The 102,036-nt window shown below is 42.1% G+C and overlaps 1 protein-coding gene across 1 annotated transcript; it reads left to right on the forward strand.

Annotated features, from left to right (window-relative positions):
- Positions 1–24,904: 24,904 nt before the first annotated feature.
- Positions 24,905–83,254, forward strand: Sesn3 (sestrin 3). Its single transcript, XM_036192228.1, has 10 exons — positions 24,905–25,228; positions 61,255–61,320; positions 63,467–63,664; positions 65,264–65,446; positions 67,813–68,049; positions 69,332–69,506; positions 75,183–75,301; positions 76,041–76,231; positions 78,163–78,307; positions 80,128–83,254. The coding sequence occupies exons 1-10, from the start codon at positions 25,151–25,153 to the stop codon at positions 80,212–80,214; spliced, it is 1,479 nt and encodes a 492-aa protein (XP_036048121.1). The 5' UTR covers positions 24,905–25,150; the 3' UTR covers positions 80,215–83,254.
- The last annotated feature ends 18,782 nt before the right edge of the window (positions 83,255–102,036 follow it).

Raw genomic sequence — 102,036 nt, forward strand, 5'->3', positions numbered from 1 at the left:
CAAATCCCAAGTATTTGTGAAAGTGGGTCTCTCTGGGATGTCTATTTGCCAACAAGTTGTTTATTTCCAGTTTAAAGGGAAGCGAGGGCTATGAATTATTGAGTAGGCCTCTACTCCACCACTGTGTGTTCGGCCAGTGAACCTCTGTGTGAAAGGTTGTTTATCTTCCTAGCCATCCTTGGATCTGAGCATTGCCCAGTCTGCTCCTGTGGGCTGGAGCTTCAGAGCTGCTAAGTGATGGAAACGGACTGCCAGCACAGGCAGGCACCTGCACCAGCAGGCGCTCCCCTGGGGCCACATGCTCTGCTTTTCTCTAGAATGATCTCAGGAGTTCAGAATGGTTTGTCCTGAATTGGCTCAGATTAACCTAGTTTGATAAATCTTGTTTTCATTTCAGCCAAGATACATACTATCAAAAGAGAAAGGTTGTGTCAGATGTAGACTGGTAACTAGTCTATGGTGCTCCCTGAAGTCTGCCAACAACTCTGAAAGAAGACAGGTGGAAAACCACCATCTCCTTGGCAGATGTTTCTTTCCTCTGCAAAAAGGTGTTTTCACCACTTGTGGGAGAGGAAGCTTTCTGGCCTTGGCTCATGCAAACAAAGTGTGCGCCTGGGAGGTACGGACAATGATGCAGACTTGTGGATTTAACCCTTCATCTGCACCCTTTCTGATGCTGCTATCACTTTCTACCAAGCTCTGAAGACTGAAAAAAGGTTTGGAGACAAACTTGATGTTTGCAGAGGTCCTGTGTGCCTGACTTGCCTGGGAAGCAGTCTGTAGGCCACATCATAACTTCCCATATAAACTTGTTTTCAGTGCACACAGAGAACACATTGTAGTGAATTAAAAAGCTGGGCTTTTGACACAGAGATGAAACAGCTGTTGATTTTCAGGCTGCTTGTCATTAGAAGACCTGAAACGTCACAGGCTAGTTCAAACTCTCTGAAGTTTATGGAGCATGCACTGAACTTTGCATAATGGCCCCTGTGCCATTAGCTTATTAGCCTCCCAGCAGCATCTGATGCATGAAACAAAACAGCTTTCAAACGATTCCAAGGCACACATATAAGTCAAGCCTTTAAAATGTCCACTAATGCTGACTTTTCATGCTCCCCCCATTCTTGCAGAAACACATCAATGTGACTCTTAGGAGTTGCAGGACTGGCTCTGGATGCAAATGGCCTCACTGCCTGTGCTCACAGTGTGCTCTTTGTGGAGCCGTCAGTCGTCTAGGCTCCCAGTGCAGAGGAACTGCACATAACCCTGCACTTCAGAGCTGAGCGTGCTCTGCTAGGGGACTGGAGAGTAAGATCCCCGCATGCTCTGATTCATTCCGCTTACTGATTGGTTGTTTTCCCTGGCTGCTGATGTCATCCGTTGCTGGGTGGAAAACTTCTGCACCACAGTCCTCTATACTGACTTCTGATTCTCGTGAAAGGGACATTGTACTCGACAGCAAAATCAGATTATAGCTCAAATGGAATTAGAAAATCTTTTTGTGTGATTGCTTCAGTCATTGTACAGCCCTCTATCCCATAATTTAGCAAATGCTTTTATGTGGCACTTTCTCCTTCAAGCCACCCAAGCTCCTTTAGAATCTCAGAAGAAACCTATCCTTTTTCCTTCCCTTTGTAGATGGAAGATGTTCTCACGTCTCTTAGATGGCTTAGCTTTCTGATTACTTTCTCTCTGCCTTTATGGGCAGAATTCAAGTGTGTCAGCATTTGCTACACTGGTTGTGGAGGAGGGCTTTTTGTAATAAGTGGCTTTCCCATTCTCATGTAGCCATCCAACATTCTGTGAGGAAAAGAATGGCTGGGCAGTGCTGGCCACCTCTCTGCCCTTTATAACTTGCCGGGTATTGTATAGTTGGATGTCTCCAAGCTCTCTGCAGCAGCCCTGTGAGTCAGGGGCTGTTACCTCTCTCACTGTATAGGTAAGGCATCCTTTGCTAGCTAAGGCAGAGGGCTCACAGAGGGCAAGGCTGGGACTCTACCCCTGGCTTTCTGACCCAAATTCAGAATACTTTCCTCTTGGACAGAACAACTTTCAGGGCTGACGTGAAATGATTTGCAAGGACTGGTCTGACATAAATAGATAACCCAGCCAGCATCAGTCCCCAGTCCAGTCCATCTCCACAGAGCCTTTGCTTCTGAACCTTTGGGTAGCTCTCAACATAACCTCAGGAGATGCTCTTCGGTACACGTTTATTATAGAACTCTCTGGGCTTTTCCAGCTCTTACTTAAAGCAGCTCTGAGGGGGAGAAAATAAAAGCCTAATAATTTCAACACACATTTGCATGTATTACATAAGGCTTCTATAAGGGTAAGATTATCCAGTTGCAGGCTTATTTTAAGTCTTAATGGAATGACTTTGACAGAGCAAAAATAGCAGGCTTCATAAACAGCTCAGTAACTCGGCTGTCAGAGCAGTGGGTCGGAGGCACCTCCTGGGCCCTGCAGGAAAGGGCTGCTCTTGTGTGCCTAGGGGGTAGGGCATGGAGAACAGCCTTCGGTTTGGCTGTCATTGCCCAGCTCAAGGCAGCCACCTCATTCACCTCATCACAACTGTACACCCTCCTTTCCACACCCTTTAATGCACATGTGAAATAGTTCAGCTTTCCTACGTAATTTTTACAAAGGAAAATACAAAACCACACACACACACACACACACACACACACACACACACACACACCCCTTGAATCTACTCCATGGGAACAGCCACATCTGGCTCACTCAGTAAACCAAGGCTGCCTGAATTTGAAACTAGACAGAAGCCAAGAGGACACTTTAACCAAGGCTATGAGAGCAAAAGGCTGGAGAGAGAACATGAGTAGAAGGGACACGAGGAGTGGGCGGCTTTGGGGTGGTGTTGGTGTTGGTGTTTTGCTTTTCTCTTTTGACCTTGGGCTATATCCCCAAAACAGAAAGCCTCCTGGAGGGAGTCAGGGGTTGTCTCTAATACACTCTACCGAACTTCTGATACCTCTTTCACTTTCCCAGTGATGGCTTGGTGCCTGTGTGACATTGTGGGTCCCGTCCATGCACCTTGACCCTCAGGCCTGCCTGCCTGCTACACAGGGTGTCTTCTCAGTTTCTGCAGAGTGCACCCTCTGAAACTAGGTTTTTCCATAATGCTGATTTTCATACTTTTCCTGAATCTGCTTTCCTGGGTTATTTGTCATATGGAAACACGCAATCTCTGCCTCAGCTCCCTCTGCCATCTCCCTGGACACAGCACACCTGTGTTCTTGCTGCGGCCTGTGCAGCTCTCTAAAAACAACACCGAGTCAGCACCCACAGGGGTTCAAAGAAGATACCCATGTCACACCTAGTCGATAGCTGCCAGCCTCACTTAATTACTGATTAATACTTTATTGATGAGGAAATATATCAATGCAGTTTAAAAAGTTCATGTACTACCCATGCAGTTCCAGAGTGCTGGAAATGGAAGTCAAAACAAGCTGTCCCACCCATTCCTCCCTCCCACTGGTTTTTGTTCTCCTGTGCAGGGTTCATTTTGCCCCAAAAGTAACCTAGTTAATGAAATTCACAAACACCCTCTATATTCAGAGCTGAGTGAGTCCTGGGAGCACATCCAGCGTAGCTTGCTGCCTTGGGCCCTGGCAGAACTGTGAGTTCAGGACCCGACCCCTGCCTCGTGCAGTCTTCACCCCTATGACACACCAGCACACCAAGAGCAGGCATGGCAACCAAAACCAATGTGCCAACCATTTCCCTGACAATTCATCTTAAAAACAAATTCGGGAGAACAGTGTATCTGTCTCTCATTGGTGGATCTAACTAAGCTAATAACTGACTGCAACGTCACAGACCTGGGATTCTGGGTGCAGACGGGTCTCAAAAGCCAGGTGTGACAATATGCCTGGAATCCCAGCACTCCAGAGGCTCCTGGGGGAGGATTGCCATGAGTCCGATGCCAGCCTGGGCTACATACTGAGTCTAAGGACAATTTGGTGAGACACTATATTAACAACAAAAACAACAGATTCAGTAAAGGTCATCAAGCATTCAAGTATTTTTGCCAGACATACAGAGACTTGGGTGTCATGAGGAAAACTCAGGTGGTGAGGACTCATGTAGGAACCACAGTGAAACATGCCAGGAGACAGTGAAAAATGCAAATGCTAAAAATGATTACATTTTTCCTCTTTTAAATTTAGCAATAAGCTTTCTGATGTCACACAACAGCATTTGTTTCTGTACCAGTTAATGGGAGCTCTATCTGCAATTTGTAGGCATTTTGTCATATCCTGCCGATAAAATAAAGCATCAGTGGTTTTATATGAGTTCTGCCTCTCTTTTTTCCAGATTTAAAAATAATTATTATTATTACTGTTGTGTTCATGTATTTGTGGGTGTGGATGTGCCAAGGTACATGTGTTGAGGTCAGAGAACAACTTTTCAGTTCTCTTCTTTCTCCTTTCCAGGGGTCTGAGGACTGAACTTGGGCCATTGGGCTTGCATATCAAGCATCTTTACAGGCTGAGCCACATCACCAACAAGTATCCTTGGATTTGCTGCATCACTTGTAGAGTCTCTGAACCTACTGAAGAGACTAAGAGTCTCTATGCCCCATTAGGCAGTGCTCTGGAGAGCAGAGCATGCTGTGCTGTGGGATAACTCCAAGGGATGAATGTTAGCCCTGTTCAGTAACCCAGATAAACCTAAATTGGCCACAGACCTGGAAACCATCTGCCAGGGGTTCACATTTCCACTCACAAAATTTACCAAACACCCTGGCTGATTTGCATGCTTTCTACAAGTCTAAAAACAGTATGGGTTAAGTTATTGAGAAAATGGTTATTGAATGTCCACCCCAAACCATTCATTGTGCTTTACTTGACAATATGGTAGTGAGTAAAGCAGCAACCCTTTATGGATTATCAGATATATAACAAAATTAAAATGTAATATCACAACTACCAGGAAACAGGAACTCACAGGTCTTGTGGGCATGGCTAAATAGAGCATCTGTCTCTAGCTACAGGTTAAGAGGCATCTCAGGAAGAATACCATGTGTATTGATTAACTTCTACTGCTGCTATGCTAAGGGGTATCCTTAAGGACCCTGAGACCTGTCATCGGTGTTTAAGGAGAGTCCTAGGGCAACACAAAGGCGGCACACTGCAAATGTTTTCCTGTCCTGACTGCTCGATCCCAAATAAACACACAGAGGCTTGTATAAGAATATAAATGCTCAGCCAATAGCTCAGGCTTATTACTAACTAGCTTTTACATTTAAGTTAACCCATTTCTATTAATCTATGTATTGCCATGTGGCTCATTGCTTTACCTGTCCTCTAGCATCTTGCTTCCCCATGACTGGCATCTGACTCTGCCCTTCTTCTCCTTAGCATTTGCAGTTTGGTTTCCTGCCTAGTCTTAATCTTCCTTGCTATAGGCCAATCAGCTTTTTTATTAACCAATGAGAGTAATACATACTCACAGCCTACAGAAGGATTATTCCACAGCAACATACTCTGTATATCTTCATGTAGTGTAGTTGGAAGAGAGAACACTAGTAAAGTGGAGGCTGAAACATGGTTTATAAGGATATGGCAGACTGAGAAGGTGCCTGAAATCAGAAGGATGTAGAAGTCTATATGAAAAATGCACAAATAACTGCCTATAAAAACCAGGGGTGGGAAAACTGGATCTGAAGCAGTCCACATGAGACATTGAAGGACCAACTGGAAATGATCCCTGCTCTACCAATAAACTTCTATGATAAAGCCAAATGTCACCTAATACCTCAAGGGTAGGGATCGAATCTCAGTATTTTAATTCCTCTCTTATCTAGGACAAGGCCTCATATAAGAATGCCCAGTAAATCTTTCTGAAACTGGTCAAAATAAAGGCCCCTAGATGGGGGATGAGAACATAAGCAAATGGGATGGTCGAGCTGGAACAGCCAGCTACTACCTTAGTAGGGTCCCACTCTACCCTTCAGCCAAACCATTAAGTCTCAAGTCACCCAACCTTGGTTTTTGACAGGTCCAATAACATCAAACTGGCTTCTCTAAATGTAAAGCCAATCATGTTACCCCCATCTCCTTTGAAAACTTGTGAGACTCCATAAATTTCTTATAGGAAAAACACCCACCTTTCTAGGATGACACAGGACTTTCTGCCCCCCCACCATGTTGTCCACACCTGTGCTGGCAAAGCCTTTTTGGGTTCTGCGGGGCAGCTACCCACCAACCTCACAGTTCTCCAGAGTTTTCTTGAGTGCGAGCAGCAGGAAATATTAGATAGAAGGATTTAGATTGTGGAGATGAACAGATAGAAAACACAGGGTAGCCTCAAGAGGGCCTGGAACCTATTCCAATGGGCCCTGACTATCTCTGCCCTAGAGTATTTATAGAAATGGCAAGGGGTGGAGCAAAAGACCTCCCCCCAGCACAGCTGAGTGCAGACCATCTCAGACACCTGCATTCAGGCCAGTGGTTCAATCATCCTCTCTATGCAGACCTGCTGGGTAAAGCCACTAGGAACCTGAAAATGGGCTCCCTCAGGGTTCTTGACCCAGACTGTTCTTTTTCTCTTCAGATTTACCTCAGACCCTCCCTGGAGTACCCTTTCCCAGCCTCAGACACTTGTCAAAAGTCCCCGCTCCTATCCTGACTCCCCTCCTGTGTAAAAATACTTTAGTGGTCCCCTCTCCAAGGGGACATTTGAACATGTGGGTCCTGTGCTAGCTCCCCATGCCACCAGCTTATTCCCACAGCATCCTGTCCCTGTGAGTACAGAGCTCAGAGCACAACAGTGTCTTTCACCCTTATCATCTTTAGGCCTACATGTGACTGACACTTAAGAAAAACGTAACACAAATGTGTCAATGTCATTGTGAACTCTGCTCCGGGTGCACTGTTAAAGGGGTGATAGGCACAGTGGAGTCCCTCTACAAAAGGAATGATCCAGAATCCCTTTGATGTGAGGACAAGCTCAAAGAATGGTCTAAATATATAACTGGAGAAAAGAGCTTCTTATATACAGTAAGTGCTCAATAAATATTTATTGGATGAGAGGGGAAACGAATGAGTCATAACCACTGTCTCCATACGGAGCTGTCAGGTTGAAGAGAGGCTACATGATGTGAGCCTTCTGTAGCGCCAGTAGATTTCAACCCAATAAAATGATGGATTCCTGGTAAGACTATGACTTATCAAATGCTATTTTCTTTTTGAGTCTTCTAAATGACTTCTTTCTTAGAAAATTATAAAGCCACATGGTTAGCAATAGTTTTTGTAGCAACTAACATTAAAAAATGAAGCCATGGGAGATTTATCAGCTCTACTGGTGTCTCAAGGGCCTCTTCTCCCTCTTTCTCTCTCTGCCCTCAACTCCCTCCTCCTGTGTGGCTTCAGTGTAAAGATCCTACAGGTCCAACACATTTCTTTCCCAAGCAAAGCCAATGAGCCTCCTGTACAGATCTTCTCTGCTAAGCCCAGCTGGGACTATGGCTGAAGAAGACTATGGCTGGAGAAACAGAATGATTTACAGATACTGGACCCACTCTGTTCTTGAGAAGGCCCCACAGCAACAGTGCCCATCAACCCCCAGAGCAGCTCTTCTCAAGCTGTGGCCCTTTGTGAGTCCAAGGACCCTTTCATAGCAGTCACCCAAGACCGTCAGAAGACACTGATATCTACATTACAATTCATAATAGTAGCAAAATTACAATTATGAAGTAGCAATGCAAATAATGTTATTGTTGGGGTGAGCACAACATGTGGAACTGTATTAAAGGGTCACAGCATTAGGAAGGTTGAGAAGCACTGCTCTAGAGTTTCCTGGGGCAGATAGGGTATGGGCCGGGGATGTGTGTGCAATAATTCACTACACACTACCACTCACTCCTACCTCCAAGTTATATTCAACACTGAGGTCAACACACTGTAAAGCAGTCTGACACCATAGGTATTAAAAATACCCAGGCAATGAATCCACTTTCCACTAAGAATTCCCTGTTGCTGTAATATAAAGGAGAACTTCACTGAGTTGATTATTCCATCCCCAAAGTTTTTATACTGAACATAGGATGGTGAAGAAAACTGTCCTCACAGAGGATATAATCTAGAAGAGAAGGAAGTTTTTAAAAGATCACATGTGGGCGGCAGGTCTGTTAGAAAACACCGTGTCCATTCTGCATGTTCAACTGCTAAGAAAGAGGTGACGTTTTCTTTGTTCCCAGGACCCACTGCCTCTCCATACAGATTAGCTGAAGCTCTGCTTGGCTGGAGTCGCCTCTTCTTTTTCTGTGCGCACCAGAAGTACTAGCTTCTCGCTTGGAGTTCTTGCATTCAGACCTAGAAAGACTCACAAATGTGCCACTTCAGGCACCTAAATTGGCATCTTCAGAAGCACAAAACACACAAGACAACTTTGGGTAAAATGAGGGGATCCTGCCAGTGGCTGGGGCTGTTAGGGAATGACAGGGTAAAAGGAGATTGGTAATGTCTCAACATCCGTCCACACAGTTTGAACCCTTCAGTCACCCTATGTCCTTGGTTTCACTTATTCTTCTCAAGTTGGTGCTCTGAACTTTTCACAGCCTCACAGAGCTGAGACTTGTCACCTTTGAGGTAGATATTCTTTCCATCTGCAGGAATATGCTATATATATACTTGCTTTCAGGACCCGAGGTCAGTGAGAAGATCCAGCTGGTACTCACTCTTCTTGGTAAGAATCACAATGCTCTATCTTGTCTTCCAGCCTCCATCAAGCGATAGTCTGGGTTGTTTAGTTTTCATATAATGTGATGGGAGCTGTGTGACAAAGCTCTCCAGAATTTTGATATTTGTTTTTTACTTAGTCCCTTTTTTCCAATTGCTCATTAAAATGTTGCTTGATAAATAGCACAGCATAATTGCAGTTGCTAAGTATCTAGGAAATGGCTCTGGATGACTCTGTTCCTACTACAGAGAGCACAAGTGTGCTACCCTCAGGTGTCCCAAGAGACAGTAGGTTCCATTGTAATTGCTGGCCCAATTGTGGGCCCAGCTGGACTGACATTTTAATTTCTGCCTCTTTTGTGGCTTCCATTATCCTGGAGGCCAAGGTATAAACGTGTCTGGAATCACAATTTGTGGGAGGTTAGTACAGTTTTGGAGCGGAGCCAGGACCATTCAGGGCTCGGGATGGATTTCCTGGAGATGGTCCAGATGCAAGGCTGGTCCATTTGTGCCGTCTAGAATAGACAGTTACCATAAAGGTCTGCTTCCCGCAGCCAGCTGTACAATGGGAAAACCCTGAGTGAGCAGTCTGGAGAGGCTGCTCCTAGGCTTCAGGGCTGGGGAAGGCTGCTGGAGCACAGTGAGGGCAGGGTGCTTAGGAAGCAGTCACTACACAAGGGATGATTCAAAGGACAATGATGGCTGCAACTAAACAGGCGCTGTCTGCCAAAGGTAGTCCTGTGTAATGAGAAGAACAAACCAAACCAAAAACTTAACATGTGCTGTTTCTGCTGGTTCTCTATTTCAGCTCCAACGCTCCTCAGCTGTGTGACTGAGAAATCTTACTTACTCCCCAGAAAAGCAATGGTGTCATGAACCTAAGGTTAAAGGAGCTAACATGTTTAAGACTCAGCAGAAGGCCTGACACAGAAAGCAAGTATTTTGCCTCAATCAAAAATATTACAGCTTGGCAGTGGTGATGCACACCTTTAATCCCAGCACTTGGAAGGCAGAGGCAGGCAGATCTGAGTTCAAGGCTAGCCTGGTCTACAGAGTGAATTCCAGGACAGCCAGAGCTACATAGTAATACCCTGTCTCGAACCCCCATATATATGTATAAATATTTATATTTATATTTGTATACATATATAATTATAATATATTACAATTAGAGGTTTGGGGACTTATACTCTCTTGGGAATCGATGAAAATTGAACCCTTGCTCCTCCATGGAAAGAGGACTCATACACAAAAGTTTGTGCAGGTTTTAGGGACTTAAAGATATGAGGTACAACCAAAGACTCCAGGTTCAGAAACTTTGTTCTAGGGCTGACCCCTGTTGTGAATTAATATTTTAACTGGGCAAAGATGTTTTACATTTGTTTATGCTGTAGAATATTACTTTAACTGTGTAACAGTGTGTTAGATTTGTTTCTGCTGCCTTTGTTAATGATGTAAAGATGTGTTACATTTGTTTAGACTGCATTTAATTATGTGAAGATGTGTTGCATTTGTGTCACCTTGCCTGCCTAAGACACCTGATTGGTCTAATGAAAAGATGAATGGCCAATAGCCTGGCAGGAGGGGATAGGTGGGGCTGGCGGGCAGAGAGAATAAATAGGAGAGAACAAGGGAGGAAGAAAGGGGCACGTTAGCAGCTAGAAGCCAGGCAGCTGCCAGTGAGCTAGATGGGGGTAGGACATACAGAATGGGAAGGTAAAAAGCCCCAAGGCAAAACAGAGATAAAGAGAAACAGGTTAAGTTATTAGAGCTAGCAAGAAATGAGCCTAAGCTAGTCTGAGCATTCATAACTAGTAATAAGTCTCCGTGTCATGATTTGGGAGCTGGTTAGGGACCCTAAAGAAAAAGCCCCCATTCCCAAGGGAAAGACTAAAGTCCTTGGCTTTACTGATTGTCTATAATTTTGATTACAATCACAACCTCACAAGATATTTAATATGATGAGAATTATAGATTTTCTCTAATATAAATCCTCTCTCTCTTTTAAGTATCTTTTAGGAGAAACAGGTTAAAATACTTGGTGTTCAGGTAAACATGGAACTCTTCATTAATTTCACATTTCTGTAATAGTTTTTAAAAACAAACATTTTCTTTACCTAGTCCCCTTTATGTTACAGCTACCCCTGATATTTTAGCATATTTCTAATTCATTTCTAATCCCATTCTCAGACATATTTATGATCCGGAGAAAGGCATGTTCACAAAATCTCCTCTGTGTAAATGAAAATCTCTTCCACCATATTCACTTGATACTGAGCAGGCTAGTGGAAGAGCTTTGTTGAAGTGCCACTAATGACATCATCTGGTCAGCGTTCCAATGAACAGACTGACTTGGATATGTAGACGAGGCTCCAGACCACTGCATACAGTATAGACGAAAGGACAGGAACCTGGGCAGAGGGGGCAGCCTCATGGAGCTTACAGTCGGCAGTGGGAACGGTCTTCTCTTTCAAACTATATGGCCAGTGTTGAGTCAATTCATGTGCCAAAGGTAAGCTGCAAGCAGCAAGCCACAAGAACACTACTTGTGCCTGTTCTGCCACTCTTCAGGGACATTTGCTTAAAAAAAAAAAAAGAAAAGAAAGAGAGAGAGAGAGAGAGAGAGAGAGAGAGAGAGAGAAAGAAAGAAAGAAAGAAAGAAAGAAAGAAAGAAAAATAGCGATTCAGTCTGGATAGCATAAGGCACGGAACAGACAATGTCTAGGCAAACTCCTGCAGATCATTCCCCTCTGGAGGAGCAGCAGCTACAGGGGAAAGCAGGCCATGCCTAGTAAGTCATTTCTAGGAGTAACACTGAAAAAAAAAAACCCTCTTTAAGTTCTTCTTCTTTGCTAGCAGGACAATGTGGGTGACTTTGAGACAAAGCTGAACAATAGAGCAAAGGTACTGGGGTCTGGTGGTTTGCTACGGTGAGAAGTTAGCAGGAAATACAGCAACCGATGTCAAACCCCACACATCAATACAATGGGTAGGAGACTGGAACATGAAAGATAGGAGGCAGATCAGAAAAGTGACAGGGGAAAGGCAAGAAACACTAAGCACCTTGTAACCACATGCTGCTGACAGTGCTCATGGAAACCAAAAGCAATGTGACACCGTCAGCATGGCTGGCTTGTCACTGGGACCCATAGAGGGAGTCACCTCTCACTTCAGAACAGGGCAGAGTTGTGCCACCCAAGCCTTGCTCAGGGATGCTGAGAGGCCACACAGGCAAAGGAATGCAGGAGCAGGTCTGAATGATGCTCATAACTCTATGCAAAGAGAAATGAGCCTAATGAGCTAAAGCGTCAACTTAAGAGGTCAGTCATTTACTTTTGCTCCATGCAGTGATGCAGTCATCTTGTCCATGCACTCATAACTCATGAGCCACCAGAGTTCCATTTGGCAAGTGAATTGCTTATCTCTTTTCCCAGTGAATGCTGTTATAACCAACAGAGGAAATATCCTGTAGCCTGGGTGCTTAGCTTTGTAAATGACCTGGAAACAAATGAGGTGTCTGTCTGATGACAAGTTCAGACTGATGATAATCCTCTCTAAGCAGAAGGCGGTCATCAAAGGCAAACGCAGAACCTGATGCCCTTGCTATGGCTTCCATTGTAGAACTCTGTCTCTCAGCCCATACCTTTCTTTTAAATCATGCATTTTCCTTAATTATTCTTTGACAGTTTCATACATGTATATAATGTATCTTGATCATATCCAACCTAAAGTCTTCAGCCCCATGCCCCTGCCTCAACACTTCCCCCGCTTTACAATGTGTTCTTTTAAAAACAACCCATCTGTCCAGTCGGTGCCAGTTGCCTGCACAGAGGTGTGAGGCTCCCCACCAGCGCATAGACAACCTACAGTAACCACATCCTAATAAAAATGACTCCCCTCCCCCACAGCTGTCAACTGCCAGTAGCTCCCCAGCCCAGGCTGGAGTCTTATCAGCCCTCCCCTGTCCATGTTAGAATGTTCACTGGCTTGGTCTTGTGCAGAAAACCACAGCTACTGTGGGGTCATGAGTGCAATCGGTGTGCTGTATTCAAAGGTGACATCTCAGATGTGCTCCATTCAAAGGTGACATCTCAGATGTGCTCCATTCAAAGGTGACATCTCATAGCACTTCTCCCCATCTTCCAGCTCTTGCATTCTTCCTGCTCCTTCTCCTGTGACAGTCTCTGAATTTTTGTTAGAAGGGTTAATATAAACATCAGTTTTAGGGCTGAGCACGCAATACTCCCTTCTCTCAGCACTCTGAAGAATTTTTATATAGCAAAAGTAGTAGACATTTATTGAGTGCGCATAGTAGGAAAGACTGTGCTATACACTTTATGCATTTTTAAAATTTTAATTCTCACAAAACTCTACAAGATGAAGTTTAAAGAGATTTTAAACAGTGATTAGCTTATATACTATTGGAAAAGATATAAAGAGAAAAAGAATTTTCAGTTTTACCCTTATAGGGATCCTAGGCAACCCACTTCAGGTCACAACTGAAGCTATACTGTGTAACAAAGAGTGTCTCCATAGGATTCTAGTGCTGGGCATTTCAGTTCCCCACAGATTGGAGAATTTCTAAGTGTCAGCATCTTTAATGAGAAATAGAAAGCCCAAAGTGTCTGTTCTTGTCCCTATAGATAAAGCAATAGAGCCATATCACCAGCAGCTGGGCCAGTGGCCACCATCCTAAGATCGCCAGGAAGACCATTTTCTTTGCTTCACCTGATCCATGAAGAAGAAGACCACCACCAAGTGAAGGTTCCTTTATTTCCAAAGGCATAGCTTAAGAACTATCCCACAAAAGGCAGTGAGAAGGGTGTGAGGGTTGGGGGGCCTCGAATGAGCCTAGTAGAAAGTAGGAGAGGGAAAGATGGAGGAAAGTGGCACAGGAAGAAGAGCAGAAAATTCCAGCTCAAATGGCTTTTTCCACAAAGGGCCTCCTCTCCAGGCCAGCATCTGCCCATTATCTCCACCTGCTCCGATTCAGGCCTACCTTGTATACACAGTTTGTGACATTCCCTCACACTCCGACTTCACTAATAACCAGCTTAGTGTCTCAGTGTACCAAGGCTGAATGCCCAAAAAATGAATCTGACTGCTTCTGATTATCATTCAAACCACTCCATAGTTGCTAGTTGTTGGTTCTACAGAAGAAGGACATTTAGTTGTTCAGGCACATTCCACTCAGGAAAACTGAGTCTAATGAAAACCTCTCGATACATTTTTGTTTGCGATGCAGAGTGACCTCCTGGGCCCCTTCACACCCTGTGGGAATATCACAGCAATGACTAACCCACAGCCTGACATGGCAGGACTCTCAATCACTTTGTCTTTTTTCTTGACTGCTGAAACTTCAGACACTTTTGGAGAATTTTAATGGACTTTTGTTTGTCTTTACATTTTTAAAAAAAATCTTGGGACTCATAAACTCTAGAAAATCATTGGGCTGGATCCCCAGGCATTAAGTCTGAATGAAGGATAATGAGTAGAAAGGGCAAACGCATTTGCCTCAACATTTTTTTTTTCAGGCACTTAACAGAAGAGGCATGAGAACCACTTTAACCTTGAGCCTGGAGAGAGAGGCACTATGGGTAATAGATTACTGCTCACTGCTCATTAAGGAACAAAAACAGGTTCTAAGAGGCTTGAGGGTTTACACACCACACTTTTTGTTAATGAAACTTTAACAAGTGTTTAGTGTGTAAAAACTAAGGTGGGGACTACCAGCCCACTAGGTTCTAGTTCTTTCTCTTGGAATATCTTACTTTTACAATCTTTTATCAGTGAGAACTAAGAGTATAGATCTTCTGTAGAGGTGTCATACATGGGAAAGAAGGAAGATTGATCCAGCTAATCTCGTTTGCTCAAAAGAAACACAGGTATAGTTACTCACAGAGTTTGTAGTGGCAAGAGATTTGATTGGGTAGAAGAAATCCCTGAATGGATAAATAGGGCCCAGAAATGGAGACAGCCAGAACCGAGGGCAGCTCCAAGACTAGGGTGCTTTCTTTCCATGTGTGGTCCCACCCTCCTTCCTCAATCAGCATTCCTAGTTTGTACATGGTTCATAACATCCTCTCAGGCTCTGACAACTAGCTTAGCTTAGTTTTCCAATGCAAAATTTCCAAGGAAGGAATCTGATTGGCTGAGATGATTATTTTAATACACTTTATAAAGATGGACAACCAAGTTATAGAATGGCTGGCTGGCTGGCTTTGAGTCAAGAGTCTAACCTATGATGGACAGATCTCAAGCAAGAAGTGACCACATGGCAGAGCACTGAGCATAACTGTGTAGAATGAGGCCACCAACCAAACGGTCTCCTTAGTGGAGGATACAAGTGGGGCAAACTGGTATACATATCTCATGCTGCTGGCAGGCTATCTGGAAACAGTTCATTCATTTGGGTAATTAATCCCACTAATTGCAAATGCTCTGGTATTGCCTTGATTCAGTAAGGAGAACAGCCATGCCACCTTTCCCAGCAGTATCATTTCTGTTCATCTCTGCATCTCCATGTCTACCATGTTCACATGAATCACCAAACACTCAGATATTTGGAATTTTAACCTAACATTTAAACCAAAGTATTTTCCTTACCCAGAGACCATCTACTTGCTTTATTTTAGAGCAACATATCAGTAGGAACTAGATACTAGAACAGAGACCAGCAAAGTGACTCAGTGAGCAAAGGCATTTGCCATCAACCATGACCAGTTAGATTGATTCCTGGAATGCTCATAGAAGAAGACAAGAACCAACTCCTACAAGTTATACTCTCATCTCCACCAGTGTGCTGTGGCAGGTATGTGCTCATGAACATTCACAATAAATAAACAAATATTAAAATAGTTTAGATTAATTTTATACTTAATAAAATAGGGAAAGATGAGTACTACTTCTTTGCCCAATTTCAATGTTTATTTCAAAAATGTCACAGAGGTACCCAAATATATTTGGTGAATGTATGACAGATCTAAGCCAATCCATATCTGGAAGCATAACACAAAGAATTCATTTAAGTAATATTTATAGTAATGACTGGCTGAATACAGTAATATCAAGGTTGGAATCATTTAACACTGTAAATACAAGTTCAAATCACAATTGTTCCTTAAAACAACTATGTAACACTCACTAGAACTTTATCACTATAAATCATATGCAAACAAATCAAGATAATATATGCAGGTGTTGACACATAAGATCTCAGCATGTGGTGGTAGTTGCTCCTATTATTGTATAGATAATGATTAACACTGTGGTATTATAAGGTTTAGAGAATAGAGAGCAGTGGTAGGATTATATCTTCAAGTACTTTATATTCTTAATGTATATAAACATACTAGGAGTGGTCCATACATATAACTTGCACATATGTGGATAGTTCTTGGCAGTATAATGGCATAAATGTGAAATAAAAAGGTTAACTAAAGAGTCTTTCATCAGGAAAGGAGGAAAGACTGTTTAATGTTTAAGGGGTAGTGCTCTTTGGAAATAACTAGGAATTTCACACTATGTGGATGTCAGTGGCTGCAAAACTAGGGTTCATGGGAGTTCTGTAAATGGAGCTTGAACTCTATGGGAAGGGAAATTGAAACCTTAAGATGAGAACTGCATAAGGAAAGGGCTTCCCACACAGGGTACCAGAGCATCACTCTTGGATATGGAAAGGCAGTCACTACTTGGATTTCCATTTCACTTTAACTAAGAGTGCTAAACCAGGTGACCAACCCTGCTGTTTATTTCCTGCCTGTGTCCTTTCTAGTACAGTAGCCACTAGTGTTACTTGTTAAAGGTTCATTTTTCTTGGCTTTGTTTTAAATTGTGACTCTTGTGTTCTTTATGTCAGCTCTATGATGAAGCAAGTGCCTGCACATGGGAGGTACTGTGCATAATGCAAGGAAGCATTAAGTAATGAACATGAAACCAGGATGCAAGCCCATCGTGATACTGCTCCACATCATTCTCTGTTCCTTGTAAGAAATAAATCCCATTTTCTTGTTGAAGTTGTAATTGCATGAATATATGGGAATTCTTCCTCAAATTTCCCCAACACTACTACTGAAGGGAATCTAGTAAGAGCCATAAATTTCTAAGAGGTCTCTCAGAGTGCTTTGCTACTAATCTGTTCCTTTCTAGCCTCCATTTTCCATTTCTCTTCTCTAGCAATGCAGAGATTATACCTTAACCACACCATTAGATCATAAAACTGTCCTCTGTCATTTTTAGCACCAGGACTTACCATGTGGTAAGGGTTGAAAAAACAAATTGTGAATAGAGCGATATTTAGACCACGTATACTTCACAGCACATGCTTCCAAACCTGAGGTCTTCTAGCATCTCATAAACTGCTGTTGTGGTTTCAAGCTTGCAATTCATGTTTGTATGCATCATCTTAAATCAGCATTACATCTCTGAAGTGCTGCATGGTTGTATCATTTACTGAAGTGGAGAATATCTCCTTGCTAACAAGGTCAATGGATGGACTTTAGGCTTGTACGCAAAGATGCTTACAACTTCCAGACTATTTGGGAACTTTGATTGGTAAAATCATATGTCCACTTGACTCATTTAGCAAACACTGGTGCATTTCATTGTTTCTGTTTGAAGAGCTTTTGAATACCTCTTAGATTTTCAAGTGCTATAAATACCCAGCAGAGTAAGGCTTTCCTGGGAGATGGATTCTAAAGTCTAAGCAGATCACAGCTTTATTCAGAGGCTCTGAAAACTGCAGTGTAGATCATTACATCCTTCTGAGGCCCCTCTGATCTTACTTGGATGGGCCAACTCCTGAAAATCCTTTAAAATGCAACATTTTCTATGATCTCTAGGTCTTAGTAGCTCTTCTGCATTCATATTAGCCAGTCCCTATTTATAAACTGCCTTATTCTCACATGGATGTCCCAATTATCCATCCATCCTCCTTTTATAACACTTAGACAGCCAATGTATTTCATGGTTATCTTTACAGAAAAGAATTAAATATTTTTGCTGTAGATGGGCATTATGGATACAATTTGTCCTCTATATTACATTTGCTCCTCAAAAGGCTTTGGGGCAGTGAATTTGGAGTCTCAGGGAGATGAGCATATGACAGTAAATGTCCCCAGGACACAAAGAAAAATGAACACAACCTCAAAGTATGCTTGAGAGGCTAATAAAAATCCAAACTTTAGGATTTATCGCCAAGACTGTCTCTCTATGGCCCCAGGGGAGCTTCAAGCCATGTATTAACATAGCTCTATTTTAATTAAATTTCAAAAATAAGTATTTTACCCACTATTGGCAAAGATTGTAGTTTTTGTTTGTTCCAATTCACCCCTTTCCACTTTCCTGTGTGCTTGAGGCACTGGATAACAGGGTATCTTTGGCTTGCTAAGAAGGTTGAGATGAGAATAGCTCTCTAGTCTGGACATGGACAATCTTCATGGAGATTACAGTCAGTCATTTCTGTATATAGTGGTAACCATGGAGATCACAGTCAGTCATTTCTGTATATAGTGGTAATGTCCACAATGGTTCATTATTACTAACTTTGTATTTGTAGCATTATGTTTTTCTTAAAGACAGTCTATTATAGTACATGCCTAGCATCCTTACAAAGCTGGAATCTGGTCTTTGTTCAACTTAATCACCACTCACCCTTGTGGGTTGGAAAGCTGAGGCCTCATATCATGTAGTTCTCGATAGTACTGTACTAAGTCCTGTTTCCTCATTTTCTGTACATTGCTATCTCTACTGCCCCCATATTATAAAGACCAAATGTCAAAAAACAAAGACTTTCAAAGAAAGAGGCAACTTTTAGATTACAGTATTTCTTACAAGCTGGTGATAATTGTAAAGTGCTTACATAGAACCAGACCATGGTCACAGTCTGTGGAAAGCATTATACCCTCATATGCTTCAGCAGCTACTGCTGCCATACTGCTCTGCTCACCCTGTGAGTACCACAGGCATCAGCTCATGCCATCTCTAAAGCCACCCTTGAGGACAGGTAGCACTATTATCCCCTCTTACAGTTGAAGAAACTGATTAATAAAGAGATTTGGTGTCTGGCCCAATGCCATGTATCTAGGAAGGGACAAAGTTAACCGTCGAATTGAACTCATTGGTACCCAGTGATTTGGGCACATCAAAGAAAACTTTCAATGTACCTGTTCCATCCTCTGTGGTTTTTTGGCCCTGTCACTACTGCTGTGTCCATCTTCTGTGCTCTCTTTATTCTAAAGTAACAATTAAAAAGGGGATGGAAGCAGAATTAGGGTAAGGAGTAGGGTCGATGGCATAAAGAATAGTGTAGGGAGCCGCCATTCTAAGATGGCACGACTTCCTGACAGCTTTGCTGTAAACAATTCCATATTTGGCTGTGCTTGCTGGGCTGCGCGCCTCGAGGCTTGCGCATGCGCGTATATGGTAATTTGGCCTTATGTCCTCAGCCTATCCCGTGGCTCCCTGTGCTTGCATTCTGGCGGGATCCAATCACAGATTGACCCATTCGCTTGGTTCCCTATATAAGCAGCTGCCTATTGGTTCTTGGGGCCCCTCACCTCCTGCTCTCCCTCAATCAAGAGGCGCTCCAATAAAGTGTGATCTGAGAAGAATCCTCGAATGGTGGTCGTTCTTCCTCGCTGGTCGAGGAGCTCGCCGCAGAATAGTAGCTGTTGTTAAACAACTATCTTCCCAGCATGGGGAGGGGATACAGACAGACAGGCAGACCCCCCCCACACACATATACTCATCAGAATATCGACATACACTCATCAGGGTATGTCACATTGTCGTACATTTGACCCCTTTTCTCAACTTTTGCTGGAGTTGGAACATACTATTTAATTTTAATTCACACTCCATAATAAAGTTAAGTGTAAACATAAAAAGATGAGTAACTTAGATGCTGGAGAAAATTTATATAGGTGGCATATTCTAAACCTACAAAGGCTGGGAAAATAATACAAATAAAACAGCAAAACATGTAATTAATAATGCATGGCAGAGATTGCATCAGACAGTGCATGCAGCCCAGCAGCTGCCACTGAGCTCAACAGAAAGTTAGCATGTAAAAAAGGGAGCCCAGCACCACCAGATCTCATAAAGTTTCAAAAACATGATATGAAATTCCTGAATAATAAATGTTTAAAACTAAATTCACTTTTAAAAAGCATGGAATCAAACAACATTGGGCAGTGAAACAAAGTAACAGCATATGTGTGGGGTTTTCACTCATAATCAGCCTTACAATGGGGGGTATGGTAGAAAACCCAGTATGGAAGTTAGGAGAAGGCTAGTAGGACCCAAACCTTAGCAGATACAGCAGATACTCAGAACAATAGTTGTGCTGGTGGATGATTGAGGGGATAGAATGGGACTAAGCCCCGGCCTTTCTATAGTGATTTTATTTCACCTCCTTGCAGTTGTATTGCTCTTGGGCCACAGGAAAAAAACATAACAGGAATCTAACAGCTTTAAGGGAGCAATCAACTTACAGTGTGAAGGGCAGATTTCTCTGCAAGAAACAAATCACAGAATTTGCAAATATGTAAATTCTGCAGGCTTTCTTTGCAGACCAAATGCCTCGAGTGTGTGTGTGTGTGTGTGTGTGTGTGTGTGTATGAGAGAGAGAAAGAGAGAGAGAGAGAGAGAGAGAGAGAGAGAGAGAGAGAGAGAGAGAGAGAATCATAAACCAGGAACAGAATTTTAACAATGTCTTTAGTAGTTGATTTTCACTACCGAATCCTTACTTAGCAATTATATAGGGGCTAATAGGTCAATCAATGAGATTCTCTAGATAAGTCCAAAATTCACCTGGTATCACTAACTAACTAGGTTCTTCCTTTCAAGAGAGCTAGCTGAACATAAAACATTTCCCTCAGCACTGCCTACTTACCTAATTTGTGTCAAGAGCATTAGTTCTGTAAAAGTAGCCCCGAGCAATAATCATGTTCAATCCAAATAAGGAATCATGACAGATAGACTTGGACCCAAGCTTTCTGCTCCACAGCCTTAGTTTTATGGGCCATTCTATTCACAAATATTTACTGGAATCCTTTTATAAGATCTCATCACTGTTATTAAAGATGAGAAAGGCCTGCCCTGAAAGAATGTTTGAAAGTAAGAATGCAAACTCATTCCTCTCCAGGATTTTCTAAGCACTTAGCTGTGAGCATAGATAAGAGTTAGGGATGTCATAGAACTCCATCTGTGCCCTCCAGGGGTTCCGAGTCTGGTGAGAAAGCCTTTTGCATCACCCCAGCATAGAGCTTGATGATAAAGAAGAGGCCTAGAGGGGGACCACGGATACTTGGACAAGCACTGGAGTTCATCAGGCAATCTTTCAGCAGAAGAAAGGCAATGATTCAGCAGGAGGGAGGGCATTCAAGGTAGAGATATACTAATGGCAGGCGGACTACTGATGGACCGGCTCTGGAAATGACAGCTCAGATCTGGGTGTTCAAACGGCTGCTCTCACCGCCGTCTTTGCAAACCTTTCCAGAAAACACGCTCAGCAAGTGCTCAAGAGCCTTAGAATACGTCTCTACCCCTGTACTCTGAAATGCTCAAGAGTCTTAGAATATGTCTCTACCCCTGTACTCTGAAATGCTCAGCCTAGCAAAGAGAGACACTAGCAAAACCTTATAAATGAGGACATTTAGCATTACAACAGTCAGAAACAATGTAAAAATTGCAGCCATAGAGTAATGGCAAAGTAGTGATGGTGCAGCCAAGCTCTATAACTTAATGCATACTTCATTTAAAAAAATCACATTTGGAAGAATATTTCAAAATCAGCAACATGATTATGACATGAATTTCAAATCATGTAAAAATCTTTAATAAAGTACCACCCTAAGTTTTTAATGAAAAAATTAAATAGGGTGCAGCAGGTGCACGTACTTGCCCCCAAGCCTCATGACCTGGATTTGATCCCTGGATCCAACATGGCAGAAGGAAAGCACCGACTCCTACAGTTGTCCTCCGACCTCCATGCCTTTGCACTTGAGTGCACAAACATTTGCACACAATCAAAAGATAAAGTAAAAAATAAGTAATCCTCCACACTGGTAGCAAATTTCACCTATGTCCAATTTTTTAAAACTTCTTTCCTATTTTCGACATATCAGACAACAAAGGATTGGCATTTCTTCCAATTTTGAGTAAAATAAAAAACTGACTTTCCTTTCTTTCCTGTTAAGTGACCAGTATGATCTTGGACTGGTAAATCACTCTAAGTCTCATTCTCTTTAGTCAAGCTGGCTGATGAAGGAAGCCCTCAACTTGTAAAGAACTGAAGAGAAAGGAGGGGCTTCTAGAAGCTGGATTGTATCAGGAGAGAGAACAAGTATGATGCAAGCCGTGGTGTAAGGACCAAAAAGGCCGGTTGCTGAGTCCTCAGAAAGACTGGATGACACTGAGCAGCACTTCAGGAGGGGAACATACACATATACATCATGGTTCAATATAGGAAATGTCACAAAGAACACACACAGCCAACCAAACAAAAGCCAGGCATGGCTCACACACCTTCAACCCAACACTTAGGAAGCAGAGGAAGGTAGATCTCTGAGTTCAAGGCCAGCCTCATCTACAGGGTGTGTTCCAGGACAACCGGGGCTATGTAAAGAAACTCTGCCTTGAAAAATAAAACTAAAAACAAAAAGAACAACAAAAAGAAATGTCACAGTACAGTACATGATTTATAGCAAAATAAATGTTACTAAAGGCAAGACTGATACCAAAGTGGAATATGGTGGATCAAACCTCCTTTTGTAATCTTGAGTAGGAGATATTAGTTGTGCCAAAGTGTGCTATTAGGTAGGGGATATTAGTTGTGCCAAAATGGCTAGCATTTTTGGGGATTTATTTGGTAAAGAATGTGAAAGATCTCTTTGCTGTTAGATTGGGGGGGAAAGGTTATAAAAATATTAGAAAACAATTTGAAGTAAACTATTTGAGGGAAATTCAATCTCTGCACTAAATTCACTTCATCCTCTAATTTCTCCTTTGCTTAAAAGTACGTATTCACATAAAGTCAGCTTCATAAGACAGACCAAGGGACATGGCAATGCAGCCCTTTAATCACAGCATTTGGGTGCCAGAGTCTATGAGAGTTTGAGGCCAGCCTTGTCTACATAGTGAGTTCCAGGACAGTAGAGGCAACACAATGGGAGGGGGGAGGGGGGACGAGGGACAGCCCCCCCCCCCACACACACACACGCAGGGGCAGGAATATAACCCAAAGAAACTCAGCAAAATGAGAACACATATGTTTCATTTTTCCAAAAAACTGTGTCTTGTTGACTTTCTACCTAGATTCTTGCTTTTCTGCAATGAAGGGCAGGCAGTAATCTCTTCCTTCATTAAGTTTTCTTGCTTTTACGGTTCTTTTAACTGAATGTTTAGCATCTCACCCAAACCACCGCTATTCTAGGCTATGTAGGTCTACCCACCATCAAGCCACCCTTTGCTAGCTATCATTAGCTAAATAGACCTTCACACTTACCTAACCATATCACCTAGACCCTTGGGGTTTTCCAGTCTATTTAAACCCAATGCGGGCAGATCTCCATTTCCTTTGTTCTTTGTGTAGGCTTGTTTAAGGTGTAGGTCTCTCTAAAGGGAATGGAAGGGAGACAGATGTTGAGGATGGAAGAGATTGGCAGTTTGAACAGCAGTTTGGTCTAATGGCTTTGTTATGCTAGAAGAGCAAGCTCCTCCAAGTGCGCCTTCCAGAATTTGCATCATACTACATTAAATTCCTAATGTAGGGTAGTGGTTAAATAAATTTAAAAAAAAAATACAAGAAATGTAAACCAGTGGGTCAGTTCTTTTCAGTCATCTCCACAGATACATTCTGCAATTTGCAGGCCTTCATAAATCCTCACACACTTGAGACCTTTAGAAGGGGAGAAGCCGAGAATACTGATTAGCTTCTCAGGAGCGAAAACAGGTGATGTCATAGCACGCAGCGCAGTGTGGTCACTGCCAAAGCCAGCTGGGGAACTGCAGTTCCTGGGAGCCTGGTGCTATGCGCCAGGGGTAGAAGCACCCTGTCATGGGTCCCCTTGACACCGGTGAGCACCGGGCACCAATCAGGTGTTCGTTCTGCACGGTCTTTGTTCTCACTGGGGAGCAGGCTGCTGAAATCTGGTCTACAATCCTCGTCCCATCGTTGGTTGCGCGGGGTACCTGGCTCCCTGACTTGCCTGGGTTGGGCATCCGGCCAGAAGAGCTTTCCGCAGTGGCTTCTGTCTTCTGTCTCTGGAACGTAGAAACTAAACCCTGACTCACCGTTGTCAGCTTCGGGAGAGGAGGGTCCAATCGTTTTAAATGGCAACTCATACTCAGAACCTACCTTCCCAAGCAGGAATTGTGCTCTGCACATCTCTAACCAGTTGCCTCGAACAGAATGTGTGTGTGTGTGTGTGTGTGTGTGTGTGTGTGTGTGTGTGTGTGTGTGTGTGTGTAGGAACCTCTGACCTGTCCATGATAGATAAAGGAACTTTCTTTGCTGTGAGAATGATCGTCAGAGAGAGGGAAAACCTCCTAAACCAAAGATGTGTCTCCGGGTCCCCAACTCCACTAGCTGTATAGAACCCAGACCTCTATCCCTACAGCCTCAGGTAGCTAGCTGGTCTTTCGCTCAAGACTCACAGAGCGAAGCATAAAGTTCTTTGAGATCTCTAGGTGCAAAGTGATGCAAGACCACAGTCTTCCTCACAGCTATTCTTAGATTTCGACCGAGAGAAAGCCGAACCACTGCCCGGGAGGAAGGAACGTTCTAGCGTCCAGCCTGCCCACCCCCGAGAGATCAGGAAATGTTTAGCTCAGTCTCAGATCCTCTAGCGAGCTCTAGCTTCCAGCTATTTAATCTCACTCCATTCTGCCCAGACCTCGCAGAGGGGGGCGTGGCTTGTCCTGAGGGTGGCGCTAGAGTCCCGGGTTAATTTGCATACATCACACCCTCCGCTTCTCATTGGCAGACTGGAGTCCCTCCCAACCCACTACCTAACTAACCCGCGGTCACCCTTCACCGCCGAGCCTCGGAGATAAACTTAACTTGCCCGGAGATTCGAGGTGCTCTCGCCTCCCGCGATTGGCCGACGCCACTCATTGGCTGTGGGTGAGGAAGGGGGCGTGGCCGGCACAGTCTGATTGGCGGGAGGGGGCGGCTCCCAGCGCGGCAGCCCTGAAGGCGGCGAACCGCGGGGGCGGGGCTGCACTGAGGCGCTGAGACGGCCGTGGCTGCTCGTCCTGGCTGGCGGGGCGGGGGTCTGGCGATGGGGGCGGGAGGAACAACGGGCCGGTGAGCGCCACGGCCGCCGTCCCCGCCGAGCTCGCGCGGGCAGCCGCTGCGCTGTAGTTGCCGCCCGACCCCCTGAGAAGAGGACGTTGGAGAGGCCCTCCGCAAGCAGCCACGGTGACAACCCGGCGTCGGCGCGATGAACCGCGGTGGCAGCAGCGCGTCGGCCTCGGCCAACTACCTGCTCTGCACCAACTGCCGGAAAGTGCTGCGGAAGGTACGGCGCGCCCGCGTCCGGCGGCGAGGCGCTCCCCAGGGTCGGGGTCCGGCCGGAGCTCAAGGGGGGCGAGACGCGAAGGGTCCTCCCGCGGAGTCCCCGCGCCCGGCCCTGGACTGCCGCCCGGTCTGCCCCGAGGCTGAAGGGATGCTGGGATGCTGGGAGGGACCGGCTCGGCTGGGGATGGAGGCTGGCCTGAAATCACTGCAGCCTGTCTGGTCTGCAGGAGCCTGGCTTCCTCTCCGCCGAGGCTGACCCTGGGGGCTGTTTTCTTGGCCTGGGTCGCTTCTGCCAGGCCTACGGTGCCCCGGCACCCCCTCTTGACATTCTCTTGGTGGCTCCGGAAAGGCACCGTGAAGGCATCTTGAACTTTATGCCCATGGGAAACGCTGTTGGTTCTTCCAGTGCCTTCGGCTAGGGTTGGTGGAGGTGGAGGCTGAAGTGGACGTGGGTTCGCCCACCTTATCATCCCCCACCGTGATGTGGATCCAGCAAATCCAACCCAGGGTCGGCTTATTGCTTTCCAGAGTGACTGATAGAAAGTTTACTCCAGTATTGTTTAGCTTACTTGGCTTAATCGCTCCGTGGGGGATGGGGATGCAGGGAGAGAAAGGATGACAAAATGTCTCTGTAGGCGCAGAAGAGTTTTTAACAGATCTGAACAGCTTCCTTGAATAATACAATCCGTTTCTACTCCGCACTCTATTTTTATATTGCATGAAGTGAGATCATTAGGTTAGGTGCTTCTGCTTGTCCAGCACCAATGAATTAAAATTGCTGAGCTGTGCGTATCTGAGAACTATGATGAATACAGTGCCGTTTTTGTCAATTTCCCTATCTACAGTCACTTTAGGATTGTTCTTTATGTATTTAAAAAAACAAGCAAGCAAGCACATAAATAAGCAAGCTCAAATATTTGCACTCTTTGTCCAGAAACTGTTTTTCTTCCTCTGTGGATCAGGCCAAGTGCCAATCAAAGTTGTTTTTCAAGCCTCTTTTCCCTGCAGTGAAGCTGGGTTTTTTTTTTACCCCCTCCTTTCTCCTATTTTATTTGAGAGCGTCAGGAAAGCAAAGGGACTGCAGGTTTGAAGTTAATCAAACAATTAAATACGCCTTAAATTGTGTTTATTGGATATGTTTCTCTTAAAACTGATTTTTATTAAATGTGCATGTTGAGTATGTGCAGTTATTTTTTTCCCTATAAACTCCTGGATCAAATTACAGTTGATACTTGCTCAGCTCATTGTAGGGCAGCTTGTGAGAAATGTAATGGATCAGAAGCTCCTTCAGTGCAGTTGAATGTTAACTCTTTCACTGCTGGACCAGATGGCATCTCAATTTAGCTTTTAAAAAACATTGTTTCTTCATGTTTAAACCGAAACTGTCTTTGTCAGGAAAAACAATGCCAGTGAGACCTGTTTAATTCAATTTACTCTCGGTTAAAATGAAAGGAAATTATTTTTTTTTAACTGAATGTGGGGGAAAGGTGCTATAATTGACTTGCTTAAGTAATATAATTCTTTTTCAATTAAAGCACATTAAAATTTTAATAAAAATTTTTTAAAAGTTAATAGCTATTTGTTTGGCTTCATACCTTTTTTTTTTTGGAAAGAGCTTTGATTATGGATCCATAAGACCAGCACTAAGGACATATTTATGATTTTCTTCTAGCTATTAAGGCACTAGTATTCTGTTTACCTAGGCAGATCTCCTTCATTTGTAGCCATCACTGAAAGAAAGAGAAGTATGTGCACACAGGATACACACATGTTTCTATTTTATAACTGAGGTGCCCACCTCTGCCAGTGTCCAGTTTTCAGTAGCTACAAGGTGTTTAGTTTGGACTCATGTAGTATCATGAAATGAGGTTAGATGGGGAAAGAATTGTCTGAGCCAGTTAAGACATGACCTGGCAACATTTTTTAAAGCTTTTTAAGATTGCCATTCTTACGGATTCTAGAAAGAAAATGCTCTATCGTTCTAAAAAAATGCCACGTAAAGGTTGACTTCTGATAAAGACATGATTTTATTTTTGATAGACTATGACTATGTAAACTTTATCTACAGCTCTCTCAGTCCAATTCTTTACATTCTCTTGTGTCCATTTAACAGTCTACAGTAATAAACAAATGAGTGACAGCACTTGGAGTTTTGAGTGTTGGTCACAATGGAAGAGTCACCATCACATACGCCATGTCAGTAACCCCTTGCTATCAGAACCGACACTGATGGTGAGAGAAGGCCTTTACCTTTATATATGGCAGAAGGCTTTTTTGTCTGTCTGTGAGCAACCTAATTTATGCAATAGGAATGATGGATTCTGAGGAAACTTCAAAAGGAACTGAATTAACCTTCAAAGGAAATAATTTGTTTTAACTTGGTGTCTGAACAGTGAATTGTGTATTGTATGAGAATCTCATTTATTCTTGGAAGTGTCTTCACCATTTAGGGTTGACTGTTTTGCAAAATAAAGAGAATTGTTGATGTATCTGATTTGGTAATTTGAGTCATAGAAATGCAGAGGAGAAAGCAAGCGCATCAGATCCATAGGTCTAAGTTGGCCTGCTCTGTCACCCATTACACAGTTGAATGAACTTTTTCCTAAGAGGAAAACCCTCTACTTTGCAGAGCATAGCAAGACTAGAAATGTAAAACATTTGACTTTAAGAGATTCCAGTGACAGCTGCAGGGATCTGATCTTTAATTTCAAACATGAAGCGGCAAAGCACATTAAGGAAGGCAGGTGACCATCAGCCCATTCACCTGCCACTCAAAGTAAGGTGCCGTACTTACATACTTTTGAGTAGTGAACTAGTAGATGAAAAGAATTTTTTGATATAAATTAAAGGATCTAACATTTTAATTTCTTTCCTTTTTAACAAAACAGGCTCTCACTCTGTAGCCTGGGCTACCCTCAATGTAGTTCAGGCTACCCTTGAACTCTTGATTCTCCTGCTTTAGACCTCCAAGTGCTGAGATTACAAGTGTGCAGCACCATGCTGAGAAGTTTCCATTTTTTAACAGGATTCTAAGTAGTTCTAGTGATACATCTTATTGTGGCTATAGTATTTTTTCACTTATGCAATTTGATACTCTTACAACTTCATGATGTTTTTATAAGCAAAGAGACTATCATCTAAAATGAAAAATGTTAGTTTGACCCATATGATCCTCACTTAATATAATCAAAATGGTCAGTATTAGAAATTTCATATAGTTTACCCTGTGAAATGGATTTACTTACATGATGGACAGGTAACCATCTTCTGCCTTTGACTAGTGAGCTTTCTTGGGTTTTATATTTTTGATTGTGAGGTGGTTTTCAGTTAATGTTATCTTAAATAACCCAAGTAGAGGTTAAGTAGTGAGTTTGTGATAGCAACCTTAGATGCAGTTCTCTTCAGACTGCTCTCTGTAGAGTCCTAAGATGCTTTAGGGTGTTAAAATGCTTGAGCTGGATTAAATATTTAAGTATGTGTTCAGTTATTTTAAAATATAGATACTTGAAAGATGTACCCATAATTTTAACGCATTTGAATCTGTCATAATTATCTTGTTACAAGATGATGATGATGATGATAATGGTGGTTATATACATTAGAACATTTTATTACATTATTGGTTAGGAAGATTGCCATTGTTTGTGAAAGCACTAGCCTTTGTAAAAAACTAACATCACATATTTGTTTCTGGGACCGAAAACTTAGTAATATAATAATTATTAATTTATAACAAAACACTTAGATTGTTGCTTTGTGCATTTAATGCTTCATAGTTCAAGTTCAGTGTAAGATTTAATTTGTGAAATGGTTTCTGTTGCTTCCCATAGTTTATAAGATGTTTACAGTTTGATCTTTGGCATTGGTCTTTCACTTGGGGGTAAGTTAACTAACTTCCTTGAAACCCAGTTTTTTTCCTGTAGACTACACATGATTTCTGCCAGTCTCGTGGTGGCCTGGTGGCCTAGAGAGAATATATGTAAGCACTATGCAAACCCTCAAATGTCACCATACAGGAATGAAAAGCTCAGTGTGTGTATTTTCCTTTGTTTGTTAGGATTGTAGTCACTAATATACACTGAATAATTTGGTTTGTAGTCATTTTTCATAGGAATTGTAATGATTGCTAGTAAAAGAGAGGTCATGATGATATTTTTATTGAGAGTAACCCTTATGCATATTTTTGGTTTCACATTTCTGTTTGTATCCTCCTCTCTTTACACACCCTCCTTTAAAGAGTAATGTGATCCATTACTTTTGGATTTTCCGATAATTTAATTAAATACCTTTGACAATGGAACTTGGTATTTGGCTTGAAAAGACCATGTGTTAAAGCTGGTGTGCCCAATAACAGAGAAGATCTAGGATGAAGCAAGGACATCTAGTTATTCAGTTTAGGAGAAGAGTTCTGAAGCAATAGTCTCCTAATCTTACCATCTGATTTTTCCGTTGAAGACAGTGACCTTGGTAGTTTATAGAGTGCCTTTGCATCATCTCAGGTTTTTCTCAACACTGAGGAGGTTTGGGGGGCAGAGTCTCTGCCATACAACTAAGAAGACCCCGTAAGCCAAGCTCTGTTGCTGTGATGAACTCTTTTCCTTGTTCCCTGCAGTGCTGAGGCTGCAAGGGAACATCTCCATTCCACACTCAGCCTCCGTGGAATGCTTCAACCATCCTAGACCTGGGATTAGGAAAGTTAGCCTTCTTGACTGGGTTGCAAAAGCTAAATGGGAAAGAGCAGCAGTCAGTTACCCCTCTCAGCTTCTGAATGCTTGTAGACCTATCACTCCTCACTCTGGGCCCTGGACTCAGGGAGTATGTCTAGGGCATACTAGACATATTCAAAAACTGTTTTTGAGGCTAGAACCTCAAAACTGTTCTTATTTTTCTTTTTTAGTGTGTATAAAAGCAGTGTGGGCATAAATGTGATGATCCTTTAGGGTAAATCAAGGAAGTGGCGCCACTCAACACGGGGGAAATGAACAGTTTCATTTAAGAATGCTGTTGAAGAAGCATTCACCTTCACCCTGGAGGCTCCTTCCTTTCAAATGTGCGAGGCAGTGGGAAGGTGCACAGTACCTCTGTGTAGCAAGCTGCCTGTCTCATGTGTAAACATGTGCAGTAGTTTTAGTAAAAAGCTGAATCAGCCAGTTTTTCATCTAAACCACTTTACTCAGAAGAGCACTGATGGACAGATTTTGCTTCCTCAGATTTGAGTGCTTAAGTAAACACATACATTAAAATGAGAAATTTTTTAAAAAATTATATTGTTTCAATTAAATTGGAAAGTTTCTCGTATCTGTTTTGTTTTTGAGACAGGCTCATTATATAGCCCTGGCTGGCCTGGAATTCAATATGTAGACCTCTCTGTCTTGGAACCCACAGAGATCTACCTGCCTCTGCTTCCCTAGTCCTGGGATTAAAGGCATGCACCACCATACCAGGTGCAAGCTTCTCACTTTTTGAAGTTTCTCCTCTTCAGGTGAAGGATTACATTAATGGATGTGATTTTTTGATACCACATATGTACACCAACATTTGGAAGATTAGAACCCAGTGAACCAGTTTATGAAGGCTGCTACACCCCACGTCCCACCTGATACTTTTTGGCCAAGAACCAAATAATTACATCATAGTGGGTATAAACTTTGGGCTTTACTTTTGATTGTTTTAACATTGACAATGAATATTGTCAATTGTTTTCTTTGAATTTTCAGGATTGTACTATTCATTTTTGAGGTGTTTATCAAGGTCACATAGAGATAACATATCTATTCAAAATGCAAGATGGGCAGGTGCATTTTAATATAATACAAAATGTTAAATTCATGTATTTGGTTTCATTAGGAATATTTATAAGGTTTGATGTGATGTCAAAGAAAAGTATTCATAATTGTCTCCTTTTTTCCAACCACATATCTGATTTTCTTTAAACATTCTTCAGTCAAAACATCACAGCCAATGAATGCAGAAAACCCAGCTGTCTTATGATAAACAGACATTGAAGAGATTTGCAAAAATGTAAATGTGAATCTTACTGTTTTGTTATGGAAAATAAAGTTCCATAAAGATGTATGATTTATGTTAACATGCAATAGACTTTTATTTTAGGTGAATTAAACATTTAAACTTTCCCTGGCTTTAATATCTATTACAGTAACTATTGACAGTTATAACTTCTCTGGCATTTGCAATAGATTTTGAGTGTGAAGGGCATCCATGAGTAGGACATCAGAAAACTGTTATGCTGGAGTTATGGACAGTAGAGTATGGTACAAGTAGAAGGAATTCAATAGAGAAAATGAAAAGAAAGCCATGATAGTATTGGCAGAAGATATGGATAAGTCCATCCAGTCATCTTTGTTGTATAGACACTGCCTGGCACCTTTTTGTTGATGCTCCAGAAGCTTCTCTCCTAGCATGGTAAGACTTTGATCAACTGATTCTCATGGGCATCCCTTTATGTGGTAGAAATTAGGTGACAGGGCAAAATTTTGGTTCTGAAGGACTATTTTCTCTCCTATGTGAAGCAACTGGCCCAGGGCTGTGTCCATTACACTCTAATTGACTGGTGTTTGCAGAAAAGGAAAGGAAGACCCTGAGTTTCAGGGTTAGCATGTAGGGCCTGGAAGCAGAGGCCTGTAGAAGCAGGAGAGAAACAAGGGAGAATCAGACCAGAGAAGTGTCAACCCAAGGCTCTGATAGTTAGCATTATATGAAAAGGAAAGCAAGACCACCGGTGTGGGTGGGAAATAGCACAACTTTGCAGTAAGGGCTGCTGGCTGCTTCCTTCACAGGAAAGTTGTGTGTGTGTGTGTGTGTGTGTGTGTGTGTGTGTGTGTGTGTGTGTGTCATGGAAAGGATGCAGATGTAGTGTAAGACCGCATGGAGGCTCAGTAGCCATTACTAGTAGGATAGCAGCCTATGCTGTGGTCTCCAGGGTACAGGATAGGGATCTATTTCCTCTCTGTGATTAACTAAGACCTGAAAGTGGCTAGCAGCATCTGGCCTATCTTAGATATCATTGTGATAGGTATGAGAAAGAAAGTATAATTTGCTATTAATCTTCCCACCCTTTTCCTTCTGCTATTGTCTGGATGCCAGGCTGTCCAACTATGGCATCAATTGTCCTTCACATGCTTCATTAGCACTAACAAGTGACATGGATTTTTGTCCTACCAGATGGTCTCTTATTTGGGATCTGGTTCATGAAGGTCCCCCCCCCCCCCAATTTAAATGATGAGACTTCTGTTTGAACACATAGGTATTGGCAGTGTATTCATATTGGATGCAGTAAAGTAGAGCAGATACAATACAATCCAGCTTGGTTCTACTGTTGTTATAAGAAACATTTTCAGAAGTACAGTAACAAAGATGATTTGAAAAATGAAGTGTACTGGTTATTTGACTGTTTGTTTTGCTATTTTATCGTTATTGTGGCCACAAGGCTGTTTCAACTATCCTACTAGTCTTTGGACAGTGTTGTCATAAAGAGTAAGAATATCTACTGAGAAAGTGTGCCAACGGCAGCCTCAGCTGCTAGTCATGCTTAGAAGTATAAAATAGCTGTTGCTTTGGTGTGAACTCGAGTTATATCTCTGAGAATTTGCCAGTGTTTTGCAAGGAATGACTGTTTCAGATGAGTAGTTAAGGGCATATCTTCAATTTCCAAAAAGCTTTGTGGGTATCTCTGAAAGTTCCCATTTAGTGAAGGGTTCTGCTTGACCTTTCCTTTCTCCTCCTCCAAGCCATTTCCTTTACAAGGCTCCCACGCCAGTTGCAGGCACCTTGGTCATCAAGCACTCCTGTAGTAACCATGAAACAGAACATTTTGTAGGCTCTGACTACCTCATAACTAGCCTTTAACTCTAAGATCCACCCAAGAATGACTCATCCATTGCTCTGTAAGCCAGGATATTGGTTGCCACCAAGGAGAAGACATAGATATTACAGATAGGAAGATTGCAGGATATTTCATCCTTATTTGGAAGTCAATGATAGGTTGAAAACTCACACATTCTACCACTGAAACTTCTGATAAGCTGTGACAGATACTTAAGGAGTAAAGTTCATATGTGAACAAGCATGACCAAGCATTTAAAGATGTCTAGCTTAGAACTGGGTTATTCTTATACCAGCATAAGATTCATGTTTTCACTTTATTTTCTACAAATCAACTAGTTGTAATAGAGTAATGCATCTGGATGTCTTATTTCCTTCTTGCCTTTCCCTGTACAACAGCTAAAGCAGGACAGTTGAAGAAATGAATTTCGTCATTGTAATTACAGATGTGTGTCCAATATTTAGAAAGCTCCCAACAGAGGTAACTAAAACTGGATTTTTACATCACTATAATTATCTGAGACTGTGACACATTTCAGGTATACTTTATAATATCAATAACAAGGCAGCTTTCAGTATACGCTCCCTGGGTTGCCAGCTCCCACTAGGTGTTGAGATGTTGAGTTCTGTGTATGTTCACATTTGAGGTGTTGAGTTCTGTGTATGTTCACATCTGTCATAGTAAACCCATGAAGAATCTCTCTCTCTCTCTCTCTCTCTCTCTCTCTCTCTCTCTCTCTCTCTCTCTCGTGTGTGTGTGTGTTTGTGTGTGTGTGTGTGTTTGTGTGTGTGTGTGTGTGTGTGTGTGTTTATATGTACCTGTATGTGTTTCGCTCATCTGCATGTGTGTAGAGGACATAAATTGACATGGAATATCTTCTCAATTGCTCTCCACCTTATTTTTTTAAACCAGGCCTCTCACTGACCTAGAAGCTCACCAATGCAGAGAGAGAAGCAGCTGGCCAGCAAGGCCCCGGGTCCTCCTTTCTCCCCTCCCTCTCTTAGCACTGGCCATCCAGGCAGGTGTCTCCTTGGCCAGCTTTTTGCACGGGTGCTGGAGACACAGACTCAGAGCCTCGTGCTCACACAACAAGCACTTTCCCCACTGAGCCCAGCTCTTACTTTGTAATAGTGGAGAAACGGGGACTCAGGGGGCTTTAGGAACTGGCTGTGGGTCACAGTACCAACAAGCAAACAGGATTTGAAACAAGTTTGAGATCCCAAGTATAGCACAGTATACAGATAGAAACATTGCATGACTGTATATTCCACAGTTTTCTTGATGTGAACAACTCATCCAGTCTTATAAAGTAAAATTGACTGTATTGGATAGGAACCTAGGGCCTCAAGAGATTATTAACAGGTATGATCTCAAATTTAGATGTTTTCTTTTTTCATTCTTAATTATTTTAAGTGAGGTTATTAACAATCTGGGTCATACTCTGTTGATATGATTAATCACAAGATTGATTCAGACAGATCTAGGTTGTTGTTTTTTTTTTTTTTTCTTCTAGTGACAGTTGAACCCAAGGTTGTGTGCATGGGAGACGATGGAAGTGCTTATTGCAATTTTCACCTATTAGTTTTTGCTTTTATCTTTTTAAACCCCCAATTATGTGGCCAGTTTTTCCTGATCTCAGAATGTCTTTTTCAAACTGCCCAGCACACTTGACCCCTCTTCCTGCCAGCCAGCCAGTCATGACTTAATCTCACTGTATCACTGAGGACTGCTGTCCTATCTTTGAAAAAGCGTTGTCTAGAAATATTTCAGTATTGTGTTTCTTGAATAGGACCCTCAAGAAATGTCCTCACTTTTTGGTAAATTCCTTTGCAGTGTTTTATAAAGGTAAGAAGTGGCATGAGTGCTCACTTTTACCGTTCAGTCAGCATTCACATTGAGCATTAGTTAAAGGTGGTGTGCCCTGCTTGCTGTTGCCTCTACCCCAGCTCCCTGCATCTGCTGCTGTGCTGTATCCTCAGCATTGTTCTATCCTTTAACTGCGTTTGTTTGGAGAGAGGGATTCCTGGAAGGTACAGCTCTGCTGTTGTAGATCAGAACTCCCAAATAATGATACAGAGATTATTATTAATTATGAAAGCTCAACTTTAGCTTAGGCTTGTCCCACTGGCTCTTATAACTTAAATTGACCCATTTATTTTAATCTACACTCTGTGACGTGGCTCGTTACCTCATCTCTCCATACTGCTCATGCTGCTTCCTCCTCAGCTGGCTGGTCACTCCTCCTTATTCTCTCTCTGCCCTAAAATCGTGCCTATACCACCTGCCTAGCTATTGGCTGTTCAGCTTTTTATTACACCAACCACAGCGATACATTTTCACAAAGTGTACAAATACTCCACAACACAGAGTTCCCACAGAAACACCTAAGATGCCTCTGTGTGGTAGATTGCTGTAGATACTGCAAGTCTGCAGAGGTGCTCACAGATGAGCCTGCAAACCTGGCCACTAGGTCTTGTTTCCAAAAGAAAGGAAGTCCTGAGATGGAAGTGACAGCTTCTTTACAAACCGTCTTTCCTAACAAACATTGTAGAAGGGTACTGATTTGGGTGTACACGCAAGGAAAATTATTTAACTTCTCATCAAAACTTTTCTGTGTATTACTTGACATTGATGAATTCTTAGTTGTGTTGTAGTCTACCTATTTATGTGTGAGTTTGTTGTTTAAATACATTATATTTGGTATGTATTATATTTAAATACATCATGTTAGAACTATATAATAGCATAGATATTAAATGTAGCTATAAGATATAGGTTCTGAAATATTATCTAGGCTAAGTTGTTGATACTTGGAAATTATTTTGGCTTGGCCAGGGTATGAGTCAGTAGCTGATTACATGTCTAGCATGTTTGAGGCTCTGGATTTAATCCCCAATAATACATAAAAGAAATTACTGTAAAATATCTATTTCATTTGACTATGCTAGAAACCTATTTAGTAGTTGTCACTCTTCAAAATGAGGGAAATATATGTTTAGGTAAATAGAAACTCTTTCTTTGTAAAACTGTAGATTTTTTTACTAACAGTATGTTTCTGTGTCAAATACTATTTATTTTAGATGGCCCTCACATTCTCATACAAGAAATATTATCTGCTAATATCCATAAACCATTCAATACTATGTATCTTCCATTAATTTATTTATTCCTTCATACATTAAATCCTTCTACCTGCTAGGTACCAAAAGAACAGAAAACAAGAAGACTATCATTTTTACCTAAGCGGTGATTTTGCAGTGCATCTTTGGGTCTTGCAAAAATCCTTCAAGCTTATGGTTATATCCCTCATTTTATAGTACAAAAGAAAGTTTGTGTACTTTCTGTAATGACCTGGGTAATACTTTGGGCTTCAGTTCATACTCACAAACATAGTACCTTTTAGCCACAATAAATAGTGTGGAGTGTTTGAATTTTCTGATCTTGGCTTGGTTCTCTGCCTACGTTCCTTAACCAACATTGACAAAAGCAGCCTTGAAGTGTGTCATGGAAGCAAAATGCCTCCATCCCCCAGAGCTGACAAGGGTAGCACCTGATGCAGGCTGCATGAGTGCTGGCCTGGGGGATGTAGTGAAGGGGGGTACCTTCACTAGAAGGTAATCCTTCTAAGGAGTGTTCCAAATACTTCTGATGAGGGTGAGTTTTTAAAATGGGGTACTAAGCATTTGATCAGTGACTATAATATGGTACTGTTGATCTGGGTCACAGATGTAGGAGCATCCAGATGTGGTGGTAAAAATCTACTGACACTCAGAGCAGTGGCACAGCCGTTCAGTGTGCACAGTTCAAGCCTATTTGGTCAGAATTCTCACTGAATGCAGAGTTGACAACCCTGCACTTAGATCTGGAGGAAGCACTTTGACAAGCTCTTGCCATGATGCCCATGTAGAACTTCGGTACACATAACCCATATATTAACATGGTGATAGCACTTAGTCTATTTACTCTTGTGAAATATTCACTAACCAGTATGTTGGTTTAAAAAAAAATTGATGATACATAAGCAGCCATATGAAATGGAAAATATTTTACTCCTTGCTGGCTTTGAACTTTTAAATTTACATATTTGTACCTTGCTTCCTTTACTGATTATTCACTAATGTCTAGGTGGTTCTATTTCACTTTCCTCGCTGTTGTCTTTATGAGAGGTATTGCAGAATATGTTACACACACAGAGCAGAAGCCTGGAGCCCATTTCCCTCTTTTCTTCCTCATAGTCATTTAATGCACTTTAGTGTTTAGGGATAATTAACTTTGGCAAGAACTGTAAAAACTTTGAAACAAAGGTATGCCATGCAGTCTATTGGAGATCAATCAATTCAAGATGAAGGAGTTTTAAGATAAAGATGTAAGTCTATGGAAGACCTGGATTAGGCTCACAAGAGGCAGATGCTTGCCTTTTTCTGGAATATGAATCATACATAATGGGCTTTCAGTTATTTCTAAGAGAAATTTACATACAGGTAGTAAGTTCCTCTTGAGTTCCTAGCAGTAGGACATGCTTCCTGAAGTCAGTGAATGCATAGGGTGCATGTTCTTCAGCACCACTCAAGGTTTGGTTTCTGCGTGGCTGTTACAGCACTTGACTGGCCACTAATGACAAGTTGTAGGAAGTAACTTAGGTCTCAGCAAAAACAAATACCTTCTCTAACTTACTATGATTGACTGCCCTCCTACCCCACTGAAACTTGTTTTTCTTTTTAAAAGTTCATTTTGGAAAGATTGAAGTATTAACATAGGGAATTCTAAAATGACCCTAGTTATAGAAGCATATGGACAATAATCGAGACCAGTGTATGAGTGTTCTGCCTGCATGCATATATGTGCACCATGTGTGGGTAGTGCCTGCTGGAGGAGTCCAGCAGTGGGAGTCAGATCTTCTAGAACTAGAGTTGTGAGCCACCGTGTCGGTGCTTGGAATCAATCCTGGTTCCTCTACAAGAGCAGCAAGTGGGGCTGGAAGGATAGCTCAGCTGTTAAAGGATAGGCTCACAACCAAAAATATAAGAGCAGCAAGTGCTCTTAACTGCTGAGTCCAAAGACTGGCATTTAAACTCTCACAACAAAAGTAGTCTTTCCCTTAAAGAGAACTAGGACACACATCCTAAAGAAAAACCAAGGATTGATGTATTTGTTTTATTGTTTTGAGTCCTTAGAGAGGATTGTTTATATACGCTATAGGTATGTCTTCATTTATAGTCATTTACTTGCCTTGTGTAAGTATCAGATGGTGACTTTAGGAAGTCTATAAATGAAGAACAGCTCCAGGATACACAGCTGTATCTTACATGCATGTGCACACACACATACATACACACACATGCTCATGCACACATGCACGCACATGTCACTAAGTGGAAGCTACCTCTTTCAAAGCACAGATTGCTTCAGTCAATCACAGTTTTATCTACAGCAGCAATCACAACTAATTTTATTCTGTTTGGTTGATTCTAATTTTGTGGTAATGGGTGTTTTCCTTGTGTTGTCTCTAGTGCTAAACTTGAGGCTGTTGTTGATTTAGGAAAGAGGAGGCTCATTACATGGTTCCCTATCACACCTCCAGATGCTCAGGTGTTGGCTGCTGGAGAAGCAATTGCAGTTACTTAATTCAAAACCGTGGGGAGAGATGCTTTTCTATTGACCATTTTTCTGTCTTCTGTGAGGAAAGGACTAATAGAATGCCTTAAATAGAACTGTCTCCATGGCAATGGACAGTCAGCTTTTGACTTGGAGTCCCATAAAAAAGGAAATTTAAAAACATATTTTCATGGTCTGAAATAGCAGTATGGCATCAGTAAAGCGTGAGAGCGCTTCCCGTCAGCCACTGCTCTCCTGACTCCACCAGAATAAGGTGCCTCTCTTTGAGTAGCGCTTGATCTGAACATTTTTAGTCTGGACAACTCCTCCTCTTAATTAAGGGGTGATGGTACTGATCATCAAATTGACAGTAAACTCGAGAATCTCTTAAAAACTTAGAACTGGGGCCGGGGCCTGAGAAAAAGATGTTCTTTATCTCTGTTTGTATTCTTGCAAAGAAAGAAAATACTGACCAACTGATGGGTTATTCTTGATTATGTTTAAGCAGAATTATCTTGAAATAGTGGAAGTAATGACAATATTTAAAGTTTAATTTCTGTTCCCTGCAGTTTGTGGTCTTCAGATCACTTACCTGTTTAAAAGGCAACTGGCAACCTGGGCCTCCGGGTTCTGCTTCTGCCCACACCCGTGGGAGAGACAGAGCCTTTGCCTAGTGATGGGCCAGTCAGGGCACATCCACAACAGAGTCCAGGATGGGAAAGGCTAGCTTCTTTAAGTATATGATGTCTTCATTTTTAAAAAGACAGCATGGAAGAAGGAATGTCCAAACTGGGAAGGTTAATTGGAGATGCTGAGATTGAAGATTATTTTAGCAATGCTTGTTCTTCTTGTTTTAGAGTTTGTTTTTATCACTAAGCATGAATTGATAAACATGTTTAAAGCTGTTATTGCACATGTGAGGCAAACACTCTACAGCTGAACTCTATTCCCAACATCCCCCCACTGGGGTTTTATAAATGACTAGGTTATTTGCTTATTACAGTGGTCACAGAACAGATAAAACTCCAGCCACTCAAATACCTTACCATATGGAACAGAAGAGTGGTTAAATATGGAATTCTTGTAAACTTCCTCCATGTCTTTCTAAGGAAAAGCATAGTCCTCTAGAATGAGTGAAATTACTATTTCTTGTCAGAAATGATCTGACTGAGATTTGAATGTATCATTTTGAGGTCACAGTTTCTTAAGGCAGCATTAGAATCTTCTTCACAGCTTATCTCATTTATTTTCTATAAGAACTTTATGAAGTTGAGATGCCATCCCCACTTCATGAAAGAATGTTTTTCTACTGGTCCAGTAGTGCACTGGTATGTGCACTGGTATGGTACTGTGGTAACATAAAACTTTCCTTCTCTAGGAAAATGTAGATTAAGGGAACAATTTCATTTTAAAGTTATTATTTATAATAAAAATACAACTATCTTGTTTTCTAAATTAGAAAAAAAGCACATATTTTTTAGGGAAAATACTTGTCAGTGTTTGTGCTGAAGAGTTTCATTGCCATATAGCCTTGGGAATCGATACTTCATTATTTGTCCAATAGAGAAAGAACTATTAATTCAGAGCTGATGGAACTGAGTTGATCCCTTGTTCCCTACAACATTCTTGTGTAATACCTGCATGTCTTTCCCTAGGAAATCAACTAGCATTCAAATATAAGAGGTTGTTGAATGTACCAGGCTCTGCTGACTCCCCATGGGAGACATTGCCTTGGAGGAGGTGGGAATGGGGGGGGTGAGTTGGAGGGGAAGGCTGGGGGCCAGGAGGAGGGAGGACAGGGGAATCTGTGATTGGTATGTAAAATGAATAGAAAATATCTTAGTAAAAAACAAACAAACAAACAAAAAACAAATATAAGAGGTCCTCATTTACATGTGCACTTTGAGTTCCAGATATCTTGGTGTGTTAATTCTTTGAAAACATTTGCCAACTAAATTCTGCTTATTAAATATATGTGCCTGTCCAAACTGTAACTTAAAATGATTTTCCTTGAATTATGGGTGAGTGATAAGTATGCCTTGGTAATTTGACTTCTGCTGTCATTCACAGGATAAAGCCACCATTTATCACAGGATAAAGTCAATAAGTCCTGTATTGATTGATCTGGAAATGTACTTTGTCATCTGGAACTGAACTCCAAGGTCTTGTTGCCACTTAGGTAACTGCTGAAAAGTCTTAAAGCTGTTCCCGCTGTGATATATACATCATAGGGAAATGACAATTTGGGTATACCTGGGAACTCAAATGCTTTGCCTTAGAAAGTAGAATTAGTCCAAAGAGCCAACAGGAACTACTCAGGAGATGCTGTAGCTTCAGTCTTTGCCTATTTGGACACTTCTTTGGGGAATAAACCCCATGGCTAGAGAATGTGGGAGCAGTCCCTGTGAGGGAAAAGCAGGATATTGAGCCAGCAGTATTCCAGGAGCCAGCCATTAGCTTACGAAATCCTGACCCATAAGCCCACCCATGTGCTGTGACAGTGTGATAAATGAGCTTGGCACATTGGGGATCACATAGTTATCTTTTATCAGAGAAAATTGTGGTTTGGGGAGATGTCATTCTTAGGAACAGCTGTACTTGAAAGGTCTGTTGGGATCCTGGTAACTCCCTAACAAACTTTATGAAAAGTTAAAACACAGTACTGAACCGGGGAGCTGGCTCTGTTGGAAAAGTACTCTCTGTGTGAGCATGAAGACCTGAGTTTGAGCTCCACAACCAGGTAAAAAGCCAAGCGTGGTGGCACACACTCTAATCCCAGCACTGAGGATGCATAGATGGGAGGACCTATCAGGCTCAATTCCCAGCCAGCTGGGCTACCTGTTGAACTCAATCCAATGAGAGATTCCATCTACACAGATGGGAGGAGATGGAGAGATGGCCCAGGGAATAAGAACACTTGTTGCTCTTGTAGGTTTGATTCACAGCTCCCGTATAGCATATCGCAGCCACCTGTAACTCTAGTACCAGGGGATCTAATGTTTTCTTTGACCTCCATGGGCACCAGGCACATATGTGTGCACATGCATACTTGTAAGCAAACATTCATACACATAAAAATAAATAATCTTCAAGAGGGATAGCTCCTGAGGAATGACACCCAAAGTTTACCTTTAGCCCCATTTGCTCACACATATCCCACACAAACCTACAGTATATCCAGATCAGGTAATGCTTAAGGCTGAAGCTAGAATTCCATACTATGTTTTTAATAGAAATACCTGAGGACAACATACATTGTTTTGTGAGAACTTTTTAATTTATTCATAATAATAGGTCATAAAGATTATTAAGAAGAACACTCATTTATATAACTTTATTATCTCTTGATTGATAAAGAAAAGAAAAATACAGAGAGGAAAATAATTAAGCACTATAACAGCATATGGATTTAGTTTTCTTAGAGTATGGTATGTTCTGTGTGTGTGTGTGTGTGTGTGTGTGCGCGCGCGCGCACGCGCGCGCGCACCCATGGGTGTGTCTGGGTGTGCACATGAGGGCAAGTGGATGTGCTGTGGCTCACATGTGGCAGTCTGGATTTGGGCTGGAACTCAGGACCCCTCAGGCTGGAGCACACAGAAGCACCTTATCTGCTAAGCTGTCTGTCTGCCTTGAGTACGATAGTTTTTCTGTCTGGGTCGCTTACAGAGAACAGAGTATAGAACTCTGAAAAGAATCTTCAGCATATTTAAAGTCATTCTGTACTAAAAAGGTAAGTTATATAGTACATAGTTTTGTTTATAGTCTTGGCTTTATAACATTTTATCAAAAGAATCCAAACCCAGCTTATTAGTTAAGGAAAGTCATTATTTGTCAATTTATTGGTACTACATTTGTTTATGGCAGATATCACGTGGGAATCAGAGGACAGCTTTGGGGAGTCAGTTCTCTTCTTCCACCAAATGGGTCTTTGGGATCAAATTCAGATGGTTAGCCCTAGTGGCAAGCACCTTTTCCCACTGAGCCATCTAGCTACCCCAAAATATTTATTATAAGCACTAGAACTTATTTATAATTAGCCAGAATAACAGAAATCATTTATAGTGTTGTGCTTATTTTGCTTCTGGAAATGTTCTGCCATCATTCAGACCATATCCCAGCATCACCATGCCACATTAATGCAAACCAACTTTTATGATCGTTTCTCCTGTCTCCCGCAGTAACCAGGTCTTTCAGTGGTTAAAAGGGGCAAGAGCTCAGGCCTTGCGGCTCTTGCTACAATGTAGTTTTCACCCACATTCAATCACACTGCACTGTTACCCTTGTTTGCTCTCTGTATCAGTCATCAAGTAGTAGGGGCCCCTTCCAGGAGTGTTAATACTTTGTATACTTCTGTACTTTATATTTGTGTGTTGTTAAACACAACTGTATAACGTAACAGTGGAGACTAGTGAGTGCATACTGACTAGTGGGTCAGTGTTTTTTATTTGAAAGTTGCTTGCATCCATCTTCCATTTCTCAGGTACCATTGTATTCCTTCTCAGGTCTTTGATGAGATTGAAGACTAGCAGTTATAGTTACAACTTTATATATATATATATATATATATATATATATATATATATATATATATAATCTTAGATAGAACATATTAAGTATTAGCTTCAGGTTCTTTAGGATAGGACACCTTTTGGAATGATCTTTGTAACATGCCATTTACCCATGCTCTAGACTTCCCTGGATTTTAGTAGGTGTTTCTTGCTTGATATTGTTCACATTGATTGTAGTTCCATCTTATCTAGGTCATTATCCTTCACTACTCCTGGACAATATTTGATAACCATTCCTTTATATATAGTCTTGTATTAAGTTAAAACCTTCTTATTTAGACAAAAGGGGGAGATGTTAGTGGGTAGCCATTCCAACTTTGACCTGGAAGTTCCAACCCCCATTGAGGCTTCAGTAACAGTCACACCTACAAGGTGGGGCTGAGAGAGGATGCTGAAGACCTGGGATCCAGATACAGGGACTCTTTTGGTTCCTGGACCCTGGACACTGGAGGTGGACCGAGCAGAGTTCTCCAGAGAACACCGCCGGACTGCACCACACCTTTCCCAGACCTTGTAAACTATCCCTTCACTTGTAAGTTACCCCACAAAATAAACCTCCCTTTTAACTACCTGGAGTGGCCTTAATAATTTCACCAATATTGTACCATGACTGCTCTTTATCCTGGCTATCAAAGACTCACTGAAGATTTTGTCAGAATGAGGATTTACAATATTTAGGTGATGTGAAATAATTCTACTGTGTGGTGTGTGTGTGTAGAATGTCAGAACAATGCTTAGAATGGCTACTGTCCAGAAATGGTTACTCATATTGTGATGGTTAGTCTTGACTGTCAGCATGGATGGCCTAGAAGATTAGAGTAGCACACTTCTGGGTATGTCTTTTATAGGCATGGCCAGAGACAGATCTTGAAAGCTATGGGCTAATGAATGGATTAACCCTCTGTGTATTAATAAGATAGCATTATTTGGAGTTGGTAAAAAGGTATGAGGTTGGGCCTAGTTGGAGGAAGTAGCTCACTGGGAGCATTTCTTTGGGCTATATCTTGTCCTGGCTCCTTCCTGTATTCCCTTTGATCTGCCTTCTGTCACCATGATATAAATGCTCCAATACATGTTCTCTACCATAAAGGACTGAACCATCAGAACTATGAGCCACAGCAAACTTGTTCTTCTTTAAGCTGTTGTCTTGATTCATGTTCCTGTTGCTGAGATAACATATCCCGAAAAAAACAACTAGGGGAAAAGGAGTTTATTTTAGCTCACAGTTCCAGGTTACAGTCTCTCACTGTGAGCAAGTCAAGATAGGAACCCAGAAAGGCAAGGTTGATTCAACATATGCAAATCAATAAATGTAACAGACCATTATGAATAGACTTAAGGACAGAAACCACATAACCATCTTAGTTAGGGTTTTTGTTGCTAAAACATCATGACTAAAAGCAAGATAAGGAAGAAAGGGTTTATTTGGCTTATGCTTCAACATCATACATAGCCCATCACTGAAGGAAGTCAGGACAGGAACTTGGAGGCCAAGTTGATGCAGAAGCCATGGAGGGGAGCTGCTTACTCACTTGCTCCCCATGACTTGCTCAGCCTGCTTTCTTATAGAACCCAGGACCATCTGCCAAGGGATGACTCCACACAAAATGACCTGGACCCTCCCCCACTAATTAAGAAAATGCCTGACAGGTTTGTCTACAGCTCAATGTTAGGGAGGTATTTTCTCTATTGAGGCTCTCTCCTATCAGGTAACTCCAGCTTATGTCAAGTTGACATAAAATTAGCCAGCACAATCATCTAGATTGATGCTGAAAAGGCATTGAACAAAATTCAGCATGCCTTAGTTAGAAAAGTCCTGGAGACTTTTAGGAATAGATGGAACATACTTCCAAATAATAAAGGTTACATACCAACAGTGTAGTAAATGGAGTCAGACTGTATGGCGAGCCAAATATCCCTTCCTTGTTCCTCTTTTTTACAGGTTTTTCATGTCATTTGTTTTTTTTAACTTTTTTTTTTTTTTTTTTTTTTTTGAGCTGAGGATTGAACCCAGGGCCTTGCGCTTGCTAAGCAAGTGCTCTACCACTGAGCTAAATCCCCAACCCTTAATTTTTTTAAAGTTTTATTTTACAAAAGGAAATTAATACTTCATTTGGAAATTTAAGGCTTTGATATAAAAGCAAGAAATATCCATTGCTCTTAAGTTTCTTAGTACTTGGTCTTTATGTGAATGTTAAAGTAATTTGGGGTGGTTTGTTTGGGGAGGTTTTTCATTTGTTAATTTGTTTTTCAAGTGGCTGAAGGAGTTTTAACAAATGTATATTGCAGGAAAGGAAATGAGCTGTATTAGTAGTGTTCATTTCAGTCAGTGGTTGTCAAAATGTGTTCTGTGGACCTCACACACAAATCAGAATGCATCATGTGAAATCCTTTCCAAGGATCGAACCCAGTGAGTCTACCTGATACTCCCTTCTGTGCATGCTCATCAACCCCAAACATCTAGTCAGGGTTCCACATCCAGTAACCTGGCCTAGTCTGGCTCTGCCTCCTGTATAGCCCCCAACTTGCCAGGACATGCCCCACCCACCTCCAATCTGCAGGTCCTTCCAGCACCATATTTAAACTTCTCTGCCCAGCCAGTTCCTGCACATCTCGCACCAGAGTCTGACTGGGCGAGTTTACCTCATCCTCCCTTCCATACCTGTACTTCCCCACATCTCAAGATCTCCAAACCCCAAGCATAGGCTGGGACACACATCCTCCATGATAGCCCCATCCCCTATGTTCACTTGACTTCATTCCACCCAAGCCATGTCTAACTTTAGCCTGAACCCAGCTCACAACATCCTGTATTCTACTGCATCAACCCATTCTGTCCATATCAGACACAGAACTAACAAAAGAAGTCCACATGTCCAGATCTCATTACAATAATACAAACAACATGGAAAATCAAGGCAGTATCTGTCCTCCAAAATCTGCCAGATTACAGAAGTATTCACCAGTGAGAATGACTTAGATGAACTCCAGAACACAGAATTTAAAGGAACATTCTTGAGTTTCATCAAAGGATTCAAAGAAAAGTTTGGAGAAGGCACAAAGAAACAAGGCAGTGAATTATTGAGAAGGAACATAGAGAATAAATTTCTGAGTGATGCCCAAGAAAATACAAACAGAAGGCTGATGAAAATGGCAAAGATAATCCAGGATTTGAAAGTGGAATTCAATAAAGAGTTTGAAACATTAAAGATTCAAGAGGAAATTAAAATGGAATTGAAACCCCAGTAAACAAACCAACGAGAAAACTCAAGACAAAAAGCCTTACAAGTAGAATGAATCAAGCAAAAGGTAGACTATCAGGACTCAAAGATAAAGAAGAGGCTTCAGAGGAAGTAAGCAAAGAAGAGGAACAATTTGAAGACAACAGGAAATGAACACATGGGAAATGTGGGGCACTATGAGAAGACCAGACCTTATAATTACAGGAATGTATGTGGGAGGAGAACCTCAGGACAAGGGCATAGACACATCTTCAACAAGGTCTTAGAATAGAATGCATCTGCCCTGCCATAACTACTGTATTCTTCATCACTCAGTGCTTACATGAAAAGATGCCAGTTTATTCAAGAAAGTCCTTGATGAAACAGAAAAATGCTATGTACAGTCAAGTCTCCACTGTTGAATGATTATGACTGAATAATCTGTGCTTCAAAATGGAGAAAATGCATAGAGCTCTGCTCTTGTCCAGCAAAAGGAGTCCTGTGATGGAGTGTGAGCCACGTCTGTAAACTGCTGGGCACCATAATTGTGAGCATTTGGACTTGGGTATTTTGGCATACAGCTTCACAAAAATGAACAAAGTAGACTCTCACTTAAAGAAAAACAGCTAGCAGGATTTCCTGCTGGTGACAAGACTTTGAGAAGAAAAGCATTTTGGAAAATGTGTATCTTGCCATGAGCTTGTTGACTACCTCAACACTTAAAGACTCACCAGAGGGCTGGAGAGATGGCTCAGAGGTTAAGAGCACTGGCTGCTCTTCCAGAGGTCATGAGTTCAATTCCCATCAACCACATGATGGCTCACAAACATCTGTAATGAGATCTGGTGTATAGGCAGAACACTGTATACATAATAAATAAATCTTAAAAAAAAAATGCTGGGCGGTGGTGGCACACGCCTTAAAAAAAAAAAAAGACTTACCAGAAGTGATATTATGCTAACGAATTTTATTTTTAATATTGTATTAAATGTATCATCTGCAACTTGCAGAGCTCAGTGAACCAATATTTTATAAATGATGAGAGATTAGTATTATGAAATCAAGCATGGGTAAAACAAGTCATTCAAACTACCTGGTGAACCAATATTTTAATGTAATTGCATAAGAAATTAGATATAGTATCAGATTCTACATAGCAACATGTTTCTCTAAAAGCTGTCATGAAACTTGAGAGTTTGATAAAAGAATGGCTAACATTATATTTAGAGGACCACTAAGATATTCTGGTCTGGAGAGATAGCTCAAGTAGTACAGTGCTGAGTTCAGTCCCCAGAACCCACTGCAAAACCTGAGCATGATGGGTGTGCACTAGTAATCTCAGCACCGGGGAGGAGAGGAGGCAGGGTCACCCAAAACAAGGTGAACCACACCTGGGAATGGCATCCAAGGTTGACCATTGGCCTCCACACACACACGAACACACACATGAGCATACACACACACACACACACACACACACACACACACACACACACACATATTCATGCACACCCCCACATGTAAATAAATTAAAAATGTAAGACTGTTCTGCTTCCCAGCCACGTAGTTCTGAGCCCAGATTCTCTTTATGATTTTGAGTCATCATGACCTATAGCAAATGAAATACTGGAGTGTACGTGAGACTCCAGCTCAAATATTAATTAATTAATTCAGTCAAATATTTGCACAAATGTAAGACAAACTCCTTAATTTTATCTAAATTATAGTTTACAATCACTTTTGTTGATATGTAATGGGTCTCTTCTTATTTTCACTGTTCCTTTTGATGGGTGAGGGTTGCTGGAGCTTGAATCCAGAGCCTGGCAGATACTAACCACATCCTCTCCCATAGAGCTATGCCATTAGCCTCTATTCTTATTTTTCAGTGAACTAATAAATTAAATGTTCTTCAAGTTTTCTTTGATTTAGTTTCTAATATAGTTATTGATATGATAACTAAGCAAAAAGGTTTGAGATCCATATTTTTAAGAGAATAAAGAGGTACCAATATTTAAAAGGTTATGTGCAGTTTTTGAAAGGAGCTTATTTTAGTGTGTGTGTGTGTGTGTGTGTGTGTGTGTGTGTGTGTGTGTGTGTGTGCGCGCGCGTGGAGGTCATGGGTGGAGGTCAGAGGACAACTTGCAGAAGTCAGTTCTCCTGTGATCATATGTTATCTGGGCTCAAACTTGAACTCATGTTGTCAGGTTTGGCAGTAAGCACCTTCTGCTAAGCCATCTCCTTGGGTCCAGTTATGAGTTTAATTCAGGTTACAATCCGTTATAAATTTACTCACATATATTAAGGCATAATCTTGTAGTCCACAATCAGGGGTGAAGTCCATGGGCACTTACTATATAGGACAGATCCATTTCCGTTCCAGACAAAAATTAAGAGATGTTTCCTTCAAACTAAGAGTAGAAATTTCTGGTTTTAATGTTTTTCTTAAAATCAAAGTTTAACAGGATTTGATGTAAAGTCAAACATTTTATCTAGTGCAGTTGTGTTCCCAGGACTCTTTTCAGTTTAAGTGACGATGAGTCCTTCCTGCTGCTGACCACTCCTCTGTGTATAAAGAATGACTGGGTTTCATTAACTAAATCCTTATACATTTTGTGAATCTGGAAGATCAAATTGCTTAGTTTAGAGCCCTGATTTCTTTAAGCTGAGTAAATGGTCTGTGTTGTTAAAAATAAATACGTAAAACCCTGAAAATTGTCCCGTTTCCACTGGAGTAACGAAAGCTCTTTGGCTTTGTCTTGGCAAGCTGCTAAATAGACACTTGACACAACTCCATCTCCCTGGTACCAAGCCTGCTGCCTTTGTTCGTGTGCTTCTCCAGAAGGACTAGCTAGCTCCTGAGCATTTACTGAATACTGGAATGCTCTGTAGCAATAATCATGGAAATTTTACTTTCTAGAACTCCCAATTTTAAGTCCTCTGAATCTAATTGGGGTGTAATTTTAATAGGGACAGCTTTCTACAGTTTAAAGTAAGGTTCTGTTGGTGTGCAGTCCAGAAGCCTAAATGTTTTTGTAGAAATGCAGGCCTTCCTAATACTTCTGTGGAACTGGACTGTATAATTAGTGGTAGGAAAGTACATTGTATATTAGTAGGGAAACATTGAGTTAGGTGGCTGTTAATGGGCTTGTATTATCTCAGGTACAAAGACTTATAGTTCTCTCCTTATTTTCTTGGACTTTAGCCAAAAATTTTAATAGCATATTCAACAAGCATCTTTGTATCCTTCATCTCTGAAAACTTAAAGGCTTAAAAGGAGGCTTTTCTACTCAAATTGGTGTCACAGCATATAAACTATTTATTACTGGTCTCTAAGAACTTAGGGTAATTTATGGCAAATTGCAGATCCTGCTTGTTTTAATGGAGTAAAACAAGTAAATGAGGATCCAGATGGTAAATGGAGACTAGTATACATCGATGCACAGTCCTACATTGAATTTATTAGTTTAAACTACTGATGTTTCTAGAATGTCATCTTCCTCAGGTAACAACATGCTCTTACAATGTGCAAGGAAGAGAAGGGAACTGGAAGAGCCTCAGACTGGCCACCTCCCACTTCTTAATTCAAGTCCAGTAAATTTGTGAGGAATTTGTTCTTCCTTCATTGTGCTGTGATTCTGGAGTTGCTGATGTGGGTCTTATAGAGTTATAAAGAAGTGATAAGATTGTGGTTTACCTTAGTATCTCTGAGGAAGGGAAACAGTGCGATTGTGAATCTTAAGAATATATTTGAATTCATAGAAGAACTTGAAAGTTCTTAGCAAGACCCACAGAGCTGGTATTTAAGATGGGTCTAAAAGGAAGAGTGGGTAGGCAGTAAAGAGTAGAGTAAGGGGACAGAAAGGCTCAGGAAACACTGTCTCAAGTAGAGGTCAGCAGCATACCTCTGACTGAACTCCGCCCACCATCTCTAATATATAGAGAATGTGGTTAACTTGGTACTACCCTGTGACCTCTCAGAGAAGGTGAGAAGGAATTCACCTCTCCTGACTCTCAGCATGAATGGGATTCTGGGTTTAGTTCTGTTCTCAATAACTAAATAGTGCAATGTTCATTCTAAAGCTTAAAGGTGGTCTGGCCCAGTATTTCATTCATTATTTTTACCTTTGGATATTTTTTTTGTTTTTTGTTTTTTATAATTCTGGAGGTAGAGAATTCAGGTACCTTCTAGTAGTCTGTCTTTTTAGAAGCTTGTGCTTCACAGTGTGATGGTTTGAAAGAAAATAGCCCCTATAGGCTTATAGGGAGTGGCACTATTAGGAGGTGTGATCTTGTTGGAGGAAGTGTGTCACTGGGGGCGGGCTCTGAGGTCTCAGATGCTCAAGCCAGACCCAATGTGGCATTCCCTTCCCGCTGTCTGCCGATCCAGATGTAGAACTTCAGCTCCTTCTCCAGCACCATGTCTGCCTGCATACCACTATGCTTCCCACTATGATGATAATGGGCTAAAAAGTAAGCAAGCCCCAATTAAATGTTTTCCTTTATAAAAGTTGCCATGGTCATGGTGTCTCTTCACAGCAATAGAAACCCTAAGACAGCTGGTGGTGGTGGCACATGCCTTTAATCCCAGCATTTGGGAGGCAGAAGCAAGCAGATCTAGATCTCTGTGAGTTCAAGGCTAGCCTGGTCTACAGAGCTAATTCCAGGACAGCTAAGGCTACTGCACAGAGAAACCCTGTCTTGAAAAAGCAAAGAGAAAAAGAGAAGAAAAAAAAGACAAGAAATCCTAAGACAATCTGTGTCTGTGCATTTCTTGACTTTTAATAGACTACATTTTTAAGTTGCAAATACTTTACATCAGAAGTATATTGAATTCCCAACCTACTTAGCCTCACCTTACCTCAAATGTGCACAGATACTTTTCATATAAATTTATTTATTTGTTTGTTTATTTTTGTATTTATTTATTTTACAGCCTGGTCATGGTTTCCTCTCCCTCCTCTCCTCTGTACCCCACCCCCATTGCACAGATACTTAATGTTAGTCTCCAGTTGGGCAAAGTCTTCTGTCATATAAACTCTATATTTTTAAAAAGTGTTAAATATCTTGTGTCACTTAGTGAACACTATATGAAAAGCTAAAGGGGGGAAACCAGAATTGTCCTTAATGAGAACCTCAATGAATATTGGTTAAGTTCAAGAACAGTGTCTACTAACTGCATTTCATTTTTAAGCAGAACCATTGTTCAGTTAACTAGAAATACTTTCTGACTTTAGGGTTCACTATGTAGCCCAGGTTGGCCTTGAACCCAGAGTAGTTCTTCTGCTTAGCCCCTGAAGGGTGGGATTATGGGTATGCACCACCGACTCCCACTGCATTATCTAATGAGTGAAATTTAAAGGGCTGTTGTTGCTAAGCTAGGGAGAACTCATTTAGCTGCAGCTCACTTCAGTGTGCATACAGTTTATTATTAGCCTCACTTTATTTTGTGGCTATGTTTTGATTCTTCACATAACACTGTCCCTTCATTCCTGAGATGAAGACTCGTAGGGATCTGTGAACTAATTCACTACATAGGAGTTCCACTAATTTCTGTCATATACCAGTACTTAGAGATGAGCAGAGTACTGTCCCACCCTGCAAGGGGACTGGTGGGTTGGGGAAGGTGAAGGTAAAGAAATTGTGATACAGTTGGTGAATGCAGTGTTTTTTGAGTACAGATGTTTTCAGATTTCCACTTAAGAAATCTATATGAACCATTAAAGCAGGCTCAATTTTGTCCTGTAACAGGATCTTTGTGATATTGCTTTCATGGTCCCAGAATTAGAACATGACCAGGAAAGACTTAATAGTCTTGGCTTCTGTCTTAGTCAGTGTCCTATTGCAATGAAGAGAGGCCATGACCATGGCAACTCTTATAAAAGAAAGCATTTAATTGGGGGTTGCTTACAGTTTCAGAGATTTAGTCTGTTATCAGCATGGTGGAAGCATGGTGGCATGCAGGCAGACATGGTGCTGGAGAAGGAACTAAGAGTTCTACATCCAAATCTGCAGACAGCAGGAAGAGAAAGAGCCAATGTGTCTGGCTTGGGTTTTTAAAACTTCAAAACCCAACCCTAGTTACACAATTCCTCTAACAAGGCCACACCTCCTAATCCTAAGTAGTGTCACTCCCTACCTAATGATTAAGCATTCAAATATATGAGCCTATGGGGGCCATTCTTAATCAAACCACTTCCTTCCACTCCCTGGCCCCATAGACTTGTAGGGGCCATAATGCAAAAATGCATTCAGTCCAACTACAAAAGTCCTTGTAATCTATAATAGTCTTACACTGTTTAAATGTCCAAAATCTCTCCTGAGACTCATGGCAACCAACCCCCACCCCCCCCCAGGATTTCTCTGTGTAGCTTTGCGCCTTCCCTGGAACACACTCTGTAGCCCAGGCTGGCCTCAAAATCACAGAGTGCTGGGATTAAAGGTGTGCACCACCACCGCCTGACTTCATGGCAATCTCTTAATTGTAATGCCCTATAAAACCAGAATTCAAAAGCAGATCACAAACTTCCAACATACAATGGCACAGAATGTACATTACCATTCTAAAAGTTAGCATAATGAGGAAGTACTGGATCAAAGCAAAACCGAAAAACAGCTGGGCAAACTCCAGACTCTGCATCTCCATGTCTGATGTCAAAGCATTCTTCAGATCTCCAACCGCTTTCAGCTTTGTTAAATGTAACACACTTCTTTCTCTTGGGCTGGTTCTACACCCTGTTAGCAGCTCTCCTTGGTTGGTATACCATGACTCTGGCATCTCCAACATCTTAGAGTTTCCAACAAAGCCTGGTTTCACCTTCACAGCCTCACTCAGTGGCCTCTCTGAGCCTCCATGCAGGGACTCCCCTGAGACATGCCTTAGCTGTGGAGGGATATTCCATAACCCCTTTCTTGTGTCCTTGACTTAAAGCCAGAACCATGCAGCTGAAGCTGCCAAATTCTTCTCTTGCTGAGGCTGAAATTGAGCCCCTTCATTCAAATACAGTTCTCATCAGCTTTCTGTTTTCAGTGGTTTTCTTCACTGCTTAAGCTTTTCTTTAATTCCTTTTCATAAGTTGAAAGCTTAGGTGGGTAGGATCTTGCCCTGAGGCCATCGCTCCCTTTACTGCGTTTAGCATGAGGGTTTTCTTTAAACTTTTTATCTCCTTAGCACAGGACTTAGCTCCATTATAATTTCTGGTTCTCCTTTTCTCCTCAAACTGTACATTTTGCATTTTTCCTTGCTCAGTTTGCTCCTTTTCATTATATATCTGATAAGAGTGACCACCAATAACCACATGACAGAGTCAGTACTAGGCTGTCTTGAAATCGCCTCTGCCAGCACCATTAATCCAAAACTCTTTAATTTAGCCTCAGGCAGATTTTTTTGGACAAGGGCAGAAAGCAGCCACATTCTTCTCCAAAATATCATATTGTCTCTAGGCTACTTACTAAAACTCTTTTCCTCTGAAACTTCTTAATCAGGGCCCCCATAGTTCAAATTGTCCTCAGTGCTCCTAATAGTGTAGCCCAGTAAGTCCTGCTTAAAGCATTCAACTGCTTCCCTATCCAAAGTCTACATTCTGCCAATAAAGCAACATGGTCAGGCAGGCCTGTCACAGTAATACCTTGCTCCCCGGCACCAACTTCTCTCTTAGTTGATGTTCTATTGCGGTGAAGAGACACCATGATCTTGGCAATTCATTCAAATGTATGAGCCTATGAGGGCCATTTTTATTCAAAATGCCACAGCTCAGTTGCAAGTGGTACACTTCCAAGGTTTTCTAGAACAAGATGGCCTTCCCACAATGAGGACAGCTTGGATGCTCTTTAGGGTGTCTGAACTTCCACACAGCACAGTGTCCAGGCCAGTTCCTGATGCTCTGCACTTCCCTGAAACACTAGCTTGGAATAAGAGGAGAGAGGTCATGTATAAAAGATTCTTGTGCTGTTGCTCTCCTCATTCTAGATCTTTCTCACTAAGTGGCTGTAGATCTCAGACATTATGGTATTGCAAATACAAATACACATTTTAATTAAGCCTGGGGGAGGTGTGACTTTTTAAAAGTCTATTGTGTTTTTCTTCTCAAAATAGTTACACACTGGAAGTAGGGAATGACACCTTTGTGCCAAATGCTTTATCGACTAAGTCATCTCCCTAGCTCTGGATTGAGTTGTTAAAGCAGACCCTCTGTGTTTCTCTCTATATGACCGACCATTCCTTTTGAAATATACAATGTCATTAGTATCTGCAAAAGTCATATAGGTGAATTACCTACCAAGAAACCAAGCAGAAGCATCTGCATTGTTTCCTAGCACAGTGCCTATGGTCTAGCCCTGGTCTTTCCTCAGTGATTCTGCTGAGCATCTGTAGTCAGTATGAGCACAGGCAATAACTGAAATGCATGACTCACCTCATCAGGAACAATCAGATCTCCTATATTCACAGGAAAGTTTGTTTAGGGCATGTGTAATCATTAAGATGTTCTTCTTGTTGTTGTACATTAAAACTGCTGAAACTGTTAAACTGTCATCTGAGGCTCTCTTTAAAAGCTATGGGGTTAGATTTCACTTTGTCAGAATTGTTTTACCCATTAAGCAGATGGCACTTACAAAGACACATAATGTCTTTAAAAAATTAATCGCACATGCTGCTATTCATATTCTCTGTGGAGTAAATGCAGGAACAGCTTTACATGAGTAGATACAAGTGCACATTTTTGTTTTTGCATTTTCTAATGACACAAACTGAAGAAAAGATAAGTAAAAATTAAATTTAATCATTTAAGTCTTTTAGCAGCTTAGAATGTAGCAATTAATTCTTATTGGCAGTCAGCCTTTTCGGGGCAAGTAATTTGCTGATTAATTTTAAAGACTCATGATTTTCAGAGTTCCTAACTTGCAAGTGTCTTAATTTTCTATTGGGATTAATTTATGTAAAATGATCTAGTAAAGTGCTTAGCTCTTAAGTGTCAAAATAACTAATTTTCTAAAGTATCTCAACTTTATCTTTCAGGGTTTTGTTTGCCAGCATAATTTCAGCTGCTTTCTGTCTAGTAGATCCTCTCTGCTTGCACTGTCCGGAAGGGGCCATGATGGCAGCATTACTAAAGCCCCTCAGAGTGCGTAGGATGGGAGGCATGAAATATGGCTCCTCTGTTATGGCCAGTTCTTTCTTGATTGAAAAGATCGAGTCTTATAGATAAAATAAGCATGTTTTGACTGTTACCTAAAATATTTGAAAACAAGCCACAAGTTAAATTCCTGCTGTTTTAGGTACTTTATATACCCCTATACTCCTTGTAGTTTTCAACACAGGAATCAGCACGATAGATCATTTCTCTTCACTTTTGGTGGTTTCAAAGTTGTTAACAAATGAAGACTGAGGAATGGTGTCTTCCAGCTTTTTTAGCTAGTTAATTTGGTTTTACATTTTCCCCCAGTTACATCTTGTGCCCCCCCCATCCAACCCACACACTTGTACATGTTGTACTGGGTTCAGTCCTGTGAAAACAGCCATTTCCACCTATTCATTGCCCCTAAATCAGCCCTGCCTCACGGTACCACAGAACCTTTGGTGATGATGGAATGCTCTAGAATCACATGGCTTGGAACTCATTTGCCATGTTGCTTTTGAATCCTGGGCATGTAGGTAGGCAGTTGAGGCTTAAAATTTGTAACTTAATATTAATCAACTTGTGGCTACCGTGATGGACAGCCCAGCTTAGAAAAGCTCTAGGGTGTTTGCTTCCTGTGGCTTTCAGAAAAGCTAAACAAGATTCTTGATGTAAATGCCATGGTAAAATTCACTAGTATGATAAAAGACTTTTAAGTCCAAGAATAAATTGTTAACTTTATCACAGATAGTTAAAGAAAAGGACCCAGGACATTTTCCCCCTTAAAATTAATGTAGCTGGGTCCATGAGATGAGTCAGCTGGCAATGTACCAAGCCCAACAACCTGAGTCCTGTCCTGGGGCTTACCTGGCAGGAGGGGAGAACTGATTCCAAGTGTTATTCTCTGACCTGTGCATATACACCAAGGTGTATATATGTATATCACACATATAAATCTATAAATGTAATAGAAGTTTGTATTGCGTACAGCTGCGGGTTATTTTCCCTGTAATATAGAATAACCCAAGTTTCCATGTAGCTTTTTCCCCCATTGGGGAAAATGGGAAGAAGGAGACTACAGTGCCTCATTTTATACCACGCTTGTGTGTCAGTTGGAAGTGCTGCCAGAACTTCTCAACAAGGCCAGGAGCTACAGCCAGCCGAGAGCTGACATCTTTCTTAACATGAGCAAACACTGAAGACCGAATGGCATTACAGGATTGGCAGCTGTCTGCACGCAGGCGGACCCTCCGAGTGGGAGCAGGGTCACTGATGGGTCTTGTGCCCTAATCACCTAGCATCGTGAAGTCTTTGGAGTAAAAGACTACTTCCAACCTGTGAATTTTTACATGTGTCCAGTTTGCAGCTCAGGGCCTCATGTGCTCAAAGACAACTACAAAACATGAAATTGTAAACTCAGGTAAAACATTGAGATATTTTTGTCACCCAGTCATGCACTTCCAGAATGTACTTCATAAATGACAAAGTCATTTTGTAGTATAAAAAATGAAACACATCTGACAATATCCCAGGACACCCCAGTGCCAGCTTAAGGCCTTCGGAGAGCTTACTCCTCACATAGAGAAGATACAGTCACATCTTTTGTTCCTTTCCCTTAAAGCCCTTGTTGTTGAGCACCCTCATCCTCCAGTGTTAAAGATTGTGGTTGACTTTTGTTCTGTGACAGTAAAAGCCATGGAAAAGAATGTTCACTGGAGAGAATCATTCTTTGTGGTGAAAGAAATGCAAGAGTGTCCTGGTGGGCCATGTGGTTCTTAGAGATCATGATGGAATGCTCTAGAATCACATGGCTTGGAACCTACTTGCCATGTTGCTTTTGAGTCCTGGAAGCTGGAGTGAGGGAGAGCTGAGAGCAAGCGTGAACTGGACATTCTATGAGAAGGCCCTTGGGTGGAGTTTGCTTAGAAGAGAGGCTGCTAGGAGGCCGGTGGCTTGGCTGTGTTGAATGGGTTGAGAGTTTCAGTTTCTCAGGACTAAGAAGTTCACAGAGCTGCCCTTGCACTGCTGGTCACTCACAGTTTGGTATCACATGCTGGTTAAAGGTAGATCCCTTGTAGTGTTAATTTTAAAAAGAGGGGAGTAGTAGTCAGCACTTTTGTGGAAAGTAATGTGAACAGAATCTAGACACATTTTCAGAGTCGAGGGAAGAGGGGAAAATAGCACTGGCCATTCCTCTGCAGTGGTGCCAGAACTGGCTAGCCTGGCAGCTTTTGTCAAGTAGTGTCTGTCAAGCACCAGAAGTGTAACTAGTGTAGACACAAACTGCTTTAAACTTAATTAAATGTAGCTAAATGTAGCCAGTGTCTGTCATCTGGGCACCTGAGGCTACGCTTTTTGGATGGTTTCAGAAAGAATGATATAGGAAGCTGGTCCTTTGGTATTTTAGATACCTAAGGAAAAGCTGAGGAAAGGTGAAAGGTTGACTAGAACTCTAGTGTTAGTTTAAAGCAAATTTCGTGGTCATCTTGGTTTTTTATTTCTCTTATGTTTGATCATAACCTTAAAACATACAGTGATTAAGAAAAAGTGATGGGTAGTATTATTTTTACAGTAAAATGAACTCAAAGTAAAATTGAGGATCTACCTTGACCATTTTTAAAATTTGTTTTCAGCCTTTTAGAAATGTATACAACAGCCATTTGGTGTAGCAGAAAACACCAGAAAGGCTGTCTCATGCAGAAGCAGGACAGCGTGGTGACTTCAAAAGTGATACCAGTTAAAGAGTGCAGCTGAGAGAGGGTGCAGTGACTCCCACTTGTAATCCAAGAGGAGGCAGAGACTGGAAGATTGCAACAGGTCCAGACGGTTGAGTTCCAGGCTCGCCAGAGCTGCATAGCAAGACCTATCTCAAACAACACCATGCATATACACATAGTATACATGTACATGTAGGTATATTTGCATATATATACATTATTACATACTATATATGTGATATATAAATATATGTATATAGTGTGTATGTGTGTATCTGAGAGAAAAGAAAATGGTATTAGCTCTCCATTCAACTTAAAGAAAAGACAGTGGCCTCAGGTAAGAGTGCACCACCTCTTATGGGCTCTCACCAGAGTGCTGCCATTTTCCTCTCTATAGCCCAGATACAGTGTCACCCCCAGAATGACATTGCAAATGCAGATTTGGTCCTCATCTCTGTTTATGAACTTGGTATTCAGTAAAAGAACCCAAGTATATTTTTCTTTTGAAATTACTGTGTTATGTGAACATTTTCTCCGGTGATGAAAATGGACATTTTTGCTTTTCTGTAGCACTATGCAGCTCTTTTAAGGTTAATTATAATCTAAACCCCAGGAAGTCATCTTGCAGCAAAAACTAAGCTAAGTCTCAAGAACTATGCCGCAGGTCTCTTGCTATAAAGATGCTCCTCCCAGCATTACTCAGGACTGAAGTGCACACACCCTGCTATAGTTGGAACCTTGAGGTAGATGATGGTTGCTAACACACTGTCCCAGCCACACTGTGTGCACCTGCCAGTGTGAGGCAAATGGCATCCTTAGCTGCGGGTATGTCTGCCTTCTTCGTAGCAGGTTAAAAATGATGCTATATTTATCTGTGTGCAGGAGCCTGTAGATATATTACAATGAAAACACATTTCATATTTAGACATTGCCTGTTCCAGAAAGTACTTTTGTAAGCCAAGTAACAGTCTCAAAAATTTAAAGATGAATTAGGTTCATTAATGAATTAACTCAGGATTTTTATAAATGTATTATAACGATAGTACCTCATTCTGTCTCCAGAAACCCCTTGTATACTTCCATATAAGAGTAAGTGTATTTTTCTACCCTACATTTCTCTATTTTTTTTCTGAATTTTATGTATTTTTTTATTTTACAGTGTCCATTTATCTCCATACTTATATCTTTTTCTCTTCAAACTTGATTTCCCCTTATATCAGCTTCTTAGATTCTTTGTTTATTGGAAATGATTAGTTATCCAGGTAGTTTGCTTTTCCCATACTAGTTCATGAAGTTCCACAGACAGTGTGCATTGGGGGTTTTATTCTTGCTTTTGTGTTTCTAGAGATAAGATGGCTATGTAGCCCAGGCTAGTCTGGAACAGGTGTCACCTCCATGATTGTCTTGACATTTTAGCTGTTGTCATTTACAGAGAGGAGCTAGGGAAATACACATCTTCTATTTTGAATTCTTTTTCTAGATAAATTAGATTATGGTCAGTGTAGACAAGAAATACCAGTATAAGAAATTCTGAATTAATCCAATTCACGTATCATCCTCTAGTACACTTGAGCAATCGACTGGGAATTATGTCATTGCTTTGTCATCTAGATGTGTCACTTGTTTGGAAACTTAAGCTGCTTCAAGTTGTCATGTGATGTATACATTTTGCTAGAGTACTGACAGTTGATGAAGAATGTGTGCCAAGCTCAGAAGGGTTGGGCTATGTCTGTTTTCTTACCCCTCTCCTCGGTCTATCACAATATCCAATTAGGCTCTCAAAGACATCATTGTTGGATACCCAACTGCCTACTTTTGCCAATTTGTTTTAAAACTGCTTCCTAATGAAGTAAGGGACTTAAAGGATTTAAATAACTATTTTGTGTTTGGTAGGCTCTTTGATTTGTAAGGAACAAAAGACTAAAGTTACCCACTAACAAGGGGAGGGGGGAAGGGAGAGAATGCATATAAATGACCAAGTTTAAGCTTTACTTTTTTCCAGAAATCCATAGCAACGCCACTGGCTTCTCTGTTGATACCCACCCGGGGCTTTTCTTTTGTTTCCTCTTACATCTGCATTTGAGTGACAATTTGTTTCTCCTAGCGCTCTGGTTGCATCATGTTCATGTAACTCTACTGTATAGTCCTGAGGAATTGTTATTGTACGCTAATTAACCGTAATTCAGTTTAGACAGAAAGTTTATACCCAGGTATCCACCCATGGGCCACCAGTCAGCTTCCATGTGATTGTCTGGATCTTGCATAGGCTCATTTACTTTCACATAAGGAGCCCCAGAGTTACTTTCTTAGCTTCAAGTTTCCTCGAGAGAGTTTATGGAATCAAAAGCTTAACAAACTTTTCTAATAGGCACAAAGCCTGTATTCCTTTTCTTCCTGCTTAGTCTTTTTTAAACCATGCTGTCATCCATAGTTCATGTTGTGACTTCAAAAGGCTGATTCTTAACTCAGAGTGTTACCTTGATCATAGAAAATCAAGTCTGTTTCCCTCAAGTCTTCTCCTGGCTAAGGAATTCAAGAGGCCTCCTTGTTCTCTGCACCTAAGGCTTGCCCATGGAGAAGGAAGCAATCTCATTAGAATCTTCATGATTTATATAGAGAGACTTAAGTGAGAACAAAATATTAATATTCCTCAACAATGCCCAACCGTAGCAGTGTACTGACAGGTGTGAATTTATTGTGGGGTTAATGGCTTTCAGTGGTGTAAATGTGGCTAAAGTCTTGTGATCTAGGATGACGGAGTTCCCCCAGCACTGTGGTAGAAGTTTGTCCCTTCATGTCACTTCTACACAACCAGTGCTGCTCTAGATTTTCTTTGACCTGGACCCCAAACTTCTTCGGGGTTACATAGTTTTGTTGACTTACTTTTTTAGTACATTGGCTGTAAATGTCTAACAATCAAATTTTCTGGGAAAGATATCATAACACATTGAACTTTTCTTTTGCAAACAGGATAAAAGAATCAGAATGTCTCAACCCCTAACAAGAGGACCAAGTGCCTTTATTCCAGAGAAGGAAGTAAGTTCATTTGTGTTTAATACGTTGTCTAGTCAGAAATTAACTCTAAAACTACATCCATTTTTTTCATGAAAAAGTAGATGTGTTTTTGCTCTTTAATGTGTTATTCATGTAAGAAAAATGCAGAGTTGTTTTTTCAGATTCACTAAGAAAGTCTAAAGGTTTTCAGGTTTAAAGAGACCAGTATTTCATAGTACTTATATCTCATAATTGGGATAAAAAGACATTTTGAAATGAAATATGAGTTTCCAACTACACCTTTAAAAGACAATGCCTTCATCACTGGTAGTTACTCTTCCTTCTCCTTTACAAGTTTGATTGACAGGATCCCATAGACTCTCCAACAATTGTGTGTCTTTGGTGAGGGTTTGGTAACAAGATGGTTAAGTGCAAGGCAGAGAGGTTATCAGTGGTACAGAGTAAGGTTTATGCCTGTTTTGTTGGTAGACATCTTGGTGGCTGATGACAGGGAGGTTTGGGGTCTCTGTGATGCCTCTTGGCTGTCATCATGCTGAGAGCAACTGTTAAGGACTATCTTGTGTGCTTAAGGAATGCCCAGTGTGTGGATACAGTTGTCTCACGGCTGCTGTTCCCTAGTGTGCATAGACGCCTTTTCTTCACCTTCCTTCCCTGCTGTAATGACCTTGTCATTGACTCAAAAACTAAAGTGACAGTGGTGCATCTCCGGAGCTCAAAGGTGGCAGCTTCAAGTACAAGAGGCACTGCTGTGCATGGGCCTGTTTGCCTCCTAGCTCAGGGCTGCACTGTGGGATGGGGGCCTAACACTTAGGAATGACGTCTCGGAGCATTCTTTGGATCTGTTGGCAGCATATAAATCTAGTGATTATTGTAAACATCCTGTGAGAATTAAGAAACTTCTAGAAAAAGCAAATCAAATAAAAAATAGTAGACTATTCTAGCCCTAATTATGTTTGGGTTTAGATCCTCTTAGCTCAGTCCCTCTAGGCAACTGAACAGAGAAATGGGCAAATGAGAGTACCCAGGGTTCAGTAACGAGCTGAGGTGAAGTTGCCTTTGGTATTTATGCCACTGCCTCAAGTTCAGATATGCTCCATTGAAGATTACATCTTTATCCATAAACAGTTCCTTTGTATGACCAAGACTTCCCTGGGTAAGAGGGACTGTGAAGCCTGCTCTGAAGAGAGCAGTTTCCTGACTGCAGTGGGAGTCTTCAAAGGACCGTCACTTTAGACTTCACAGGCTTGTCTAGTCAAACCACTTTGTTATTAACTAGATGCAGGGGTTGAATTAAATCCAGAATCTGCTTCCTCCTGTCTAAACTGAGAAACATGTTCATCTTACATCTAGAAGTACAGCTCTAAAACACAGATGAGAAATAAGCAAGTGATGGACTCACACTAGTGTCCATCCATTGCCATGGAGCTACATCTTCCCACAAGCATTAATAAGCTCTTCACATTGCCGCAGCCAATTTGTGTGTGACACCAAGCTGGCGTGGTGCATATGGCTGGATGTTACCATTTTGAGAAAGTTTTTTGTCCCTAGATGGAGGAAGTAAGTTCTATTTTCATGCCTTGCTTTTAATAATTACTATGATAGGCTTAAGCTAACAATGACAGGATCTAGTGTCCTTATTAATTTTCAACTAATATTTTCCCACAAGTCATCATATGTTCCTGTATCTCTAAAACAGATTTCATAAAGCTTTTAAAAATGTTGACTAGCAAAAACAACAAAGGATCAGATATTTGTACAAATAATGCAATTATTTTTCTTTGTCAGTTCATGAGAGTAGGCTGCAAATGCATATGACCAAATGCTGCTGGATTTGCCTCACTGCATTTGTGTGACAATGGCCAGCCAACAGCTCTGGAGTCTGCCTGCTCGCCTGCAACGACAGATGGAGGCTTCTCTCCTCAGCTTTATAACTGTGTGTTTAATGTTTGATAACTTACCATGTGCTGTTTAATAAAGTGTGGTACCAAAGCCAAAACTGAATGGTACTTTCTCTTTTTAAATTGGTTTCTAGTATGAGCAACTGCACAGTTTCAGTGTCTGTTAGCGTCAAATGAATACGTATTTCTTCAGTAGAGGCAGAGTCCATGTAAACCAAAGCTGTCTTACATCACAGTAGTCACAGAATTCTATGCTTCTTGGTTCAAAGGTTGTCCAAGCAAACACAGTGGATGAACGAACAAACTTCCTTGTGGAAGAGTACTCTACATCCGGTCGTCTGGACAACATCACACAGGTGATGAGCTTGCACACTCAGTACCTGGAATCTTTCTTGCGGAGCCAGTTCTACATGCTGCGCATGGACGGCCCCCTCCCCCTCCCAGACCGGCACTACATTGCCATCATGGTAGGTGCTTACTTCCTGCTTGTCCCCACTGTCATGAACTGGGTTCCACATGTTCTGTGTCCCTTCTAAAGTGTGTGTTTGGGGAGAGGTGTGAGTGAGTCTACCTGTAAAAGACTATATGTATATGTGTGGAATGTGTGTGCATGAATGTTTGGGGGTGGGATGGGTTAGTGTGTATGTGAGTGTGTGAGAGAGATTTTATGTGTGGGATGTATGTGTAAGTGTGCGGTGTATGTGTGGGGTGAGTGTATGCCTACATGGTTATGTGTGTGTATGTGTGGAGGGGTGTGTATGTGTATATGTGTGTATGTGTATATGTTTGCATGTATGTATATATGTGAGAGAGTGCATGTGTATGCATGCATGCATATGTGTATGTAAGTGTACATGTATGTATGTATATGTGTGAAGCTGAGTATAGTTACATGGGACAAAGCCGACGAAGCCTCTGGCTCTTTCAATATCATATCCCTTGGATACATTCAGAGTTGCTTTAAGCTACTTAATAAGTGTTTCTCATTTAACCTTCAGTAGAATGATTTTTCATATCTGATTTCGTATGATTAAAGATGGCTCCTGGGTCTTCTTTTGCATAAGCTGATTGTGGGCATTTTCCTTGGACGTCTCATACATGAAGATGATCCCTGGTGTGGGGTAGGAGAAAAGGACTAGCGACAGACCTGTTAAAAGGAGAATTAGTGAGTGGATCACGGCACTTCCACGTGTAGACCTGGCTACAGGTTGGCTAATTAGTGTTACCTGCAAAACTTAGAGGGCCAGGGAGGAGGCTGTGGTGGAGGTCCTGGAGCTGTGCTCTACTTAGCCAGCCAGTAGGGGCAAGGGCCATGGTGCGGTGTGGGAAGGGAAAGGCAGCAGCCAGCAGAGCTGCCCAGGACTCAGGAGGTGAGTGTCACCAAGATGAACAAAAAAGCAGCGTTCTGTGCTTTCTGATATGAGCTTGATGAATACTGTGATTTTAACAGAAAGGCTGAAAGCAGTTGAGAATGCTCCCTCACTAAGACAGAGCAGAGATTCAGAGATTGGAAAGAACAAAACAGATTATTTTACAAGCAGTAGCCACAGAAGAGAGGGCAAAAGTACTTCATATTAATGTCCCATTGGCAGTACTCAGTTGACACTGACCACATACGGAGAGGATTGGCGATGGCTGAGCTCAGATATAGTTACTCCAGCTATGCTACAGGATAAGTCCTCACATAAGCACGAGTCCTGATTAGGATGCATGCTACTAAAAAGTTCCTGAATTTTAACTAGAACATACTGTAGCTTCCCCATAACAGACGTGTACCATGCCTGTACATTTCCTGAAAACAGCTAGTGTAGTTGCAGGTCTGTGCATACCAAACTGAGAAAGAAATTGTTGGCCTCATGTGACAAGTATTTGCCTTTAAAACTGCATACCTGCTTCATGTACTGATTCAAGAATCTGCAACAACAGTGTGGTAAACGTTTTTAAAGAAGGAAGGTTTTGTGAGAAAAGAGTTACCGAGTAAAAAATAGTATTGGCTCCAGCTAAATGACTCGCTTTTGGAAAGGCCTGCCCATGACTGTTCTCAAGAAACTTGTTCTGTGCTTTAGGCTGCAGCCAGACACCAGTGTTCCTACCTAATAAACATGCATGTGGATGAATTTTTAAAGACTGGGGGGATTGCTGAGTGGCTGAACGGCTTGGAATATGTACCACAACGACTGAGAAATCTTAATGAAATTAACAAGCTGCTGGCACACCGGCCCTGGCTGATCACGAAAGAGCACATTCAGGTATTGGGTGTTTCTATACAGGTTCTCAGTTTTAGAGTTTATTCATACCCTCTTTTTCCATTATACATACATACATGTGTGTGTGTGTGTGTGTGTATATATATATATATATATATATATATATATATATATATATATATATATATATATACACAGAGAGAGAGAGACTCAATTTTAAACACCTATATATTAGCAACTTGTGAAATAAGAGATGTGTATTACATACAGAAAAGATAATTAGAAATTCAGTGGGTTTCATTTAAGTGCAAATGAAAATTGAGCCTCCATGAGCATTACTGAACTTGTGCTGTGGTGACTGGCTGTGGGGGAAGTTGGCTTCTGTTGTCCAGGTGATGATAGATCCAAGTCTACTCGCATCAAGGATGCCTGACTTCTGGCTGCCATTGTCAGTAATATGTGTCCTTTAGTTAGTAAATTCCATGAAGTGGGGAGATCTGTGAGTTCTAAATCCTTCACTAGTTTTAAGATTCATAAAGAAATAGTTTTGTAAATCAAAGGTGGCTTGCCAGCTGATGTAGGAATTACTAACCAGAAAAAAGTGTCCATCTCAGACACTTCCTTGTTCCTTCTGTCCATCAGCTGCGGTGCTGTCCAGCAGTGTTCAGCACAGGAGACCTTCACCTCCATCTCAGACACTTGCTTACAAATGCATATGTAATATGCTGACACATAGAAATGCCTTTGAAACATTTGTCCTATTATACCACATCAGTGTGGTTGGTCCAGTTTTTAAAGCAAGTACCATGTTTCCATTTTTTAAAAAAATATTAGATTTTGATAACTTTTGGACTCTGTGAAGCACAGCATTGTTCTAGGTCTGTGTTCTGATTTCACAGTGTGTTAGTTACATCAGAGAAATAATAGGAAGGAGATTAGATAGGAAGGAAAGAAGGGAGGAAATAAGCGAAAATTGAGGTGAAGGAACAGTCACCCTAAGGTCTTAAGGTGAGGAAGGAGGACTGTGCACAGGGCAGGACAGGCCAGCATTTCAAAGGCAAGTGATGAGGAGGAGGACCCATTTCAGGGTTTGAAGGAAGCTGTAGTGTGAAGAAGCTATTCATTATAGCAAATAACTGACGGGGGAAAAAGAACAATTTGACATCAATTCAGAAATGGAGTAGTTAGGCGCATTACAATTGTACCTGTGTTTAAAAAATTAGTATAATAGTGTAACCTCAAAAAAATGAACATGTCAAAATATCGTATTTGAAAAGCAGAAAAATATATGTCTATGGCTGTGGTCATATAAAGATGATTATTTTTTAAAATAAAGAAAAGAACAGCATTGCCTGTGTGAATGAATATTGAACTCATGGGAAGGAGTCTCTGGGGGAGTATTGGTGAAATTCACCCTTGAAAGTTACCTTGCAAAAAGCAACCTGTGAGAGAAAGGATGTATTGTAAATTACAATTCCAAGTGTAGTCTATCAGTCATTGCAGTGAAGTGAAGACAGGAGCTTGAGGCAGCTAGCACACCCACACTTCAGGAGCAGAGAGAGAATACGTGCATGCATTTCAGCTGCTCAGCTTGCTTTCCTCTACTTTTATTCAATTCAGGACCCGGCCCATTTTTAGGGTTTGTCTTCAAGTAATCAAGTTAAAAAAATTCCTCACTCGAGTGAGTGCACAGTAACTTGCCTTGTACTTGACTTCAGATAAATCAAGTTGATAACTAAGATTGGGCATTACAAGGTTGTTTTGGTTTTGGTTTTGTTTTGTTTTGTTTGTTTTTTCAAGACAGGGTTTCTCTCTGTAGCATTGGAGCCTGTCCTGGATCTTACTCTGTAGACAAGGCTGGCCTCAAACTTAGAGATCCACCTGCTTCTGCCTCCCGAGTCCTGGGATTAAAGGCATGCGCCACCACCGCCCGGCTGGTATTGTTGTTTTTAATGGGTTTAATTGTGGCTCTAAATACAGGCCAAATAAAATAGCATACGGAAAAATGTACTGACATATCAAGGTTTTTATTCCAGTGTATGGTCATATTTAATCCTGTGGCATGGGGCAGTGGGGGTCTCCACCAGATGCTATCTAGAGGGAAATCAACAGCTACCTTGTTAAACTGGACATATCCAAAATGCCTGAAAATGAATGCCTTTGGCAGAAATTGTCAAAATCCCTTCTAGCTTTAATGTTTCTTGATTCTCTTAACATTTTATGTTTTTAAAGTGCTTTAGTTAAATATCTATTATAGACGATGCCACCACATAATTATGTTGTGAGGCTTTGGTACTTTGTTGTGTGAAGCATTTTAAAAGAAGTTTTAGTTTGCATTACAAGTGAGCATGCAGGACTGTGGCTTCCTCTGGTTTCCATGTTGACCTTGGTGTATATTCTCATTTCAGAAACTTGTCAAAACTGGAGAAAATAATTGGTCCCTGCCTGAGCTAGTGCACGCCGTAGTCCTCCTGGCTCACTATCACGCTTTGGCTAGCTTTGTTTTTGGTAGTGGCATCAACCCAGAAAGAGAGCTGGGAATCTCCAATGGATTCAGACTAATCTCGGTGAACAGCTTCTGTGTCTGTGACCTAGCTAATGACAACAACATCGACAACGCATCCCTGGCAGGCAACAACTTTGGGGTTCGTTCTCAACTCTCTCTTGGAACTTTCTTGCTGATATTATCTAGCGAGTTCACTGTGACCAGATAGGATGTTATGTACTATAACAGTTTCATTAGTACCTGAAGTTCTGACTTTAAAAAAAAAAAAAAAAAAAAAAACTTTAGGGCTTTATTATACAATACCTTTGCCCACTCACACCTGAACTTGTAAGTTGTTATTATTCAGGGATTCCTAGCAGCCCCATTCATGATCTCCATGTGATTGTTGAAGATACTATAACCAGGAAGACTAAGCTTTCTTCTTTAAACAGACACCCATGTTTACAGAGTTCACCTTTCCACTAACAGTGAAAAATCATACTGAAATTTATCATTAAACTAACTTTTTCTCTTCTTAAATGTCTTTCTAAATAGCTTCACAGCCCAGGTGACTTCTTGGCCTTAATTTCTTGGTATACATGATGTCTGTAGCCTTCTTTGGATTTCCTATACCTTTTTTCTTGACGCCTTAAGCAAAGAGATATTGTTAGAAATAACAAAAACTGAGCATTGATACATTTAGTATCACAGGCTTTTAAAGTCAGACCCATGCACAGCAAATCTCAAAATGCTGCATCTGTCTGTAGGATGCTGAACAACTAAGGAAAACATACCGTAGGAGGCAGAAAGGAGAAATTTTGAGACTGCTTGATTTTTCAGTAAATTACAAGTTACTGTGAACCAAACACTAGAATTCTATATTTCAACACACACACACACACACACACACACACACACACATCCCATACCTATAATTTTTTTTATATTTATACCTGAAGCAGACTCATACATCTGAAAATATTTAAGTATGTCATATAATTGCTACAGAGTTAATGAAAAACTCCAGATATTTTCTAAATAGCTTCAGTGAAATGTTAATCACATATCACCCAATTTTCCCATTAAAAGGATACAACCAAATAGTTCTGAGGATGACCATAGAGTTTGGCAACAATAAACGTTAGGATGTTACCACAGTATAAAAAGGAACTCCATAGCCGTTAGCATCACACCCCAGGTCCTCTTCCCTCATGCCTAGCCCATGGCAGTCACTCGTCTGCCTTCTATCTCTATATACTTGCCTGCCCTAGCCATGCTTTGAATGTTCCTGGCAGTTAAAAGTTGCTATCATTTGACCAGCATCTCTGCTGTAGCCTAAATGACTATCCTCTGTGCATACTAGAGCGGAGTTGGAGAAGAAGGGGCTTCCTGGATAGAGCAGTTTATAGTGCCATAGCACCAACATTGTGATGTTCTTCCAGATTGTGGATTCACTGGGTGAGCTAGAAGCCTTAATGGAAAGGATGAAAAGGCTTCAGGAAGACAGGGAAGATGGAGAGACGACTTGCGAAGAAATGACCACACGTTTTGAACAGGAAAAGAAAGAAAGTCTCTTTGTGGTCCCTGGAGAGACTTTCCATTCGTTTCCTCACTCAGGTGTGTTCTTCCTTGTTCTTGGCTAGTTGTTCAGAGACCATTAGCCACCAGCCTTTGGTTTTTCCGTATAGCTTCATAAAGATGAGTCTGTGGCCATCTTTCTTCTACCCTATGCATTCATGCTTCACTGGTAGTGGGGTGCATTCGGAGACACCTGCAGTTATGCACACACTATTGAGTGCATCCCCACATACCTAGATGGTGCGGCTTCTGAACCAGAGGAGTGTGCAGCTGCTGCCAGCAGAACGGTGCATGTTTGATGAGTGGAAGGGGTGTGCTCAGCAATCACATGAGAAGTACAGACAGCCAGAGCGTAAATCAGTAGCTCTGTTTTTATGTTGCATCATGGTATATGCTGGGTGACTGGCAGGGCACCAGGTCTGTTTACAGGGTTGTCACCACAAATGTGAAATGCCTGAGATTGCAATGTGTTAGCTGTAGTGTCACAGGCAGTAGGAATTTCCTAGATCCAGTGTCATCTTGAGGAACCACCTTCATGTATGCATTCAGTCTTTGAGTAAAGTGTTGTTACACAGCACATGGCTGTCACTAATCCTGAGACAGATTTGTGGGGCTGTTGTCCTTATTCTGTCCTGGATACATACTTCAAGCAGGTCAATTGCTAAGGTCAGCAAGATGACTTAGTAGTACGTACTACAAACTTGACAGTCTGAGTTTGATCCTGAGACCCACACAGTAAAAGGCAAGAACTTATCCTGCAGGCTCTCTCATCTAACCTCCACACATCTTCCATGGTGCACGTGTGCGCGCACACACACAAACACACACACACATATTTTACTATACATATATTATTATACATATACATACATTTATATATATGTATGTAAAAATAAGTTATTCTTATATGCTTAAGGAATTTTGGAATAGTAGGCAACTTTCCAGTTCCATCTTTTAAAGGCACTGAGCACCACATAGTAAATACCACCTCAGCAGCATGGACTAAACACAAATATGAACGCCTCGAAGGTGTTGTCTAAGTCATATTCCTCTTGAAACTAGATCAGTCAGTCTTGGGTTCTGAGAGTTGTGCTGCAGAGATGCATGTGCCAAAGAGCATGGAACAGTAACTCAGAAGTGCTGCAGGAAGAACAGAATACTGTTTGTCATTTTCTTGATCATTTTAAATAAAACTTTTAGACTTATTTTATTTTATGTATATGAGTGTTTTCCCCACATGTATGTATGTATGTATGTATGTCACATGTGTGCCTGGTGCCCATGGAGATCGTTCATCCCTTGGAACTAGAGTTATGAATGGCTATGAGCCACATGTAGGTTCTATGACTCAAACGCAGCTCCTCTGCAAGAGCAGCCGGTGTTCTTAACTGAGAGCCACCTCTCAGCCCCCAATCTCTGTCCACCCTCAGCGGTGCCTACAGACCAAACACTTTTGCACAGCACCCAGGAGCAGAGCAGAGACCAGGAGGGTCCTAAGCTTGAGAACAGTGTGGGACATATCAGTGTTTCACGGTGAGCTTGAGTCAGAAACTTAAGAAATGAGCTGGGAGCATGGCAGTCGGCTGAATTGCTGACTTTAATAACAACAAACTGAAAACTACAGAGAGAACAAGTGGAAGGAAAGGAGAGTGGTTCAGTGGTGTGTTGATACTGCAGTGGGGATGCAGTAGTGTGTTGATACTGCAGTGAGGATGCAGTGGTGTGTTGATACTGCAGTGGGGATGCAGTGGTATGTTGATACTGCAGTGGGGATGCAGTGGTGTGTTGATGATATTGCAGTGGGGATGCAGTGGTGTGTTGATGATACTGCAGTGGGGATGCAGTGGTGTGTTGATGATACTGCAGTGGGGATGCAGTGGTGTGTTGATGATACTGCAGTGGGGATACAGTGATGTGTTGATACTGCAGTGGGGATGCAGTGGTGTGTTGATGATACTGCAGTGGGGATGCAGTGGTGTGTTGATGATACTGCAGTGGGGATGCAGTGGTGTGTTGATGATACTGCAGTGGAGATGCAGTGGTGTGTTGATACTGCAGTGGGGATGCAGTGGTGTGTTGATACTGCAGTGATGCTGGTAGAAAAGGCAGACAATGAATGATGCTAGAGTTAATATCCATTTACTCTTAACATTTTCCATTTCTTTAAGATCACTGGAGATTTCAAAATGTAAATGTTTTACCTCTTTATGTGTTTTGAAATAATAGAGAGATATTTTAGGTTCCAAGTAGACTTCTTTTTATCTTTTCAAGACAGGATTTCTCTATGGGGCCCTGGCTGTCCTAGAATTCACACTATAGACCAGGCTGACCTTGAACTCAGAATCCTGCCTTTAGAGTGCTGGTATTAAAGGTGTACACTGCCATGGCAGGCTCTAAGTAGACTTCTTGAACCTTTACACAGACTGCTTGAGAAGAAATTTTAACTAAAAAATTTTGAACCTATTTCAAAAATTATATTCTAATTTAAAATATTTTTAGATTTATTTTATGTATATGAGTGTTTATATATATATATATATATATATATATATATATATATATATATATATATATATATATATAAAATAATAAGTATATGTGTGCCTGGTACCAGAGAGGTCAGAAGAGGACATTGGATCCCCTGGAACTGGAGTTTTAGGTGGTTGTGAGCTGCCAAATGGGCACTGGGAACTAAACCCAGGTCCTCAGAGAGAGAAACAAGTGCACTTAACAGCTTATCCATCTCCCCAACTCCTGCATTCTGATTTAAATAAATAAGGCCATATCATATATCAGTCATTCCATCGCATTAAATATTTTTACCATTAACCATCCCAATACTAAATTTGCCAACTGTAGAAAGGTAGTATAGAAAAATGATCCTGTACAGTGACTAATTGAGTTTCAAATAGATAGGATAGGTAGATAGATAGATAAATTACACACATACATATAAATATATATTTATCAATTTTAGAATGAAAGTAGAATTAATTTTTTCCTATTTAAAACAAAATATTAGTATGACAAAGCTCCCAGATTATATGTGGTAATAATTTTAAGAATCTTTTAATCCTGAAGAAAATACATCTTTATTATATTAGTTTATATTATCTTTATGAGAAAATCACTCCATTACTATAATGGAGTGTCATATGTTTCACATTACTAACTACTTATCTATTGAAAATTGTATATATACAGACATAAGAGAGGGGCCCTCTCTCAAAAAAAGAAACAAACAAACAACAACAACAAAAAAAAACCCTAGAAAGTTGTATATATGTGTGTGTATAATGCTGATTGCTTTCATTATACACTTAAATATTTGTTTAGGTAAAATAGGAATTAATTTTAGGCTTTTCATCACCTGATTACCAGAATAGTAATTTTAAGTCTTCAAGGTAAATCTAGAAAGAATGGTGTCTATTAGTTCTCTATGACTCTTACAAATACTGAGATAGTCAACCTGTGATTGGCTGGCCTATTAGACATCAGCCTGGATTGGCTGGCCTATTAGACATCAGCCTGGATTGGCTGGCCTATTAGACATCAGCCTGGATTGGCTGGCTCCATTGCTTTGGGTCTGTGGCAGCACAAATCCAGGAAGACAGAAGGCCCTATACAGACACTTTTGAGGGAACCCTAACCACCTAAACACCTCATAGGAGGCTCCACCTCCTACAGGTCCAGCCTTTCCCATGTGGACATTGGAAGAAGAGTTAAGACCCAAGTATAGTAAACTGTAAGTAGTTAAGGGACCTTCATACATCCTTTTTTATGGACAGATAACTTAGAAAATGGGTCTTATCTGCTACTACTTCTAAGTTATGAGGTTTTTCCTGGGATCCACTTTTATATGGTTAGTTAATATCTATTTTGAAATTAAAGTGTTTAAAATTGTATATGAGCAAATAAAATACTAGTATCAAAGGCAAAGGAAGTACTGTGACCATCAAGTCCAGTGTTAGAATTTGCAAAAGAATCAGTGGCACAGGGGCTAGGAAAACTGACAGTTCAGTTCCACAGATACTCTTGGTTGGATTCTACTTTGCAAGCCACAAAACTCTAATTTTCCTAGTAGGCTCGTCTGGCTGTGTTTACATTTTTACATATGTTTGTTGTCATTTGATTATGGTGTGATGGCGTGGATGAAAGAAAGTGTGACTTCTTTGAGTCAGGAGCTTTGAAAATTCCCGTGCTGTGCTAACGTTAATTTGAATGGAGTCTGGACTGTAGAAGAATCAGTGGTTATGAGTTTGTATTACATGTAAGCCCTCATACAGGGCTTTCCTCATAGAGGAAAACTACTTCAAAGAGTAGTTGCTTTGTATGCACAAGGCCTATATGCATATTTGCCCTGTACTCACTGGGGAAAGACTTCACATCAGAACTAATAGTTACTTACTTCTTAAATGGAGTTTTCTTTTTAATATAATGAAATAAAGAAAAATGTGGTGTCTGTTAGGGGTACAGCATCACAGCTGCCATGCAGGAAGTGCTCAGCAGGTGTCAGTTTCTTCTCTGCCTGAGGAATGAAGGGTTAGACTTCAATGTCGTGTGCTCAACATTGTGTGACCATGGAATTTGATCTTCTCTGCTGTTCTCATGCATGCTGAAGTTAGTCCATGGCCCCAACTCAAAGATAAAAAGAGACTTTTTCTTATTGGAATTTTCATGTATAGTCTTTCAGAAGAATTTGTATGATTGTTTTTCAAATTCCTAAAAATTTTATCCAGATGAGAATTACAGATTTTTATTAAAGTGGAATCAATTTAACATTAATTAAATTACTTACAAAGAACTTATTCCTTGCATAGAAACTGCTTTTTTGTTTTAAGAATGATATGTTCATTTATGAAATAAAGAAAAACAAAGTTTGTTTATTCACTGTTAAATAATTGGAGTCAGGGTGGGGATGGAATAATTACAAAGATACTAATCTAAAAAACAGTGAGTTAGAAGACAACTGTCTTTGGTTTAAAATAACGTGCACTAAGCATTTGCGTAGGTTTTCACCATTGAGCATGTAGAACCTATTGTAAAATAGTGGTGTTGCCTCCCTGCACTCTGGGGCAATGCCCTGACCACAGCCTCAGTGGCTTTCTGAACAGCACAGGAGTGTTCTGCTCCTACGTATATGGCGGGCTTGTGTGAGTGTTCACTAACTTCACAGAGAGGCTGACCTTGAAGGCCCCTTGTCTTGGGACCCCATGCCTCATCTCTTGACTGGCTTGCCTTGTGGAAGGTAACTGTGAGCCAGAGTGAAGGGATTTTTGCTGTAAGATGTAATCAGATGTAATTCTAAAAGATCTGTCTTCAAACTCAGTCATTGTCTGTCTCCTTTGACCCTTTTCTTTCCTCATATCTCACTTTATCTCCTTGAAGAGATCAAACAAGCTTTATATCTTAGACTCATAAGCCTTTTCTTATGTTTTTATGTTTCTAAATTAGTAAATATGACATACTGATCTTTTGCTACTGCTGTTTAAATATTTCAACTTAGTTTTTTTCCTACATAACTATAATTAAATCTTAATACCCAATATTTGGTAAGGAAATTGTACTTAGAACTTCACCAATAGGTATTTTATGTGAATATAAGCCAAGTAGTCAACACTGTCACTTTTGAGAATCTAAAAAGTGGAGGGAACTGGGTTTCAGGCTCATTGTCTTAACTGTGTAAGTGTCCTGAATGCCTTCATTGTCCCTTAGATTTTGAAGATGACATGATCCTAACAGCTGATGTCTCTCGATACATCGAAGACCCAGGTTTTGGGTATGAGGACTTTGCCAGGCGAGGAGAAGAGCATCTACCAACATTCCGAGCCCAGGTACACAGAGCTTTTGATTTAGAGAAACTAGGGAGTTCTGCCCTTCCAAGGCAATGTTGAAATGTAAATAAAGTGTCTTCTAAAGTAGCCAATAGGCATTTTGATAGTGCCTTAATACTTATTATCTAACCTAGTTTTAAACCCAGTCTATTTGATGTTCTCCTAGGAAGGTAATTATTTCAACATATTCACCCTTAGGAAATCACTAGGAAACAGTATGCTTGATTTAGTTGCCTGCATTATGCAGGATAATTACATATATTTGTGCCATTCTTGGAGGGGCAGGGAAGAAATCAAACAATATGATGACGTTTATAATAAGGCATTTTGATATTTGACTTGAAGTTTGTGCTTCAAGACCAGCCTCCCACAGTACAATGAAACTCTGTGGGGGACGGGACTTAAATCCAGACTCTTTCATGCCTGAGTAAGTTTGGTAATATAGCAATAGTCAAGAACTTCTGGATCCTTTCAGATAAAGTACATAGTGCCTGTCCAAAGGAGGTGACTAGAGTTCATCACAAACATGCCAAGCCCTAGTAGATGCTATGAGACATACCCTGGCTCTGTACTCTACAGCCTGACCAGAAATATTCTTGGTAAAGCTGCCATCCTAGAACTGAGTTAGAAATACGCCCCCACTAACTTTCTTCAATAGTTTTACTTTATTTTAAAAATAAAACATGCAGGGTTTAACAGAGAATGCCCATTTTGTAAGTGGACACTTTTTCTGCAACAGGACTACACCTGGGAAAATCACGGGTTCTCCCTGGTGAACAGGCTTTACTCGGACATTGGACATCTGCTGGATGAGAAGTTTCGAATGGTCTACAATCTCACTTACAACACAATGGCCACCCATGAGGATGTTGACACTACCACGCTACGCAGAGCTTTGTTCAACTATGTTCACTGTATGTTTGGAATCAGGTATGTTCACTGTACAGATAATTTTGTACATTTCTGAGTAGAAATGCAAGCATTTGTTTTATTTATAGCCTGTTTGGGAGTACATCTTTCTGGGGGGAAATGCTACCTGATTTAAAAATTAACTTGATCTTCGAGATTATTTTCTTCATTTAAAGTGTTATGAGTCTGGGACCTAGAGAGATGGCTCAGTTGGTAAAACTTGCCATGTGAGCATTAGGACCTGAGTTCAATCCCCAGCACTTACTTAAATGCCCACTTGTAGTCCCAGCACTAGGAAGGTGGGGACAGGACCCCTCAGTGGGCAGCCAGCCTTGCCTGATTGTCAAGCTGCAGGTCCTAGCAAGAGATCCTGTCTCAAAGACTGAGGTGGACAGCATCTGAAGACTAGTGCTAAGGTTCGGCATTAACTTCAACATTTGCAATTCACATGTACATGAACATGTAAGTAAATTATAAATCAATAAAAAGTGTGTTGTGAGGCTTGAAAATGACAGAAGTACAATAGGAAGACTTTACTAAGAAATGGGAATGAAGAGTCTGAGATGCAAGTTTAAGAATCCTTCCTGAAAGAATAGGTTGGTGTGGGGAGAAAAAAAGTGTCTATTCACATAGCAATAAGAAATTCAGGTCTGTATGGTTATTGTGGCTTTCCTTATAAAGGAATCATAATTAGGTCACACTGTCTTCCCAATGCTGGGCTGCTCTCGAAAGCACCAAGGTGAGTTGGTTGACTCTCAAGTTAATGAACAGCCTTTAAACTGATGAGGTTAGCTGGAGAGGATGGTAGGTACTGGAGGGAAGGAGAGGGAGAGGGCTAGAGGGAAAGCTGCCTGAGCTGGACTCTGCAGACTTACTTGTGAGATAGATTTGCAGAGAGAAGCTAAGCTATGCAGTCATGAGCTAGTGAATCTAAATCCTTTATGATAAAAGAAAGCGGTACCGACTGGAAATGGAATTTAATTTGTTAAGCAGTCTTTTCTATAGTTTTAACCAAAACACCACAAAATTCCTGATGTATCAACTAATAATGCAACATATTATGTAAAGAACACTACAGGGTTAACATCCCTAACCTGAAAAGCATCTGGAAGCTGAAGCTGAAGATTTGCCTTGCATGTGCAGGCCTGGGTTTGATCTGCATCATTGCAAAAGAGAAATCAGAAAAATGCCCAAACCCTAAAGGTGATCTCTTGTTCACATGGCTTTGGAGTTTAGAGTGTTCAGAATTTCAGTTTTAAGGCTGTTTTCTGCTCCATCGGTCTGAAGTGTCACCTGACTCATAACAATGTGTTAGACTCAGGGTTTCACCCTTTGTCTGGGAACACCCAAACTAGCCTTTCCTGGCTGGCCTTACTCTTGCTCAGTCAATACCTTCTAGTATTTTCTAAAATGCTTCTCTCAGAGAACACCTGCCTGTCCTGTTTAAAATCACAGCCCAATCTTCCCAAGCTGCAAATCTATTTTTCTTCTTTGGTTCTTGGTTTGGTTTGGGTTTTTTGTTTACTTTGTTTTGATTTTTGGTTTTTGAGACAGGGTTTCTCTGTGTACCTCTGTCTGTCCTTGAACTCACTCTGTAGACCAGGCTGGCAACAAACTCAGAGATCTGTGTGCCTCTGCCTCTGGATTGCTGGGATTAAAGGTGTGCCCCACCCACCTGGCCCATTTTTCTCTAAGTAGTTACCACCTGCAAACTGTGTTTGCTTTGTAGTGTTTTTCTCTTTACACCTTAATAGAGTTTAAGCTCTGTGATGCTAGGGGTGGATTTTTTTTCTCCTGTTCACTACAGAACCCCAGTAACAAGAAGGATGACACACCTGGCACTCAGGAAACACTTCTACAACTTACTTACTGAGTTTTGCTTATGACGTCATTGCATAGCAAGGTCTAAGCAGTGAAGCTTGGGTCTCTCATCACAGTGCTGTCTCTCACAGGTATGACGACTATGATTATGGGGAAGTTAACCAGCTACTTGAACGGAGCCTGAAGGTTTACATCAAGACAGTGACCTGCTACCCTGAGAGAACCACAAAGCGCATGTATGACAGCTACTGGCGGCAGTTCACACACTCAGAGAAGGTCAGTGTTATCATCAAGCAGACCTCAAAGACATGTGTGTTCAACATGACAGTTCAGTCATGAAACAGGGAGGGAGGTTTTAATAGATTGGTGCCATTGAACTAGCTATTGTTTTTCATGTTTCATTAATCTGAAATATATTGACTAGTCACTAACTTTTAGATGTGTGCTCTGTGTAACATGATGGTGTACATCTTGGTCAAGGCTCCTATTGCTGTGATAACCACCATGATGAAAAGCACCTTTGGAAAGAAAGGCTATTTCATCTCCCAGCTCTCAGGTCACCTGGGTCAGAGCAGGAGCCTGGAAGAAAGGGAACATTGCTTCATCGCTTACTGCCTTTTGTTCAGCCTGCTTTCTTACAGTACCCAAGACCACCTGCCCAAGGGTGGCACCACCTGCAGTGAGCTGGACCATCCCACATGTTCTCAACCCCACAGACTTGCCCACAGGCCAATCCTATGGAAGCATTTTTTCAGTTAAGATTCTTTGCCCCAATGAGCTACCTTCTGGCAAGTTGGCATAAAAACTAGCCCACACAGTGCGTAACATTAATTTTAGCATCAGCCTCTGAGAGATTGGATATAAAGACCAATAAATCTACCATTCTAACTATTAAAAAGCCCACTAAGAAGCAGTGCTGGATTGAATTGTACCAAGCATTGAAGGCACTGGCATTTAGAAACTCTTGGTAACCACCACATTACTGTTAGAACAAAAGTTTCTCATTGTAGTTTAGTATTTTGCCATTATAGTGAAGGATCTGTGAGCCAAATATATTGTTATCTAAGAATGTCTGTAGATGGACTATATATGAATTATTATTTAGATTAGAACCTAGTAAGCATTAAGAATCTTTACCAATAGTATAGCATCAGATCTGGCTTTAGGTTCTAGGCCCTTGAACATTGAATCTAAGAGTCTCCTTTATACTACCATATTCAAGATGGAGGTAAGAAACTCATTCTGGAGTCATAACAGTCCCCAGTGAGCTGTATGGCTTTGGCAAAGTATGTTATGGCTCAACTTCTAATAACTTTTGAAGTCTTAAAGTTATGGGCTGGAGAGATGGCTCAGTGGTTAAGAGCACCAACTGCTCTTCCAGAGATCCTGAGTTCAATTCCCAGCAACCACATGGTAGCTCACAACCACTTGTAATGAGACCTGGTGCCCTCTTCTGGCCTGCAGGGATACATAATAAATAAATAAATTAAAAAAAAAAAAAAGTCAGTCATACACCAGGCATATTACCCATTCATCTTCAGCCTTGATGCATCTTTGTGCTGTTTTTATGTTTGCAATAGATCTCCTCCCTTTCTAGAGACTATATATTCTCATCAGGAGAATATGCCCAACAATATATTCAAGTGATAGAAAGGCATGGTGATAACTCAGAATTAGCACATTTCCCTGCAGTCAGTTTAGAACGTGTAGAGGTTTTACATCAGCCTTTCAGCTGAGAGGTTTTTTTCTCACAGAGGTGCCCTGAGATTTTACCACAGTCTGTACAAGTGCTGGGCTTCTGGTGAGGTCACATACTCGCACAAACTGAGTTGAGTGGCAGCTTCACTCCAGGGCCTACAGTTAAAGCTGGGAGTGCATTTTTAACTTTACTTCTTAATTTAAATTTTACACACTAGGAATTTTTTTTAATTTAAATTTACTATCCACAAATGCACATTTGAGTGTTTATCATATATATGTGCATACTCAGGCCTATGTGTATTATCAGGATACACATAACCTGTGGCACCTAAGAACCTCTATGCATCCTTCCACTGTGCTGTGTAGTGACTGAGCCAATGCCATCTGGTTTCCAGGTGCATGTGAACCTGCTTCTGATGGAAGCTCGGATGCAAGCTGAACTGCTTTATGCCCTGCGTGCGATAACTCGGCACCTGACCTGAATGAAGCTCCACCAGGAAGGCAGCGACACATGTCAGGGCCTCTCCTCCCACAGGACTCCCATCAGAACTTGTTTGTGATGCAGCTCAGCGGTTGTTCAGTTCCTAGTGTCAAAGTTGAGCTGCCGGGGTTTTGTTTTTGTTTGTTTTGTTGTTGTTAGGGTTTGATTTGGAGGGGGGTTGTTTGTTTGTTTGGTTTTATTTTTTTCTGGCTGTAATGTGCAATGGTGTGTTTTATATTTCTCAATGCTTAACATTGCTAACAATTGCAAAGAGTAAGCCTGATGAGCACTACTTTACATTGCTTAGAGTTGGATTTTTGGATCTGACCATAAATCATGAACTGGTTTGTTAATGCTTCACTTCAGTACTTTAGAGTTCATGTGTATGTGTATTATTTTTCTTTACTTAAAAAAAAAAATAAGGAAAAGTGCTTACAATCCACTCAAGCAGTTGTTTTTCAGATACCAACATTCAGCAGAGTGGTGTCCTCTACCGCTCTAATGCCCACGTGTGTCCTGAGTCTGGGAAAAGCATGTGCTGTGGAACCAGGCTGCTCCCAGGACACAGCTTACATCCCTGGAGATGATCAGGCACTGTTCTGGTTTTGTTTGTCTGATTTTTTTTTTTCTTACACTGCTATTGGCAATAACGTGAAATGTGATACAGACATCGTCCATAATTTAATGTGAAATTATGATGAATTCTATAGCATGCTACTGAAATGCCAAACTCAGCTACTTTGTCTTCTAAAGCAGAGGCCTCATTTTCCCACATGGCTGTCTGTGTGGCAGGGGACTGAGGACAGTCCCCTGAGTCCGGCACGTGGTCCTCCATCACCTCTAGTAGCTGGTGCCACAGGGCTGCTTACATTCTCGGCACACACAAGCCCACACCACACAACACTGACCAAATGTTTCTTTGCACAGTCTCCCTTTCTGAGAGTTAAGGAAGGTTAGTTAATACACCCTACTTCCTATTACACTTTTGGAAATTATTTTACATGACTTTCTTCTTATAACAGGTTAAGTAATTTGTTATTCAGAGGTAAAAATTGTGTTTCTGTGCATTAATGTGATCGAACAACAACAAAACAGTGCAATGTTTTTAAAAATCAACTCAACCTTCCCTATCATGTCACTGCAGAAGTGTCCTTTGAAACAGAGCCATAAAGAAATGATCCTCAAATTTCTTTATTGTGCTAGGCGTTTTTCAGTTTTACCTTGTTGAGCTTGAACCACGATTTCACCATGCCAAAGCATTCATTCCCCAGAAAAATCTGTTTGGACAACTAGTTTTAGAAAAAAAATGCATTGTCATGGGGGAGAGAAAAGGCAGCCCAAAAGCCACATTTTTGCATCAATTTGTGTTGTTGGATTAGCCTGTCTTCAGAGAGCACAACCTTATGTGTTGATAGCTTTACTTTGTGTTGTGTTAATGAACCAGTGAAGTGCCTAGAGGGCTGCAGGAGCATCCAGAGGACACAGCTGCACGGCTTAAGCACCTCAGCTTGCTGGAAGGTGACTTCATCTTACACATACATGCTAACCTAGGACATACCATCTCTAGGATGTCATCCAGGGAGTGCCCACAGAGCACTCACTGAGGGTCTCCCTGATGTGTAGGGGTACTTTTTCTCTTAGGAAAGAACTGTGGCCAGCGTTCTGTCAGGCTGTCCTTCTGTCTGCCATCCTTCTCTGGGATGTTAGCTCCTTTCCCTTAGCATTCTGTTCCAGAGAAAACCATGATGGCTATAGACTTGTCAGCATGGGTAGTTTTGCGTTTGTAGACTCTAGGATCTTGTTTAAAATCCTCCATGTGAGGAAAAAGTCACTAGGAGTTTTGAAGACAGGGTGGTTTCTCAAGAGATTATTCAGAGAGCTTGTGGCAGGGTTCTGTGTTCTATCTGTTGTGTGGACTGCCTTCATTTCAGCTTTCACTATGTGTGAACGACAAGGAAAGTGTTTACAAGAATGGTAAAACACAGGAGGTGGCAGGCGTGTCCATGTGCTTTTCCCAGTTCTAAGGCTTCACATTAGGATCTAGTTTATTATTACATTGTGTAAGTGTTAGGAAACTTTGATTTCATAGCCCCGTATTTCTGGTCAGGTGAACTGAACGACAGGATGAAATAGTTTTTATGTATTGACTAAAAGGAGGAATTGGCACAGAACCATGACTAAGCTTTAGACCAAAAGGGAAGGAAAGGGTTAAGTAAAGGGGCCACTTACTTTTTGCTTTTGGTTTTGTGTTGCCCCAGAAATGCAAGTAGAGATTGGACTGTGGAAATATTAGTGCCTTTAATAGATTTCTCTCCTAGCAAAACTTCCTTTTAGTTCAACAGACCAATCAATAATCAGGAAAAAAGATTGACTTGGAACCGTGAATAAAAAACACAGCAATGTATTTATTAACCTCAGTGAACCGGCCTCACAAAGTTGGTTTGTGAAGGTGGCCCCACCTCCACACTACAGCATGCACCTTGTGTTCCTGGTGTGGACACTGCTCTAAGAGTTGCCTGTCAACCCGCTTTATCCAGTGCAAACTTGAAATTCTGATGCGGTTTTCCAGGGTGGCATTTTTTTTTTTTCAGAGTATTGAATTTACAGTGTAGTAATTTATAGTGTAGCTTTTTATACTGAAATGTGATATTTTTCAAAGGAGCTATTTGACTCAATTGGTGTAATAACAGAGCCTATGATAAGCTGAGCTGCACCCGGGGCTCACATTGTGCCAAACATAAGCATGTGAGTGTGTGTGAAGAGCACGTCTGATTGTGAAGCCCTCAACTCCTTGCTCCTTGTGTTAAAATCAGCCTGATAACCCTGATGGACATGCTGCAGTAATGCTGTCCAATTTGGAATTTCACATTTGCCAGCATCTGTGCTAATTCTTAATTTCTCAGATCACTATCAGAAACATCAAGGAAATCAGGCTTGGTGGCACATACCTGTAATCCCAATGCATGGAAGCCTAAGGCAAGAGGATGGTGGTTTTGAGGCCAGCCTGGGCTACATAGTGAGTTCAAGGCCAGCCTGAGCTACATAGTGATACCCTGTCTCAAAAATTAAAAGAGAAAGAGAAAGAATATGTAAGTCCCTTACCCATGAAAGTGGGTCTGCTCTTTAACCCACTTGACTGTAGGAGTGGTGAGAGTACCCTGGAGCGGCCTCCCAAGCGGCTTCCTCAGGCAGCCTTGTGCTACTCTGATGGGAAAAGGCTTTGGAGATGGACTATGTTTTAAAAGAAGTTCCTTGTCTAGGTCCAAGGAATAATTTGCCCCCCCACCCCTTAGGGTGCTCTGTAAATCAGGGGTAGCTAACACAGAGTCCAGGATGTAGCCTTGGCCTTTTGAACCAGTTTTAAACCCAATAATAGCACAGCTGTACAGGGCTATTTTTAAAAGAAAAAAACTTAAGTAAGATTTATATAAAGGTCATGTAAAATTTGAACCAGAACCCTATTTTATTTATGTCTGTTAAAGATTTTACATAAGTCTAAGATCTAATGGATATCATCCAGGGAAGTACTCCCTCCCCCACCTATTAAAGTTTTGCTAATCCAAAATCGTAGAATTTTATGCCGCACCAAAGTAAATTTATCAGCAAACAGTTATAGATTACTACTTAAAATAGTCATCACTTCCCGTGACAAGTGCATGCATGCCTGTATGATGGCAAGGCTCCTTTGCACTGTAAGGCAAGGACAAAGAACAAATCCAGGGTACCATGTAAACGGTGTGCTGCGGCGAGCGCAAAGGAGGTTCTTACTCCGTTGTGTTCAAGGACAATTCTAAATCACCACTCTCATTCTCTGCAAAATGGACCATTTCACACGGAATAAAAACATGCAAGATGATCCACATACACAGTGCATAAGCAGCATTCTTGGTGGTACCTCACCAGCAAGCAGAAAGGTAGCCCCTCTGAAGAGGGCACTGTAAGCCACGTGTCCATGCAATTGGAACCAGTTCTAGGTGGCTGTCACCCTGCACTGTTCCCCACTGTTTCTCTGTGGAGACTCAGATGCAGACTCAGTCTTTCCTCAAAGCAGGCCATAGCAGGAGTGTATCCTGTCAGTCTACAGAGTGTTTACCCTACACATCTGTAGTTTCTTTTACTGCTAATTTGGACCCAACAGCACCTGCTTAGGTAAGACCAAAACCAGAAAAGCCTGGTGTGAAGTGGGTCTGGAGTGGAGATGTGCACCAAGGCTAAGCCCTGTGAGGAAGAAAACGTTTTCCAGGACCACTTGGGACACCGAGCTGAGATTCTGGCTGTCCTTGGCACACGCTCTCTATAGGTGGAGGTTCCCACCAGTCTTCGTCCACCCTTTCCTGCCTTTCTCTTCCTCCAAGTGCCTCAGCTGTCACTCCACTCCTCACCTCCCCAAGCTTCTCTGTGCTTAACGCCCTTCACAATCGAACATCACCAGCCACCTGCTGAGCATTACCAGGGTGTCTTTTTCTGAGTATGTCTTCCCCCATCTTTGAGAATGTAGCTTTTTCCAAGCCCCTTCTGGTCTTTCCACCATCCATCTGTATTTTTGCCTTGGACACCTTACCAGGTGTATCACAGCATCTGGTGTCTCCTGCCCAACCCCAGCTGTTCATCATACCCTCTTCCCAGCTGCCAAAATATCTTGCTCTCCTCTACCTCATCCCCAAAGAGCCTATAAATGCAGAGCACCCAGCCTTCTCATGGGTTCATTCTCTGTTGTTCAGTAATACTACTCCATATTTTAAATAAATCATAAAATGTTTGCCTTCTATCAAAGTAGGAACCTTTATATTTATACATGATACAGAAATTGAACTATTTCTACCATGCAGAATTTAGCATTTAGCAAGAATGCAAAGTGATTGAATCGCTAGCCCAGCTTGGTCTGTATTAGATGGTAAATACTGGTAATAGTCCCGCTTGCATGAATGCAGAGTTAAAAGTCTCCCAGTCCCGATGAACCTAAGTCTTCAGTGGGACAGGAAATCCCTGGCAGACAGGTGAGCAGTGTGTAGACATCCATTTGACTGGTGCTGTCTGGACCCTAAAACACATTTCTCATGGAAGGACATTATTCAAGGTGGTTGTTTAGAGGGTCAGGTTGGATCATATTGGCCTATTTGCTGTGTGATATAGATAAAAATCCCACAAAACTGAGTACAGGAGCATTTGGCTCAATTAACTCTGCTTCTAATCGCATCCCTCCCCTTCTCACTGGGAGAAAAACTTACCTTGAGAGATAGGAAGGAAATATGCCGGTTTGAGTCTTGCTCCCCCAGCTGCCCTTCCTGTATGTCCAGATAGTTGTCATTAAGAAGGAGGATGTTGCACAGAGGTAGTAATGCTGCTCCTTCCCCACTACCATCCTAACAGGATGATAGACGGCTGTCTAACCCAAAGGTGAACCCCCTGTTTGTGGGTGTAGATCTGAGATGATCTTTGGATGTTTCCATCCCGGTCATGAGCACTGCACTTGCAATGCCCAATTAATCCATTTATAGACTCAAAAAGTGAAGGAGGCACCTAGTTAGGCAACGACCTGGTGACTTAGAGTGATTCACTTCACCATGAAGTGTTTATTCAGCTCTAACTAGATTGGGACTGCACTGCCGTGAAGTACAGAATTGAAGGGGTAAAGGAGTGTGTGCTTCTGAAAGCACGTGGAAACCCTTGAGGTAACCAGCATGAAAAGAGCCTGTAGAATGAGCGCCCCACACTGTAGAGTTCATAGGAGCCAAAACAGTAAAAATTGAAATATCATAAACATAATTTTGGTATGCAAAATTTTGCTAAAACTGTCTATTTCTTACTCCAAGTAACCTTTTAAAATGAATGTATCATTTCTACAGAAAGAATGTTAAAGAGAGGGAGTCTGTGGTTTGTTAGTGTCAAAATATTGCTCATGGGTACCACTGAGTTAAATGTACACTTATATCCAGAAGAAACTTGATTTCCTAATTGATCTTTACAAACTTTAACTGGCTCCCCTGAGTGTTATGAAAGAACAAAAGGTAGGATGAGGGAAGTGTATCAGGTGAGTGACCAAAGGTTTTCCTTTCTAAAGCAGAGACATCTCTCCTAAATCTCATTGGTTTCTCAAAATAGAAGCTGAGTTAAATGGTACCCTTGGTCCACCAAGGAAAGTGATCCATATTTGCATCTAGTGCAGACATTTCTTTAGTATTTGGATGTCTCTGCAGAGAGAGAAAGTAGGGTTTTTTTCCTTCCTCTTTCTTGTCACATTTACTCTTTTAACCCAAAGCAAGATGGATGTGAAAACAAGATCCAGGCCACTTGCCATCTTCTCCTTACTGATTGAATAGGTACAGAGTCTGGGCAAGGTCAACCAGAACCCTGTCAGGCCACCCTGGAAGCATGGCCTCGCCATTTGGCTTACCTCCTTCAAACCTGAAAGCAACGTTCCTCTCATGGAAGAACTGGATGTAGCTTTTAACTATGAAATAAGAGTTGAACTTGAAAATCCTTCTGAATCCTGATTGTGCAGGGCAGCTGCATAATGAATGTATCCATGAAGACTGTAGCTGAATTGCACGCGTCAGATGCCAACTTCATGACTTTCCATGTAGACATCTTCTCCTTGAGTTGTGAGTGACGTATGTAGCATGCTGTGAAGCACCTGTCCTAGTTCTTAATTCATCAGTATTAATACAGAGTTACCCTTGCGCTCCTTGGTACTTTATATTCAGTGTAATCAGAAGCTGTGATGTTCCGCCTTCGTAGTCCTGTGCTTCCTTGCTGTAATTTTCCTTATGAAGCACATGACTTTGGACTCACGTAAGGTGGATGACATGATCTTGAAGACTGCTACACACACACACACACACACACACACACACACACACACACACACACACCAGTCTCCTACTCTATACAGTTTAAGTTAGAATAAGCTTTACTCCACTATTGATGCAGTGTAGGGTCCACGAGTTCACTGTCAAGTGGCAGCATCCTCTTTGTAGTTTCAACTCTGAAAATAGCAAGCTTTATCAAAGCCACTTCACCCTTGTTCTAGCAGAGCAGACCCTGCTGTAGATGTAGACTATGGTGGTTACTGATAACGCCCTCCACATGCATTGGCAGTTCTGGAGATGGCAGAACCCTTGAGAGCTTCTTGTGTGTATAGGTAGGCTTGATTTTGTTCTTATGTTGCTGACTTGACAGTTCTGACTAAAGCTGACCCAAACAGGCCAGCTTGTGTGTAATATCCTAGTACTTTAATGCCTCTCTTCTTGTTCTGCTGTTGTCGTTTTTGTTTCTGAGGGATGGGTTATATTATTTGAACAGATAAAGAAGGAACTGTTAGTGAATCAAGACAAACGCATCTGAAATAAAGGAACTGTGTATTAATCTGTTAACAATTCATAACTGCACTTTTTATGACATTTTGAAAATCTATTTATAGGTACAGAACAATGGGTTTTGTTAAACTGTATCACGTTTATACCTGCAGAATTTATTTCATTGTTATTAGTAGGAATTTTATTGGTTCAATAAAATTGGCAAAACTGATCCCACTTTCTCTCATTACTTACAGTGAAGGATATCCTCACCTCAATTTGCATCTGCTTAGCAACTGAAACAAGCACTCTGGAATATGTGAGGGTTGTGGGACTTGCTGTCTTTCCCAGTAGTTTTGAGTCTTGATTTCTTATCTCTTGATCTACAGTAGTATAAGTTGTTCAGAATGTAGAACTACTGTTACTTTTAAAGGATTGTCTCAGAAAAGGCAAGTCAGTGTTATTAGTGTGTCTTATTGCCAATATCATCGTTAGAATGGGGAGGGGTGCTCAGCACAGGGTCAGAACTGTTTAAAATCCATTTTTGTCATATTCTGGTATCATTTGAATGTATAGTCAAGAAGCCCAGAGAATGGTGTTCTTAACTGGGGTCAAGTAGGAAGGAGAATGGATGGGAAGGAACTGATACCTGTATAATGTTGAGTGGTGATGAGGCTCCCAGCACACAAGGAAGAATTGGGAGGAACATTTAGGGTCTTTTGCGAAGGCTTTCCAATGAAAGTCCTAAGAATCCATCCCAAAGACAAAATACTTGGCGCACATTCCAACTGTAGAAGGGGTCAACAGAACCAGCTTTTTTCTGGTTGGAGTATTTTTTTATAATATGCAACCTCCAGGCGGAGAAAGGGCAGCCAACTAAGACCAGCCATTCTGAAATAGATTATCCCAAACTTAAAGTCCACACTCTCAAGGCTTTTCTAAGGTTACAAACAACTTTATGTGTGTGTCTGTGTTTTGTTCTGTCCTGTATAAAGTCTCATTTAGTCCTCACGATAACTTGAAAAGAGCTGACCCTTTGATTTTACAGAGGAGAAAGCCAAGACTTGGCTTTGTCATCTAAGAATCACCATATAGCAAACACAGACTCTGAACACTGCTTTCGGACGTTTTTTTATTCACATAATTTCTTTATTGGTTCTTTAGAAATTTCACATCATGCATCCCAATTCTGCTCATCTCCCAGGTTCCACTGTATCCACCACCCCTCACCATTACAGTGCCCCCCCCCCAAAAGAAACTTTTAAAAAAGAAACAAACAAAAAGCCTTTCTTCACTATCTTTCCAGCCTCTCCAATACCTCTTCATTCATCTTAGTGGCACTGGGAGCTGCAGTGTGTCACATAGTGTACCCTTTTGTCCAATCAGCCTTACTTGCAAATGTTCATTTCATTAAATCATTGGTTTGGTTCAAAGCCTCTGGTTTCTGGTACCCCACCATCACTGAACCCTCACCAAAACTCCTCTCGGATATCCCTCTGCCACCCTGAGTCATGGAGATCCTGTTTGTATCATTCCACAGGACCAGTCCCTTCATGAACTCCAGCAAGTCCTAGATGGGGTAGATGTTAGAGTGGGCCAACCCAAGGCCCTGGATGTGAGCCTGTGTGGCAGCTGAGCTGGTTGGTCTGGGCCACTGGAGCCACCCACTTCAGGTAAGGGGCAGAGCCAGCTCTTCTACACCCTTGCCATCAGTTTTCTCAGACCCTTGGTTAGGATTGGGGCCATCTCTCCTGAAGGGGATGGGGAGTAGCTCTCCCATGAGGGTTAGGGGCATCTCTCTTGCTGCAGTGACCAGCAAGGGGCAGGGCCAGCAAAGTGTGGGGCTAGCTCAACATGGCTTTCTGATTTCATCACACATGGTTCCTATGGCCCCTTGTGGTAACACAGGCCACAGATACCAACAGAGACCTCAGCTGCAGAAGGACCACAGACCTAGACATGGCCTTCACCATGGCTGCAGGTAGCAGCACAGCTACTCAGCTCAGCATGGCTATAGTGGCAGCATGGCCCTGGGACACAGGTTGTGGCCCATACCCCAGGCTTTCATGTGGCCTTTGGTGGTAACACAGGCCTCGGACTTCAACACAGACCCCAGCTGTGGTAGGACCATGGACGCAGACATAGTCCACAACAGCCGGGTCTGGATGCTACCATACCCCAGGCAGCAGCACAGGCCACTCAGATAGGGATGGCTCCAGTAGCAGGGTGGCCCTCAGACACAAACATGGCTCCAGGTGGTGGCCCAGACCTAAGGCCAGAGACCCAGATGCTTTCTCTCACTTTTATACTGAAGTGCACCACCTTAATTCAGCCCAGGCTTCTTGATCAGAGGTATAAATGACTACTGTCATATGCTATCTATATGATACTTTACTAAGATGTAAAAAGATAATATGTGCTCCAAACAATGAGATAAATTTCTTATCTGGCTAACTTGATATTTTTAATTTTTAAAAAAATTTATTTTTTTAGTCCAAAAAAGGCCATATGATATAATAAATAAGAGGTGAGGTCCATTTTAATCCATTCTCACCTAGGAATATGGACTACAAGATTCAGGAAAGCCTTAAACTAATGCATTGTATTGGTGGGGGCTTTTCTATATAATAAAGTTATAAATCAAACTATATCTTCTAAGATAAGCTTCCCTTACCTTAGGGAGAAGGTGGGGAGAAAGTCTATCTCAGAAAATGTCTCTTTTCCCAGAATCTCTCACATCGGACAAGACTCAAAGTATAGGGATTCCATAAAACTCCACTTGTCTTGATATCTGGGAATCTGAGATGGCTTTAAGGCACTTGGGCAAAGATATCAAGTACACTAATCAAGTACACAAAGTATATGGGGATTAGGGAAACAGTAAGCCATGAAGGAGGGCTGAGGGGATTCCCAAGAGTTACGGGCCAGGACAAGTGGAAAGAACCAAGGAACAGAAGAACCAGTGATGCAGAGAAAAGGGCCCGTATCACACCTGTCCCCCTGCTGGCTGCAACAGGGAATGGAGGAGATGTGGCCCTCACGTGGAACTTATGGTGGAGGGAACAGAAATGGAGGAGAAAAAGCAAGAAGACGACAAAGCTACCTCACTATGTGTTGAAGCAAAGGGGAAAGACAAGAAATAAGATTAAATGTAAGGCAGGCAAGCCAGTCAGTCCGCACTAGGATGCTAGTGAATGCCAGGTGCCCCCATGGTAAGTGCTATAGAGTCTGTGGTAATGTCTCATCTCCTAGCATCAAAAAGTAATGGAGATGGGAATCCCCTCCACATGTTGCCTCCTCGTCCACTGCAAGGTCTTCCCTCCCAGTTCAGAATGACTAAGTGTCCTGACCAGTGAATGTCTCCAAAAAATACCAGAACAGCTGAAGAATCCACTCAGAACAACCCAAGGAATCTATGAATATGATCGCTGAAAGAACCATCACAGACCCTGGACTAGGCATTCCCTGGGCACCGGGTGAGGTGTTAAGCATTGTTAAAACATGGTTAAAATCTGTTAAAACTATTGTTGGTAGTTCTTATGTTTATGGTGTAAGCACCTGCTACTCATGTTCCTGTAAATAAGAAATGATGTTGGGAAAGGGGCAATTGGACTCTGATCACCAGGTATTGGATTCTCACTTCTTTCCTGTGCTGTCTTAAGCAAGGCCTACCATAATGCCTAATGGTCAGTGGGGCTACCCTTCTTCCAATACCAGCTAGCCAGAACTCTCTATGACAATCCCAACGATTCCAGCTGATCACTGACTCCTGAAGGCAGCTCCTGCCAGGCCCATTTGAAACAGTTGTGTCTACTTTTCTATAATCAGAAGCCTCCTAGATGGACTATTTCCTCCTTAGGAGGGAGGGAAAAAAGCAGCAGCACTTTCCAGAGTGAAGGGACAAAGGTAACTGTTGCTAAGGAGTAAGACTGTGCTTGGTCCAAAGCCACAAGCATTAATGACTGATTGGTGCTAAGAGACAAGGCTATGGTTGACCCAAACAAGTGGCAGTGATTGCTCCAAACACCCCTGGAGAGACATTCTCCTGTGCTACCTGCTTAGGTGTTACAATATGAGGCCTAGTAAAGGATGGGCTCTGTCTGTCTGTCTGTCTGTCTGTCTATCTCCCCACACATGCATACATTCTTGTGCAGAGCTGGTAGCAGAGGCAACACAGAGTGGGCAGCAGTGGTGGGCTTGACAGCTCATGAAGAGGTAGACTCAGCAGCTGGACCCCTTACTGCCCAGCTTTCAATCCCCATCAGTGTGCTCCCAAACGGCCTAGCTTACATCCATTAGTAACACTGGTTGGCAGCTGAAACTCCTACAGTGACTGGCCCTCCTGCTGTGCACCCTGTCCACTAGTGACCCTGTCTGCTTGCTTGAATCCTACCTAGTGGCCAACAATCCCACTGGTGCAAATTCTGGTGCCCATGTCCTGAGCAGTCAGCTGACTGTTCTAGCTCCCAAGGGATAGTAGGTGGCCAACTCTCAGGCACAGTCCTGGGCAGGCCAGCACTTCAGCTAATCCAGGTAGTATATACAGAAGGGTCAGGCAGCCTTGATGATAACAATTTCAGAGCAACCAGGGCAGTAAAAAAGAGCAGTAGAGGCCATGAGAGAGCAGAGCACTGATATAAGGCTGTGAGGAGCCAGAGAGGAGAACACGCAGGCCCTGCTCACCAGGAGAGCTCCAGAGAGCTGGGCACTGTAACGCTGGTCCTGCAAAGGGGCTACAATGTTTGTAGGACTAAGGGTGCTAATATCCAATCAGACAGGAGGACTGTAACAATAGAATGCCACCTGCCAATGCTCTCCCTGCTGGCCGCCATCATTAACTGCTGTCAGACCAGCATCATGCTCACCCTGGATTTCACCCAGGTAGAGCAGAACTCTCAGCCTGCTGATTACTGGCAGTTGGACTCTTCCCCAGGCCTGGAGCCTGCACAAAGTGGTCCATGTTGGGCCCCTAAGGGAACAAAACCCTTGGTTAAAGCAAAATTACCCAGCCAGTATGGAGTCTCTCTCAGCCATGCCAAGCCAGCACCAAAGCGAAGATAACAGTGGTTGCCATGGTGATTTTTATGCTCAGAGCACTAGGCAGTCAGGTGGTCACACTTACTGGGGCCCAAGCCATCTGGATAGAGCCTAACAATTTTGTTAGTTGTCTGAAACACACCCCGGACTAAATCTTGATGCTGATTCAGCAAGGTTCATGTCACCTGCATTCTGGATTCCTTTAATTCTTGAAAAGTATGGTCTGATGTACCGCAGCCCAATCTAACTGGACACATGAGTGGCAGAGCTTCAAGGCAGCAGAACCCCACCTCGAATTCCAAGCTCTTCCAACTGGTTCAGTGATGTTTGTTTTTTAATTCCTTAAAACACTTTGCCTTCCTTCTTCGCCTTTATAGGAGCAATGAAAAGTAAGGCCCTTCTCAGCCTACTCAGAGCAATGCAGGCTCTCACTTTTCCATCCTGCACGCATGCATCCTCGCCCACAGCTGCAGTCTTCTCTCTGACCTCATGCCCCAAACCCCAGTTTCTCCTGAGCCCTCCAAGTCTTCTGAACTCCCCCACTCATCTTTCAGGGTACAAAGCAAATGTCACCTCCTCTTTGATGCCCCTGCACCCACCTTAGGTGTTCCTTTCTCTGCACCTACACCCTTCCTCCACCTCGTACATGTGTGAAGGATAAGCAGCACCAGGCATCAAGGCCCCAGGCTTTGAAGTAAGCTCAATCTTCAGATACAAAACACAAGATAAAGGGAAACTGAGTGGCCAGCTCAATGGCACATAGCCCATCAGTGGCCAAGCCAGGCTGTCTGACACCAGGTACTCTGAACCACTGAACCATGGTACTGTGCTGCCAACTCTGGTACCCATGGCACTCATGCCCATCTCCATTGGGTGAGATATCTAGGGACTGTGCTATCTGGGATTGGAGGAAGCCTTGAAGAGGGAGTTCTCTGAAGGCACAGCTGGCTGCACACCAGTCCCGAGCTGGCAGCCAGCCCTGCCCAGCTCACACCAGCCAGAATGTCACTAGGCAGGCCAACAAATCAGAGAAGGTGATACATTTAAAGCCTTCAGAGTCAGCAAAACTGGAGGTTACCTGGCCTGTGCCTGTTTCTTTCGCCAAGCTTAATGTCTAGTTTTCATTTTTCCAGGATTCTAACCTATATAAACAGTCTCCAAGTCACCAATGTTCCTTGGGCAAACACTTGGAAAACCCTCCTCAGAATCAGAAGGCAGACTTTGGCAAAATGGAATTCTTTTCAAAGCTCCATGTCTGGCTTAGTACATGTGCCCAACAGGAACGAAGCCTTAAAAAGAACCATCTTTCACGGTTGGGCTCTACATGAACCATCATTTAGGACAGTGTTTAAACAACTTGGGCTGAATGCTCTGACTTGGAAACTGCTTGAAAGAGGGGGAGGGGACAGGTGTAGCCAGGAAGTGTTGGCAGAAGAGGCACCCCTGGTCTTTAGCTTTGCCACCAGTCTGCAGCTGATGCATTTATGAGTTTTCAGACCCAGGGTAAGTACACACTGAGCATGTGTTTGCAGCAATGCTCACTGTGGCATCTGAAAGTGTACAAGATAGGGTCACTGCCCTTAAGTAACTCGGTCACTGGGAGATTCTGGACATAAAGAGCATGGGACATGGTCGAGTCCCTGTGGGACTATCTCCTTTTAGGTCTGCTGGAGAGAAAGACTCGATGACCACTGGAGCTGCCCCTAGATAGATGGGCACTTTCACCATGGAAACAGAACATGAAGGGAGAGGCATGGTTGTCCCGCGTGGCAGAGGCACTAGCACGGGAGGAAGATGGCTGTGAGGGCTGAACATGGTCAGCTGGTAGAGAAAAGCTAGAGAGGGTCCAAGCTGGACAGTAGTGAGAGAAAGTGGCAAAGAGCCCACACCAGGGCCTCCAAGTGAAGGCCAAACGGTCTGGCTTAGTCCAGGTATCCACTGGGAAACTTGGTGCTCTGACAACTGTGTGTGTACAGGTTGGGTGTGGGTGGGAAGAGGGTAGGGATGTGGGGAAGGGTTGCTTTAGTTGAGATTCATTATATAGTTTTTAAATCTACATGTGAATGTCTAGGATGGGGAAAATAGTTGCTCTGCTTCTACCCTACCTTCCAACACACTTTGCCTCCCTCTTACCCACTCTGATCTTTGCATTAAGTACCTACATGAAACTGAGTTCCCGGCTCCTGCCGTAGAAACAATAGGAACCATTGGAAAGTTTAGAATGAGGGAAATGGAGTTTTAGAACTGCCATTCCCATAGAAGGCTTCCAGGTGAAAATACAGGACACCCAGGGACAGTTGAATTACATATGAACAATTTTAAAAATAGAAGTATGGACCTAAAGTTTTAACTTAAAGAGCATCTATCCTCCCCCCAAACCCCCCCCACCTTCGCTAAATCTGGCAACCTTGCCCATTTGGGATATGACAAATGAAAGGAAATATATCAAGGAAGAAGTCCAATGCAGACCTGTGAGAGAGCCACACAGCCATGAGGGGGGCTCCATTTTCTATGGAATAGGCAGGTGGGGTGCTGTGAGAGGTAGTGAAGGATGAACACAGAGCAGGCAGCTGACAGGGTTGTGTGGCAAAGACAAAGAAGTAACCCTAGCTCAGAGATGCAACTCCTGAGTTAGACAAGAGACTTTTCTTGTCCCCCCCGGAATGCCAAGGTGGACACATCTCTCACACACTGCTTGTGAGTCTAACAGTGAGCCTAGGCCACACAACCTACCACATCCATGCTGTGGAAGCCATGTCTCTTCTGAACTGCCTGCCTGACTTTTTGACAAGTGGGTAATAGAATGTCAGCTTTGCCACCCCTACCCTGTGGAGGCCCACAGAGGCTTCCTAGTGAGACTTTACTCAGGGTCAGAGAATCTGAGCTTGCTTTACTCAGCAGGGCTGTGTAAGGAGATGATTTGACCATGGGTGTGGTTACCAGGTGTTTGGAAGGGTCTACCCTTGGCTGTTCATTGTCCTTTGATCTTGCAAGGGGAAGGTCTTTTGCCTCTCCCCTTGGTATATTATAAAAAAACCTTTTGAATAAATTTCTGGGTGGCTAGGTATTGATCCAGGGCCCTCCCGAAGCTGTTCTATCTTTCTTATCATCTCTTTTTATCTTTCTACCTGATATTTCCTTGCTCCTCTCTCCTCCACCCATGAACCCTTCAGTGGGTGAGAACAGGTCGGAGCTGGACTCCAGCAGACCCCACACTGCCCCACAGCCTATTCCGCTTGGACTGGCACAACTCCAGTTTCTCTACTTACTAACTGGGTAGTCTTCCCAGATTTTCTATCCAAACACAAGGCACTTTGGGACTTGCACTCCTTTTATGTATGTTTCCATTTGTCATGTCAGTTTCAGAAGTGGCATTTATACTACATTGTCTAACACAATTCCATTCTGGAGCACAAAGACTGGGTGCATAAACCAACCCTCTAGAGCATTGGTTCTCAACCTTCCTAACGCTGTAACCCAAACCACAAAATTACTTTTGTTGTTACTTCATAACTGTAAGTTTGCTATTGTGAATCATAAACATCTGATATGCTGGATATCTGATATGTGACCCCCAAAGGGGTTGTGACCCACAGGTTGAGAACCACTGCCCCAGAGTTTGGATTTCCTCAAGTTCCCTCATCAACCATGATAGTCCTGGAAGCCCTTCCAGCCCACACCTGTACCCTACAACCTCACTTCCCACTTCTAACTGGACTCTCTACAGGCAGAAGTCTGCTCAGTCAACCTTTTTAGTTGCTTTTCTTCAAAGTATCCAAAATTAAGTCACTTTACTCTCTCCCAAAGTTGTCCAGTCTTGGTCAAGCCACCTCATCCTCCTCAGAGTTGTTCTTAATGCACCTACCTGTACATTCTGGGACAGGAGGCCTTTCAAAGCCAGCACTTCTCTGGTGGGTCAGGGTTCAACTGTCTGTGTGTGTGTGTGTGTGTGTGTCTCTGTTTCTCTGTCTCTCTCTGTCCCCTTCTGTGTCTCTGTTCTCTCTCTCTCTCTCTCTCTCTCTCTCTCTCTCTCTCTCTCTCTCTCACACACACACACACACACACACACACACACACACACACACACACTCACACACACATACACACAGAGACACACACAGAGAGACACACTGACACACAGAGACACACACACAGAGAGACACAATGACACACAGATACACACACACATACTACACACAACCTTTCTCTGTCCCTCTTGCCTTATGTTGGAAACTTTTCAGCGACTTAAAATGTAAACAGTTCTTAAAAGGAAGGAGGGACAAAAGAACAGTCCCCTCCATACAGCCAATTTACCTGGGCTTTACTAGTGACAAGGACAGACACTTCCTCTTGGAGAGCCTGGCCAGTTAGAACTAGTGCAGGATGCCCCTGCTGCCCGGAGAGGGGCAGGAAAGAGAAGCCATGCAGAGAAGAGGGATGTCCACCTGGAAGATGCTGAAGTCCCACCTTGCCAGTGGTAGCGTGAGGAGCGGTGCTGAGGGGCACACACAGAAACCTGGACTAAACATGCCCTCTGCAGGTAAAGCTGGGAAATGCACTCACTGTGCAAGGGTGTGGAGAAGCGCAGTGTAGGTCCGGGCTGCTCCCTGGGGGCATGGGATTGCTCCGAGGCTCCACAGGAAGGAGGGCACTGTGGCATCATTCAGAGTGCCGTCTGGCCACCTTGAAAGAAGTTAGCAGGCTGTCAGAGTCTAGTGAAACTCAAACTTCAGTGCATCTAACTCCCAATCTGAGAGCACCACCATCTAGCAGCTTCTGCACCGGCCTCCTTTGCCTGCACTGTGAGTACTGCCAGCCTTGCTGACAGGCCCCCGGGCAGGATGGGAAATTTGTGCAAAGTCTGCTGTCAATAAATGACAGAGGAGTCGCAAACAGTGCTGTCTGGCTTGCAGAAATTAACCAGGGATGACAAAGGTACAGGTTAATACAGCTAATGGCGGAATAGATGTACAGCCATGTGGACACAGACAATGAGACAGGTATGTGGACAACACAGTTATAACTATAGGAATCCGACAGAGATAGATGCATGCATCTTCCACCACGCCCAGAGATGAGGAATAATGCCCCCGAGACACTGTTCCCTTTCCATCCCAGCCCTCCAAAGCCCTGGCAGATGCTCCATGACTCGGTTCTATGTGCCACAGAAAATGCATCTTCGCACTCCCCATCAGCCTATGGCCACTGTCACTCTGCTGTGTCTCCTGTACTAATTGTTCCCCCCAGATAAATCACCTTGCTTCTCTTACAAACCTGTGTGCTGCCTAACTTTCCAACTCTTTGCCTAAGATGCCAGGAAACACCGGCCGGAGCATGACAGCCAGTGACAATGTGCCAGTCTTGCTATTCCAAGGGACAGGAAGGTAGGCAGGGACCCAGTGACAGGTGGGGACAATGTGTTCAGCAACACTTTCCTGATAAATGTGTCCCCTCCTCTCTTCCCTCCTGATAAAAGTGTCCCCTCCTCTCTTCCCTTCAACTCTCTTCTTCTTCTCATTCTTGTTTTCTCACCCAGAAAACCTCAATTTCATCTTTCCTTCTTCCCCACTGACTTCTGATTCTCCATTCACTGGCTTCTTCCGGTTCCCCACAGCTTAAGAAGGGGAGGCTGGACCGGCCACAGACTAAAGGATGGGGTGTGGCAAAGGCCTGCAGGCTCTGCTTTATTTCTTCCACTTTGCATGCTAGCCTTTGAAGATGACACCATTGTTACTGGCTTGTTGTTCATAGCACACCACCAGCCTCTGAGGGACTCTTGTCCCTGAATTATTTACAGTTGAGAACGGTGGTCCTCAATCTTCCTAATGTTGTGACCTTTTAATACAGTTCTTCATGTTGTGGTGACCTCCAACCATAAAATTGTTTTCATTACTACTTAACTGTATGTTTGATATAGTTATGAATCATGATGTAAATATCTTTTCTGGTGGTCTTAGGTGACCCTGCACAACCCACAGTTTGAGGACCACTGGTTTAGTGCTTCTATGTAGTTGTATGGCCACAATTTGGAGCCCTAGAGAAAAACAAATTCAGTTCACAGTCATTAAAATGCCCCAGCTTACCCTGAGGACCCCATATGCAGGTTGTAAGGAGTCACTTGCTTTAGTGTTCTATTTGAGCTAGGAGACCTGGCCCACCCTTTGAGAACTGTCTGGAAGTTGGGGCCATAATACTGTTGTCCACATGTCTAGGGCCATGACTGGCTGCCCAGACACATCAGCTACAACTCCCTTCTAGGATGTGGGGCTTCACTGGCTGCATTATTCCCTCAGCAGCCATTTGCCCTGGTGCCTGAACTGGGAACTGGGTTGGTGTTAACAGTGCAGGCCCTTGATGCTGCTAGGACAATTCAGAAAGGCTGTCCCAGCTTCAGAGCTATGGGTCTGCTAAATTCTCTATGGCTGTGGCACAGGCCACCTTCAAGTCTATCTGTGACCTTCCCTTTCCAAGGCTTTGGTCCTCAGAACCCTGTTTTGTTTTGTTTTTCCAGATTTTTTTTGGGGGGGGCAGGGTTAGTTGGTTCCCTCCCACTGCCCCTGAATACTCTGTAAACTTCCTCTTAGTATCTCCCATTAACTCATCTCTCACTTCTCAGTGGTTCTCAGGAAGTGTACCCACAAAACAGGAAATGCCTACGGGTCAACCCTGGTTTTGTGATTTAGGGCAAGTTTTTAATCTTTCTAAATCTCATTTGCCACCAAGAGACAAGGGCTTCTATGAGAATGCATTTTTGTATTGTGTGCGAGCATCCAGAGCACTGAGCAAGGAGACTGCCAGTGCCTCCTTCCAGGATGATTCTTGAACCCACCACACATTCTACGACAGTTCAGATTTCTACTGCACAAAGGTTTTTTTAATATACATTTTCCCTCATGTTTATAAATGCACCATATCCCTGAAAAGAATGGCTTCTTTGTAACTTAGGTCTGAGAGCTCTGCCCTACATAGAGCTGCTACCATCAGAAGACCAGAGAGCTCTGGAGTTAGCTAATTTCAGACAAACACTTCATCAAACCTGGGTAATTTATCCTGACGTTTTCTTACCTGCCAAATGAGATATTAGTAGAGGCTGCCTGTGGCCAATCCACCTCTCCATGACTTTCTTCCAGTCTCAGCTGTTCCTCAGAAAGGCTCCATCATCCATCCTCCATCACTAGACAGAGACTGCCCATCATCTGGGCTGGGCTGACCTGCTCAGCCATTGCACTGCATAGAATATTCTTCTGGGATGTCCAAAACAAGGTAAGCCTCCTTGTCTGGATCTTTTGGAATGTTCTCTTTGGTAACCCAGGCACCAAGCTGTGAGAAACTCATGCTCCCAGAAATGCTGTGTGGGGTACACTGGTTAACCATGCCAGTGGGCAGCTGGTGTCAGCGACAGCCGAGTGGAGTTTCCTGGGCTTCCTTCCACCTTGGCCTTTAGATGACTACAGCCCCGGCTGCCATCTGACTGCAATTCTGTAAGACCACCCCCCCCCAAAAGAAGAGCCCTGCTGATCGCAGAAACTGACAACCAAGAAACATAATTATGTCGTTTTTTAGCTGCTAAGGCACAGAGTAATTTGTTGTACTGGAACCATACTGCTTCCTCCTGGGGGTGTTCGGAAAATTAAATGAGGTAACTCAGGCGAATGGATTAACAAAGTGCTCTGTCAGTGATTACAAACCTTTTAAAATGCAATCTGCCTACAAGCTACAAGTCTTGGACATAGTCAGGCACCTCCTAGTCCATGTTTAGTGGGTGTCTGTGCCAGGCAAGCTTTCTGTGTGGTCATAGATTTCTAGTTTCATAATCCAGTAATAGTTTTAAGCGCTATCTACTTCAGGAAAAGTGGTAATGACAATGTCAGAGGCAAATGTGGGCAGTCTCTGTATGGCTTTTTATGAGTAAGGGGACAGCGGGAGGAGGGAGGTATTTTCCTTTAAGGCGGCTCTCACTGCACACAGCTTACATGAGCTCTGGTACCTGAGCTCTGGAGCCTGCTTCTGGGTTTTCTTTCTGTGCACCACCTTATGTTTTCAAGTGGCAGTTCTCAGGTGCCCTCGCTTCTTGATCCAGATCCTGAAGTTGGACTCTTGCACACTCACTGACACATCACTGTCCCTACTGATCTCCTCAAGGAAGGAAGGGAGGGCAGGAGGGAGGGGAGGGGGGAGGGCCTGCCTAACTCTGGAACTGGGTCAGCAGAGGTCTTTCAGGCTATTGCTTAACTTGTTTGTTAACTCGGCATTAAGCCCCTAGCTCCCAGAACAACCAAAATAAGACAAAACTAAAAAGAAAAAGAAAAAATTACCCTATTGTGTGAAATTCAGAAAAACGCCAGCGATGATTCTTTGGGGTCAAGTCTGTTTCGAAAACCATCAGGGAAAATCAACAACAGCCTCTTTGGGTTTCCTGCTGACGCCATGTTTTTAACAGGCTGGCGATCTCAGAGGCAGGTGAAGCCAGTTATTACAAAACCCTCATGAGTTCATGCTGGGGTCACCAGAGCCACACCAGCTGCTGAGGTTGCGGGGCTATCAGTTCTCCACAGAGAGCTGAGTTTTATGGATTCTTAAAATCATCTTTAAAAACGTCTTGCAGGCGGTATGTACAATCATAGGGGTTGAACATTTTGCGTTTTATTTCACGTGTATGAGTTCTGCATGCATAGATGGAGCACCATATGTGTGCAGTGCCCATGGAGGCCAGAAAAGGGCGCCAGATCCCTGGAACTGAAGTCAAGGACAGGCTAAATTGCCCATGTTCAGGAGGGAACTCTAACCCAGGGCCTCAGAAACAACACCGTGTTTTCTTAAGCATTAGATTAGAACTTTTAATTTTAATGACAGTCGTAAATTCTCTGCCATATTTTGGATTTGTTGTTTTGGCTTGGTTTGATTTTAGTGTGCAGGTTTTTCATTTTGAGCAGAGCACACACCATGTGCTCCGGGCCCTTCACCACCTCGCTGAGTGACCTGGAATCACTCTCAGGGTTTTGGGAGAAGCACCGATCCACACAAGCAGCAGAAAGCTTGCTTCCTCTCGTAGTTGATTCCCTCTGATCATAAATCAGATGTCTTCTCCTCTACCCTCCCTGTCGGTAAGTTTTATTAACATCTCTAAGAATGCCTGCAATTACAGAGCTGCTCTCCTAACCAGCTTACAGCAAATTTTGTAATTAACAATGTACTTGTATTGTGAGGGGGACTCAATATGTTTAATCATCTTCAAAGGGTACATTGTCCTATACAATATCACCAATCCTTTTCTAGGCAGGAAAGGACAGGAAAGTTAGAATTATAAAGAAAGCACTCAGGAGGCAGAGGTAGGTGGATCTCTGTGAGTTCGAGGCCAGCCTGGTCTACAAAGTGAGTTCCAGGAAAGGCGCAAAGCTACACAGAGAAACCCTGTCTCAAAAAACCAACAAAACAAAAGAAAGAAAGAAAGGAAGGAAGGAAGGAAGGAAGGAAGGAAGGAAGGAAGGAAG

Source organism: Onychomys torridus, chromosome 7 (genome assembly GCF_903995425.1).
Source record: "Onychomys torridus chromosome 7, mOncTor1.1, whole genome shotgun sequence".
Classification (NCBI taxonomy): domain Eukaryota; kingdom Metazoa; phylum Chordata; class Mammalia; order Rodentia; family Cricetidae; genus Onychomys; species Onychomys torridus.

What these genes read in the sequence shown, in the direction of transcription:
- Sesn3 (XM_036192228.1), top strand. Translation starts at nt 25,151, where the DNA reads ATGAACCGCGGTGGCAGCAGCGCGTCGGCCTCGGCCAACTACCTGCTC. An exon ending in CCTTTATTCCAGAGAAGGAA is followed by an intron (nt 61,321 to 63,466) that starts GTAAGTTCATTT and finishes CTTGGTTCAAAG; the next exon opens with GTTGTCCAAGCAAACACAGT. An exon ending in CACTGTATGTTTGGAATCAG is followed by an intron (nt 76,232 to 78,162) that starts GTATGTTCACTG and finishes TGTCTCTCACAG; the next exon opens with GTATGACGACTATGATTATG.